The 103421-nt window shown below is 35.8% G+C and overlaps 8 protein-coding genes and 2 long non-coding RNA genes across 15 annotated transcripts; 7 read left to right on the plus strand and 3 right to left on the minus strand.

The window, feature by feature from the left end:
• Nucleotides 1–2872: 2872 nt before the first annotated feature.
• Nucleotides 2873–38420, minus strand: LOC106160152 (interleukin-17 receptor A). Its single transcript, XM_013536670.2, has 11 exons — nt 38247–38420; nt 13617–13644; nt 13022–13189; nt 12552–12688; nt 11413–11551; nt 10584–10750; nt 10299–10352; nt 9646–9757; nt 8919–9209; nt 8168–8296; nt 2873–7912 (listed from the first exon to the last, which is right to left on the minus strand). The coding sequence occupies exons 1-11, from the start codon at nt 38322–38324 to the stop codon at nt 6522–6524; spliced, it is 2694 nt and encodes an 897-aa protein (XP_013392124.2). The 5' UTR covers nt 38325–38420; the 3' UTR covers nt 2873–6521.
• A 52-nt stretch (nt 38421–38472) lies between these two features.
• Nucleotides 38473–40897, plus strand: LOC147761331 (uncharacterized). Its single transcript, XM_087014959.1, has 5 exons — nt 38473–38680; nt 39111–39298; nt 39620–39739; nt 39910–40050; nt 40237–40897. The coding sequence occupies exons 1-5, from the start codon at nt 38557–38559 to the stop codon at nt 40327–40329; spliced, it is 666 nt and encodes a 221-aa protein (XP_086871085.1). The 5' UTR covers nt 38473–38556; the 3' UTR covers nt 40330–40897.
• A 421-nt stretch (nt 40898–41318) lies between these two features.
• On the plus strand, nt 41319–50376 carry LOC106181007 (uncharacterized). 4 transcript variants are annotated; one of them, XM_087014956.1, is made up of 15 exons: nt 41319–41768; nt 41990–42117; nt 43142–43347; nt 43687–43928; nt 44123–44295; nt 44750–45561; nt 45782–45892; nt 46097–46200; nt 46413–46460; nt 47244–47312; nt 47678–47743; nt 48082–48170; nt 48323–48419; nt 48602–48710; nt 49074–50042. In XM_087014956.1, exons 1-15 carry the CDS (start codon nt 41481–41483, stop codon nt 49151–49153), a joined length of 2622 nt encoding a protein of 873 aa, XP_086871082.1. In that variant the 5' UTR covers nt 41319–41480; the 3' UTR covers nt 49154–50042. The 4 variants fall into 4 exon arrangements, 3 of the variants coding, with proteins under 3 accessions (XP_086871082.1, XP_086871083.1, XP_086871084.1); XM_087014957.1 differs by lacking the exon at nt 48602–48710; XR_015334970.1 differs by lacking the exons at nt 46413–46460; nt 47244–47312; nt 47678–47743; nt 48082–48170 and having other exon boundaries at nt 49074–49135.
• Nucleotides 50377–57459: 7083 nt separating this feature from the next.
• Nucleotides 57460–60928, minus strand: LOC106160135 (uncharacterized). The gene is made up of 6 exons (XM_013536653.2): nt 60569–60928; nt 59672–59699; nt 59135–59302; nt 58809–58945; nt 58290–58419; nt 57460–57881 (listed from the first exon to the last, which is right to left on the minus strand). Exons 1-6 carry the CDS (start codon nt 60644–60646, stop codon nt 57871–57873), a joined length of 552 nt encoding a protein of 183 aa, XP_013392107.2. The 5' UTR covers nt 60647–60928; the 3' UTR covers nt 57460–57870.
• Nucleotides 60929–63327: 2399 nt separating this feature from the next.
• On the plus strand, nt 63328–68353 carry LOC106157362 (antizyme inhibitor 2). 2 transcript variants are annotated; one of them, XM_013532991.3, is made up of 6 exons: nt 63328–63803; nt 64407–64578; nt 65127–65599; nt 66204–66531; nt 67111–67221; nt 67711–68353. In XM_013532991.3, the coding sequence occupies exons 2-6, from the start codon at nt 64465–64467 to the stop codon at nt 67939–67941; spliced, it is 1257 nt and encodes a 418-aa protein (XP_013388445.2). In that variant the 5' UTR covers nt 63328–63803; nt 64407–64464; the 3' UTR covers nt 67942–68353. The 2 variants fall into 2 exon arrangements, with proteins under 2 accessions (XP_013388445.2, XP_086871707.1); XM_087015581.1 differs by having other exon boundaries at nt 63328–63798.
• A 3443-nt stretch (nt 68354–71796) lies between these two features.
• Nucleotides 71797–78443, plus strand: LOC106157363 (antizyme inhibitor 2). 2 transcript variants are annotated; one of them, XM_013532992.2, is made up of 6 exons: nt 71797–72065; nt 74800–74970; nt 75520–75992; nt 76371–76698; nt 77333–77443; nt 77719–78443. In XM_013532992.2, the coding sequence occupies exons 2-6, from the start codon at nt 74857–74859 to the stop codon at nt 77947–77949; spliced, it is 1257 nt and encodes a 418-aa protein (XP_013388446.1). In that variant the 5' UTR covers nt 71797–72065; nt 74800–74856; the 3' UTR covers nt 77950–78443. The 2 variants fall into 2 exon arrangements, with proteins under 2 accessions (XP_013388446.1, XP_013388447.1); XM_013532993.2 differs by lacking the exon at nt 74800–74970.
• A 180-nt stretch (nt 78444–78623) lies between these two features.
• On the plus strand, nt 78624–82556 carry LOC106160136 (uncharacterized). Its single transcript, XM_087015580.1, has 6 exons — nt 78624–79291; nt 79476–79602; nt 80063–80337; nt 80710–80785; nt 81027–81116; nt 81311–82556. The coding sequence occupies exons 1-6, from the start codon at nt 79085–79087 to the stop codon at nt 81811–81813; spliced, it is 1278 nt and encodes a 425-aa protein (XP_086871706.1). The 5' UTR covers nt 78624–79084; the 3' UTR covers nt 81814–82556.
• A 3404-nt stretch (nt 82557–85960) lies between these two features.
• On the plus strand, nt 85961–93319 carry LOC106160138 (uncharacterized). The gene is made up of 6 exons (XM_013536656.2): nt 85961–86275; nt 86471–86600; nt 86986–87260; nt 90995–91070; nt 91293–91382; nt 91577–93319. Exons 1-6 carry the CDS (start codon nt 86078–86080, stop codon nt 92077–92079), a joined length of 1272 nt encoding a protein of 423 aa, XP_013392110.2. The 5' UTR covers nt 85961–86077; the 3' UTR covers nt 92080–93319.
• Nucleotides 93320–96977: 3658 nt separating this feature from the next.
• Nucleotides 96978–98889, plus strand: LOC106157371 (uncharacterized). Its single transcript, XR_001237796.2, has 3 exons — nt 96978–97121; nt 97908–97968; nt 98766–98889. It is a non-coding gene; the product is annotated as an uncharacterized LOC106157371 (long non-coding RNA).
• A 2244-nt stretch (nt 98890–101133) lies between these two features.
• On the minus strand, nt 101134–103039 carry LOC147761332 (uncharacterized). The gene is made up of 2 exons (XR_015335291.1): nt 102747–103039; nt 101134–101617 (listed from the first exon to the last, which is right to left on the minus strand). It is a non-coding gene; the product is annotated as an uncharacterized LOC147761332 (long non-coding RNA).
• Between the last annotated feature and the right edge of the window lie 382 nt (nt 103040–103421).

The raw sequence follows: 103421 nt of genomic DNA on the forward strand, positions 1-103421 counted from the left end.
TGGTAGTGTACCACTATTTTTTTTTAATATTTGAAAATGGTCAAACCGTGAGAATTTCATTTTAGAAAATAATAATAATAATAATAATAATAATAATAATAATAATAATAAGGCGACGAGCAAAACGTAGTTAACTAATCTTGTCGTGAAATGGATTAAATTGGCAGAACGTAGGTGATCGAATAGCCATGGTTGGCTTCTCAAAGTTCATCACATAATGTTGCATTCGCAAGTTTTTACACTTGAGGTGCAGTTCCTGCTCACTGCCAACGTAATCAAGTATAAATTATATACCTACATCCGTTATACACATATATTAATTACCTTGTGGACGAGAGCGTTCCACTGGATGTTTCACAGCAGACGACCAAGGACACGAGGATAACGACTTGAATCATGGTGCAGAGTTGTGGCAAATTTCAGGTGCATTTTATTCACATATAGGTGGCATGATGATATCAGCGTGTGTATTAACCTTGTTTATTTTAAGAATGTTTTTAAATAAAGATTATTCGACTTTTTAACTAGATGCCCGGTAGCGTGGTAAAAGTCGATTAGGAATTTGAATCAGGAACATATTACACAAGCAATTCATCTGTGTTGCACCTGTGTCTTAATTAACTTTGATCGTGTGAAAGATAAAACAGCAACTATGAGCGATATCTGTATAAACACCTTGTGAAATGAAAGGTGTTTTTATGCGTTTAACTTTTTTCATTTAGTAATTCCTATCACTAATTGTACTTCAGACCTTTTTTAACGACAAAACCCTTTTAATTAAAAAAAATGGGATTTAGAAGTTATTTATTAAGAAATCGTACAAAACATTGGATTCAAATGCAGGGATAGGTTGAATAGGTTGATTTTTGAGTGCTAAAAATGTTTTTAATTGAAATTAGATTCGGCATGAAAATCCCAGATATGTGTACATGTAGCTAGAATAATTTTTGTGCCTGAAGACTAGCTCGGTTTATGCTTTCTAATACGATCGCCATTACATACAGCGTGATAAGTTTTACGCATAGAGGAAATGTTATCTCTTGTTTATTGTTTTGGCTTTTTATATACAACAACAACGCATTTTTATCTAGGGGTACAGCGTATCAATTACAATTGCAGCCATATTTGCACTTTTTTCATTCGGAAAATATATCTGCTATCACAGTTAATATGAGACACTGTTTGCAAAGCATCCACATTTTAATTTTTCAGACGCTTAAAAAATAGACCGCCGCGTCTAGAGTGACTTTAGTTGTAATTCATACACTGTAATTAGTATTAAACGCACGACATTTCCTGACTTGCGTAATCCATCACTTTAACCGCAATAAGAAATTACGCGTATTCACTTTCTGAGTAGGTGATCTAATTATGTGCATGTAGCCTAAAGCCCCCGTCATACTTATTCGGAATCAGCAGGAATCAAGCAGAACCAGCAGGAATGACTAAATTTAAAAATTCGTACTACATTCGGGAAGAGATTTCAAATTGACCAAAATTCTTGTAAGAATGTCAGAATGCAGTCAGAATATTTAGAATACATTTCGAATGTCGTACGAGTGTAGTTCGGTTGCTGGCTGAAGTAGGATCGAGATGCATTCGAGTTGCATTCTGGCTCATTCTAGCAGGATTTGAAGTGTCTTGCCATTTCGGTTCTCCCTCGAATGTGATCAGAATGTTTCGAATGCTGTCGGAATGCCGTGAGAATATTTAGTATGAAGTCATAGCGCACTTAGAATAGGCCTACTATTCAAATGCCATTCGATTATTTTCCACTTGGAATGCACTTCGAAAGTTTTTAAAATGAGCAAAACATTCGGGCCGGCCACAAGAAAGGGTAAAAATATTTGGAATGCACTTCGAATATCCAGGTACGCACAAAGAATTGGCTTTCTGACGGCATTCTTGCTCATTCCGCCTCTAGGGTGACGGGGGTATAAAACGACGAACGCGCGACCCCCCCCCCCCCCCCACCCACCCACACACACAGAGCCCCAGGGAACGCGCTGTCGAAACAGAGCCTGGTGCCCTGAACCAGAGTCTACGTACCCTACGGTACCTACTTTGGGTTCCAATTTTTCAATATTTTTTTTGTTCAGTGTGACATTCACCCGAATAGTTCGATTAAGACAATAAAATATCGAAATGATCTGGCGGTTCAAATAAATCAACTGGTTGCTGCAATTAAAAAAAAAAAACACGTAGCGCTTTACCCACTTATGCTAATTACTTTGTTAAAGTATTTATGATTTCAGGCATTGTTTACCTCAGTTTAATAAAAGTATACAAGACGGGGTGTCAGCGGTTTAATTAAATAAATTGAATTTCACAAATAACATGGACCTCATATGCAATAATCAACAGTACCTTAACTCATTCAAATGCAGTGTTTTATACAACTTCGGATAACCATAATTAAATGCTTGTTAAAGAATTGAATAGACGGGAAATGGTTTTACACATCTTCACGAGGATTTAAACCCCTCGGGTAAAAGATTTGAATGAGATTTAACTTTTTTCAGAAGCAGAAAAGTCATCTTACAAGTAGACAATGCAGCTCAACAGCTAAGCACGCTTTCTTCTGCGGTGGCACGATTGTCGTCATCGGACCACGTGACCACGTAGCTCATTAACTCCCAGGCCGAGCAAATAGGACGTTTTTTAAAGCCAAAAATTTACAAAATGAGCTTTTAATTTGTGTATTTGGATAAAGATATCGTTAGCTGGGCATGTTTTCTAAAGAATATGTTCCGTTCAGGCCATTCTGACGGTGAGACCATTGTCCTTTAATGCAGTTGCCATGCATAGACAAAACATGCTCATTAGACCATTTCCCTACTGGCTCTAATATTGAAACAAAAACAAAAGTATATAGTTTTAACTGCTTTATTGTGAAAAGTAGATATAATGAAATTAAAAATGGGAAGTCATTAAAATGTAGAGCTCAATGCTCACATTTCTTTATTTATTTGATCTACACTTAATCAGCATAATTAATAGCAAAAAAAATTCTATTTCACTTTCTGTATGATTGCCATACATCTTGTTATCATATGATAACGATATTACTTGAGAAGTCGACATAATCAGCATTAGGTCTTTTTCCCTTTCTATATATCTTTTGCACAAATGAGGGTCGATACTCCTCAATAACCTGTCATTCACCTCAATAACTGTCATTCAGTCGCGCCCTATATATGGTACTGAAGAAAGTCCAAAGTGTTAAATCCGTCTAACATATATCTTGGGTACAAAAATATAATATCTGTTCGACAAACTGATAACATATACTGTATTTTCCAGGATATTATACTATTCCCTCCCCTTTTCTTCTAGCAAAAATGGGGGATTAGGAATTGCCATGACAAAAGTGCAAGTAGATGCAAATATCATCAAACATGGAAGGGACCGAGATAATAATAATAATAATAAAAAAAAAAAAAACGTGAAGAGTCAAAAGAGAGTTAATTACATTCTGTATCAGCACAACCTATTTTTCAATTTCACTCCGTGCCTAGCATACCTAAACATCCACATTAAAAAATATGATATGTTATCAAGCTAATACAAACAAAAACCTCCACAAAAGAGTTATATGGAGCCAAGTAGAGAAAAAAACGTTAAGCAAAAAGTTGGTCAATAAGGGCTCATTCCCAATGAAACTATTGCTCTACATACATGAATCCAACTCTGCAGGGACTCTTGCTGAATGCAATCACATTAACAGATTAACACACCTCATTTCCAATGTACTCATAATAACCAGCTTTTCTGTATTCTAGTCTTCACCAGGAGGAGGCATGTTTGTAATAAGGGAGAGTCAACAGTGAGTTGGATCAATCTACGTAGATGAATAAGTTCATAGGGAATGAGCCCTTAGACCTAAATGTCTATTAAATGTCCAGAATGCTGTAACACAAAGCATTTCTTTCTTGTAATAATAATTCTAGCATTCATTTAATTGGATTATAATGATTATAAACTTCAGTCCTAGCTTAATTTTGGCCTAACAATTTGGACCTTTTTCAGTCTTAAGTACTTTGTGAAACGGGTGCCTGAAGACTTAAAACATGTCTTTTATTAGGGCCAACGCACTTTTATCACCTGGAAGACATGCATAATCATAATATTTGTCAAGTTGTGAGCTAGAACTTGTTATCTACCTTCCTTAAATCTAATGAATTATATACTTTAAAGTTCTCACTGACAACAAGCAAACATTTAAATATAATTTTATAACTTACTAATATGACAAAATTTAATGTTACAGATGACACTGTATATGAATAATTCTACAATAAACTGTGTACATGACAATTTTTACATACACAAATTTTTCACAACAAAATAATGGCATTTTCCCTATTATTGAAATACTGAAGGATATCTTATTTGATGCCTAATCTGTACAAACCTCAGACAGCCTTCCTTAAAGATAAATCAAGTGAAATCTCACTTGATTACATGCTATTTGTATGTGTACAGTCTATGGGTGCATTCCCAGAGATTTAGATCCATCCAGAGATATAGATTTAGATTGACCTAACTCCCTGGGGCTTCACACTAAATTGCAGTCAGCCGAGCGCGCACCATAGTTAATTACCCCCTTACAGCTTTTAGTAGGCGGGACAGACGTTTAAGCTGGCCAAGCTGGCAGTAATCTAGTGAGACTCCATACAGGGCTAGATATGGAATGCACCCTTTCAGATATCTTGGACAATTTCCATTGCAACCATGAAGAAGCGTACTGCTTTACAATGTACTTTGCATGTGCATTAGAACCACTGTACAACACAGGAAAGTGGAGACAAAATGAGCAATATGGAATTTTAAAATGAAAATTAAACCGAAGTGCAACATCTATTTCAATACAGGTATAAACCAAAATATCAAAAGTGTAAAGCAATTAAAAATTTTTTTGCAAATTTATAAACTGGATATTTTTTTGTCTGTCAAAAATACAGTGACTTATAACAAGTACTACAGTGCAGCTGAATAAAGACTGAATAAAAAATTATCAACTACTTGCCATCCATTCACCATACAATTTCCTCATATTGCTCTATACCACACATCTAAGCAAATCTTATAACGAAACAATGAGTGTAAAAAATATAAAGAAGATATAACTTTCTGAATACGTATTTCTACATCAAAGAGGTCAATGCCCTACTGGGTATTATCACATAAGAATAAGTAAACAAAACAATATTATATCTGTAAGTATGCAAATAATATGAATGAAAATCTCCAGCCAGAGGCCGGGAATTTCTCCTGGCATCTGATTCAGCAAATTTACACTAGTGGCAGACATGGGGAAGACATTGGAAATACTAAAGGTATGCCACACTACAAGAAATCTGCAGTTCCTCTGAATTCTGCGCTGGTCGGAACTAAGCATTTCACTTTCATTTGTCTATGCTATCATGTGGTTTATTTTTACGTACTGAATTTTCACAAAAACCTTCCCAGTCCCAAGAACCTGCCATATCAAGAATATTGCAGGTCCTCTGGCATTTCTGGAGGTCGGACCTGTTGGACAGCCAGTTTCCCCATGTCTGATAGTGGGCTTAGAGATTGTGAAAAATAAAAAGATCATTAATATCTACATTGGGTATACCTACTGAATAAAGGAATACAAAACCTTAAGATAATAAGTAGTTTGCTTTCATAACGTATTACAAAATAAATCTGTACCAACCTAGATATATTTATTGCCATAAAGAAATCTCAAAAGTCATTTCAGTTACTCTTATTTCGAACCTAAAATGCCTCTAAATAAAGAAGGTAACACTATTAATAATAAATATCATCACATTACATGAAGTAATAAAGTACAGCAGCACTGCCCATTGCTCATGATTATAATAATATATCTCCAATTTTTATTAAAACTTATTTGAATTCATAAAGCATTTCCCACCATGCTCCCCTTCACTGTCAGAGTCTGAAATTTAAGTCAGTTAAAAAACTGCATGGGGGAGCCATGGTCATAACAAAGCACTTCATGTGTCCTCCCCCGCCCACCATGCTGTAAACACCTTTCAAAAAATTCTTTTCAGATCCAAATATCAAATACAAAAATGTGTAAGTCTAAAGACTTGTTTTCAACTGTCTTCTATTGCAAAATTCTAAACTTGCAGATTTCTGTATAATATTATACTAACAGTTATTCTGATTCCACACATTACTAGTGTGATAGTAAAATTCAAGTACTTTTTTAGATTGAACACAAGGCCTATTTGTGGCCAATACCAATTTCAGGCAATCACATTTAATTTCAAGCTGGCCACAGACTGGGATTAAAAAATATCAAAATAGGGGAAAATGGGACATGTAATCAGTGTAAACAATTACATGTACCACTGTTAAAATTCATGTCCTTTCTGATTAAGAATATCTCCACGCTACAATATTATACTCTGTACATTTATGTTACATATAATTATTTGCTCATAGATTGTATACTGTATATACCAAATATATAATACTAGTAATAGTATATCACTGTGACTCAGCTATTATAAACTGACGCCTCCTATGCTCTCAACTGAGGCTGTTTCCTCAGTAATGTTGACCGCTGGTTTGCTCAAGTCACCACTGTCCACCAATGTGTCAAAGTCATCATACCCTGCCTCATTGATATTCCTCACCTGTTCACTGAAAGTTGCGCTCGCATTATCTGGGAAGACTGGGGGTATGAACTTCGGAGTAGCCAGGGGTTCGTAAGGAGAAAAATCGCCATCATGGCTGCTGTCATCTGGTGGTATGAATTGAGGACAGCCATTACTCTGTGAATCAAATGAAACGGTCGGGGGTATCCAAATTTTTGGTGGGCCATGTCCATTGGGCAACTGTGAGTCCTTGAGCGATGGAATATTGACACAGCCATTAGAGACAGGGTGACCTTGACCTTGCTTTAAATTGTTGTCCTCCAGCTGCTTCTGCTGCTGACGTCGGGCATTTAACGACTGTGCAACGTGAAAGGAGGGAGGCGATTGGAAAGCCTCAGGCGTTGGTGACGCTGGTCCCAAAAAATCCTCCGGAGATGTTCGTTGTAGCTCAGTGGGGGGTATCCACAGCTGTGGCCTTGATTCCAAGCCTTCGTCTATCATCAAAGCTGTGTTGTCATGACAACCTGTGCGGAGCTCCTCTCGATTCTCTGGTCTGAGGCTCTCAAGGCCAGAATCTAAGGGGTCCAGAGAAGAGGATCGTCCCAATCGGGGAACGCTCACTGGCGTTGGCTTACCATACCTTTCATTAAACCAGTTCTTATTTTCTGAAAAATAGTTCTCTGCCTCTCTGATAGCCTGATAAAGCTTTACTCCCTCTGGATTCTGCTCTGGTTGAGAATAATAATCCAGATCACTGATTCCTTCAACAGTATACTTGCTTCCTGGTTGATACTGTTCTATACCGTGGATGTGGAAGAACAAGCTTTCCATGTGGTTCATTAGCAAGAATTTGGGTTGGATGTCCGGAATGATGTAAGTGTCAGGTGTGTAACCGAAGTGCACGTTGACATACTTGGCACACGGCACAGTAGTCTCTTTGAAATAGCGCTCTCGTATCATAGTGATCACCTGTAGATACATGTCAGATGTAGGCGACTGGTTTTCAAGCTTGTCGTACACCTCTCCATTTTGCCGTGCTCTGAAACGTTTGTAAGCTCCCTCGGAGTTGATGATAAGCACGATGTCTGCTCGATCACAGCTTTTGGTCAGCCAGCCCGTTTTCATTTCGCACATGATGTCGTGGTGTGACCAAAGGTCAAGGATGACATCGCAGCCACATTGGAACTTGAGGAAATTGGCAAATTTGATGACTACTTCTCTGTGACGTTCATGGTCATCCGAATACACCAAAAACACAGTCTTTGTTTTGCTGATCTCAAAGTACTGTTTTCCTGCATCTAAATAAAGGGGCAGCAGAATTAATAAAGGGAAATTTATAATGTTAAGGTAAGAGAGATTTCTGTAATTAATCAGCATTTTGTGACTTAAAGACCATGTATCAAAAACTTTGATAGGTGAACAAGGGAATGAAATATGAATCATTCATGGTTTCTTATACACACCCAGCTAGTTTTCATGCATTATAAATTTTTTAAATTGTCATGAAGAGCAATTTAATGCTTAACGCGTGATTTTACAAATTCCAGCCATACCAGGCATGGTGATCCTGGTCTGAGGATTGGGATTTGGGGTCACAGTGACCAAAGGTATCTTTTTCCCATCTTTAGGCTTATTGTTTGGGTAAATAGTCAGTGGCTTCTCAGAGTCCCCGCTAGAAATTCCTGTTAAATAAAAAGAAAAACATGCTATTAAGCCATGCATTATTGTATTATTCAAGCTGGTCTATACCGTATTATATAGTACTCAAGAAAGTGTCAACATCATATTATTTAGACTGCACTATTATATTAATTCCGAATAATTTTGGTGCATTCACTGAATTCTCCAAGATCAAAAAATTAACTAGCCTAAATGCAGAAAAAATGGCCAATTACTGAACAAATCTACAAATTAAGCCTTCAATTTTACTGGCATTCTGCAAGGGACCAGAATTAACATTCCAGACAGTCATATTTTACCACTAGTGCAGGAATTACTCAATCTTTTCAGTGGGGGAAAATTGTGAATTTTACAGATACTGGTAAGAGTACTGTATTTTATAAGTCATAATTTATTCAAATTAGAACTTTCCTATTCAGTGGTACAAGTAGCAACAAAATTAAAAAGTAGCATACTCTATATTTCTATGCTACAGTATGCAGTAAAAGCAATACGAATGCTATATTAATATTTAGAAATAAAATATGTGTGATTAGAAAATCATGTATGTGAAAGTTTTATAATTTTTGCCCTTGGAAAACATGGAGTTACTCCTGAAGTTCTAAAATAATCAAAACTGCTCACTGTAACCCGGCCTCCTTCTCCACCAATACAACAGTGCCGCAACACCCAGCAACATCATTGCTCCAAGTACACCTAACACAGCAGGCACCACAGCACTGGAGGGCCTATCCGCACCTTTACTTGCTCCAACCTTGGGAGAGACAGCATTGGTGGTGCCACCTGTTGTCCAGTCATTACTGCTGCCACCTGGTGTTGGTGATTTAGAAACAATATTGGGGGCCTGGGCAGTGGATGGAGGAAGTTCTACACTGAGATTGCACTGGCGTAATTTTTCTCGACTGACGTCAGATTCTGGAATGAAATTTACCATGTATGGTTTAAATCATTAAATTCCTGAATTTTAACATTATCTGCAATGAAGTTGGATGTTGATAATGTGATAACTGTAACATTTGTAGTATTCAAATTTAAGTTGTTAGCATAATGGTAACCATATAATATTGCACTGTTACATTATCAGTCGCGACAGTAACAATAACATGACCATTTGCTATTGTAACTTTTTTTCTTAAACTTTGCTTCATGTGACAACTTATTCACTGGTAACGTTGCAAGTTACATTTATTCACAGTTAATATGACAACCACTAATAAACACAATTATATCATTATATCATTATAACATAGCCCTCCACTAAATCGAGTCTAAATCTGACGCTGGATCAGTAGAAATTCATAAATGTATTCAGTTACAGGCCACTGTTTCCACAAACCGACACTGTCCTCACCTTTTATCTCAAACTCCAGGGAAGTAGTGGTGCAATGGTTTTCACATGTATTCCCTGTATTTGTGCACACACAACGATTATTTAGTTTCCCCATTGTGTGCTTGGGAGTTACCTGAAAAGGTGTGTAGGAAACAACTGAGGCGCATGTATTTATTTAATGTATGGTACTTGATCATTCCACACAATAATAATAGTAATATAAACAACATTTTAAGTCTAAACTACAACTGAGCAGCAAATTTAAAAAAACAGTAAAATATTAATTACCGGGGGTACAATTCTATAATATGCCTAAAATACTTAAATAAGATTTAGAAACATTTCATTTTAAAGACCCTAATATTCAAAAGAGTCATTAATGAAATGATTTAATAAATTTCTTTAAAAGTCTGAGGTTCCTTCTTAAAAACACATCTTGATATCAGATAAGATAAAAAGATTATTACATGTAGCACATTTCCTGGTTGCTAACAAATTTCAAACAACTCATATTCTTAACTAATGTAAAATATTCATCACTGAAAGTTTATCATCATCAAAACATTTTCTTTGATCCCAAATTGGATGAATTAAATAAAATTATTTTTCACCAAATATTTTTAACAACATCAGTTCTCCAGATTTTGGAATATAAACACGGGAAAGATAGTTACCCAAATTTTGTATCTCCCTGGGCAAGGAGTGGGAAAATAAGTTCTTGGATCGTTCTGGAATTTAAAATCAATAATTACAAACACATGCACATAATACTGTAGTTCAAATACACATATTCTTTATTTCAGTATAACTGTGTGTTATTTATTTATTTATTTATTTATTTTTGTGTTGAGCATGCCACATTGCACAGAATGCAATATCAGGAAAAATAACACTATGTTAGTTCATAATTCTGCATGATTACCTACTTTTTTCTCAAAGACTTGTATTCTTACACTTACCTCATATACATCATTACTCTTAATTTTTTTACTGGTTTCATTATGAAGCAGTTCCACATCATAAACAATGATATCAGACTTGGGTTGGAAATAGACCTCCAGTTCAGCAGATTTTATCTGTAGACGTATCGTTGTGTACCATAAAGCTCCAGATAATGTGTTGGGGTCTGAAAGCAAATTTCCTTTGATTATACTGGGCAACGTGTTTAAGACCTTTTTAAAACAAAAATGATTTTTCAAATTGTTGAAATTTCATCACTTTTTCTCTAAATCATCTCTGACTAGTATAAACCATATTCAAAACTGTTGACAAAATTACAATTTATAAACCTGTTTTTGCGATGTTACTCTCTAGTGTTTCAGTCAATCTCAGTCTAGTGATTTCACATACATATGTAATGCTCTTTGGTGGGACTTGCCTCAATGGCAAAATAAAATATTGCAGAATTGTTCTGGCTTTTTTTTCTACCCTTTTTAAATTTTGCTTTCTTGTTTTTTTAAATACTATATAAAGGTATAATGTTTATGGTATAAATATGAACTTAAATGTATTATTCTCCCTGGTTGACTCAAACAAAAATGGACCCCCTTCCAATGCAAGGGTCAAACCTGCATCATTTGTGTTTACTGTGTAGAATAGAAGTATATATATATACCGGTGTGTGTGTGTGTGTGTGTGTGTGTGTGTGTGTGTGTGTGTGTGTTAGCCTGTTTTCAAAAAAAATTTTTTTTTTGCTACCACTTATTTATTACTTATTTAATAATATAATATAATAGCAGTAAATTTCAAAGATCGAGTCATCATCTGAAGTCCCTGAATAAAACCCACCTTTGTCTTTGGCCAATGTACTTTGGAACATATGTACACAGGGTTGAGTGCGATCAGGGCTTGGCATGGGTAGGCTGCAAACTTGAACCCAGCAGTCTGTGCTTTCAGGAAGGTTATTTATGAAGAAGTGAAACATGGGCTGAAACACAAGAAAATTATTTATGATTCATTTATCACAGTGGCCATTCAGAAGAAGATCATCCACTGACTAACAGATTTGCCGACTAAATATGGCCGACCCCATTTCAAAAGCGATGCCGCTGAGTCCCAATGCACCATTAAACAGATTAATTCTTGTCTCAGAGGTTTATATGGTGGGCCCCTGCAGCGACGTAGTGTGTGAAGAAGGAGAGACCATCATGGAATTAGCGACATTGCTTTTGAAGTAGGGTCGGCCATATTTAATAGGCGGATCAGTTAATTAGTACTCAAATTCTCTGTTCTGAATGTGCCAATACAGTGGTATATAATTCATGCAAGGAATCAGAATCTCTTCGTACCTACTTCACGTGCTTGTGAATGTTATTGTGCATGTTATTTTGCATGGTCCTGTTAGTGGGCACGTATAAAATCAGTGTGTGTGTGTGTGTGTGTGTGTGTGTGTGTGTGTGTGTGTGTGCATGAGAGAGAGAGAGAAAGAGAGAGAGTTAGTGTACATGTTTTTAGTACAAACATCAATAAAAAATCAGATCTAAGTTCACAAAACAATACAATAAAGTTTATTTCATGTCGGAAAGAATGAAAGTACAAACATTAGCTGAGTAGCTATTCACCGAAAGAATAAGTTAGATAATGATACCATGTTTACTACTACTATTTTTAACTACTTCTATTGATTGAAATTACAACAGGATAATAAGGCCTAGCAGCTGACATGGTATGATACATGATCATAGCTATTAATTAATTAATTAATTATGTTTACACTGAGACATCGTTTCGGTTTAAATTTATTGTTATCCATATTCGTTGCGGAGATTACACTTGCACTTGTACTTCCCATTTTTTAAGCATTGTTTTCACTGCATTCAGACTAACACATTGTTTGATTTCGTTTGGTAGATCATTCCAAATTTTTGGCCCAAAACATACTGCACACATTTAAACAAGATTGTATAAAAATAATAAGCATCACTTACTCTTGGTTGGTTCATGTGATCAGCATCATTCCAGACAGCGTCAGTCATGTTGTAGAATCTGCATATATTTTCGTTCACTCTGTACCCATTTAAAAACAATATGGTCACTTTAAATCCCTTGGTGTAACGGAATCCAGCTGAAAGGTGAACAATAAGGTCACTAATTCTGTTATATATAATTCTCTTTGGAAGGAAGGAACATTATTTAAAACAACTCATTTCACAAAGCTTTAAGTAGTCTTTTTCCACTTATATCTTTGCCTTACTGATCAGAGATTTAGCCAATTAAGCTGAATTTCACAAAGCAGCTAACTGTCCGCGTGCCATTTTTTTCAGTCTAAAAAAGAAGCCAAAAGACAAAATTTCAGCCTTCTATACAAGGCAATTAATTGCACACACACACACTTTTAAAACTTATTTGTTATTTGACAATGATATAGGGTTTATTTTCATGTCTAAAAAATTCTTACCATTATCAGCTGCCTTCCAAGTGATATTGAAAGCAGGATAATTATCAAAAGTACGCCCCTTGTAAACATAATCTTTTAGGAAAGATTCTCCAGTCAACTCAGTGGGAGCACTAGGATTGAAATTATTGTTCGTCAAATTTGATATCCAGGCATCTAAACAGTTTTTACCTGCAAAAAAGGAACAGATGAAATGAATAAATAAATAAAATAAATCAATAAATACAACAGAAATGTGTCATTAGATATTTTGATCAATTTTAACACAATGGCTAAATATGTACATGACAGACACTCATGCCTTAATTAAATTTAATTTGTATTTTACATTTTTCCATTACAATATTGTCAATGTCAAACATTATAAAGCAGTGAATGAAAAATGATATTTAAAATAACCAAAGGATTATTTGCCATCAATGACCTGTATAAAAACCATTCAAAATATACACCATTTTTATAAATTAATAAGCAATTTTTCGAGTTATTGTGTGTACCATACGTAATTGCTTGGGTTTTCTAAGGGTCAAACATTTCACTTTCATTTAACATTTTCATGATAATATTAAGTATCTGGTAATTTTAAAAGTCAACTTACTAGCAGTACATTTCAGGTGAGGGAAGCCCTGCAAAATAAAAAAAGATACAATTAAGTTATTAATTTTAGACTTGAAATACAAAATAAAATTTCAAAATATATTTTGGTATTAGATGAAATAAATATAAATAAATATACTTAAATTTAAATATATTTATATACAAAGTTTGAGGATTCAAAGTGTCTGAGTCATGCAGTTAAAACTGCAGCACTTGTCAATGAATTTAGCTTTTCCTATCTTTCAAGACTGATATCTACTGCTGCACTTAAACAACAGAAAATGTTCTACTTGATTACAACCTCTGTAATTCTGTGGCATTCAAACTGCATTTTCCAATTTTGTTGCTTTTTGAAAAAACCATTGCTTTAGCTGCGATCTCACTGATATTCATCTCATCCAACACAATCTAAGATCTCATTAATTTTTTTCTTTTCAATTAACTATCATTATTGGTGATAAATGTAGCAGTGGTCTTTACAAGGCCATCACTTAAAACCATGTACTATTGCATACAATATCTACTAGTACATTGTAATTTCTACAAATACATTTACATACATGTACATTTTCTTTCTTTTTTTGTGATTTGGCTCATGGTAATACTGAATATGCACTTAGTTATCTCACAAGTCAATCTGACATTTGTTTACTTAATAATAATTTGCAATGATTAAATAATAAACTAAACATATATGCACACCATCAAGAACAAAACAATTACTGAAAGAAAATGTGTATAGATTCTTTAGAAATGATTGACTTTTGCATCAACAAGTTCAGACCATTTGCAAATCAAAAAAATTCCCAATATAATCTATCACATTGTTAAGCAAAATAATAATAAGTAAAAAATAATAATAAACATAATAATAAGGAATGCACATGGTCTTCTTCATCCAAGCTAAACTATTATGAAAATAGTCGCCAACATCCTACTATAGCTAAAGCTAGTAACAAGAACCAGTAAAGGCTGACAAACTAAGATTCTATTAGACTTAATGAATCCCTCAAGTGCTATCCAATAACAGCCCATAACTTCCTTGATATTTTGACAATTCACTCAGTTGTATGTAGAAAGACTTGTCTGAGAAATGAAACAAGTAATAAATTATACAATTTCTTGGAAGTTGAACTTAATAATATATTGCCCACTCAAAGAAAATATGCCCAATCCTTGTCATTCAAGTCAATAACAATTCTCCCCCACAGGGGTATCACATAACATGCATTTTATCTTTTCTTAGTGAGATATGTTTACCAAAAATGCAAAACTGATTACAAAGAGAAAAATGTATGTTATTATGTATGCTGTAATGTACACTGGTGTGTCTGCCAACTTCCTTCTATAAAATACCTTTTTCTTTTTTTGCTTTATCTTTTTTTAAGTATTCATGTATGAGGTTTTTAGTAGACTTACAAAACACATGGGGACTGGGAATTGTCAAAAATATTTCTTACCAAATAGCATACAGAGGTTGCATAGCATTAAGGTTGGGCCTGTCAGACTTCATAAACTGCCCAAGGTTTCTACATGAACTTTCATCCCAATCTTGATAAACAACTTTTGTTTTTCAGACTGGCTGAAATGTTTCCTGATTATAATTTTCAGATGATATCTGAAGCAACCCTCCCCCCCCAGTCCTACTACTTGTAAAGGGAACAATCCTAAATCAAGTTATGAGTTATATATTTATTTTTTTATCTTATTCTTTTCATATTTTCGTTGAGATTACCATTTTGGGATATCAAGGAGAAATTACTTAAAATGTGAATTTAAAAACATCTTTTGCATGCTTTATTTGAAATCAAAGTGGCTGTATGTAATATTTTTGGAGAAGAGAGTAAGGGACAGTTTTTTGGACAACCAGAGACATGGCAGATAACAAACATTGAAATAACTTATTGAATTAAAATGTTTATGATAACAGTAATTTATTTCTTTCGAAAGTTCACTACTTTGACGTTTAGTGCTCATAAAACCATTCAGACATAAAGAACCATTAAGAACCTAAGACGTGAATCAAAAATTATAATTATACCATAAAACTGCTGCAAAATCTTCTATGAGAGCTCTCACTGTTCTCACTGAAATAAGCAGACTATTTAGAAGTTACGGAGGATTAAACACAAGCTGCGTTGACACAGTGGCAGTTTATCACTGACATATTGACAGATAATGATTGATGCCTCATGAATGACACCTGTAATCCAAGACAGCAGTGGTTTTGCTTGGATAAGAAACTGTGCAAGAGGAAAACTACTGGATTAAAAGTGGAAAAAATCGAGGATTCCATTCTCTTCACTCACAGAATTACGCTTTTTCTTCTAAAAAACTGGCAATTTAGGCAGAGAGTAACAGTTATTTAGCAAGATGATTACAATAAAGTAGTAAAAAAGATAAATAAAACATGATATTAAAAGAACAATTATTCTTTAGAAAAGGTGCTTCAACTGTTTAAGTAAACTTCACAGAATAAAGAAAGAAATTGCTGACAATTCTCTCCTGTATCATTAAGTTCCCTTTTAATAATTCTTCCTTTTCTTTTATCCTATTATTATTATTATTCCCAAAAATGTGTCGTTTTGGCACAAGTATTAGTTTTGATCAATGGTAAACATAAACATCTAACATGATCTAAGGCCACACTTTTTTATTTTTATGGATGACATCCTGCGCGCGCACCGATTTTCGTCCGTTCTCCAAAAAAAAAAAAAAAAAAAAATACCTACCCCCCCCCCCCCCCCCACACACACACACACACACACACAAGGAAGGCGGTTGTCGCAAACATCGTTATTGAATTTGCCGGAAAATGCAATCGGCAATTCTCGGCTAATTCCGCAAGCTCCATACTGTCATTGACGACTGCGGAGACATCCGAGTAGTTCCGAGTGCGGAAAATGAGCTTTCTGCGCATGCGTATTATCACCACGTGGAAATATGGCCGTTTTGCCGTCAACTTCATCTCTAGCATTAATTTCAAAATACACGACAATTAAAGTCATAAAGAGAACGGGGGCCGTCGTTTTGGATTGGTTTGCCATTGATATTGGACATGAAGATATCACCCTTTTACAATTATACGAAAGGCTGGCCGCGGCCAGCGATCATCGCCCGGAAAATTTCAGTGACATTCTGTCCAAAGCAGCACATACAAGGTTTTTTTTGTAGCGAAAAAAGGGTCGACAAGAGCGTCGTGGTATTTGGTGGACTGAAGGTCGGACAGGCCACCCGATAGTTGGCTGCTGCGTGTGAGTCGAAGTAGACAAAATGGCATCGACCGAAATTACCTTGGTAGTAGGAAGCATAGGCCTATCTTTGCTTCATTTTTTTAACAATTCTGTGAAGTGTTTACAATGCTTTAATTTTCTGAGAGTATAAATAAAGACACGCTGTTTATTTGATATTTGTTTTATTGATTGCTATACCAACAGAATGCATGAAATAACCTTAAATAGATTTGGTAATATGCAGCATATATATTCATGACTTTTTACCTTTCTATTAAGTAGGCCCTATTCACAATGCTTTTTATATATTTTGGTAGCATGGATAAAGACATGTTGTTAGTTTGATACGTGTTTCTGTGGTTAATTAGTGTTTCCAGCTGTGTACTGAAAACATAACTTTTCTTAAGCAGTTTTTTTTTTTTTTTGGACTGTTTTTTTTTTTTCGCCCGCTCGCACCGACTTTGGGGTCCCCAGAGGATGTCATCCATAAAAATAAAAAAGTGTGGCCTAAACTTGTACAATTTCATTGCTAATCACTGTAAAAAGGCGCTGAGAAATGCCAGTAATTCCCATCAAAATCAAATACAGACATGGTATTGAGTTCGCCCATAAACTAGAGAGAGACACTTCAATCCTCTATTGGGAGTAAAGAGCTTAAGGATGTAGATAACAGGGGTAGCTATCTTCTAAACCGGCCAAGATATACCAACATGTTACATATCAATAGAAAGCTTATTTCAACAGCTCTTCATTTCATATCCTTATTTCATTATGTAATCGTTACGTAATGAGATATAATGCTTAATAGGTGTGCTCAACATGATCTTTACACCTTAAAAACTAGAAGTCCACTACAAATGGACATGTGTAGACAGCTTGACTCATGAGCCCTCATAGGGATCAACAAGAATGCGCCTCAAATTAGCGATATGTGTTAAATTAGCAGAGATATCAAAATAAACTTGGTTTCCAGTTCAACGAGACCCCCTAGCCTAACTAAAGCATGCCTAAGTTGAAAACGGAGCTGATGTTATGAAATCCCAGACACATACTTTCAGACAAACCTTAGATCTAATGAATGAATACCAGCTTTCATCAGTTGAAAGTTCTAATTAATTTTGACACTGGTCTATATCGTTCTCTTGAAGCCATAAACTGAAGCAGAGAAATCAGCCTTTTAGTGCTCCCCGGAGATTCCAACGTTATATAATCAGTGAGCTGCATTGGCAAGCTGAGAAATTTAGTTATTTATACTGGTTCAGCCCTCTACTCACTGCCTATGTAACTGTCACTATGTCTTTCATCCATTTTCAACATTAATATTGAACATTTTCAACCGGAGGCCCCCCTCCATGCATTGACAGCAGCCACCATGTTAGTCGTGACGTCAGCATTCTTCACCACGTGACACCTAGGGGGAGTGCCTTTGCCCATATATGTCTCATCTATATGTCTGCTTTTTAAAGCTTTAATAGATCGGCAGAATTAAGTTCACTGATAAATTCAAAATGAAAAGTATTGTTTGGTAAGTGAAAGCGCGACGTTACTCACAGAATGTGATAGGCTTAGCAGCAATCTAGTACGGGAAATATACAGCTGCACAGTGGAGCTGCCAATCAAACACATATATGGACAAGTGTGACCTACTTTAAAACTCAGACACGCTACCACAGGGGTAAATCAGCAATTAGGCTAAAATTACGGGTTTATTTGTAAACTTCCATTATTTTAAGATAGGCTGATATGTAGTTGATATTTCATCTATCTAATACTGACAAATTCAGAAAAACACCCAAATTTTGACAATTTACTGTTATCTACATCCTTAAAAGGTGGTCTCCAGTCGTATTAACCACAAATCAAACAAAAATAAACTCACTGCTTGGATTACATTGGTACTGAAACCACACATTACTGGCCACATTTTGGCCATTTAGATCTAAAGGCCCATTCCCACAGATATTTGGATCGATCTATCTCCATGAGGAGTCTCACTAAATTGCTGTCAACTTTACCAGCTTAAATGTCTGTCACGCCTAGTAAAGCTGTAAGGGGGTTATTAAATTTACCCTAGCTGCCAGTAGGCGTGAGAGGCAATAAAGAAGATTAAGTTGATAGCAATTTAGTGAGACTCCCCAGAGAGTTAGACCGATCCAGATGGATCGATATAGGCATGGGAACCCATTCTCTGTCTGTTGTCTGCTGTTGGCTAATGTTTTTTATTTCAAAATTCTGCCAAGGCACAGGGCTCCATGCATATACAAAAGGGGTACTTATGATGAAGGTTCAGTATTTAGAAAATGTACTAGTATTACGATGCCACATATATGCATGTAGCTGTGTTAATTTGCATGTTCAGAGCGAGCACTGACCTCCATGCCCTAATGTTTTAAAGGAAGCTTTCACATATTTGAATTTTTTTCTTCGATCTTCATGCATAGTTGTGGAACATTAGTGATTCATTACGAAAAAAACTAACGATTCACTTTTGTAGCACAACATATTTTAATATGTTTAACATATTTTAATTTGCATATTAAAATGTGGAAATCCGGGCCCCTACTTGTGTTATAATTATGCTGGAATGCTTCAACTTTTACAACATTAGTAACTATTGGTAATTAGTTTTCTATACTTTGTTTGCTATCTTTGTGCTACTTGTACTCTACTCTAACTGGGGTCATAATAACCAAATTTATTTAACAACAAATTCAAATAATATTACAAAGAAATGCCTTCTAAATTAATCTAATCTAAATTCTAATATTTTCTGATGGTTTACAGAGTCCTTTTTACACAACTTCCATATTAATATAGATGCAGTACTTCCTTCACTGGGTTGTTTAAAGTAACATTATCAGCATATCTTAAGTGCAGCTGTCCTTATTTAACAATTGTGTGTGATGTTATTATTAATTATACTTCCTGGTCCCGTTTAGTTATGTTTGATCTGTCAATGTCTCCACTGGTAGCTACCATATCAATCTCATCAATCTCAATTACCTCTGTTCTCTTAATGGCTTGTTTCCTCATATGCTGACATGTTTTCTTTTTTTTTTAAGCATAATAGTTTAACGTATCATTGTTTGAGCTTTGACTTTAGTTCTAGCAAGCCAAGTAATGATGTCTGACTTCATCTTATGTCTTTTTAAAGCAAAACAATGTATCTACAGGAAAATGCTGCTTAAAATTTTTGGCTGTTGCTTAAATATTTTGCATTTTCAAATACGTGATCATCTGTTAAAAAAATTCAGATCTTGTACACCTGTAGTTTCCCCACAAACACAATTGTTTTGCTCTGTTTGGTTACCACAATTGAGGCCTCCAGCTCAGTCGGCATCATGAGCCAGCCTCTGGAGATCACGCAATGGGCCCTACAAAATGTGTGGTATTTATTTTTACACTTTATCGTTAAATCAACACCAGCCATCAGCTGCGAAACACACCAAGATCCAATCAAGCTACTCCATAAGTGGCACCAACAGTTTTTACGACTAAACAGGCCTTTAAAGCAAAAACAGGCAAGATCATCATTTTCACTTGAAAATTTTCCATCCAGTGTGCCCTTCGTAAATGTCATTATATCATAATATCTTAACTCAGCTACTATAATAATAATAATAATAATAATAATATATTAAAAACTTCTAAAACTTTGGACTAAAATTTGGGCCAAAAAGATAAATACAAGTAATTAAATTTAATTTCAATAATCGTAAGTTTATTGAGTACTTTGAGATGAGTGCTATTAACAGGCCTTCTCTTCTGCATGGCACACATCTAAATAATTGACAGTGAGTCTCAGTGTAAGATCATCTAAATATTTAACAGTGTCAGCCAGCACCCACACAAAAGCACATGCTTAGTGCAAAACTCTCTCATCAGCCTGTATATTTTCCTTTCCAAGCCCACACCAACTAATCCAAACTGTTTGCCTCCAATACAGGTAATATGGCAGTTGAGAGCGGCAAGGGAGACCCCCAAGTTAATAACACGATCATTGTACTACAGCCTTAAAAGCTCCCCTGCGGAACCTTATCACAACATATATATGTTACTACTACCTATATGCCCCATCCATTCACCCATGGGATCCATTCTCAGTGCATTTTTCTTCAGAATTAACTGCTGTTGTACTCCTCAATCTCTGATCATAATAGGTTACTGTCTACCTTTATTTTGTGTTATGCTATTTAATGGTGTTGGTCTTAGGAACATGTACTAGTAGTCTTATATGTATATGAAATTGCGCCATGCAAGATCCCCATATTAAAGTTAACTCTGCCCCTACAACTGTAGCTTATGTCACAAAGAAAAAAAAAACAAAAAAAAGAAAAACACTGTGATATATTCCTGCAGGTACCAGATGAGATATATACGCAACCTCGTGAACATCAGGAAAATAAGCTAGGCCAGTTTATAGTATAGGTTTATAGCATATACATACTAGCATTCAAATATGCACACACACACACACACACACATAAACTCAAACACATGTACACACAACACATGCACACACACACGTATGTACACATGAACACACAAACTCACACACGTTACTGATGTATATACAACATATGCATGCATGCACACAAACATGCGCACACACACGCGCACACACATACATACACACACACACATACATACACACACATACATACACACACACACATACATACACACACACATACACACACACACACACACACATACATACACACACACACACACACACACATACACACACACACACACACATACATACACACACACACACACACACACACACACACACACACACATACACACACACTGGCACACTTTTAGATCCAAATTTTTCAACTTCCAAAATAAAGAGGAAAATTTTAACAAGCAGGTAAACATGGAGGTTAAGCACACAGTAACAGCCCCTGATTAACTCTGACATGTTACACCAGTTACTCTCATGTAAGGCACATAACAGTTAAAGTAGTGATGACAAGGTAAACGCAAACAGCAAATTGCATATATAGAGAACCATCCAATGTAACAAGTTGAAGCAGTGTTGATACCATAGATAGGGTACATGCAGACTGCAAATTACATAGGTAACCATTTCGCCGTATGATATTGGAGACATGTTGTTCCACGTAAATAACTCAAAACTGCTTATTAATTTATAAAAATGGTGTATATTTTGATGTTTTTTATACAGGTCATTCATGGCAAATAATCCTTTGGTTTAAAAAAAAAACAGTTTGTAACAACGAGAGGGCTCCAGCTGCAATATGTACCTTAAACGTAACAGGCAATAAAAAAAGTGGAAGTTTCAATTCATGGAGTTGTTTTCAAAAAAATAAATAAATAAATGAAACAAAAATAAATAAGATTTTTTTTTTAATTTCATTCAGCACTGGAGCTTAGTTTGAAATAAAAATTGGTGACATTACTCAACCTCACCAACCCCCCCACCCCCCACCCCCCCCATCTTTACCTTAGTTTGCAGTAAAAACAGTTTGGTGTATACAAATTAAATTACTTTTGGTATATTTGCCTCAGTGCAACCAGACACATGCTGCCAAGTCTTCTTACTGGCACTTAAAAACTGAGATACCATGACAAACCCTATAGACGGCAAAGTTAAATTTAATTGTTAACAAACAGTCTTTAAAAAAAGATGGAGAATCCTGGCAAGACAGCAAACCCTTCTAAAACAGCTTCCATATCGCCATGTGCTCTACAAACTGCTCAGTGTTTTTGTGGATTAGGAGATATCACTTGGAAAGCTGACAGAATAATACATTTTTCACAGCAGGAGGAAAGAATTAACACTCGTAAAGCTTTTTGCCTGCATGCATATGGTAGATGGTACAAGGGTACTGGGATATGTGCAGACATAAAAAGAGCTCACTAGTAACTATCAAACCACTCCTCTTAAAAAAAAAAGCTTTTTATTGCCTACAAATAAAATTGCATAATCCAGAATTGCTTTTGAGCTGACACAAAAAATTAATGCAATGTAAGAAAAAAGCTGTACATAATGGACCACTTAATGTGATGTATGGAACGCGAGAGAAAGAGTGGGAGAGAGAGATGGGTTATCAATTTTTCCATTTGTCCCCACTAGAGATAATAACATATTAATAAATTCTAAGAGAATATAAATAAAACAGACACAAAATAACTCAGACACTTTGCAACCGTAAAAGCTGTTAAATTTTTAAAATTTGTAGTCTAAGATGAAGGTTCAAGTTACCAGAGTATATTTATAAGTTTTAGTTCACACCAAACAAATAAAAAAAAAATTCCATTCCGCAAGATTTTTTAGATAAACGATAATTTGAGTTACAATGTATAAGGCAAGTTAAAGGAGTTATTAGGAGTCTACTGTATACTACTAAACCATTCAACCTTGAATAATCCATTAACCCTTCTTCACACATGACTAAGTCTTAAGCTCGCTACCGTACTGCAGACCAAAAACAATACATTAGATATATATAGTTAATGACAGCATTCAGATGCGAAGATCATACCAGCTGGGTCAACCCAACTGCGCTGGGGATTCTCGTTAAATTGCGTGCGGTGTTGTCAGCTTTTAAGAGTCATGGTAATAAACTTCCATGTGTGTTGGACTTCATTACCCCAAACAATTCAAGGAGACATGTCGATCATAGTGTTTGCACTTAGGGAGATTCTCCCACAGAGTTAGATCGATCCAGCTGGTACATTGGGTTTATATGAAAGCTCCCTAAAACTCATTTCCTCAAGTTCACAATCCCATGCTTAGAATGTATTCATATCCAGAATTATATAAATTTATATGGGGGTACTACATGTACTATGACTATAAACGCAAAAGAAACGTAGCCCAAAAATTAGTCTAAAAGTTGACGCTAAATCCATACTTAAGTCCATTTAATTGAAAGTAAGCATGAAATGGTCTGAAATGGTCTTCCTTTATATAAAACAGGCACAATATTTCATTCAATAACACTACATGTTCTTTCAATGGTACAAGTACTAATTTAAAGTCTAAGTCTTAAAAGGTTAAGCTATAATTTTTGCGTTTTTAAAGTTATTTTTTAAATTGTGAGAGGGCAAAGAAATACAGGTCCATTACATCAACATGCAAACATTACAATTTATGTCAAGAAGCTGAACTCTGCTCACCAATAAAGGTCAAAAGAAATAGCATCCTGTTTGAGGAAAAAAAGTCAGCAAGCTCTGCACATTTTGCGTTCAGTTTATTTTTTTAAAAAGCAATACTAAATACACATCAAAAACATCCATCCGCACATAAATACACTCATACAGGCACACAATCTTTTTCACACTGATTCACATTCTAATTTTTCTGAAACTGGTTTAAAATGGGGAAAAAAAGCCTCTCTCCTTCACAAGAGAGTAAACAGACCCATGCATGCGGTGTGTTTTATGCATACGTTCACGGCAAATAAGGAAACTTCATGGTACTTAAATCATTTGCACGCATACCAGACTAAACAAAAATAGATGAAGTGGAAAGATGAACAACTTTCTTCTATGCATCATACACATCAATGCTACCTTTTTTTTTTTTTTTTTTTTTTTTTTGATGCATTCATAAAAGGCCTAGTTAGAATGAATCTTAACTGGTCCAAATTGCAATGGCAATGTTTGATGAGATCAAGACCAAGTTGACTTAAACAACTCTTGTTCTTTGCCCAATGCTATACATTTCAGAAATAATGTGTTCCTTTGGCTGATTACAATCAGTATAACTTACATCGTGCAATCTAATTCACAATGGCAACAGTCCATCCAGATAAATGCTGAGAGGCAATTGGCCTACAGACATCCTACGTCATGTTGCCAAAATCACGAAGAACAACTACACCCATCCCAGCTGGTTTTCTGTAATAAATCTTTCAATTCCCATTTTAAACTTGCTGGTTTCCTAGAACCGAGAACAGGAAGGCCTCATCTGCCACTCACTACATTGTATAATATGTGTGGAAATCTGATTGAAGTAATATTGTGTTACAAAAAATGTTTTATTTTTTTTTTAGGCCAGAAAATGTATAAAACAACCAATTCGATAAAAAAATTCCAAAAACATGTAATGAAAGTTTCATGATCATGCAGAATGCTTGCAATTTGACAATGATTTATGAAACTGGAATCAAGTAAAAGTGTTCCTTCAAAAGTATTCAAACACCAATAGGGAAATGTTCAACTATGTTTTTGAGAGTGCCACTAAAAGGTTTTTCCTCTTAGAACAGAAATTACAGAAGTACACCATACTTCTTAATAACCCTAAACTATGTTTCCCATCCTCCCATCCTGTTAGGCATTTCTTTTCTGACATACCCTGTTTACAGAATAATTCATGGGCAATAGCTTTTAAGGCATCAAATATTGAATGATGCTTTTACTGACTGGAAGCTAACTTTAGTTTGCTTTCAGACTGATAACATATTCAACCTTGATGTCAACCACCGGGACTTAATTAGGGCTTGAGGAAGGCTGGGCTGCAGCCAGCATTTTTTAAAGGGGGAGGGGGGGTCTTCTCTAAATAAGTGGACTTTTTTATACCCCCTCAGTTTAAAAAATGGCTTAGAACCTACTAGATGTACTCAAACTTAGATTCAGTTTACCTTTTTGTCCAAAATGGTGATTCGTTCAAATTACCCTCAGACCCTCCTCCCCCATCAGCCTGGATATGATGTAGGCTCATGCAAGAAAAAGTTGAATCTTTTCAAGATCCAGATTAAAAAGTAGTGCTGGCCTACCATATTTACTTGCTGTTTAAGAAATTATTTCCAAATTGAACCATGTCTACTGCCAGAGTTTGGGTAATGGCTCCAATTTTTCATAAATCAGCCCCACTACCTGAACACGTGCAAGCTAAGGTGGTTCCTTACAAAACAAAGAAGCCACCTGTATACATTCATGCTTGTATTTTCAATTCCAATTTCATCAATTTAGCAACAAAAAAATACATCTGTTATTTTCTTCACAGTTTTTTTTTCAGTTTTTCTTCTCTAATCTCAATGTGCGTGCTTGAGTAACCTATCACCTAAGCCAACAAAGGTGGCTACAAATAAGTGTTTTCATTGCCCTTTGTTAAATCTCTTTCAACCATCAAAAGGCTCTGATGTCTCAAAAAGTTTTCACAAATTACACAACTTATCAGGATAGTAGTAATTCAGAATTAAAGAACGTTAATACAATTTCAACTGAATGCGGGTCTAGTATTACATAAAGGGCTTTTTCATTGCATTATTCCTTGGTGGAGGTTGTAGCCATTGGAGTGCTACATCCTACACCTATGTAATATTAATTATAATCTCACTGCATACATGCACATGCGTACTATTATATACGAGTTTAAATACACAAATAAATGCCATTGTGACTTTAACAAGTGTCTCTCAATTTTTATGATCTAATCATTTATTATTATTATTTATATTGTTTATTAATTGATTTATTTTTAACTTCATTAATTTTATTTATTTATATTTATTTATTTTGATAGAAACATACTGTTTACTATAGCATAGCTGAAGCCTGATGCAGCTTGCTCATAGCAGACCCAGGAAAAGGATGGGAGGGGGCACAGTGTTCTCCCCTCTTAATTACTTAAAGGGATAATAACTCTTCGTTTTGGCCAAAAAATGAATTTTCCTGGAGTAAACAACAATTTTCACATACTTACCAATGGTTAATGAATCCATTTTCACATTCAAAGTTAGTCCCTGTTTTTTTTTTTTTGTTTTTTTAAGTTTGGTTTTTTGTTAAAATCTCTTAATAGATTATAACTGAGTACAGCCATCAATGGAGGTCACATGATCTGAAGACAAGCTCAGATATCAGAATAATAGCTATAACTGCCATTTTTGTGGTAAAACAGAATATATTATATTTCTATGAGTTGTTCACAATGTTTTTATTGTGAAATATAGATATCATACGAAGAGTTATTATCCCTTTAAGGTGTCCCTACACCATATCTCCTTTCCCAAAAATATAGCTTAACAAGCAATGTAAGGCAAATCCAAACAGTATTTTCTATCCTTGTGACCCACATATTACGTTGCCATTGTTCTCATCTGACGTTTTGTATTTGCTCATGGAATGTGATAATTTTATTCATTCTTCCTTGCGTCTCCCTTTTGCCAAAGCTTGGGTCCCAGCGTAGTTGCGTGCAAGTAAGAATATGTCAGGATTTGAAACTCAAAGCCACTTTTTCATGTTTCACCCGTCACTTTATAAATATATACTGTATCAAAAAGGAAGGAGATACACGCGCATGTTCTTTATGTAGATTACACATTCCCTTATACTTAGAAAAAATGAAAAGTTTGCAGCAAATAACAGCTAGAAGTTTGCAAGAAAAATGTTGCTGCTAATTTGCAGTCATATTGCAGCAAATTTGCTGCAAATTCAATGCGAATTTGCAGCAGGTCCGATATTTTGCTAAGGGTTAGGCTGTCGAAATTCCTGTGGTCTTCCTTTCCAGTTGATAGAAAATCATGCTTACTGTCTACTGTATTTTAGCACTTTCTGAAAAGCCAAGTTAACAATCACCTCTAAGAAACATAACAACAAGAAGTAACATCTTTTCAAGTTAGGCAGTCAATGTCCTGCTCTTATTTTCTAAAAACAAGGCAGCAAAGCTGTCAAATGTACAGACAAAAAACAGGAAATAACTATGCACAAAATAGGCTACTGTCAATTCTGATGCAAAAGTACATTATGTTAAACTGCAAATTCAACATCAAATTTTAATTATGCTCAACAGGTAATACCAATGTAAGTAAAATGTGTAACAAGTTCACACTTTGTATATGTATAACTTCCAGAAAAAGAAGCCAATTAGACTGCTTTTCCAACTCAGGCTGCATTTAAGTCCTGTATTTCTTTTATTGAAAGTAAGGCAATCATAAGTAACATGATTTTCCCATAATGGTCCTCATGGCAGCAGTGCCCAAAATACTTTTTTTCAAATTTTGATGCAATATTACATAATGTTTAACAGCATAATGACCATCAATTTTAATAATAAAATATTAGTATTATGGATATTCAGAAAATGTGACTAGCAAAGGTCTTCAGGCCCATGGAACTTCAAGTCACAACTTGAAAATGCCAAAATGTAAACAAGACAGCACTGTTCTGAAATGTTTTTTTTTTATTTTTTATAATTTTTAACATAACACAAAATTAACAGTTTACTGCCGTTTTTATATGATCAACTAAGAAAATTGATGAGATGGGGAAAATATCAATAGAGCAGTGTTAAATGTCCAATTTCTTCCATTCTGAGATTCTGAACATAGTGAATGATTGAATCTGACAAACTGCAATGATATGAGTTTATTTCCATTTTTGAAACTTTATTACACAATACATGATAACAAGTTTACCATCATTTTTACATAATCAACTAATAATGTTGTAAAGATGCAGGAAATGCCAAACAAACACTTTTACGTATCTTATTAATTAAATAATGAAACTGTTAACATGCCTAAGAACTGAATCTGAGGAAATGTGAAAAAACGGCATTTTTTTAAAATAATGGCCCGATTATGCTGTTTTTTTTAACTCAACCTGCGTTTTAGCAGGAATGACCACTCCTGTGAGTTTAATGACAATTGGCCTGTTTTTCTTATATTGTGTTTACAGTGTTGCATATATGCTGAAAAATGAAAAAACAGCATAACTACTAAAATAGTGGCCCGATCATGCTGATTTTCGAACTTGATCTGCATTTTATGAATATTCATCAGCTCTGTAAATATACAGTCAAAAAGTAAAATTGCCTTCCACTTATCGTGTTTACAATGAAAGTGCACGGCACCAGCGACAGTGACGACGGCGACGACAGACGCAGGTGATGGCAATATGTACAGACACATCTGTACATATTTACTGTACTGTTTGAGAACAGTAAGTGACATGGTTTTTCTTAAATGCTCATCATGGGAGCAGTGCCCAAAATAGATTTTTTTCAAATTTTGATGCAATATTACATAATGTTTAACAGCATAATGACCATCAATTTCTAATAATAAAATATTAGTATCATGGATATTCAGAAAATGTGACTAGCAAAGGTCTTCAGGCCCATGGAACTTCAAAGTCACAACTTGAAAATGCCAAAATGTAAACAAGACAGCACTGTTCTGAAATGTTTTTTTTTTTCCATTTTTAACAATTTTTTAAACATAAAACAAAATTAACAGGTTACTGCCATTTTTATACGATCAACTAAGAAAATTGATGAGATGGGAAAAATATCAATACAACAGTGTTAAATGTCCAATTTCCTCCATTCTGAGATTCTGAACATAGTGAATGATTAAATCTGACAAACTGCAATGATATGAGTTTGTTTCCATTTTTGAAACTTTATTACACAATACAAGATAACAAGTTTACCATCATTTTTACATAATCAACTAATAATGTTGTAAAGATGCAGGAAATGTCAACCAAACACTTTTACATGTCTTATTAGTTAAATAATAAGACTGTTAACATGCCTAAGAATTGAATCTGAGGAAATGTGAAACAAGACAGCACTGTTCTGACATGGGTTTATTTCCATTTTTAACACTTTTTTTAACATAAAACAAAATAAACAGTTTACTGCCATTTTTATAGCATCAACTAAGATAATTGATGAGATGGGAAAATATCAATAGAATAGTGTTAAATGTCCAATTTCCTCCATTCTGAGATTCTGAACATAGTGAATGATTGAATCTGACAAACTGCAATGATATGAGTTTATTTCCATTTTTGACACTTTATTACACAATACACGATAACAAGTTTACCATCATTTTTACATAATCTACTAACAATGTTGTAAAGATGCAGGAAATGTCAAACAAACACTTTAATGTATCTTATTAGTAAAATAATAAGACTGTTAACATGCCTAAGAATTGAATCTGAGGAAATGTGAAAAAACAGCATAACTTCTAAAATAATGGCCCGATTATGCTGATTTTCGAACTCAACCTGCGTTTTAGTAAGATTGACCACTCCTGTGAGTTTAATGACAATTGGCCCATCTGTTTTTCTTAAATTGTGTTTACAGTGTTGCACATATGCTGAAAAAAGGAAAAAACAGCATAACTACTAAAATAGTGGCCCGATCATGCCCATTTTCGGACTTGACCTGCGTTTTAAAAAGATTGATTACTTCTCTGAGTTTCATGACAACAGGCCTAACGGTTTTCCTTAAAATGTGTTTACAGGGTTGCATATATGCTGAAAAGTGAAAAAACAGCATAACTTCTACAATAATGGCCCGATCATGCTGATTTTCGAACTTGACCTGCGTTTTATGAATATTCATCAGCTCTGTAAATATAAAACCAAAAAATAAAACTGTGTTCCACTTATCGTGTTTACAGTGAAAGTGCACGGCGACGGCATCGCCATCGGCATCGGCATCGGCATCGGCATCGGCGACGACGGCGACGACAGACGCAGGTGATGGCAATATGTACAGACACATCTGTGTCTGTACATAATAAATCTTTTTTTTTTTTCTTATGCCAAAAATGTATACGCAGACCACCCAAACATTTATGGGGCAAAACCAGGGAAGAGAAGGAAAAATATGTAACACGAAATCTGTAACATAACCAGAAAAAGGTCCTACACAAATTAAAAAACAGTTTAACAAAATCAAAGTATTTTTTTTTTGTGGGGGGGAGACAAACAAAATAGAATACACAATGGAATATTTTATATTTTTTGTTGGCCTTATCATCATGGTAAGCACTTGGTAAAAACATATGATGCCAGCTTGAGTCCAAAACCAAAAAGAAATGTTATTCAACTCAATTTGCTCACTGCAGTTGTAGCCACTTCTTTATTTTCAACTTCTGGGAAAAGTATCGACAAATTCCCAGAAATCAATTTCTTCAGTTTATCTTCTAAGCTATCATTTACAACTCCTAATCTTTCTGACCTTTTAGAGTATACTCAGAAGAAATGCTTCCTCCACATGTTATGATTCACAAAATATCACTTAAGTAAATAATGTCCAAGTATTACAAAAATAAAAGGCACAAGAAGGTGAAAAGTAGCATGCAATGTACTAAATTTAACTTTTTTACTGGCCAAAGGGCCAAATGTTTTGCATAGGTTAGAAGAGAAAAATGACTCCGGTTATTCTAAAACTGTCCAATAAAGACTTCTGTACTGTCATTTTTTTTACTATGTTTGGGGAGGGGGTCTTGCGGGGGATCATGGGGTTGGTCTAAGAATTGAAAATGTATTCTTCGCATATATTAAAATGAAATGTTTGACTTGTTTGCACATGCATTCATGCTGGTGACTTTTGACATTTGTTGTAATGGTGACCTTGGCTACGTAACTGTTGGGATGTTGACATTTGACAACTGTTGGGATGGTGACCTTGACTTACTGTTGGGGTGGTGACTTCTTTTTCTTACTGTTGGGGCTGAGGATAGTGTTATTATTGCCTTGCAAACTAAACAATTTGCAAGAAGTTTGTATTTGCAGAGCCTTATTCAATTCCTGTAGTCAAATCACAATGAATAAATGTGAAAATTTCATTAAATATGTTCTTGTTCTCCTGTGTAGACAAGGCACTTACAAGATAAGACTGATGAAATCAATGTTACAACTAGAACACTAAGTTATATATGATGATAAAATCTGAAGTAAATATCAACCCAGGGAACAATTCGCGATAAGATATTATATAAGTGCCACATATCAAATAGCCAATGCCATTGTCATTGCACAAATACTTGAACATTTTCTGGCCATGCTTTTTTCATCCTCTGGCACAACTTAACATAAAAGTGAACCAAAGGTATAAAGTGTATGGACATGTTACATTTTACCACTTGTATATCTTAAATGTCATATCTTGTATGTCATATCTTGTATGTCATAAATAATAACATTCCTTATTTCTTAAAAGTTGCCACACTCACATCTCAGAGTTACTTTCTGTAAAAAAAAATTATAGTTGCTTTATGAAAAGAGAGGAAAAAATTATTTGCTCGGTTCAATAATTGTTGGTGTTGGTAGCAAGAGGGGGAGTCACCCTGTGTTGCTCGAGCGGGAACACCTTGACGACCGAGGGGCGCAATAAAATCGTAAAATACTAAGATGGATACTTGAGCGAGGTTGGCGGGGTCAATAAAGACGCTTTTGAATTGAAAGATAACACCACTGCAATAATCTACAATTGTTTATTAAGCACAATATATCATAAATAGATTTAACTGTCTTCTTATAAACATACATATTTCCAAACAGACAGTGTGTGATAGATTATATGGAAATATCAGATAATTTTTGACATAAAGTATCGTCTTCCCGTAGAGTTATTACTGTTTACAAACATTACTGTGGCCTTGGGTTACTACATCTGTAGCTGAAGCATATTCATTTTCAAACAAAACATCCCACAGAGATAAAACCACATCAATGATAAAAACCCCCAAGAGATTTTTCCTTTTAGTATTTGCTTCTTCAGATGTTTTAGCTGGAATTCATAAACAGTATTCATTTATTTATTTTGTTCTTATGACACAATGATTTGGTTAAAAACCTAATTTTTTTTTTTTTTTTTTTTTTTTTTTTTTAGTTTACTGCAGTCCAAATAATTCAACAATGGGCTCAAAGAGACTTCAAATTATAAAATCAGAGTCAAAAGGTATATAAATCAATGTACCCTGCACACTTTTGGATATTTTTTTCTGTATTAGAATACAAAACAGACAATTTTTCTACTTGGGATGGTTTTTCATATCTGTGTTGCACAGACTTAGTGTCTGTATCCTCAATCAAAACATCGGCTTTTGACCTCCTCATTCTTATCTCTCCAAGGCATCAGACAGGTTAACCCTTTCCTTATTTGGTTTACCCTTCCCCTTATTTGAACTTGAGGGTTAACCAAAAACATTCACAGGGTGCCACTACTTCCATTTCACTTTCCCCAGAGTCTCTGTCTCTGACAGCAACCATCTGATCATAAGCGGGATCGTGAGCAAGGCAAATGACCAGTACACCCCAAAGTGCTGAACTAAACAAAAATCAGTTTTTAAAGTTTTATTCATTACTTTAAAGAAAAAACATAGAACTGTTCATTAAATATTCAAAGACCCTAAGAATATACATGTAGATCTTTTAATCCTGTGAATCCATTCTCTCAGTACAAGTACTGGTATGTACATGTAACTATAGAAGTAAATATGAGGACAGAAATAGAGATAGACCAGCATTGCTTAATAACTATATCTCATGATGGGTGCTCATCAATTTAACTGTAACATATGATTAATATTGTCCCACTTTCTTTTCACATATAGGTTTGTTTTGTTTTTTTTTTTTTTGGGGGGGGGGCATACACATAAATAAAATTTCTGTAGTATCTTATATATATTATCTAGTTCTTTCTCATGTCGGGATCTGACTTTTTAAAGTTACTGGTGTAACTCTTGATTGATATTTTTCAATCAATTGCAGATCTCTTTCTCAAACTAGTTCCATTATTCTGTGAGGCCTGCTAATCTAAATGAAATATCTGCACAAGTTAGCTGTTCTGCCTCGACTAGACTTGATCATTACCTGACTATAGCCATAAATTTGTGACAATAAAAGGCCCTTAACAGGCACTTAGGCTATGTAATTTCAAATTATGCTATTTGTTTGAGCCCAATTCTTGCACCAGCTTCCATGCCATTTAAATTTGTCAGAGTGTCAAATGATTTATGGAAGGAGGAGTTCATCAGAAGTTGGTAAACCCATTACGGTAAACTTGATTTTTTCTTTTCAAAATCGACTATAGCTAACTGCATTTATCTGCTGAAGTTGTATTACTTGCCCTAAGATAAGTTCAACAAGAAGTGACAATGTGTGTTTTAAATTGCCTTAAGTATCTTATCACTCTGATAATTAAGTAAGAAATGCAAAGAAATAAGAAATTGCATTTCAGAAGAGCATGAGAAAGAGCATGTGAGCATAAATGTGTGCAGTGGTGTGTGTGTGTATGTGTGTGTGAGAGAGAGAGAGAGAGAGAGAAAGAGAGAGATATGAGTAGCACTGTGATATCAGAAGGTATAATTAAGTAGTAAATAATGCACTGTCCACGAGCCCGATATCACGATAGCATGCCGAGCGCCAGCGAGGCATGCTATCGTGGATATCGGGCGAGGGGGTAACAGTGCATTATTTGTCATACATACAAAGGGAAATCGTGCGTGTTCCCCACCCCAAACCCCTAACTTTGAATAGAACACGCTGATATCACCGCGCATGGGGTGATATCAGAGAATGGACTTTCCCCGCGTATACTGCCTAATTGCGGTCACCGTCCAATCATTTTCATTTACGTGAATGGTTTGTGGTTGCGTGTGTATTGACAGGGACATGGGTCAGTGGTTTTCTGCGAGAAGTTGGCTAATTTCCTGCCCATCTTTCGCACGTGGCAGTCACTCCGTCTCATTCATTATATCGGTCCCTGCAATCCTTTTGTTTAGATATCAACCCCATGGTATGTATTACTAGATATAACTGATTTTCTCCCATGCCCCCTCCCACACACACACACACACACCCACATATTCTTCCCATCCCATAACGTGCTGATAGACAGGAGGCCAATGAAAGCTGACCAGGGGGTCAATATAAGATCAAAAAGTTAAATATAAGATTTGGAATGTGCATTAGACAAATGTTTGCCATTCAGTAACCTTTGCTGACTGACAACTCAAATCTAAACTCAACTGACATGGATGAGGGATATATATAACATTGCACCTGTTCTTCATGGCAATTACTTTATAATTTCAATATCTGGCTCATTCTAATATTCTACATTTTCAACACATAATTTTTTTAAAACTTTAGTTTATCACACAAATCTACTCTCTGGCATGAAGCCAACTAAGATCCACTTTACAGAAATACTGAATCGATGAATTTAATCTTTATAGACATAACAGAGTTCAGGGGGAAATTCTCAATTTCTTTTGTCCAAATCTAATGAGTTATTACCAAAAGCTCTCCGTAAGCTTCCCACTCAACCCCCCCCCCCCCGCCCCACTCCTCCAGACCCTGTCACTTCCCGATACATCAGTTCCATTAAGATAATTAGGTTCAACTATGCTGATATATTAGCTGTGTTTATATGTCTGTTGAATCACCTGTTTACATCTTACTTGCCCTATCTACCTTGATTACCCATCAGGAAGAGAGGATGGTGATTGAATGTCAATATGGAGACTGTGAGTAATGCTTGAAGTCTTAGTCTCTCCAAACTGGGGTCTGTTTTCACCAAAAAAAAAAAATCATACTGAAAACTATTATAAACTTTAACGCTATCGTTTTACTCTGCTTTGACAGGAGACAAGTTGGTTACAGTCCAATTCAAAGAACTATTCTGCACGTTTTATGTCAAGAGAGAAATTGATATAGTTCTGGTAATTAAACTCCATTTTATACTTCTGTATCACCCTGATATATCTGCCTAACTTTCAGAAACAATATTTAAAAATAAAAAAGTCTAACATGCTCCTCTCCCTCTAACCTTTTGTCCTTACCACTCACAAACTGATTTAAAGGCCGAGAATAAGAGTTAACATTCTATATTAAAGTCAGAGGCACTAAATCACACCCCAGGTAACATCCTTACCTACTGTAGGCCTGCAGGCTATTTTCAGGCTACGATCAGGTCACTTAACAGTAAAATGCGTGAAATACACTGCTGGTGAGAGTAGGGATAAATTCGCCTTTTATAGGAGATTAAGTACACACAAAAAACTACTAATACCTGTGTGAGTTGTGTAAAATCACTAAGAAAGAGGGAGAGAGAGAGAGAGAGAAAGAGAGGTCAAAATAAATGACTGAATTGGCATAAATATCACTTATAAGCAATATCCTTTTTTTTTTTTACAAAATTACCTTTAATACAGAGCTAATATTTTTTTTTACTTAAAGTAAATTCACACTTTTGTAATTGTTATACTCATTTGCCAACAGACTGCATCATGGCTGACTGCAACTTCAATAAAAGAAATCAAATAAGGATGAGTTTGGTCACTTGTAATTTTAATTACATTAAAAAATGTAAAAAGCCATACGTAACTCTTAAAAAAGTATTTCTCTCTTTTGGATGCCGTGAGCACCAAAAAGTCTAGAATTTTGCTGCAGGAGAAGCATGTATATAGATACTCATTTTCTTATTTTGCTCAGCATCTTTGCATATAAATACTAATTTGCAGATATTTCCCATAAAAATCACTTATTAACAGCTTGAGGATGAATAAAATTGCTTGGCTTTATCCAATTACATTAAATAACACTGCTAAAAAGGACTTGGTGCTAATGCACCTCTTTAACAAATTATGCTCCACTACAAATGCTACAAACATATGTTCCACCTTTTAACAAAACATGGTATTTAGCCCATTCACCAAATAGCAGTATTATTCAGAAATGCATCAACTGATCTCTCAAAATAAAATCAACTGCCAAAGGGAACAAAGGGCTAAGTTTGATATGATAAATGTCATTCAGAAAGGACTGTGTAAGGTTCAAGCATGTAGCTAGTGACCAACAATACCTAAAACCTGCATATCATCAATCAAATATTATTCAAAATTACATTCTAGTTTCATATTTCAGTTGCAAAATCAATGGAATACAATGATCAGATGCCACTCTGTGAATAATTTATATCCTTATAATTGTTAATTTCTACATGTTCATTGGAAAAGCATAAAGGCCAGTGGATATAAAAGAAAGCCAAAAACAAATGCAGGCCAGAAAACAAGATAGATCAATTTTACACAAGGAATCCTAGAATCATGTTTATCAACCCTCCAAGCCCAAAACAGTATAAAATGTCAATTTCCAACCTTCCAAATACCTTGGGGTAGTTTTTCCACTTCAGGCATACACGGATATTTTACTTTAGAGTAAGACGTACATACCCTTTATCGTTACTACCAGCTGCAATTTTAGCCCATCATCCACTCCTTACCAGCTAATAGCACATCTTCTGCAGTCTATCAAATTATCAGGAACATTATAAAGACTTAATATATCCATGCAGTATATATTTAGGATGAACATAAATGCATTCAAAATAAGCCTGAGAAATTGATCCCAAGTCACCAGCTCAGCAGTATTCCATCTTATAACTATATTTCCATTTAATGCAGGCAGTTAGATACCATTCCCTCAGATTTTAGATCGATCTATCCCTATGGGGAGTCTCACTTGATTACTGTCAGCTTAGCCAGATTAAATGTCTGTCCTGCCTTCTAAAAGCTGTAAGGGGGTAATTAACTACTATGGTGCGCGCTCGACTGACAGCAATTTAGCGTGAACCCCCAGGGAGTTAGGTGGATCCAGATGGATCTATCTAAATCTCTGGGAATGCACTCTTAGCCTTTTGCCATGGAGGCAATAGTTAAACTCTACTGGGATACTATGCAATAGTTTAACTCTGCTGAAATATACTATCTTCACATAATTATGTCCCTATCGGAAATAGTTAACATTTCACTATAGCAGTTTGAAATAAAAGACACAGCAGTCCTCTTTAACAAAGTTCATGCAAGTATAAAAATTGTATTAAAAATATTTAAAATTAGCAATTTTATGTGTTGTTTCAACAATATTTACAAATACAACTGCAAAGATGTAATTGATGCTGTAAAAAAAACTAACATACAGCAATTAATTCAATCCATTTCACATAAAACATAAAAAGTGTGTTAAACATCACCTGAACAGCATTATTTTCATTTATTTGCAGTTAGATGTAAAAGCACTGTAAAATCATTATGCACTTTATTCTGACCTATAATCTTTTTATAACTCATTCAAAAGGCACCATCTTTAATAAACATTCTGTTTGAACTACCTGGACATTGCTAGCTCTAAATCTATATATTGCCCTTGCTGGTAAAGTTTTGTCCTAGAAGTTCTAAATATCACTGATGTTCAAAAATATTAAAACTCAATGCTCCGTGGCCGTTTGTTAAACCGTTTAACTCTTATGCACCAACACTTAAACGCACTGCTCTCTGACTGCATGTGCTTCGCGGTGAACCGCACGTTCATGCTCTGTTGCAACTTCGCCTAGTAAACAACTTGTGTTTTCCTGCCCCCAGTATATAAACAAATGCTTTTTTCTACGTACTGATTGACTTATATACATTCTACAACTCCTGTCTCAACTTCAACGCTGTAAAATACGCGAAAGCATTCGACTTAAACTGCGAAGTTGACCGAAGATTTTACTACTTTCTTTCCACTTGATCAACAAGGAAGTATCAAACTATTTACTAGTTAGTGCGGTAACTAACAACCCTCATCAGAAGGTGTGCTTTAAATCATACCAAAGTTTCACTTACCAGTGGTGTACAATCTTGTGCCCAAGAAAGCCTCGCAATTAGAACAAAAACAAGTTCTAGTACAAGTTTCACTGACATTTTAGCTGTTTCTTCTCTCCAGCTTTCACATGCTTGAGCTGCGCTGGTTTGTGGACGGTTTCTTGGAATTGGGTCAAAAAGAACTATTTATAGTCCCCTTAAAGTGCCCGGATTAACACCTTCAGCATAAGCTGCCGCTTGCGGGGTCGAAGCTAAATCGTGGTGTTAAACAAGAGTGCGCATGCGCAAAAATTTCAGCTACGTCATGCGCACGTGATGTAAACAAACCAACATGGCTTTGAAGGCCGAAGAGCCGGTAGTTTTCTCTACTTGGTATGAGGCAGACCAGTTTTTCCAAAGCTATCAAAGGGAAACTGTTTCCAGGTGGAGAAAAGTGGTCTCCAAGTTGCATTTAGGTAAGTGATAACATGACCATTGTCAATTAAGCCATAATTTACAAGGAGATTACCAATGCTCTGGCCCAGAGTCTAGTTCTTGGCGGGAAATCTAAGTTGACTCATTATTAACCTACTCATTTTATCCTCTTCGTGAATGGAATTTTATCTCGATTAAGGCCTGGTTGATAAATGGTGAAGTGAACTCAGAGTATTGGCCGTGGTGTGGCTTATACATAACATGAACTTTAAAGTATATATCAAAATGGCAATTTAGTATTTTTCTTGATTCTAAAGCCAGTTGACCTAAAGTTGAGGGAAAGAGATTGTGAATCAGAGGGCAAACTGACCACTTGAAAATCACTGCTTATAGCTAGTACATGCATAATAGTTAATCTATGTTATTGTTTATGTATTTCTAATATTCAAAAACATTTTTACTTTCATTTAGATGTTAGTGCAGAGGACTTTTTAAAAAGTCTATCTCCCAAAAACCATGTTCGATGGTTCACAAACAACATCCCATTTAATGGGACGCCCTTTTACGTTATTGGATATGATGAATATGACTGCCACAGAGGTCCAGACAGAGATACCGAAACCAAAAAAAGAGCAAAGGAGGCCCGTGAGCTGAAAAGGGTATGTGAAAACGATAATCATATTGTGTGTTCTTTTACTAATTTGTATGCAGTACATGTATGTATGGAATGTGGGAGTACTTTCTGCATATGCTTATTTAAAAAAATTGCCTTAAAATAACTCTGAATTTCAGAAATGAAATGTTAACTATGTATGCTTAAAGCTGTCTAATGGTATTTACTTGTGCATACATTATATTTTATCATTGTTACATGTGTTTTATCTGGTCAATTAAATATTTTTAATATAAATGTGAGATGCAGAAATGGTTCTACCCTAGTTCTTGATCTATAATCTGAACATTTTATCCATTATCCACAGATGACAGATCATACATTTTGTAATGTAGTGAAGAGTCGGAGAATAGTTCAGGACACCAAAAAAGTGAATTGCCCTGCCCAAATTACATTGACCAGGATAGTGCAGTTTCCTGACTATAGAGTAAGCATGTTTTTTTACAGGTCTTATAGCTTATTGTTACATAGATTTATAGTTGTTACTATGTAATGTGTTCTTGTTGATTAAAGGACATCTTGACTTTATTGCTCTAAATGTTGCCTCTGATGTAGAAAGGAAAATATGATATTAAAATAAAAAAGGGATCATTTTAGGCCAAAAACAATGAGTGGGAAAAAAGGAATAAATCCAAGGATCTACGAAGTGCCATCAAACCTGAGTGCCAGTTTGAAGAGGCCTTCTATTTGACACTACCCTCAGAAAACTGTCATATGGGACATCTTACTAAAGGCGTTGTAAGTTTTTTCATAGGGAGTATTTTGTTGAGAATTTCATAACAAAATAGTTGGATGATTTCATATAAAAAGTGATTTGTAATGTAAAAAAATGTTAATTTTCTGTCATGTTTGTGATTGATTTTAAAGAATACTATAAGTATCCATAATTATATGTAATTGAAATATACTGTTCCTTTATTTTAGGACGAGCATTTTGGTAAGACACTTATATATAACTTACATTTGTCCTGGTTTTGCCTTGTGTGCTTTTCTTATGTAAAAGATCTTATTTCATAATTCCTGCACTACCCAATTTATCTGCATTTGCTTACTTTTGATAAATATATATTAATATGGTGGTTGGGGCTTTGTGTGATCTTGCTTTGTGTGCTTTTCAGATGTAAATGGTTTTATTTCACTATTCCTGCACTTTTCTATTTATCTGCATTTGCTTACTTTTCACAAGTAATTTCAGTTTAATATGGTTATTGGGATTATGTATGATCTTTTTTTTTTTTTTGCTTTTCTGATGTACATAAATGTTAGCTCACAATTGCTGCACTTGTTTGTGACAATATTTCTAATCTCACACTATACACCTGATTCATTCCAAATTCTAAAATTCTAAGTCTAAAAAATGATTGATTAAATCTCCCTGCTTTGTGTAAGTGATCATTGAGGTGAGGGTAGTTTATAGTGTACCTGAAGGATGTCAAAGGTACAATCAAGTTGATATGTGACATTGTTTAGTAACAAAATGTAGGTTTTGCTGCGAAGGCAATGTTGGTAAGTAAATATGCCCAAACTACAAGACAAAAAATTGTATTCTAATAACCTAGCTGAACATTAAGTTTGGTAGAAAATGGCAGCTTTTCCATTTGGCAGTAATGCTTAGGGAAAATACTCATAGCCACTTTTATCATGGCTGTCATACTAATTATTATTATTATTATTATTATTATTATTATTATTATATCAGTGATTTCTTCTTAAAAATGGAAGGTTATACATTCATATCTTTATTGTCCATTGTTGCAAGTAAGCAAGGATGAAACAAAATAATTATTTACCCTCACATGCTTAAATATTTTTGTAAATCAAAACTTCTATACAATTTAAGTTTGTTTTATTTTATATATAAACCGTTTATGAAATAATATTTTTAGGATAAAACAGTTGCTTCAATCTGATTAGATTTTTATGTCATCGTTATCATCACCATCATCAGAGTTATCAACCAAAGGCCACTACACAGTTCTTTTTCTCCATCATCAGTGTCCCCAATTTATTGGTGCTCTATGTCAACACTCCCATATCTTTCGAAGCAGTTTATTTTACTCTGTCCACATGAGAATAGTACATTTGCAGTCTTAATTGAGTAAAATGTTTAAGATACACAGACGTTTTATACTAATACACTGTATTTGCATATATTTCAGGCAAACTTAATGTCCCAGCCAGTTGATCCTGTCATTGTCAACAAGATAAAAGAACTGTACCGTCACAACATGAGGAAAGCAAGTCTTATTGAGACGTACATTCATCTTTTTGTCAAAGACGATGTGTTCAAAGGCAAAGAATGTCCTTCACGTCTAAATAGACGCTGGTTCCCGACATTAAAAGACATAAAAAACATTGCTACCTGCCAGTCAAAAAACCCTAATGATCAAGTTAATCTTGCTGATTATGTTAATCAACAGAAGGCAGTGAATCCAGAAGACTTGATATTTTTTAGGGTATGCTATTTTTAAAAAATTATGTTACAAAATCATGATGTTGTAAGATGTCACATGGTAGTGGGTAAAATGATCTCTAGAAGGTGTTGACATCTCTGAATGATACTGTGAAATTGAACTGATACAAAATTCTGAGGAATCATCCTTCATGTTTCCATGCCTGCTAGATCACTGGTATAATAATGATATATTATCCAAATTTTTTCATTTGATTTGTCTAGGCTTCTTCCTTGGGAGAAAATCAAAAGGTGAACTTCTTGTTTGTATATCAGACAAAGTGGCAAAGGAGACTGCTGAAACGATATGGCAACCACATAACACTCATGGATGCTACTTACCGCACCTCTAGGTAACACTAGTGGGCTTGATTTGGTCTTAAAGTGCAATTTAAGAACATAAATAGTCTTACATGATCTTAAAACATGAGTAAGACCATTTCTAGTCTGACAGCCAATTAAGTTGTCTCCCCTTACACATTCTCTATTGTGAGCAGAGGTGTCTTCTATTGTGAGGGGAGGTATCCCCCATTGTGAGGGGAGGAAACTGCTTGACCACATTAGTAGATGTTAGATCATTTTTGATCTTAAAAGCAGATTCAGTCCATTTTAAGACTACTGCTGTAATGTTTAAGATCGTGTAAGATCACTTGTGAACTTAAATTGCACTTTAAGACCAAATCTAGCCCACTAGTGTAAATTATATGAATTATCAAATATATAAATTCTATAGCGCTTTATGTTGCAATTTGTTTTGGAACATCATTATATTTGTTATTTTAATATTATAAAATTTGAAGCATCAAGAGTAGAAAATGAGCCAAATCATGCTTTATGCAGACATGAGGTTTTTCTGCAGAAAAGCAGAATTCCACGGTTTTTAAATTCAATTCTGATGGTTCCTGAGATTCGTAATGGTGTTTTTTTAACCTAGGCTCATGCCTTATTATATGAGCAAATATAAAGATTAATTTATTTTTCACAAATAATTGGCATTTTAGAATAAATATTATGTATTTAATATTTGTAAATTGGTGTTGCCTAGAATGATAGGTAATTAACTTAAGATTTATCTATAATTCACTCAGATGAAAATAGTTGCCAAAAGAGGAATTCAAATTCACTTGGGCAAATTGAAATATTTCAGCAATATTTTTGGGATAAATACATGCAAAATGTTTTTACTCACTGGGGTTACATGAACCTACATTTTATCCTACAAGACAAAGCAAGTACTACATACAGGTGTATTTAATCTGCCCCTGACAGTAAATAAAATAACTTTAAAAAAGGCTTTTTGTCAACATTTTAATGTTTCATTAAATTTTTTTCTTCTATTTTTTTCCTGAGCCAAATATTTCTTTCTTTTATAACTAGGTATGCCATGCCCCTATTTTTCATTTGTGTGAAGACCAATGTCAATTTCACAGTGGTGGCATCCTTCCTGGTAGAAACAGAAAATCAGGAATCCATCATGGAGGCCCTGGCCATAATCAAGAAATACAGCCCAGAGTGGGATCCTGAACATATGATGGTGGATTACAGCATGTCTGAAATAAATGCATTAGAAGCCTCATTTCCAGGTTTGTGCACACTTGTTTGACAAACATTTATACTTAACAGCAGGTGCAGCTCAAGCGTATACATCTGTATTTTAAAGATTTTGAGCACAACTAGTAAAAATCACAAATGGTAAATTTTTAAAAATTAGGATTAGTCAACCTCATTAATCAACTTTCCAGTCTTGTCTGCCTTACCCACCCTGGTATTGATTGATTTATTGTATTTGGCTTGATTAACAATTACTAATCTAGATAATATATTTTTTAACGGGAAGGATAAATGGCCTTCTATGACTTGTTTTATTTAGAGAAAAATGTATTGTACCTAGAGAAAAAATTTCAAATTAATTTTTTTTTCAGAAACAAAAATCCTCCTATGTGATTTCCATCGTGAAAAAAGCTGGAAAGAATGGGTGTCAAAAATTCAGAATGGTGTGTCAGGGTGCCAAGAAGAATGCCTTGGCATCCTTAGAGCTCTGGCACACAGTCCAACAGTCACAGATTATAAAGAGACACTGGCGCAGTTTAAGTCCAGTGATTTGTGGAAATATAATCCCAAATTTAGGACCTATTTTTCCAACCACTGGGAATGTAGAGCTGAGGTAACAATTAACTGCAGAAAATACTCGATTATTACCTAAGACAAAAATGTTAATCCTAACCATTGTTTTAAATTTGCATAGATATGTTATACGTAGGTTGTATAAAAAACTTTTAAATGCAGTGTCATAAGGTGCTGATTTTAATTTTTATGCTGTCATAAATGATAGGCGGTTGCTCTAAAATCTTATTTCAGAAGTGGGTAAAAGCATACAGGGGCACATTGCTGATCCCCGTCAATTCCAACAACGGATTGGAAAGGCAAAATCTTGCCTTAAAGGATAGTTATCTGCAGGGATTTAAGAACTGCACTATAGAAGCTTTGGTGAAGGTGTTGGTGGAAATGTTCATTCCCAACTCATTTGTCAGGTAATTCATTTTTAAGAAAAAGGGCAATTACCGGGGGGGGGGGGGGGGGGGGGGGGGTCAAATTTAACAGAATGGACTACGAAATTGGGAAATTTGACTTTTTTGTTCTTTGTGGACTATGTAGTTTTTTATGTACATATTTATATGAAAGTATGTCTACTTCCTTCAATCCTACTGTACTACTACTTTTATCATCTGCATGTGTAGGAGCTAGTGTAGTACTTTGGATCACTGTGTCGCCAGTCAATCACATCAGTTATCCCTTTGCAGGACAATTTATTAATTGATAAATGCACCAGGGTTTGACATTCCATTGCATAAGAGGTTTAATGAAAGGAGTGCTTGTTAATTAAGTAATGCATTTTGAATCCAATTTTACAGATACATACTTTTACTTAAGTCGATATTAATGTGTGTATTAGTATAATTTGATAGATCGCTTAATTTTTTTTAGGTACCAACAACTAAACATCCGTTGCTCTGCTGAAAAAAGGCAGTACAGTCAAGAAGTACCAACTTTCCTGCACAACAGACCAGTGCAGTTTGTAAGGCACATAATGGATCGGTGGACAACATTTAATATCAGCAATGTCAAGAGGCTGTCATCAAACCATTTCAAAGCAAAGAATGATGACCAGACAGAATATAACATTTCACTGGATCCCTGCTGTTGTGAGTGCCCTGATTTTTGCCAACATAAAATTCCATGCAAACACCTTTGTGCAGTCCTGAAATTTCCAGGGGTGTCTTGGTCTTCACTGGGTTCAATTTTTAACAGCAATCCAGCATATTTGCTGGACGAGGATGTCATCGACCAATCTCCTGTGTCATACAGTGATGAAATTTCAACGGTAACATCTGAACCTCCCCCTCTTACATCTGAGTCTCACCCTACTGAAACAGATGTCATAATAAATGACCTTCCCAAAAGAAAGAAAAACGTGGCCAAAGAACAATCCATCTGCATTTCCTTGGCCAAGGAATTACTGGATTCACTCTATCAAATAGACTCTCTCCAAGACCTGCAGCATATCAGGAAACAGATAGGCATGGTGTTAGAAGAAGCAAAAGGGGCAATTCCACATGAGTATGGATTACCAAAAAAACCTAAGTCTCCACGTAAAAAGCCAAAGGTATCACCCAAAACAAAAATTGGTTCTTTACCCCAAAGACAGAAGAAGCTGCAGTTGATGAAAAGAGTGGGAAAAGGAGCAGAAATAGCTAGAAGAAAGCGGGGATTATCTGATCTCAACTTGAGTCAAGCAGGTATTTTTATATCAATTAATATTTTAGAGGTTTTGATTATCCTATTAGGTTATCAGGCTGCATTAGCTATCTTGACAAAATTTATGTGTATGTTTTTTTTTAATTTCTTTTAGGCAAAGATATTGGGCATGCATAATGTATTTTGTATAAATTACTCATAATCTCTTTAAATGTTTAATTGAGGGGTATAAAGTGAAGCATTCAAATAATTATTTTGTAGCAAAACCATCAGCAGTTCCACCAATAAAGAAAGTATGTGTGGAAGCAAAAAAACAAGAGTCACCAAGCTCACCAAAGGCACAAAACAAAATCAAAATACATTTAAATCGATGTAAGTACTAGAAGGTTTTGACATGCATGGGCAGTGGCAGTAAGATAGGAGGAGTACTCATTGAAATATGTGTAGGAGTATGTTTGTAAAAAGTAGTAACAAAAAATTATATTCTATTACATTTTAAAAAGAATAAAAATAATGAATGCTTTTTCAACTTTGAACTTTTATCATTAATAATAAGCTTTACATTTATCATTGAAGATGCTGTCCCTTCACAAAACACCAATGTGACGCTTGGAAAATACAAGTCGCATCATATAACGTATGACAGTATTACATCTATAAATGGGATGCTTGCTGATGAAGTAAGTAAACAGGTTTGTTACACTGGTAAAACATAAGGATCTTATCATATCTATTGTTAAAATGAGCTGCATAGACTGAAATGATGCCTTGCAGCATTTGCCTTGTTATTGATAGTACATACTCAATGTAAGAAGACGTTAATTTCTCTTTCTGCTGCTTGTTTTTTTTTTTTTTTTTATAAATGAGATATATAACATGCTTAATGTTTTAGGTAATTGACAGTTATCTGGACATTATGATTAGCAACAGTGGCAAGAAGGTAAGGATTATAATGAAGTGCAATAAAATGACAGAATTAAATGTCATTGAAAACACCAATGACATTTGGTTATAATTGATGAAATGGTAATAATGATCAAAGTAATAATAACAACTATTATTAACGTTATTATTGTAAAAATAGAAATAATAATTATGTTTATTAAAGGCATAAGAGCTGTTCATTTTGGCCAAAATAAAAAAGGATTTTTTTTTTTGTCAAAATGGACATACCTAACAATGGTAGATACATCCATTCTGACAATTTAATTTAATCAAGGTTTTTTCTAAGCTTGGTTTCTTGTAAGAAATTAAGAAATTATTGCAAAAGGTAGCTGTCTGTGGAGGTCTCATAGTTCGATGGCAAGTACAGATTCCAGAATAATTGTGATAAACGGCATTTTGGTGGTAAAATAGAATTTATTATATTTCTGGGATTGTTTTCAGTGTATTTATTATGAAACATAAATCTCATACAAAAAGTTTTCTCTTTAAGCTTTAAATGTCACATTGTGTATTCTAACTGGCTTTCTTAGCTGTAATTTAAATTGTAAAATACACTGCTGCACTATATACATATCAGTTTTACAGAAACATATACTCTAGTTCATGATGGCATGCTCACGTCATTACAAGACTTAGTATATCATAGCATCATGCATGATAAAATAATACATATAATGCATTTTAAAAATGTCGAGATGTTTCCAAGATCATAAAGAGAAGGGTGATTCTTTGCTCATATGAGGTACAAACGTCATCATTTAAATTATTCTTTTCACAGGTGTTCCATGTGAGCCTTCATGTAATGTCCAGGATTGTATATGATGGAGACATGACTTATTTTTCTAAGGTTAGCCATATACACATTGAATAGTTAGCTGAATATGCTTTAAAGAAAGAACTTTCAAATTTTTTTCAGCCATTATTGAATTTTTTTAACCTCCTTTAACTTTACTGGCACTTTTGAAAAGGCATTAGTATATATGTAATAGTGTTTTAAAATGTTATCTTCCAAATTTATGTTTAAAAAAGTCATTATTCTCAATACTTTGGTTTCTTTATTTAATTTTCAGAGATATATAGGTTTGGTGACATTCATTTAGTAATTGTAATAGTAATAGTAATTTAGTAATTGTTTCCCATCCCAGTTGCAAAGAATAGCTTCATTTGAGTTTAAATTCTTTTTTCCAATTTTTTTCTTTGTTTTTAATATAGAAAGACCTCCGAGAATATGACATCATAGTGGGAGTTTGTATTAGACGAGGACACTACTCTGTCTTGGTAAATATTCGACCCTTACATGGGACTCTCTCAGATTAAAATTTGGATTTGGGTTGTTTTTACTTACATAGGCAGTTTATCTCTCCAAAATATGTAACACTGCTATATGAAATGCTTGACATGAGGTAAAAACAAATCTATATCATTTTTAATTATCCTGTTTTTGCAAAGAAAATTCTACATTTATTTGTATATTTAAAAGACAATTTGCAAAATTTGAGTACTTTGTATTAGATCTGATGTTTGATTAATTCGCCACACCAACACCAATTGTGTTTTGTGCTACTTTGAAAATATGCTGTAATGACTGAGGCTTATTTTTTCACTTGTGCCTATAGTATTGTGGAAGAAAGGAGGGGAAATACACCTTTGTCAATTCTCTTGGAGAGACTGGTCAAGAAAAGGACACAATCACAAGAAACTGGGGGTAGTTGAATTTTAAAACATTTAAAAAAATGATAATATGTCTTATTGTATTGCATTAATAATATATTTTATTAATTATGTTATTTATGTGTGCAAAGTGCAGACAAATCAATGTTATGATTAGGTATAATTTTCCTTGTGATGTATTTTCAGCACCTTTTCCAAAAGAAAAGAAATTGGATGCCAGTTTGTCACCATCGACCATGAGAAACAACTGGATGGCTACACTTGTGGGCTCTGGTGTATACATGTGAGTGATGTTACCTAGGAAGCACACATATCAATATAAGTTTTAAAATTGTACACCACTGAAGATTTCCCAAGCATTTATAGGGCAGTAATTTTTTTAGAATTTATATGTAGTGTGGGGGGTTTCCTTTTGTTCTTATTATATAAATAATCATTTTGTTATTATTATTACTTTTTATTCAGGCAGTGGAGCACCTGTTGGAATATGGGTTGAACAGAACTCCAAAGATCTGCCAGCCAGACTTTTTAAGGCTTAGGCTAAATATTGCCACTTTGATTTTAAGAAATATTGGTATGAATATGGAATTTAATTTTTCTTAAAACAATGATTATGAAAAGAATAATTTTTTTTTACAAGTTAGAGTTGAAATTTACCTTTAAAATACTAAAAATGTAATTCTAAAAAGGAAGTAATGGACATCAAAATATCTTATTTATTTTCAAGACTAGCATTAATATTTAAATTTATGGATTTAGTTGGCAAATTCATTAAATTGCTTTAAAGTTGGCTATGCCCAGGGAAAGCATTTGAGGATCTCACTGTTTTACAGATTTCAAAATAGATGGGGTCATATCTGTCTGGAAATGTCACCGACTTTGCCCTTTGGTTTTATGATTAATACTGATAACAAATTATCTTTTTCTTGATTTTCAGTTGTTGCAGACAAAAGACACCTAGAATTAAGACCTGTTGGACAGAAGATCAAATTAACTATGTCACAAAGCAACACTTAGTGTATCAAATCCTGGCAATTATGTTACTATTATATACTACCATGTACTTATATCAAATATTATATATACAGAATATTGAATGAAACTTTTGCATTAACAGTGGACATTCCATAACATTATTTAAATATATTTGTATTATTACTATTTATATAATTGATATTGGGATGCTGTTGGTATTTTTTAATGGTGTTTGGGTGATGGACTTGTTAACAAGCTATGTGCACTAGCATCTGATTTAAGGATATAATACTGTACTGTATTTACAGTATGTCTTCATTTTACATAATAGTGGAGAAAAATAGTTTTAAGATCTTAACAAAAATCAGTCAATCTTAGTTATGCCAGAGCCCTCTAAGTTAATTTTCTGAGTAAAATTATTGTACTGAAATACAGTTAAATTTTCATTAAAAATAAAATTAATTTTGGGTGGGTCCAAATCGGGGGTCTCTTTATCACCTGCAGTACACATACCTTATACAATCGTCTAAGAGGGATCAATATATGTGCAACAAAAAAGATTATCATAATGATTGTTGTAAAATATTAAGGAGAAGATGAGTGTCTCTTATTATCTGATTTTAGATGACATCTACTGTGTACAAGTAAATGACAGTCATAAAATATGTTTTAAGAAAAGATCATATGACATGTTAAAATATCAACAATATATTTATATTTATATTATTCTATCTTTACATGAAAAAGTACTCTACCCAAAGGAACAAATAATTTAGTGTTTCCCCCAGAGGTTAGCCACCTGTGATGGTCCAGTGTACAGCACAAATTTCAGAATAATTGCCATAACCATCATTTTGGTGGTAAAATAGTATTTATTATATTTCTATGTGTTGTTTTAATACAATGTATTTATTGTGAAATATGAATCTCATATGGAGAGTTGTTATCATTCATACAGTATATATATACCAGTATATATATATATATATATATATATATATATATATATATATATATATATATATATATATATTAATGTGTGTGAAAATATGTTTGTATGTGTACATACAATGTAATGGAGATTTATTTCAATTCAATTCACTATTATATACTACATCTTTTTCTTTTCTTTTTTTTCAAACTACTGGTACTCTACTGGTACTTGTAAATTTATAATGACTTTTTTCTGTGGGTGACATGGTTGTGCTTAAAAGTAATATAAGATTTATGCAAATAAATAATTTTTTGTGTTTTTTGGTACTACACTTTTTTTTTATTTTTTGGTATTGTAAATTAACCGACATTGCTTAAAATCGGATATGGGTGTGCAAAACTCCCGGTCCCGTGTTTCACAGGTTTAGGCTCTGTGTATTATAAAGGTTATGGCAAAGTTAAATAGTATGCCGTCTAAAACAAATTATTCACTTCTACAACTTAAATTACAGACTTACTTACAGGTAAGAGACGCCAAAGCCAAAAACAACAAAAGTGATTAGAAATATCCAAATTAAACAGCCGCCATCAGTTTAAAACGAAGTCAATTTCTATGTCGGTATATACATACACGTGTTTTATGTTTACATCACGTGCGCATGACGTAGCTGAAATTTTTGCGCATGCGTACTCTTGTTTAACACCACGATTTAGCTTCGACCCGCTTGCGGGGTGCGTATGCTGGACAGTGATTCGTCGTTTTTCAATGTCGTATGGCTATGGAATGTTCGTTTTACCTCATATTTATGTTATAATGTGTTAAAGATCACTAGTGTTAAGTGCGGCCCCAAGAGAGAGTAAAAAAAGTGGCAAGGTGGGGGTCAACAGATCGTTAAGAAATTTGGTGTGGTTAATAAAGGTCCTTATGAAGGATAATTATGTTAAGATGTTAAATATTCTATTTTCTTTTGTTTTCAAGAACAAATTGTCAGAATGGAAACTTTCATAGAACTGAAGAAGAACTCTATGGCTCCATGGATGTTTTTATGAATTGCAGTTAGGTTACAAATCGAAAAAGAAATAATTGGAGTTTGGGGTGATAGCTAGGGCCTAAATAGGGGCTAAATCATATCATTATTTAAACATTCAATTAGGGCACTAAATAGTTACGTATCTTGTCACTTACTGTGAAGAGAGAAGTGGTGAACTATAAATTACTTTAACCTTGGATCTATTGTGTCACTTGCACTTGATATAGGCCCTACATATTTTTATTATTTAGAAATGTTTAGCGGTATGTCAGTCAAAAGTTGAAGAGTGGAAATTTAAGCTACTAGTGGTGTTGGTGTTATGCTATGTCAATTGCTATAGGGTAAGGCCCATTAAAAGATGGAAAACGCGTTTGAAAAAATACGCAGTCCACTCGAGACCTGACGTACTGGTACTAGATGTTGTTGACTAACTCTACTTGAAATCACAACAAAATTAATGAGCCAATAATGCGAGGCGGGGCTATTTTTTTAAACATTCGCTTTACAAGAGGACCAACTTCAAAAAAAAAAAAAAAAAAAAAAAAAAGAAAAAAAAGAATGAAAAAAAAGATAAACATCAAGCTGTTATAAACATTTTCATACATAGACAAACACAAGATCTTAGTAGGCCTATTTGGGACAGTTTTGGTAAAGGAGCTTGTCACCAAAAATCATGGATTACGATTATCCGTTGGCTCACAGTACACTGTGGGATGGTGCTGACACAAGAAATTACATAATTGAAGACAAAAGGGCTGATAAAAGAGATCAAAAGATGTAATAACTACTTCACCCACGACCACTTCTAACAAAGCGTGTCCTGAGAAAAAATACACGTCGCGCCAGCTCAGTGGATTTCCAGTGGGAACTCAAAAACATGGGCGAAGTTTTTTTTTTTTTCATATTTTTTTCTTCTGAAAGGTGATATCAGTGTTTTTGCATGAAGTTTCGGACTGAAAATAGATATCTTAAGAGAAAAGAAACTATGACGACAACATTATCTAAATTCCGTTCATTTTAAATGTAGCAGAGTGACAGTTTCTACGAAAAGGCTCTTTAAAGCCGACACTCCCAAAATCGTTGTAATGGACACTTAAAAAGTCAAGTATACAAAAAATAGTTTGCGTTCTCTTAAAGTATTTTTATACATTTTCCTTGGAGTCGAAATTCTATTGTTTTATTATTATTATTTATATTATACAGTGGTCTATTTCGTGGTGGGCACATCCTATATATAGGCCCCTACATTGTTGTAAATTGTACCTTTTTAAAAACAACTAGTGAATTATTTATTTGTTTGTTTGTTTATTGCCTGCGATGCCAATTGTAATTGTTTTAATTTTTTAAGATGAAGCCGTGTAGGCCTACATGTATCTTTATTTTATTTTAATTTACTTATGTTCAGCAAGCGTAATGTATAATCTTATCGACATTCCGTTACATTGTTTGGTAACAGCGGTTCGATTATCATTCTTTACTGTTTTTTCTTTTCTTGGCTAACCTTTAAAAGCGGTCTTGTCTTATCTCTTTACTTCTTTTCTTTTCAGTGAACCCACTTCTTTTCATTTCTTTCTGAGAATTCCAAAATAAGAACTCTGGCTCTCATAACGGACACGCTTCTGGCCATATCTTCTACTTGTACTTATTCTAAAGTTCTCTTATACAATTTCTTAATCTGATCGATTTCATGTATATTTCATGTCAATTTCATCTTATAAACATCCGCGTGTTACTTCCTCGTTTCCGTCTTTAGATAAGATGTCCGCGTCGCCTGTGGCATATTTGCTTATATTTTCCGAGAGATGGGTTTCTTGGCAGCTGACAGATTATCTCCTGGCAGACATGAAGCTAAGGGTCAGTCTCAAACAACACTGACGTAGTTGTGATGGCTTCAAGGATCAGACCACTTGAAGTGAATTGCTAATGACGTTCATAGCGCTCGGGTTTCCGGGGGAAAATGCGAATGTTAAGCACGCAACCTCCCTCTCTCCCCCTCTCTCTCTCTCTCTCTCTTTCTCTCTCGCGAGCTCTCTCTCTCTCTCTCTCTCTCTCTCTCACACACACACACACACACACACACACAGAGAGAGAGAGAGAGAGAGAGAGAGAGAGAGAGAAACACGCACACGTGTGCCGTCACCTTCAAAATCAAAACCAATACAACAAAAGAAAATCATTATTTTCCTTTTTCTCGAAGGCTTGTTTCTTGAGATATAATGTTAAATCAGAGGACGAAAAGAGGCTGTTGCCTCTGAGACAAAATCCCCTTCACTGAAGTCGGGAACGACACTTTTTCTGTGAAAATGTACGTTCGCTCCCCTATTCAAAAGTATTACAGAAGACATGGAATTGAAACAAGAGAGAGCAAGCGATAAATGTTAAAGGGCTTTTTAAGTATTGTGGGTATCCTTACATAAAAAATATATGAGGTAAAATGATAGAAATTATTTCTATATTTGCTCGAGCTGTAAGTTTTGCATTTTTGCCGAACCCTCTGTTCAACAGCATGTTTTATTAATCCTCGTTTGTTGAACACCGGAGCGGTTACCAGGTGGGGGTGGGGGTTTGGGGGTGGGGTTTAGACCATCTTTTTCTTACCTACCTTTTTTATTGGCTGAAAGCCACCTTAACGTTTTCACGACCGGTTTATGTCATCTTAGTATTTGTTTTTTTTTTTTTTTTTTTTTTCAATTCTAGTTGAAATAAAATTTCAATTCGTATGACTACTGAAATTTTGTCGACCTATGTTTTTTTCTTTTTGTCTTTTTTACTCTTCTTTTTCGATCGACATCAGGCAATTAAACCAAAGACAAAAATGCCTTGAATTGTCTGTTTTGCCAACTCTTTACTTATGCATAATGATGTAAGTACGCACACAGGTGAAACATTCGCCTCTATCAGAAATGTGGTCTCTCTGCAGTTGTCACATATAGCATCTGTCCTCACCTGAACAATCTTCTTGTTAGTATACAAATCGTTAATTCATGCATTTTCATCATTTTACTTTATGATTCCAGTATAATTTGATGTTTATTGACGCTTGTATTGCTTCTTCAATCAACAGCTACATTAGAGTATTTTAAACAGTTCAATCTTTATGCTAAGCTTTTAAACGAACTGAAATTTCTTTCATTTTTATGCAGTTGGGTTTTAGAGTTTTTATTAGACAGGAGACAAGCTGTGAAAGTGGGTACAAGTACTTCTGATATTGTGATCTTAAATGCAGGTGCGCCTCAAGGTTGTGTTCTGTCACCATGTCTGTACAGCATGTTCACGTATGATTGCGTTTCATCTCACGAGAGTAATTGCATTGTGAAGTTTGCAGACGACACCATTTAAATTGGCTTAATAAGTGTTAATGATGAGACCTGGTATAGAAACGATGTCAACTCAGTTGTACAATGATGTAAAGACAACGATTTGTTACTGAATGTAGGGAAGACTAAGGGAATGATTGTTGACTTCAGAAAGAATAGAAATGTGAAAGAACCCATTTATATCAGTGGCACTGCGGTAAAGCGAGTAACCAATTTTAGACTACTGGGGGTAGAATTCAATAGCTCACTTACATGGAAGGACCACCTAGACAAACAGTTAAAAAAAGCGAGGCAAAGGGTATATTTTTTAAGAAAGTTGAAGGATTTTACTTCAAATGATTTGATTTTAGCAAACTTTTATAAATGCATTATAGAAAGTATATTAACATTTTCAATTATGGTATGGGCGGGCCACTGTAGAAGAACGCAAGCGTCTAGATATGGTCACATCAACGTGCGGCAAAATCATCGGTCTGGAACTCCCCTCTCTAGGTGCCATCTATGCTAACAGATCAGTAATAAAAACAGAGAAAATCATGTCTGACTATACCCACCCCGCACATGAGCTTTTTAAATTTTAACCGAGCAACTGCAGACTTTTAACTTTTAAGGGTTCTAAAAGGTTTTTAAAGAGTTTTCACCCATCTGCTGTATCTTATTTTAACAACAAAAATGGAAATTTATTATTTATAACTTGTAACCCGAATAGCAGTCCGATTTCCGTTTTATATGAATTTTTATATTTATATATATTATTGGCTGAATAAACTCTTATCTTATCTTATCTTATAATCAAATGTATAAAAATCTTTTCATGTCTATTTTGAATTTTCATTTGTAGGGACAATGTGCAATTGAAAGCTTTTTAAAGCGAATAAAAGCAACTTCAAACGTGAAAGAAGCCAACTGCACATGTGGGCATCTAATTCACGTGTTTAACCAAATAAATAGTTTTAAAATAGACAAGAAATATGAACAAAATATGGGATAAATCAAAAGGAGGCACAGTAATTATCAAAGCTCTCTCTCTAATTCTAGCAATTTTTAAATAATACGTGGACTATTGAAATTTTATATATTAAAATATATAATATTACAAAAGTCCACGTATTAAGACCTACAGTCCACAACTCAAACCACGAAACATATTATCACTGGGACATCTATCACAAAATTGTGACATATATCACATCTTAAAACAAAGGAGGGGGGGGGGCTTAACTGAACCTAACGCAATGTACGTAGAATGTGTCGTGCTCAACACTCCGTCGCAGCTAACGCAATGACTTGAACCATGTGTGTTTTGTTTTTTCACAAATGCTGGCAATATAGGCACAATGGTCGGAAAGCTTGATAACGTCAGCAATTTTAGAAGCAATTGTTTCTCTCGCAAAGTTTCTTTTTAAATTTGTCCAGTGTGATGATAAAAATTAAATGGCCATTAGTTGTTTGGAAATTAATTTAAAGCGAGGTAAGTCCCGTTCACACTATTTTTGTTTGAATCGCGATCAGGCGTCTCGTTCACAAGAGAGGCTTTACAACCATAGAATCTAGATTTGGCGTAATCGCAATTCAAAATGCAGTGTGTGAATAGGAAAATACATAGTCACAAGTTACGCGCACCTGATAAATTAAGAAAGAAGCTTACCGGAAAGTTTTTTAAACATACGTTTATTGCGTTTAAATTTTTAGATTACAATTTTTTGGTAAAAATCGGAACCACTGTTTGTTTGGACTCGATGAAGGTTACCGAGGTCAGAGCTGAGTTGTCGTTGTTCAGGTACAGGTCATGAACGCTGCACTGAGGCAAGGAAACGCTATGCGTTGCGTGTGTAAAACATCTCGCTTTATGTGATAGATACAATACGATTCGTCGAGCTGTACGTGAAATATTACGAGTGTATTGTCGAGCCGCAGGCGATAGCCTCGGTCACAACCGGCCGCACGGGCTCTTACGGGCTGTACGGAGGAGGATGTTGCAATTGAAAATGTCCAAAAGATTCTACGAATAGCCTGCGAACAGCGAGGCCGCAAGCGTAACTTGCTCCCCTCGCACGGAGTTAGCAAGAGAGACGCGCGTTGTGCACGACGCACGTCGCAAGCAATGAAGGAGCAAGTGCGCTTTACGTGTTGAGTAAGGCGCACGCCCTCACAACTAACGAACAAAGTCGAGAGCACACTGGGAATGCGTCACACGTGCGTCACCCCCGGGTGCTCATGACGCACGCTTGTGTCTTTACAATGAATGTCGACTGTGTAACGTGTACAACAATTTTCAAATTTTTTACAAATTTTTGCTCAATTTAGTTTCTAATATGCCTCCAAAAATAGCAAAAGGCAAGAGAAAGAAGCTTACATAGTAGAAAAAAGGGAAGAAGAAGAAGAAAGAAGAGGAGAACAGGAAGCAAAACTGACGTACGCCGTCAGTACGTCACCCAAACGTGTGAGGCAAGTTTGAAGCAAAACTGATTCAGAAGGGCACTACTTTCGCCGTGCGTTGCATTCCCTTCGTAAGTGATGAGTGTGTGCCACGTACACAGGAAGCAAGACAAACTCAAGAAATGAGTACAACTTCCACGGTCATCACCCCTTGCAATTAGTGTCCCAGGTTGAAAGGACATCTCATGTGGCCCTTGCGACTCGCAAGGCAGACTTTTCTCTACCTCTACGACCTCCAGGGCCACTGCAACACCCAAAAATCGCAGGGGACGTACGATCCTGAAATTCGTGCGTCCGGTTGTGACCGAGGCCTTAACTAATGCTTTGGTGGATAAAGAAGTAAAGACGCAATATTTTGGGAAAACATTTTGAATTGACAAGACTACAGCAGTTAATCAAACTTAAGACATTTTGTCGAAAATAATTCCGTATCGCCAACACTTTGATGTTTTGTATGCATTCATTTATTATTACTTTTTGTCTCGATATATTTTCGCTTATTGCGTTCCGCAATGTATTCTTGTAGTTTATAGCATAATGGGTGAATTCTAGGAAGACATATTTACACCTACGTCATATGGTCTTGAGGAAAGGGAGAGTGTGCATGTCTTTGCGTGCACGCGAGAGTAGAGGCATTCTTAATGGCAGATTACATAGCATGTGTAATATTAAATGCATAAAGGAAGTTGCTGATAATTGTGTGTCAAGATTTTATTACACTTATAAAATTCATAAAGCTGATGAAACGGGTCCCAATTTTGTTTTTTTTTTCAACCATTGCTAAACAAAGCTATAAAATAAATGTGATAGTTTACGAAGAGGACAGTTTACGAACCCTCAACGTGTGTGCGTGTGTATTTTTCCTTTTTTGACGAACCACCAAAAGCCCGTTAATTGTATCAGTTGTAATGTTTTCCAGGGTGTTCATGATCATCACGTGACCTAATGATGCTCTTGGTCTTGCCAGATTTAGTTCAATTTTTGCCTGAATTCCTGAAACCTTATTACATGGCTCGAGTTGATATCAGACACTCTTGTGCTAGCAGGATGCTGAAAAAATTGATAAAGATAAATTGATAAAATAAAATCAGAGTCTTGTTTTTCCGAAAATTAATCTCAACTTTAGACCAAAATTTTAGCCTTCCCTGTATAAGCTAAAATAATACAGTTTCTGCAAAATTCACAATTTTCCCCATTAAAAAGATCGATTAATCACCTTGAGTCTTTGAGTAAGAGTGCATTCGCAGAGATTAAGATCGATCTTACTAGATCGACCTAACTTCCTGGGGGTTCACGCTAAATTGCAGTCAGGCGACAGCGCACGGAAGTTAATTACTCCCTTACAGCTTGTAGTAGGCGGGACGGACATTTAAGTCGGATTATCTAACAGTAATCTAGTGAGACTCCCCACGGGGATAGATCGATCTTAAATCTATGGGAATGCGCCTTAAGACCCACCTTTGCCTCTGAATGTCGTTCGGATCCTATGTACACAGGGTTGAGTGCGATCAGGGCTTGGCATGGGGAGGCTGCAAACTTCAACCCAGCAGTCTGTGCTTGGCGGGAGGTTATTTATGAAGAAGTGGAACTTGGGGTTGAAACACAAGAAAACTATTTATGATTCAATTATCAAATTGGTTATGGTATATAATAAATGCAAGGAATCAGAATTTAACTTCCAAAAACCACACGGATTTTACCTTAATTTATTGTTTATATGCTTGTGAAAGTTCTTGTGCATATATGCATGTTTGTTGGCACGTATAGTGCTAATGTGTGTGTGTGTGTGTGTTTGTGTGTGTGTGTGTGAGAGAGAGAGAGAGAGAGGGAGAGAAAGGGAGAGAGAGAGAGTACGTCTGCATGATTTATTAGTGCAGAAATCAATATACAATCAGATGTAAGTTCACCAAAACACATTACAAACATTTATACAATATACAGGTACATGAATGTATAAAAATAAAAAGCAACACGTACTTCTGGTTGGTTCAAGTGGTCAGAATCATTCCAGACAGCCTCAGTCATGTTGTAGAATCTGCATATATTTTCGTTCACTCTGTACCCATTTAAAAACAATATGGTCACTTTAAATCCCTTTGTGTAACGGAATCCAACTGAAAGGTGAACAACAATCTTCGTAGACCAATAATTTCAATGAGAATGGGCCCTTACATAATTCTGGTATTAAAACATGCAGTTATGCTTAGTGCCTCTAACAAAATGCATCAACACTGACAACACTGATATATATATATATATATTATTTGACATAGGGTTGATTTTCACATCTAAACAATTCTTACCATCATCAGCTGCCTTCCAAGTGATACTGAAAGCAGGATAATTAGAAACGATACGCCCATCGTAAACATAATCTTTAAGGATGGATTTTACAGTCAACTCAGTGGGAGCACTAGGATTGAGATTATTGTTAGTCAAACGTGATAGCCAGGCATCTAAACAGTTTTTACCTGAAAATAAATAAAATATTGAATTAAAAAATAAATTAATTATTCAATACAAGGTAAATGTATCATTATGTATTATGAAAATAATACGCATCACTTTTTATGAACAATTTTAACATTAAATCTCTGTAATCTTGCCTTTATAACATTTTCCTCTTCAATATTGTCAATGTTAAAAATTATAAGGCAGCAATTGTAAAATAATATTTAGTTGAATCAAAAGATATTTTGTGCCGTGAATGACTAGTATTTAAAAAAGCAGACATCATTTTGGCAAAAATTAATTATTAACCATTTCCTAAATTATGTACGTACGTATATATTTTGTTCAACAATTTTATGGTATCTAGTAATCACAAAAGGTCAACTTACTAACAGTACATTTCAGATGAGGGAAGCCCTGCAAAAAGATACAATGTAGCAATTAATTAAAACTCATAACTAATAATGTCATTAACCTTGAAAAATATTTCAGCATGATCAGGCCTACCCAACTACCAGACTCGGCACCGAATGATCCTGAATTCACCGGTAGATCAAACCACACTACCCGTTTTCAAGGTGTGTGTCAGATCATCCCCTTACACAGTATCATACCCTGAACAAATTTTGAGTGGTGATGCAATGCTTTTCAACCCCGCTGAGAATCGTCACTATCACATCGCGTACTGGGCAAGAGCGGTGTCGCGTCTGATAGTGTGAAATGCGTACTGATACACACCTTGAAAACGGGTAGTGTGGTCCGATTTACCGGTGAATTCAGGATCATTCGGTGCCTAGTCTGGTAGTTGGGTAGGCCTGATGATAATGCTCCACCACGTACACCACGTACAGCCAATGCAACAGCAGACCGGTTTTAGCAGGTTAAAATACAAAGACGACCTCCGAGGAAGCTATTGTAAGCAGCAAAACAGTGTCGTCTGTTTCTCTAATGAATCTCTTAAGAGATTATTACAGAGTATCGCCATCTATGATAGTCACGTGGTCCGATGGCAAGCACAGATTCCAGAATAATTGCGATTACCGCCGTTTTGGTGGTAAAACAGAATCTACTATATTTCTACGAGTTGTTTACAATGTATTGTGAAATATGAATCTCATACGAAGAGTTGTTATCCCTTTAATATTGGCACAATGCTAATTTCTCTCCTTCCTTTTCATCAATACCAATTTCTTGTTTATCCATAAATAGATTTTTTTTAAAAAAAACTTGCAACTAACAATCACCACCAAAAGATGCGCTTTAAATCATCCTAAAAGCTCACCTACCGGTGGTGTACAATCTTGTCCCCAAGAGAGCCTCGCAATTTGAACAAACACAAGTTCTAGTACAAGTTTCACTGACATTCTTTGCCGTTTTTTCTCTCCTGCTTTCACAAGCTTGAGCTGTGCTGCTTTGTGGATGGTTTCATGGAATTGGCTCGATAAGAACTACTTATAGTCCCATTAAAGTGCCCGTATTATTAGTTCCTGTGAAAGCTGCTGTTTGCGGGTCCATGAATGGTGAACCATGATTCGTCTTTTTTGTTATGATATGGTTATGGAGTGTTCGTTTTACTTCATCACATCATGTAAAAATGTGTTTTAAATCCCAAGTGTTAACTGCGTGCCCACAAGAGAGTAAAAATAGTGGCAACTAGGGGTTCAACAGACCAAAGTGACAAAAACTGGTGCGGTAAAAGGTCCTCATGAAAAAGTTTTCACCATTATGTTCATGGATGTTAATGTTTTCTTTTCTTTTCTTTTCAAAAACAAATTATCCGGATGGGAACTTTCATAGAATTGAACAAAACTTCACAGAGGCCTTTAAAAACTGCAGTTACAGTGCATTTATACAGAACAACAATTTAATAGGTGTTTGGGGTGATAGGGTCTTTATCATCATTTTATATATTTCCAACATTCAATTACCGTACGAGTCACGTATCTTGTCACCAACTGTGATGGAAGGAATGGCGAAAAGAATATAAGCACTTTAATTAAGGATCTATTGGGTCACTTGCACTGAATATATTTTCTATTGAAATGTTAAAGATACATACAAAGTCAATTTTTTCTCACAGAAACCAACCAAATGCCAGCATATAGTTTCAAGTAGTATAACTAAGAGAATTACCAAAAGGCATTGTTTAATTTTACCCGAAAATAAGGTTTGAACACATTTTTCTGCTGGTATTCTAAGCTTTATGTCAATGGGGCAGGAAAGTAGGTCACGGAAGTAGGTTAAATTTACAACCATAAATTTAAAGAAAGGAGCAGTCTAAAGGTCTTTTATGGCTGATCGAGTGATCTATTCAGTTTACCCCTTGGCATGTCAAATTTATTTGAGTCATATAAGAATCTAGTAGAAGTGGTTTACATGTGTTACTGGGAATCCACGCTCCACCGATGCTCGGTTCGTATGTACCTTTAAGCGGTATGTCAGTCAACAACTGAGGGGCAGAAAACTACAGCGTAGTAACATTTGGAGTAATATGTTCTGTCTATTGATATGGCTACAAAATAGTGAAAAACGCAGTCCACTTGAGACCTGATGTACTGGGACTGCATGTTGTTGACCAACTCCACTCAAAATCAGATCAAAATAGGGCTAATACTTATGTGCGGTGGGACTTATATGAAAATTGAAAAAGAAAAGAAGAAAAGAAAAAAAGAAGAGAAAAAGAGAAAACATAATGTGCATTGAGATGAAATATTTCCAGTGTTTCTAAAACTGTCATTCTTAGACAAACGCAAGGTCTTTAGGTGCCCTGAAACTTTTAACTCCAGCGTGCTTCTTGCAGAAAAGGAGAGATGCCAACAATAACAGCATCCAATTACCTCTTTAACTACTTCCTGTTCTAATGTGTTGAATGGTTACTTGTTTTCAAGTTACTCTTATAATCACCAGCTTTTTTGTATTCGAGTTAACACTAGAAGGAGGCGTGCTAATCTGTTAAGCTGATTGCACTTAGGGAGAGCCTCCGTAGAGATAAGCTGACCTACGTAGGCCAATGTGTCCCTAGGTCTTAAGTTAGTTGTACTAAATTGCTTCCCAAGCCTCTACTATGTGCTTGCCTTAATTTGAAACCGAAGTGTTATTTTTAACGAAATTTATAGGAAAAGAAACTGTTTATATTGGCCAAATAATGAATTTTCTTGGGGTGAACAGCAATTTTCACATACAATGGTAAATGAATCAGTTCCGTCAATCGAAATTAGTTAATTGTTTTTTTTCTTTTTAGATCAGGAGTTCTTCCATAATATGTAGAAACAGTCCGCTTTGTTAACAAAAAATTAGAAGATAGACTCTGTATTCTCTGTAACGATAAAAAAAGTAGAAGATGAGTATTATTTTTTATTTGATTGTCCAATTTAAATAAAATTCAGGAAAAAATGGTGTGAAAAAAGTAAAAATGGGCGATCTTATCTTTCCTGACCTGGTAAAATTTTACTATAGACGCCTGACTATTTTTGGCCGAGATACAGACTGGGTGTTGACGCTCTCACCTCCCTGGGGAGAATACAGCTATACTGCCGCATGAGGCGCTCAAAGTTATCAAAAGAACAATATCTTTCGCCGTTATGCCCGGAACTTCACCTCTGCTTCAACCCGTAAGTGCTGAGTACCAAGCGGGGAGACAACAGGAACCGTTTTTGAAGGACTGGTACCAGCATGTCCTCGGACGGGGCCAAACCCACGTCCTCTTGGTGCGAAGGCGGACACTCTGACCACATCCGGGCGGTTACGAGAAAGTAGTCGGTAAATTTATAACGAGATAGCAGCAGATGTTTGGAATTTCCGAGACCGTCTCTACCATCAAATGCAGTGATCTCTCTTCGCCATTTGGAACAAGTAGAATTTTTTTCATGTTGCCATTTTAGAACCGTTTGTAAATTAGTCACGCTAAACACTGTTAGTTAAGTTGGTCTTGGATAATTAGTAATATATGAATTTAGGCGCAAAAATCCTCTAACTGGCTCAAGGGCGGTGTTTCGCATGCAGCTGGTCATTACTATTTTACAGCGTATCGTTTTTGTGTACATGAAAAACGATGCCATTTTATACAATCCCTAACAAAACGCTAATAAAACGCACTGTATTTACGTCGATTTTATATTTTGACCGTATAGTGATCTGCACTATCCTTGTAGACATTAACCTATTCATGAAACAGGTGCTACATTATTCTGTAGCATCCATCCAGAACTCCTGAAGCAATACTGGTATAATCAAGACTGAGCAGGGAAATGATTTATTGTGCCGTATCTCTGGGCAAAAGGAATTTTTTGTTATGCATGTCTTATGGCAACATTATGTACATTTAACATAGGGACTCGAATCTTAAAAAGCATTAACTCACTCACTTACCAGAGACAGACTATGCAATAAACATGTTAACAGTTTTACAGTGCAGGTGAATATAAACCTACCCGAGGACAGCCATTCATTAGAAAAGCCCTTCTCTTTTCTAGATGCCAGTTGTACGTATAGAAGACAAATTAATATAACCTAACCGGTAAGGTATGTAGGCCTAGCATTTAATTATCTCTGCAAAACAATGAAGGTATTTTCAGACTTTGTGCTTATGTGTATTTATACTAGGTAATTTATCTCAAAACACCCCCGTGTAACCTGCGATCTAGCTACTCAAAACAACTTCCATTTCTGTTGGGGGTGGGGGGGAGGTAGGGTTTATCAACTGGAAATATTCTTTCCACCTGCTTGTAAATTAATAAACTACCGAGATAGGAATAGGTAGAGGTGTGAATGACATTGTGATACATTACATGCAATAACAGTGGGGGAAAACAGATGTGGAGAGAAGGTGTGAGGTTTTGTACGAAGTCATGTTTAGGTCTTGGTCATTATTCTGTGGGGTGTAAAACTTAAGGTGATAGTAGTGTATATGAGAAATGACTGTCCATGACTTGCCAAGAAACCCTTTTGACGTACATGTACGTTATATTTGCCATCAGCAAAAGAGGGAAACATCTGTCTAGAGAAGCTAACATTCTCACCAAATTAACTCATGGTACTTAGAATGCATTTTTCATTTCTGCTAAAGAAAAACATATTGAGCTATTTTCAGAACCTTTAAATTGTATTAACAATTATTTTTTTCAGATTTTTACAAATAATTTAAAGGGAAAGATAACGCAACTGCTTTTTTAAAGAGAACAAAATGGCGACAGCATGCCCTCAAAGCCCGCAAAATATTGAGAGAAATCCTGGACTTCACAGTAACCACGCAATATTACAAGTTATTAAAGAAAAGATTATGGAAGAGAATGACAGGGTAATTATGACATTTGAAAATTATTTGATTTTTATCATGGCATTTGCATCATGGTGTAAGACTTCTTTAAGTATGCAACCACAACTGTAATTTGTCTGAAAACAGAAGTCCACTAAATAAGAATACTGTCACCAATAAGACTGTCCAGTAAAGGCATTTTTGCTATTTCTCATAGGTAAAAATCAGTTTCGTTTGAAAAGGTTTACCTTTTAATCAGACTGCGTTCTTTTAGTAAATAATCCAAAAACAAGTGTTGATGTTTTAAAGCTTGTGTTGCAGACATTATATATGTACTCAATTATTCAATTATCTGCGAAATTGGTCCTTTCAGTAACCATCAGCAATAGATTAAAACCACCCACATTGGTCATCTACAGTTATTGGCATATTTTTCAGAAGACCGATGTTTTTTATTAATGTTATCGATTGTTGAATAAATATCCAGACAAATCCAAAAAGAAAAGCATGCAAAAGAATATGATTCTTGCTACGGTCAATTAAGTGTTGTAGTCAACACAATTTCCTACATATGATTAAATTTATTGCAGCGACCCTTCTATATCGTTAACTTGGATGACATCGTTGCCAAGCACAAGCATTGGCTGGCACAAATGCCACGTGTCAAACCCTTCTACGCCGTGAAATGTAACAACACTGAGCCAGTCGTGAAGACCATTGCGGCACTTGGAGCGGGATTTGACTGCGCCAGCAGTGCCGAGTTCCAGCAGGTTCTAAATCTTGGGGTGGGTACAGATCGGATAATATATGGCCATCCTTGCAAAGATCCCCAGGATATCAAACTTGCTTCAGAACAAGGAGTCGACCTGATGGCCTTTGACAACGAGTGTGAATTGGTCAAGATAAAGAGACTCTATCCAAGCGCAAGACTTGTGTTACGGATCCAACCACAAGATGACGAGGATGTATATAAACACGGCAAGATGTATGGTTGTGCCTTAGACCAGTGCAAAGAACTTCTCGTGAAGGCGAAAGAAATGGAACTGACTGTCGTGGGTGTCAGGTAGTTCAACAAATGTTTCTATTATCCGGTGGCTGTAACATTAATATCATTGAACTACAACTGTTTTGTCTATTCAGAAACTACTGTAGACGCATTGGTTCACAGCTTAATTGAATCACTCTGTATAAACACAGGTTTGTAAACCATCTTCATACATCTAAATCTCAAATGTATGTATGTATCTCTTTTATCTTCCATATTTAAGTTAACAATTTAAGTTTCTTTTTGAATTTGTCCAGTGTGATGATAAAAATTAAATGGCCACTAGTTGTTTGGTAATTAATTTAAAGCGAGGTAAGTCCCGTTCACACTATTTTTGTTTGAATCGTTCACACGAGAGGCTTTACAGCGATAGAATCTAGATTTGGAGTAATTGCAATTCAAAATGCAGTGTGTGAATAGGAAAATACATAGTCACAAGTTACGCACACCTAAATATAAATTTTGAAATTTAGAATTTTGAAATGATTAAGTTAGTACATGTATATGCATCCGCACTGCATCCTTAATAATTAAAGTAGTAAAAGTGTGAAATTGAACAATTTTATTATTTGCTATAGTTAGGTATGTAATTCAGTGTTTCACAAAATTATATTTTCCTTAGCTTCCATATCGGTGGCCTCTGCACTGATTACATGGCCTACCACCACACCATACGCCTGTGCCGTGACATCTTTGATGATGCCAAATCCATGGACTACAACTTCAGCTTACTGGACATTGGTGGCGGGTTCCCCGGTTATGCAGTCGAAAACAACCCAACATTCTCTGATGCTGCCAAAATCATAAACATGGCGCTAGACGAATATTTCCCTAAAGAAGAAAATGTTGAAGTCATTGCTGAACCTGGAGCGTACTACGTGCAGTCGGCCTTCACGTTGGCACTACGAGTTATCGGAAAACGAGTTCTACGCTCGGCAAACTCAGCCAAGGTTTGTGCATTAATTTTTTTTAAGTTGTGTATGAAGTTAAGTGTTTGATAAACTCTACCAAATGCCATTATATAGTTTCTAATAACATAACGTAAAAATTACTAAGGGGTGTCGTTTCATGCATGCCGAAAAATACTATTTGAACATGTTTTCAGCTTTATTTCTTTGCTATATGTTTCACTTGATTGTTTCTGTCAAGTCTTGAAATTTAGTGCTATTGTGTGCGTAGCAGTAATGCGTAATGTTCTAACTACGTCAGGCAGTTTAACAATCTGAGGGGCGGATAAATATATCAAGTTAATGTCCAACAATAAGTTTTTAAGCCATTATTTTGGCAGACCGAGGGATTATATTGGCTTATCTCTTGGCATGACTTAACTTGAGTCGTGTAAAAAACTTGTAGAAGTGGCTCATGTGAGATATAGGGAAACAACGCTCACTGCATACATGTCTGTAATTTTAATTTTGGCGTTTGCTTACTATTTGTTTAACTTTTCGTGACTAATCTATTAGTTTGTATGTCTGATCCGTTTCAAACTACTTTAACATGATCTCTATCTTTTTTCATGTGCCATAAAGGTCTCTCAACAGTCATACTTCTACTACCTCAATGACGGAATCCATGGGTCATTCTTTTGCAATTTGTTATTTTTGGCTGACAAGCTGGTTAGAAATTTTCACGTTGTAAAGGTATGTAGCTAATACAATGACCATGAAAAGTATTTACATGAGGTTTCACAAATATCAGGGGCGGATTCAGAGCTATTTTCTGACAGTCTTCCAAATGATCTTTGTTGATCCTTCCTCCAATTTTGACAGTCTTCCAACAGAAAAAATTAGATATCTTTCAATGTAAACTTGAAAATCTGACCGTCTTCTGGAAGACCCAGAAGACGGCTTAAATCCGTTAAATTATATAGGGTAAAATCTGGTAACCACATTGACTGATAGAGTAAAAAATGAGTAAGTAAAAGGTTTATTATCTAAACCTTTTGGTTATAATCCAAAAATGTTACAGGTTATTTTTTCCTCCTTTTTTTGTTAATTTTTCTTTTTTAAATAATAATAGAGCAATCAACACAGTTATGTTTTATGCCTAAATACATGTATTTGATTTATATATATATATATATATATTCACACACGATACGCTTTGAAATCATTTTTGGATTATTATAGGACGAGGTCCAAATGCCGGTCTACCAGAGCACCTTGTGGGGTCCAACACTCAACCCTGATAATCTCCTGGCAGAAAATATCCAACTGCCCGAATTGGACATCGGAGACTGGTTGTACGTACCTAACATGGGGGCATACACTATTGTGCTTGCATCCTCTTTCAATGGGATTGCTCCGCCGGAACTATTTTATTTTGCGTCTGATGAAATCACCTCCGAACTCGGTGCTTAGGGGAGACAGTTGAGGAGTTTGTATATCTGTCTTGATTGGAGCCCATATCAATCACATGTTGAAAAAAACATGGGAACAATATGAACTAAAACGTAGACAATATCAATTAAAACGTATGACATGATCGTAGAAACTTAGAAAAAATTGCCTATTGCTACTTTCAGTTTTAATCCTCATTTTCCACGCCTCATTTAGGCGTCTTATATTCCTCTTACATTCAGACAGTAACACAGGTATAATCTAGTCTAAGCAGGAAAATGATTTGTATCGTATACCTGGGTAAAACGAAATTGTTATGCACGGCATATACGGCAACATAATGTACATTCAACATAGTGACTTGCATATCAAAAAGAGTCATTAACACACTCACTTACCAGAGACAGATTATGCAATAAACATCTTACAAGTTTTACAGCCATTCATAGTCCAGGAAATTGGTGAAAATTGTGCATTTTTTACCTACAAGCATGAAATTTGGCACACTTATGGACAATAAAATTCTAAGCAAATTTGGATATATGGGCATGTCTGAAAATTCCAAAATGGCCGGCAAAACCAATATGGCCACCAAAATACCTTTTCAAATTAAAACTTCAAGTACATAGTCTTCTAATGACTTAAAATATCATATAAAGGTTAGAAACCACCATGGTATGAATCCTTCAGGTGTATTAAATCCAAAATGGCCGCCAAAAGTAAAAAAAGCAGACCATTTATTCAAGATATCCATTTGAATGGGGAATTCATCAAGCACTTAAAACTACAAGCATAAAATTTGGCAGGTTTGTGGAAAATGAAATTCTGAGCAAGTTTGGATGTATGGGCATATCCGAAAATTTAAAAATGGCCTTCAAATTCAAGATGGCCTCCAAAAATACGGCTTCTAATTAAAACTTCAAGTATATAGTCTTTTAAGGGCGTAAATATCATACAATCGTTAAAAAACACCACGGTATGAATTTAGAATCAATATTTGCTTTTTTAGGTGTATTAAATCCAAAATGGCCGCCAATAGTAAAAAGCACTCTACTAATCCAAGATATCCAGCAGAGTGGTTAATTCATCAAAAACTACAAGCATGGCATTTGGTACAGTTGTAAAACAGGATTCCATGCACTTTTGGATGTATGAGCATGTCTAAACATTTCAATATATGGCCCCCAAATCCAATATAGCCGACACAAATACCCGTTCAAATTAAAACTTCAAGTATATATAATAATATAATAACTTAAGATAACATTTTATGGTTAGACAAGACTATGGTATGCATGAAGTATCAATATTTGATTCTTTAAGTGTATAGAGATCCAAAATGGCCCCCAAAAATAAGAAAAACAGGCCACTCACAGCAGCAGTATGGTGAATTCATCATGCACTTAAAACTACAAGCATGAAAATTGGCTCAATTGTACAGAACAGGATTCTAAGCAATTTGTTATATAGGGACATGTCTGAATATTCTAATATGGCCACTAAAACCCTTTTAAAGTAAAAAAAAGACTACTATATAATATGACTGACAACAGTCTTTACTCTTTTTTGGTTTTTCGCTCCTTTAGTTATATTTAGACCCAAATGACCATAAAAAATGGAACAGGACTCCTTTTGGTCTAGTTGTGACACCACATGCAGCAATTCTATAAATGTCAAGGATATGAAAATGTCAAGGTATTTTCACAAATAAGTTTCAAATTAACGAAAGTTATTTTATCAAGTAAGTGTTGCACATTTTATGGGCGGTCAACCTTTTACTTTAGTAAATGGACAATATCTCAACAGAGGATAACAGCTAGCTACACCGAAATTTCTACTTATTTGGTTAAATAATTTTCATTCATTAATGTGTGCCTAAGCTTTACTAGTAGTTGTGTTTCCCTCAGCTTTCCCATTATTTCCTTAAAGCTAAAGCTTCTACATGTAATCCACTTTCCCCAACAAAATACCAAGAGGCATTGGTCGTTTTTAACACCAGAAAGCATCAGTTTACATGCATGAGGGTCAATAGGAATATGAAAGTGTGGAAGGGCATATTAGTAGATGTAGGTTACTAGTGTGAACCCTTATAGCACCAGTCTTCCAATGCTTCTGACTCCCCTCACCACAGTTAGCAACTGCACACATAACTACAAACAGATGTGGTAGGAGCTTCCTGGTAGATTTTGTAAGCTGGGTAAGTGAATACTTCTCATGGCTTCATTCTGGATTGTCCCACAGAGACAATGATGCCGGAAATCTCATGAATTTTTACCTTTCAAAGTCCATATTGCACTAATTTCTTGATGTAATCCTCAGAATACATCGTTTTTTGAAGTTTTGTATGTATTAACTGTCTGGAGGATTTTAATTCTTTTATTTTCATGTTCAGTTTTTTGAAAGTATAAGTTTGTAACTAAACAAGTTGCCAAATGATCAAATGAAAACCAAAGTTTGGCGCCTATAGATCAGTGCTTCTTTTTTAGTGCACGAAGTGTGAAGTCTGCAATGCAACTCTTGGATACAGCACGTATCAACACCTGCCCTCTGTTTGGGGTACAGGTATTTCTTTGCTCATAAATTTTCACTAAATTCTCGGTGGCCATTACTGCGAATGTACTAAAGCCAATTTTTTAAATAAGAAGCTTTTCTAATTTACTTTTGAAGCACAAGATAACATCATAACATTATCGAGTGCAAATGTGCCCCGCTTTTAGTACTTTACCAATGAAAAACACCAAATTGTTGAGACCTGTATGTTTGATTAGCTGTCATTTTTGTTATATTTATGAGCATTTGATGAAGCGCCATGCACTGATCTAGCTGAAGAATCATAACCAACAGACAAAATTGGTACACCCCAAGTTTTTTATATTTGCCTCTTTAAGGCTAAGTTATTCTGGTGTTTCTTTCACATTTTATGGATTTTGCATGATACTTTTTTTCTTAGAAAGGGGGAGTCACTCATGAGTGCCATATAAGAAGATTGCTAACTGGGAATTGATCTAAATAAGAATCCAGAGCAAAAAGTCAAACTACTTATGTTGGTTTATCAAAAGAAGGACTTTTTCAGTACATAATAAATGTATCATGCTTGATGGTTTTTTAAAAACTCTGTAGAATAGCTCCTGCACAGGTAGGAATATGCTGATTATACAGGTAGTTTGCAAAGCCCACATGCCTATTCCCGAGTCATTACAATTCAATAGTTGTGGTCTGCTGACTTTTGGAGGCCATTTTGGAATTTTAAAACCTTAAGTGGCAGATACTGATACTTCATACATACAATGGTATTTTCTAACCATTAAATGATATTTTTATAAAAGACTATACAAATAACTTTCACCTTGAAAGGGTATTTTGGGGGCAATATTGAAATTGGCTGCCATATTGGAATTTTCAGACATGCCCCTATATCCAACGTTGCTTAGAATCATGTTCTACATAACTGTGCCAATTTTTATGCTTGTAATTGTAAGTGCTTGATGATTTTACAAAACTGCTGCATATTTTGCGTAAGTAAACTGCTTATTTTACTTTTGGAGGCCATTTTGGAATTCTATACACCTGTAGAAGCGGATATTGATAAGTCATTTATAGCATGATATTTTCCAGCTATAAAATGATATTCTTAACCATTTTAGGACTATATATTAGATGTTTTAATTTAAAAGAGTATTTGTGGCGGCCATATTGGATTTGGCGGCCATACTGGAATTTTCAGACATGCCCATATATCCAAAAAAGCTTAGAATTCCATTATCTACAACTGTGGCAAATTTCATGCTTGTAGGTAAAAAACGCACAATTCACCCTTTTTTCTGCACCAATTTCTTGGACTATCATTATTCTGTAGCAGCCAACCAGAACTGCTGACGCAATACTGGTATAATCAAGTCTGAGCAGGAAAATTATTTGTGCCGTATGCTAGGGCAAAACGATTTTTTGTCATATAAGGCAACATTATGCCCATTGAACATAGTGACTCGAATAACACACTTACCACAGACAGATTGTGCAATAAGTTTGTTAACAGTTTTGCAGTGCAGGTGAATATAAACCTACGTGAAGACCATTAGAAAGGTCCTTCACTTTTCTTGATGCCAGTTGCACATGTTAGAAGGTAAATTAATGAAGACTAGCCGGTAAGCCATTTATCGTTTATCTATGTAAATCAATGAAGACATTTTCAAACTTTGCGTTTATTTATTTCACCATGGTAGATTGCCAACACAAACGTCTAGGTTGGCGATGCTGAAAAATCCTGGAGTACGTAATGCCAGTGCATTAATGATCCAACATAAGATTAAGTATTTTACATAAGAGGTGAGGATTTCTCACGTGGGCCTGCCTATCTCAAAACACCCCCGTGCCAAATCAGGTTAAAGTATCAGTATGACAAAAAATGAGGATGCGGGGGGGGATCGGTTCCTTAAATTTCTCCTTTACCTGAGCACCAACGAAAAGCGTTTTTACGCTAATTAAATGACACTTAGAACTCCAAAACCAGACAGCGATTTTTCTTAGTCTTAGGGACCATTCCCAGACCCTATCGTACACATCTATCTCCTAGGGGGTTCTGGCTAAATTGCAATCAACTAAAGTGGCTTAGATGTCTGTCACGCCCACTGAAGCTGATAGGGGGTAATTATCTATCGCTCAATAGCTTAGGTAGGCGTGTCAGACATCTAAAATCCCCTAAAGCTGAGAGCAATTTAGCGAAAAACCCCTTGAAGGTAGACCGATCCTGTTAGAATGATCTAGGTATGGGAACCCAGACAACAGGTAAGTTCTAATTGACCCTCAAATCCAAGATGACTGCCAGCCACAAATTTGTTAACGGTTAAGGGATACTTGTAATTCACCAACTTAAGCCCTTGCTCTTACACAAGCATGCTATACATCGTTTTCATCATTTTTGGGTGTAGAAGTCATGTGTGGTATCACCTGTAAGATATTATGCAAGTAGAAATTATTGCAAGGCTCTAACACCAATATAGGCCCAAGTCTTCGCATTCACTTGGATACGTCTTGAAGTCTAATTAGTACAAAAGTATTTTATATAACAATTTTAAATGGATATCGCCAGACCTAGAAACAAGTGCAAGTGACCAGAATGGCTTAATTGACGTTATGATGACCACATTTGAACTGTTGGACTTCAATATGATTGTAATACAGAACAATAAAAAAGGCAAGTGAATTCCAAGATTAATTACATCATACCATTAGTTGTCACTTGCTGTAGATGTGCTTGTTCGTCCATTGGAAACAATTAAAACTATGTAGTCGCCTTGAGGATTTCTATTGGTAGAGAGATGGCTGGTCTAGGCAAATTGTGCTAGGAAGGGTCACTGTCACTGTCAACTAGGGAAGGAGGCTGCTTCCTGGAGACTTTCTGCATTATGCCCCCTTGGCTACCTGCGCTGCTGCAGTTGTCTCGTTGGTTTTGCAGGTTCTCTCTTTTGTGAAAAGATACCACTTTCCTCTGAGGCAACTTGTTCCCATGCAATGATGCAAATGATGAATGTTTTTTGTGAGGGGTTGCTCTTTTGGCTGCTGCACCTGATGGTTTGTTAGTTAGAACAGTATTTTATATGACGTATGATCAAGCATGCAGACTACATGTCCTATCCAGCTATGCTATAACTGCATCAGGATGGATCAATTGCTCAAGGTTAAACATCTGATCATGAGGACCTCAGCGTTGGAATTTTTTCTTGCAACTTAATGTTTTAACATGAAAGTTGTTCTAGCAGTATGTTTTGTGGAAGTGTCTCAGCTTCTTTGTGTGGTGTTGTTAGCCTGTCTACAATTCATAGCCAAAGCAGGTGGTCACAGGTAAGAACATTGGTGCAGCTAACCTTGACCACATGGTGATGTTTCTTCTTTACCACATATTTTGTGCAATATGTAGTAAGAAGCACTTAGTAAAGCAAGTCACCCAAAGTTAAAGATATTCCATGAGGGATCCTAGCACAGATAGGATCTTGTGTACATGTAGCTGTTAGGGTACTGACATTACCAGTTTGTTGATGCCTCACTGTCTGAGAACCAAAAAAACTTCGGCAAGAGCCTGTCTCAGCCCATCCAGTGCTAGACATCAGTCTTCCGTGATCAATATCTTTCATGGGAAACTCTATGGAATTCAAATCAGATGAATAACCATTTAGACCAGTTTCCTAACGTCTTGCGTATTGAATTTTTTTTTTGCCCGGTGAAGTTGGGCATTGTCATTTCTGGAAATCATCTCTCCATTGCATTCAAGTTGCAACCATAAGTGTATCACACCCTTTGTTCATAATCTACCAAAATTCCAAGCCCTTTCCTTTGGGGATTTTGTATTACATCAATCCATATTATCTCATTTATTGTCCAAATTATTCTAGCTAGTCATTGCCCTCTTCTCTTCTAATAAATAAATAATTAACGTGCTCTCCCAAATTGATGAAACATTAACCTATCCCCTATAAACATGCCATTACCTATATAAACATTATTGTAACATAATTATTATTTTAGGTATCCAAATGTTCCCAAGCTCAATGAAGCTCTGTTTTGGTCATAAATAAATAAGACTAAATCCACATGGCTGGAAAATAGTCTTTTATTGAAATTATTGAAAATCAAAATAACAAAAATTAGGAATAAACAAAGACAATATCAAATAAAGTTATAACCAAAACATCCCCAACACAGCATAGCAAAATATTGGCAAAAATAGGAAAACAATGGCCACAAGATGGTACATCTAGAGAAGCTGACATCCCCACCAAGGTAACTCATGATACTCAGAATGTATTTTTTTTTTCTTTCTGCCAAAGTAAACATACCGAGCTATTTTCAGAACCTTTAATTATTTACAATTAATTTTTTCAGATTGTTACAAATATTATAAAGGGAAAGATAACGCAACTGCTTTTTAAAGAGAACAAAATGGCGACAGCACACCCTCAAAGCCCGCAAAATATTGAGAAAAATCCTGGACTGCACAGTCACCACGCAGTATTACAAGTTATTAAGGAAAAGATTATGGAAGTGAATGACAGGGTAATTACGACATTTGAAAATTATTTGATTTTTATCATAGCATTTGCATTATGACGTAAGACTTCTTTAAATGCAACCACAACTGTAATAAGTCTGAAAACAGAAGTCCACTAAATAAGAATACTGTCACCAATAAGACTGTCCAGTAAAGGCGTTTATGCTATTTCTCATAGGTTAAAAATCAGTTTCGTTTGAGGAGATTTACCTTTTTATCAGACTGCGTTCTTTTAGTTTTCTACTTGATAACAAGTGTTGATAATTTAAGGCTTGTGTTGCAGACAATGTGTATTCAATTACAGTATTCAATTATCGGCGAAATTGGTCCTTTCAGTAACCATCGGCAATAGATTGAAATCACCCACATTGGTCATCTACAGTAATTGGTATTTTTTTCAGAGGACCGACATTTTTGTCAATGTTATTTGATTGTTGTATAAGTATCCAGACAAATCCAAATCGGAAAGCATCCAAAAAGAATATTATTTATGCTACGGTCAATTTAGGGTTGTTGTCAACACAATTTCCTACGTATGATTACATTTATTGCAGCGACCCTTCTATATCGTTAACTTGGATGACATCGTTGACAAGCACAAGCAGTGGCTGGCACAAATGCCACGTGTCAAACCCTTCTACGCCGTGAAATGTAACAACACTGAGCCAGTCGTGAAGACGATTGCGGCACTTGGAGCGGGGTTTTACTGCGCCAGCAGTGCTGAGTTCCAGCAGGTTCTAAATCTTGGGGTGGGGACAGATCGGATAAAATATGGCCATCCTTGCAAAGATCCCCAAGATATCAAACTTGCTTCAAAACAAGGAGTCGACCTAATGGCCTTTGACAACGAGTGTGAATTGTTCAAGATAAAGAGACTCTATCCAAGTGCAAGACTTGTGTTACGGATCCAACCACAAGATGACGAGGATGTATATAAACACGGCAAGATGTATGGTTGTGCCTTAGACCAATGCAAAGAACTTCTCGCGAAGGCAAAAGAAATGGAACTGACCGTCGTGGGTGTCAGGTAGTTCAACAACTGTTACTATTATCCGGTGGCTGTAACATTAATATCATTGAACTACATCTGTTTTGTCTATTCAGAAACTGCTGGAGACGCACTGGTTCACAGCTCAATTGAATTACTGTGTATAAACACGGTTTTGTAAACCATCTTCACACATCTAAATCTTAAATGTATGCATGTATCTGTGTAATCTTCCACATTTAAGTTAACAATGAAAACTTGAGGGTAGAATTTTGAAATTATTAAATTAGTACATGTATATGCATCTGCACTGCATCCTTAATAATTAAAGTAGTAAGAGTGTGAAATTGAACAATTTTATTATTTGCTATAGTTCGGTATGTAATTCAGTGTTTCACAAAATTTTATTTTCCTTAGCTTCCATATCGGTGGCCTCTGCACTGATTACATGGCCTACCACCACACCATACGCTTGTGCCGTGACATCTTTGATGAAGCCAAATCCATGGACTACAACCTCAACTTACTGGACATTGGTGGTGGGTTCGCCGGTTATGCAGTCGAAAACAATCCAACGTTCTCTGATGCTGCCAAAGTCATAAACATGGCGCTAGACGAATATTTCCCAAAAGAAGAAAATTTTGAAGTCATTGCTGAACCTGGAGTGTACTACGTGCAGTCGGCCTTCACCTTGGCACTAAGAGTTATCGGAAAACGAGTTTTACGCTCGGCAACCTCGGCCAAGGTTTGTGCATTTAAATTTTTCGTAAAGTTCCGTATGAAGTTAAATGTTTGATAAACCCGACTAAATCCCATTATATATTTTCAAATATCATAACGTGAAGAAGTACTAAAGGGTGTTGTCTCGGGTATCCCGAAAAATACTTTTTGAACAACTTTTCCCCTTTATTTCTGTGCTTTGTGTATCACTCGATCGTTGCTGTCAAATCTTATTTGAAATTTAATGCTATTGTGGGCGCAGCAGTAATGCGTCATGCATTTACTACGTCTGGCAGACTTTAACAAACCGAGGGGCGGAAAAAATGTCAAGTTTACGACCAGAAATTTGAAAAAAGTGAAGTTTTTTTTTATTTTGGCAGACCGAGGGATTAAATTGGCTTATCCCTTGGCATGACTTAATATGAGTCGTGTAAGAAATTAGTAGAAGAACTAGTAGAAGTGGCGATATAAATGTGCGATATAAGGAATCCACGCTCACTCCATACATGTCTGTAACTTTAATTCTTGGTGTATGCTTCCTTCCCGAGTAAGTGTTCGTGACTTATATATCAGTTTGTATGTCTGATCCGCCTGAAACTATTTTTAAGCTGGTCCCTGTTTTTTTTTTTTTTTTTTTTTTTTTTTCATGTGCCTTATAGGTCTCTGAACAGTCATACTTCTACTACGTCAATGATGGGATCCATGGGTCATTCTGTATCATTAAGTCATTTATGGCTGATAAGCTGGTTGGAAATTTCCACGTCTTAAAGGTATGTATCTGAGACAATAATCACAAAGAATATTTATATGAGGTTTCACTAATTTTGGGTAAAATTTGGTAACCAGATTTACTGATTGAGTGACAATGCAGTTGGTAAAGGGTGTATTATCTTAACATTTCGGTTATAATCCAAAAATGTAAATGGCTATTTCCCCCTTTTTTATTAAATGAATATAGAGCAATGAACACAGTTATGTTTTTATTTTTAAATATCCTGATATGTATATCACGATACGCTGTGTAATCAAATTGGGATCATTATAGGACGACGTCCAAATGCCGGTCTACCAGAGCACCTTATGGGGTCCCACACTCAACCCTGATGATCTCCTGGCACAGAACATCCAACTGCCCGAACTGGACATCGGAGACTGGTTGTACGTGCCTAACATGGGGGCGTACACTATTGTGCTTGCATCCTCCTTCAATGGGATTGCTCCGCCGGAACTATTTTATTTTGCGTCTGATGAAATCACCTCCGGACTCGGTGATTAGGGGAGACAGTTGGGGAGTTTGTATTCCTGTCTTGATTGGAGAATCACACATGTTGAAAAAACAATGGAAATAATATCAACTAAACATTGCCGTAGAAAAATTAGAAAAAAATCGCCTATTGCTACAAACGGTTTTAATCCTCATTTTTATCTGGGTCATTTTTATACCACACCAATAACTAGCGTTCTCGTCGGCACAGCATATTTTATACCTATCAGCTAGGTAGTAGGCATTTTATATTCAGCGTACTTATGTGTATAAACAGTAATTTGTTAACATGTTAGCTGCATGCAAGTCCGCCAGGGCTCCGTAACTCGAAAGCATCGCGAATTGCGACCGAGCGCAAGCGCCTCTATTCCATAACTGGAGATTTACTCGCCCCATGTAATAGCCTAGCCTCGAAATGAATGTTGAGTTGACTGAAGAAAAACAAGAATATGATCAACTCATCCAAGCACTACACTATCTTAGTTCATAAATGGTTTCTTGTTTCATGTTGGGTTCTAAACAATATCAACCTCACCATTTTCGTTCTAAAACCAACTACAGGAAGTAGACGTTTAAAACGTAATTTAATATCTATGTCAGACTCAATTAAACCACAGACCTGAAGAGTGGGTCCAGGATTATTTGAAGGGGGGTGGACGGGAAGCCAACCCTCCCCCCCCCCCCTCTTGGCGTGGAGTTCGGGGCCTGCTGAAGGGCCCGAGATTTTAGTATTTTAGAGGGCGAACGGTGCCATTGGGTACGGTTAAGAACTATGATTCAGCTAGTCAAAATTCTAATTTGAAGAGGGGGCCAAGAATTGAAGGGGGGGTTCAAGACCCCCTTGACCTCCCCACCCTCTAAATCCGCCACTGCACCCATTCTTTGATTTGTACTCTGAACTCTTGGTGTACAAAACAAGTGAGGGCAAACAAACTGTTTACTTTCCTAAATCAATCTTAGAACATTTTAGCTTAAATGTTCCTGTTTAGGACTTGATATAACGCATTCATCTTAATCTTTATATCTAAGTAGGCTCAGTTGTTTTTCTTTCCCTTATATCTCAGTCAACGGAGAAAAAGACCAAAGGCAAGTAAAATCTATCGCCTTTTTTGACGTGGCAACAGTATCCCTCTGCAACATTGTCAATATGTCTACTTCTGCTGTTGTAATTACTAGTATGTTAGTTGCATCAGTCTGGCATTTTGGAGGAGCAAAAAGTGTTGACGACACTGCTTTTAACAAACTCATGGATAGGGTTCGTAACTTAGAAAGTGTGCTTCAGGTCCAGGGCCTCGAGAATTCACAATTTGAGACAGATATCAAGCTAATGAAAAAAGAGAATCAGCATCTTAAGGTAATGTAAATACCCAACAGTATTTCATCATTATTAAATTATTTTTGAAAGATCACCTTAAAACTCATTTATTTATTTGTTATTAAATCTTCCATCCAATCAAGATTCTTTAGAAACGTTATTAGGCACATTTGCGAAAAGCTAAAAGTCAGAATAAATATACATGTAGGTTATGAATTTCCAGGATTCCATACACAGCCTCCAGTTAACCCTAAATGATCACCCCAGTAATGAAAAGGACGTCCAGTCAAAATTGTTGTCACCCATGAATGATGATCATAACAACGCATCAGTCACAGGGACTGTGCAGAGTAGGTGAAAATTACAAACAAATACTGTATATTTGAGAAAATTAATATGAACGATTATTGCGATCTAGTGTGCACTTTGCCAAGCAATATCCATGTTAATACCTGTTGTATTATTAGCTTTCTTATTGATATTATAGAAGGACGTACACATTTTATGTGCATCTACTGTATTTGTCTTATTTTCATATTCCATGATTTTCTGTTTTTTTATTGTTTTTTTTTTTTTTTGTTTTTTTTTTTTTTTTTGTTTTTTTTGTTTTTTGTTTTTTGACACAAATTCTGATGCAGATGCATATTGTTTTCTAACAAAGTCAATATGTCCACTAGGGTTGTCTTTACAAAAAAAAAACTCGGTGTTTATATCATTACACTTTTTTATTCACTTAAAAACCATGGAAAAACTAAAAATCATCACCAATGGCCATTTTATGTATAAGTCTATTTCTTGCCTCTCTCTCAGCTGTCGCGTGCCCTCAGGCATGCAGGGGACTCCCAGGCAGAGATGGCAGAGATGGTACATCTGGGAATGATGGGAAACCAGGCAGAGATGGGAAACCTGGCGATGATGGGAAGCCCGGAAATGACGGGAAAGCAGGCAGAGATGGGAGACCAGGCAATGATGGTAATCCTGGCAGAGATGGGAAACCTGGCAGAGACGGTAGTCGTGGGACAGAGGGCAAACCAGGCAAAGATGGCAGAGATGGTTTACCTGGCCAAGACGGAGAAGGGATCCAGGTGAGAAAGATACGTAGATGATTTTTAATGTACATGCACATCCTGTCTGTGCATGTAACCATCTCTTGTCTTTGTCGTCGTCGTCGATAACATGGTACACTGAGAACAATAAAGTACAGGTTCATTTCAAAAATCAGCTGAATCGGACCAAGTGGCTTATGTGTCACACAGATGAGTTAATTTATTTGTGGTGGTGGTAAGTTCTCATGTGGAAGATATTTGGGATATATTTAGTAAAGAGTTTGGTCACACTTTTATCTTTTATTATAATATTAATTTTTTCTTTGGTTTAGCTCAAGTAAAATAGAAAGCATACCAAAGGCAGTGTTATAAGGGTTCACAAAATTTATTTATATTTTGTGTTGTTGATAGGGTCCTCCCGGTCCCGCTGGTCCACCTGGTCCTTCTGTGACAGACGACAGAATCAAACAACTTATTCAAGATCTAGGTACACTTTACGCTTCTTTACTTTAAAGATGATATTGTCCAACGGTCTGCATGGACCGTACCACAATGGCTGTTTACGTATCCATAAAAATTACTCTTCAATTGGTAAAAAATTGGTTTCCATTTGAAAATGTTAAAATATAAGACATGCTGACCGTTGATATTGCAAAATGTAAACCATCTTATATAAATTTCAAGACAACGACATTCAACAATTTGCGTATTTTTGTATTGTTTTATAGGTTTACCACCTAATACGACAGGTGGCGGATCAGTGTACACGAGATGGGGGAGAACTAAGTGTGGTGCCTCTTCTAAACTTCTTTATGAAGGTAAGAACTGCATAAGCAATTACAGTCACGCAGTTTTTAAATTGAACCATTTCAAAAAATGAAAACATAATTTAACGGGGTTGTTAACCCATAATAAATTAATTAGGGTGCCATTTCATTAAGGCCTAAATCATATAACTTCCTCTTACGTATACTGCATCTACACATCGCTGTTGCCCTTTTTTATTTTGAAGGTTATACTGCTGGATCCTACTATGGTCAGAAAGGTGGGGCTAGCAACTACATTTGTCTCCCTCACGACCCACAGTGGGGCAAATACCAAGATGGTCTTCAGACTTCTGGCAGTTACATTTACGGTACAGAGTACAAAATGGGATACTTCACCAATGATCCTTTCCAGAGGATCAATGTTGGAGGCAAGAATTTCAAGGACCATGATGCTCCATGTGCTGTTTGTTACACCCTGAACCGCACCAGTCATGTTATGATTCCAGCCTGGAAGACATGTCCTGCCGAGTGGACACTGGAATATCATGGCTACTTGGTTGCCCAATACTATTCGCAATATAGAACTGAATTTGTCTGTCTTGATGAGGCTCCAGAAGCAGTCAGAGGAGGAGAAATCAACAGAAATGGTGCCCTTTTCTATGTAGTTCAAGCCAAATGTGGTCAAGCTCTCCCATGTCCGAATTATGTTGAAGGGAGAGAGCTCACCTGCGTTGTGTGCTCCAAGTAGGTGAAGTGTGGTTAAGTTGTCACGCAATTATGTAACTCGTGGCAGTTTGCAATCATTACAATACCCTTATGCCATGAAGTAATGAGAGCATTCAAGACAATATTCAGAGCTCTCTCTCCCTCTCTCATAATGAGTTCTCAATATATCCAGATTATATTGTCATTACACGGAAGGTTATCTGTACCTAGACTTGCGCCAACATTAAACTGTATGCCAATTACCAATTTTTACTGTACTCTGGTTGCACAAAATGAAATTCGGTTTCCATTTCTGATGGGGGTGGTTAATTCAATAACATGGAATTTGATCAACAGTTTTCAGTTATTTGGTTTTAACAAAGATAATACAATACTGGGCAATATTCCTACTCGTGTATGTTGATTTCTCTTATTTTTGGCAATTTGTTTCTTTGTTTGTGTTACCTCCACTTCACTAGATGATAAAGAACTGGTATACGTATTTTAAAGCAATAATGTTGCCGAATCTGGTGCCACTTATGGATGATATTCAGATTAAAAATAATTAAGCTAACGACCTATATTCAGAAGATCTTATATTGAGAAACCAAAAGCATAAAGTAAGCAGTGTTAATCTCTCATGGGATCCCTTAAATGAAAGAATGCATAGGGTATATAGGCTACATGTGTACACTGTGCGTATTTTATGTAACTGTGAAATTTCAAAAGATTTTTTCCTGTAATGTCACATTCAAGCAGATAATAAAACTTTACTCTTACACCATACTGCCAATGAAATTTATTTTTTAATCTTTTGCGATAAATATGCTGAGTTCTTTAACATTTAGGTTACCCTACAACGATGATAGGTTTAAGATTGTAAGAAAAATACAGAGAAGGGTGTAATAATCTCCCTGCGCTATAAAGTGGCCAGGTCATTTTTCTCCATTTCTGCCACATGACACGCAGACGTGATTGTCTTGTATGCACTACGTACAATCGCTTATTTTAGCAATTCAAATTTTTGCACCCCCTCCCCCAAATTTTAAGCATTTTGATCATCTGATTAGAAAAAATACTTAATTTCATTGATAAGTCTATTTATAATCAAGTTCCTTTAAACCATACTCTGGTTTCCTCCTTCCCTACCCCAGCATCATTACGTTCACTTGAATGGATAGGTACAAAGAGCAAAAAGCCGCTTGAAACGATTTTTTTAAAATTCTGTAGATTTTCTACGTGCCACTTTGTTGCTACTGAGTGAAGAAATAAATCTGTGACACGCACGTAACCGAATCTTCAGATTGGTCTTCAATTCACAATTCATCAAAATAATTCAAGGAAAAAATCTGATATTTGTTGTTCAGCGACACGATAAATTATTGAGACCTTTCCAAGGTGCATTGCCTCTCAATTCACTGTACAAATTTTATGCTCACCAGGGGCCCTACTTATAATAACTTGGCCCTGAAATCTGCTGCATGCTTTTGAGTTTATTACACACACTGGACAAAAGAATCTCACCCCCTAACTCAGAGTAATGAAAGTAGGCAGATCTTGGGTACTTGTAATGCCTGGTCTACTTATAATGTGACTAATGAGTATAAAACCGCTATACCATGGAATTGTATTGTTGGTCTTGTACATGTACAGCAAATGTTATTCCTGTCTTCCTCCAGTATGGCAAGATACAGGTAATTATCTAACGGTTATAGGTGCAAGTTATTAACCTGAAGAGGCGGAATATAAGCAATGTCAGAATATCGATACAATAGAATTGTTCAGTCAGAACCGTGCAGAGGGTCTGGTCTCGGTATAGAAACACTGGATCAAGAGACAAATTGCCTCTGATGGGTCGTCCAAGAAAAAATACTGGCCGTGAAGACCGACGACTGATTTTGATGTCCAGGTTGTCAAAGTTCGACACTGCTTGTCAGTTGACAACACAGTGGAACAATTTCACACATAAGAATGTGTCTGTGAAAATTCCTAGGCGTCGGTTACATGCTCAGAGAGTGTACAGCAGGGTAGCAAGACTGAAACCTCTTATATCGTTACAAAACAGGCAACGTAGAGTAAACTATAGGGTCAACAGGATCTGGAACTGGACAGTTCATGACAATTGGTCCTATATATTTTTTCTGATGAGTGTCGCTTTGGTCTGACCTTTGATGACAGACGGGTACTATGCTGGCAAACTGCTGGTCAAGCATTTGAACCACATGCACTGAATTTTCGAACCCGGAGCAGCATGTTCATTATGGTGTGGGGCTGCATCAGCATCCATGGCTTGGGCGAATTCATAGTGGTTAATGGAAACATGAATCACTAGAAATATATCGATGTTTTGGAGTCAGGCTTGCTACCATCTATTACTAACATGTTTGGTGAAAGGAATTATCCATCTGTTCACCAGGATGACAATGCTCCTTGTCACAGGCCCAGAGCAGTTGATGATTGGTTTGACCAACAGGACATTCGCAGGGTGATGTGGCCTGCCCAGAGTCCGGATACAAACATAATAGAAAATGTGTGGAATGATATGTCAAAACTTTTTACAAATGCCCGTCTAACCAGCAGAGAAACTCTGTTATATTCAGTGTTTCATGCTTGGGCCAGCATAAGCCCTGAACGCATCAGATAATTAAATGAATCCTTGCTTCGTAGACTGGCACTTATTATTAGGTCACGTGGCTATGCCACTAAGTACTTATTTTGGACTTGAAACTACATATTTTGGTAGAATGTATATTTTGTTTTCATTTTGTGATTTTTGTGAAATTTGATGTTAATAAAATGATACCAGGAGCATATCATTCCACAGTCATTTATCTCCCCCATAGTATTGGCTCAGTAGGGGTGACACTTCTTTTGTCCAGTGTGTGTATAAGTTGTGCTTACTAGGGGCCTAGATATAAAGTAACGCAACCCTGAATCTGAGCCATAGACTAAATCATAATAAGACATGTTGGCACTTATCAAAGAATACTGTTATCAGTTTCCAGTCTGATGAATTTCAAATTATTTATTCTGTGCATTTTACCAACAATGTGAAAAACGTTCAGATGATTTCTTCAAATTTCATTTTGAGAAAAAAAGTATATCTTACAACAACACATGATTTGACTAAGGGTGGCACATGGTTTAAAAAACACAGTAGATGAGTATAGACTTCATCATAGTGTAAATTTGTTTTTGCGTTTTTCTGCTCGGGCACTTTTAACCTATCATAGTTGATTCTATAGATGCGCTTTCGCTCTAATTTATGTATTTCATATACATGTACAATCAACACAGTGATTGTAATGAATCTTTAAAATATTTCTAGAAATGGTATCTGTTAACTTTTACATTTCAGACACTTATATAAGATTTTTTTTTGTTATTTGAATCATATTTATGTTAAGTTATCCTCCACTTTACATATTTGCAGAAAGAAAAAAGAAATCGAGTTAAAAATACTCAATGTAATCTAAGGGTGGGATATCATAAGAAGAAGGCCTACACGCTGTGACATCCAGTCATTACAATCTGTCCAATCCATTTGATATGCAGCTACTGGTATATAAATGTCCTCTTGGCTTGATTCAACATTATACATTGACAAAGTAGAGCTGATGAAAAGAAAGCAAGGACATGATCAACTCATCCAAACAAAACACTATCTCAGTTCATCAATGATATCTTGTTCCATGCTGGGTTCTACACAATATCAACCTCAACATTTTCGTTCTAAAACTAACTCCAGGACGTGGACGTTTCACATGGTATTCATTACCTAAATCAGACACCATTGACCCAACACCTGTTCTTCTGAACACCTGTTCTTCACCTGATCTGAACCCTGGCTCCATTAAACAAGCGAGGATACTAACTCTTTACTTGCTTCAATTAGAGTGCATTCCCAGAGATTTAGATCGATCCATCCGGATCGCCCTAACTCCCTGGGAGTTCACGCTAAATTGCAGTCAGCCGAGCGCGCACGACAGTTAATTAACCCCTTACAGCTTTTAGTAGGCGGGACAGACGCTTAAGCCGGCTAAGAGGACAGTAATCTAGTGAGACTCCCCACAGGGATAGATCGATCTAAAATCTGTGGGAATGGGGTCTTAGTCTTAAAACATTTTAGCTAAATCGTTCCTGTTTAGAACCTGATATAACCCAGTCGACTTAATCTTTTGTATCTAAATATGTTCGGTTGTTTTTCTTTCTCTTATATCCTAGTTAATGGAGAAAAAGACAAATAGTGAGTAAACATCTACCGTTGCTTTGACGTGGCAACAGTGTCAATCCGAAAATTTTTCAGTATGGCCACTACTGCTATTGTATTTATGTTAGTTGCGATCTGGCATCTTGGAGGGACAAAAGATGTTGATGACACTGACTTTAACAATCTCATGGATAGGGTTCTCAGCTTGGAAAGAGTGCTTCAGGCCCGGGGCAACAAGAATGCAAAATTACAGACAGATATCAAGCTAATGAAAAACGAAAATCAGCATCTTAAGGTATTGTAAACAGTCCATTGTATTTAATTCACAATAATAAATTCATTTTGAAAGATCAACTTAACTGATAAGTGATATATCTGTCATTAAATATCATATCCAATCAAGATTCTTCATATATGCAGGTGCTATATGCACAGACATTTGCGAAAAGTTAAAAATCATTTAAAAAAACTGATCCTCATGATTTTCCAGGATTCTATGAACAGCCTCCAGTCAATCCTAAATGATCACCCCAGTGATGAAAAGGATGTCAAATCAAAATTGTTGTCACCAATGAATGATAATCATTATAACGCCGCATCTGGCACAGAGACAATTCAAAGTAGGTGAAATTTAAAATATATGTAATCATATTGTTTAATTTGAAGAAATTATTGTGATTTAGTATATGCACTTTGCGGGTAATGTCCAAATCCATACCATGTTGTACTTGTATTATTAGCCTTATAACTGAATTCATGATTTTGTAGGAGTATCGACTGCGTTCTTTGGTTCCTTTTTTATTATTTAATACAAAATTAAACAGAAATCCATACTTTTGAAGTGATTTTATTTTTACCTGATTGTCTGATAAAGTTATTTTGAAGTCGCTTTACAAAAAAACTCGGCGTTTGTATTACAATACTGTTTTATTTTCTTAAAAAGCATAAAAAATAATAATCATAACTAATGGCAAATTTTAAATAATTCCTTTTTTGCCCTCTCAGCTGTCGTGTGCCCCCAGGCATGCAGGGGACTCCCAGGTAGGGATGGTAGAGATGGTACACCTGGGAATGATGGGAATCCAGGCACAGATGGGAATCCTGGCGATGATGGGAAGCCCGGAAATGATGGAAATCCTGGCAGAGATGGGACGCCAGGCAATAATGGAAATCCTGGCAGAGATGGGAATCCTGGCAGAGACGGTAATCCTGGAACAGAGGGAAAACCAGGCAAAGATGGCAGAGATGGTTTACATGGCCAAGACGGAAAAGATCTCCAGGTGAGAAATTGGGAATATGATATTTTATTGTACAGACACATTTTCACTGTACATATTGCCAACTCCTGTGCCCGGCGTCGTCATTTTCAATGTATGACTTTAAAACCCCATGGACCTGAAACCATATGGTTTATACGTTTTCCTGGAAGTAAATATGTTACCTGTTGAAAATGGAGGTCTTTATGTTGTTAAAATTGTGTTTTATGACAGAAACCCATTTTTTATTTTTCACACATCGGCATATCTAGTGAATAACTTTGAACTCTCATGGGATTAAAGGCCTATTTCATTACCTTATTCTGCATGACTTTGTTATCTTTGCGGCATGATTAAAATTTGGCGGTGAAAATGTTGTTGAGCATTATGTAATATTGCATCCATAATAGACAAAATAACCTATTTTTTCTTCCTTTTTTCTATATTATATTTTCACATTTAGCAGCTGTGCTGGCTTGTTTTAATTCACTTGATTTGCGTTTCCTGATAATTCATTCATTTACCAAGATTTTTAAAAGCACGAAAGTTAGTGTCAAGTTTGTAGTTTCGTGTTTTTAACGATTCTTACCAACCAGAAACTAGTGCCACGGGAGATGCTCGAACGGTGACACGATTTCAACAGTGACGACCACGGGTCGATTGAATTTTGCCATCTACCTCACCTTTCCCGCTCCCCCTCAATTGACTCTTGTTAAGGTAGATCGGTCGTTACGTAATTTGACGATTTGCGCAATTTCAGCGCATCGTCAATCGTCTCTAACGACACTTCAGTCTGTTTTATTAATTTGAGGAAATAATCCTCAAATAATTATCTACAGACTTGACATTTAATATGGAATATTTTTTTCCTAATCATTTTTCATCAGTTTTTTCCTATTTTGCTGACTGATAAATGAAAATAAAGATTAAAATCGTGTTTAAATAACTTTATATTATCTCTTTGATGTCATGGTAGCATCAGTTCATTGATTGAATTCGACAGTGAAGCAAACAGAAATACATTGCTTATTCAATGTCATACGACATCCATTAAAAGAGATATCTTGGATCTCCATATTTTCCAAATTATCGTCTGTAACAGAGTTCCACGCTCTACAAAGGACCCTCATGTCAGTGTCTAGTCATAGTAATGGTCACTGTTACGCTTGGCCTCTTCTGGCTGTTACCAGCGCATTCAAGCGGCAATGCATTTCTTGGGATAGGTTTTTAGAGTTCAATCTGGAATAACATTCCAGGAATCGGTCAAAAATTGTCCAATTTGGTCCAGTTTTGTTGTAGGACATGTAGGCCGTTGATTAGGCGAGTAATGAACTACACACATATTGACTATACGGTTCAAATGTAGCGATTTTGATGGCTAGGGTAGTTTCTCATTCCCATGGTTCTGTAAGTTATCTGCTATTAAAAGTGCTCTTTGTGAACCAGCAAACTCACCGTGCAACCTAAAATTGTTCTTAAGTTACCCCTTATCAAATTATAGTCAAGTGGTTCCCAGATTATTCCTTTATTTGATCTGGTTAAGATTTTCGTCGATGACTACCATTGGTGTTTTGGCACCAATGTGGTATCCACTCCAAATACTGACGCTGTCAATGACTCGAGTCACTTTAAACGCGGCACACACTTCGTCGTAAGCCTCTTCTGGATGTCTGTAAACTCTGTATCGACTAGTTGGGCGGTACAGGTGAAATCTGACCTCAATAAAGAAAGTCATGAGGTTCCAGTGTTCTACCCAGAAACGGTCATGGCCCCCAATTCATTAGAGAAACAGACGACGATGTTTTGCTGTTTACAGTGGGTACCTCGGAGGTTGTCTGGTATTCTAACCTGCTAAAACCAGTTTGGTGTTCGCTAAGGTCCTTGAAAAACGCATTTTGGTGGCAATTTACCCCTCATTCTGAACGGACTGGGTGGGTTTGTGTAGTTGCAGCAGCATATCCTGAAGGACAGTGAGTCCTGCACCCTGGTGGTAAGATGTCGATACATTGGGCGTGGCCTATGTGTGGGTACTTAGGTCTGGGCATTACTCTATAAAACTGTGCGGACCGTTCCGTTTGGCGCTATAATCTGTATGGTAATGTCTGTCTTTTTGGAGCCATTCTGCCACCGATTAACAAATTTGTAAAGCACCACTTAGCTCATTTTACGAATTGCAAAACTGACCGATTGCATGCACAATTTCAAATTCTTCTGTGCAGTAGTTGCCGACATATGGATACTTTTTTGACAGTACCAAGCTTTGCCTAAGCCAAGCTTTGACCAGCCCAAAGGCACACTACCCAATTAAATCACTGCATATTACATAATGTATCAGCGCAACAGACATGGAACTCAGTTAATTGGTAGCGACACACCTAACTACACACTTCTCCATTCACAAATCGTATATGAGATGGGAGTTTTTTGAAAAAAGAACGCATTTTTACCTAGGCATACCTTCGAAACTGATATATTCCATATTAAATGTCAAGTCTGTATAAGATAGATAGATGTCTCTCCACACACACACACACAATAATAATAATAATAATAATAATAATAATAATAAATAAATAAAATAAATAAATAAATAAAAATGATTTAGTGCAAAAACACCCATTTTCCCATTGATTTGAATGGGGACTTCCAACTAGTGCGTCACACAGAGTGTAACGCACTTCAACTTGGCGTAGTTCTCTTATTTAGTCGGTGACCCCCAATTTTTTTGGCAAAATTTAAATGTACTTGGAGGAGGCCTCTTTACACAAAAAGTTGTTTAAAAAAATTCAAACGTTAGAAAATAATAAAAAAATAACGTTTTGGTGAAAAAACACCCATTTGCCCATTGATTTGAATGGGGACTAGTGCGTCACGAAGGGTGTGACGCACTTCAAGTTGGCGTAGTTCTCTTATTTGGTCGGTGACCCCCAATTTTTTTGGCAAAATTAAAATGTACTTGGAGGAGGCCTCTTTACACAAAAATTTTTTTAAAAAAATTCGAACGTCAGAAAGTCATGAAAAATAATGCTTTAGTGAAAAAACACCCATTTTCCAATTGATTTGAATGGGGACTAGTGCGATATGCAGGGTGTATCATATTTGGGCCTAGTTCTCTTATTTGGTCCGTGACCCCCAATTTTTTTTGCAAATTTTTAATGTACTTGGGTGTCTCTTCAAACAAAAAAAAAAACTTTTAAAAATTCGAACGTTGGAACATGTAACGACCGATCTACCTTAAGCCACGTATTTTACACTTCCTTTGAATAATTCCAATTTTAGGCTTCGTTCACATGCAATGTCTATTTTCTAAATTCTATTTTCTATTCGCGCTATCTTATGATCACGGTCTGTGCCCTGAATATCCCGCGGCGTAATTACTGGCAGCGCGAGCCAGTTACTATAGGTTACTATAAGTAACTGGCTCGCGCTGCCAGTAATTACTCGGCGGGATATTCAGGGCACAGACCGTGATCATAAGATAGCGCGAATAGAAAATAGAATTTAGAAAATAGACATTGCATGTGAACGAAGCCTTAGGTACAAGTAAGGGAACATAACCTTCGTGATGTATACCCCTGTATGTCACACACACATGTGGGTTGATTTGTGGCGCTGGGAAGTTCTCATTTGGAAGGCATTGGAGATATATTTATTATAGAGTTTGTAAGACGTTTACTTGAGTAAAATGCTGAATGTGAAATAAAGGGCATTGTTGAAAATGTTCACAGTAATTGATGTTCATTTTGTGTTGTTGATAGGGTCCTCTCGGTCCCGCTGGCCCACCTGGTCCTTCTATGACAGACGACCAAATAAAACAACTTATAAAAGAACATGGTAAACTTTCTTTTTCTTGTTTGAGCTATATGTATAGTTGATATTGTCCAACATAAACCTTTTTCATGTGCATAGACCAAAGCATCTTTAAAAATTATGAGTAATCGAAAAAATAAGTTTTCTGTTGAAAACGTTTTTCACATGTTCACCATCTGATATAATCATTAGAAGATGACGTTAAACAACTTATAAAATTGCAGATTGTTGATTTTTTTCTGATAGGTTTACCACGTAATACGACAGGTGGCGGATCAGTGTACACGAGATGGGGGAGAACTAAGTGTGGTGCCTCTTCTAAACTTCTTTATGAAGGTAAGAACTGCATAAGCAATTACAGTCACGTAGTTTTTAAATTGAACCATTTCAAAAAATGAAAACATAATTTTCCTGGGTTGTTAACCCATAATAAATTAATTAGGGTGCCATTTCATTAAGGCCTAAATCATATAACTTCCTCTTACGTATACTGCATCTACACATCGCTGTTGCCCTTTTTTATTTTGTAGGTTATACTGCTGGATCCTACTATGGTCAGAAAGGTGGGGCTAGCAACTACGTCTGTCTCCCTCGCGACCCACAGTGGGGCAAATATCAAGATGGAATCCAGAATTCTGGACCTACCATTCACGGCACAGAGTACGAAATGGGACACTACTCCAATGATCCTTTCCAGAGGACCAATTTTGGAGGCAAGAATTTTAAGAACCAAGATGCTCCATGTGCTGTTTGTTACACCCAGAACCGCACCAGTCATGTTATGATTCCAGCCTGGAAGACATGTCCAACCGAGTGGACGCTGGAATATCGCGGATACTTGGTTGCCCAATTCTATTCGCAATATAGAACTGAATTTGTCTGTCTTGATGAGGCTCCAGAAGGAATTAGAGGAGGAGAAAAAAACACAAATGGTGCTCTTTTCTATGTGGTTCAAGCCAAATGTGGTCAAGCTCTCCCATGTCCAAATTATGTTGAAGGGAGAGAGTTGACCTGCGTTGTGTGCTCCATGTAGGTGAAGTGTGATCAAATAACATGCAATTTTGTGACTCGCAACAGTTTGGAATCTTTAAAATATTATTTTCACCATTGGGTCATGAGAGCGTCCCAGCTAACACAGAAAGCTATTAAAACGTTGCTGTGACGTTTCCCCCCCCCCCCCCCCCCCCTTCTTTCTATTTTTTAAAGTTATCATGATGATGCATCTATGAAGTTCTACTTTAGGATCACCATTATGATAACTTATTAATTTCTTAAAGATCTATATGGTTTTTGATTATGATTATATAAACGTTATGGTAAAGTTATAAAAACGTTTTGTGTATGTTGGGATTCGCCACAATATCCAGAACGTTTTCTGTTTCCCTTTCTTCTTTTCGTCTTTCATTCTTGTGCTCTCTCTCTCTCTCTCTCTCTCTCTCTCTCTCATATTAAGTTCATACTGTATTCAGATCCATAACCGGGTAATTTAGACACCATGCTGCTATCCATTCCAGAAAACAATACAAGTAAAAGGCAATGATAAAATCACGCTAAATATCATTTTCTCGCAACCCGATATAATGATACATGTATTTCTGACCCTTAGTTTTTACATACAGCACCTGGAAAAAACTCAACACAGCATGTTGTGTAGGATGTAAAGAATGATAAGCAAACATGCGGAGTAGTTATTGTTATTAAACGGAATGTCATCTGTACCCAGACTTGCGCCAACATTGAGTTGTATGCCAAATTTACCACATTTTACCGTGCTCTGGTTGAGCAAAATAAAAGTCGATTACCACTATTCTTTTTTAGTGGAGGGACCATTTAGTTATTTCAAAAACGTAAGTTTGTCCAACAATTTTAGTTATTTGACTTTTACAAAAATTTATACAATCATGGCCAAAATTCTTACTAGTGGGTTCTAATTTTGATAATTTGACAGTGTTATTTTGCGCTTCACCAATCGATTAACATATTTTAGAACTATAATGTTGCATAGTCTGGTGCAGTTTATGGACAATATTCAGATTTAAAAAAAATTAAACAAAATTAAGCTAACGGGCTATACTCAAAACATCTGATATGGACTAACTTAATGTGAGAAGTTTCCATATATTAAGCAATTATTGTCTCTTATGGAAACTCTTAAATTAAAGAATGTAAACATTGTGCAAACTTTGTTAGTATGGAATTTCAAAAGATCATTCAACTGTAATATCACTTTCAAGCAAATAATAAATGTTTCTTTGAGCACTACTTTGCCAATGACATTCATCTTTTACCTAATCTATATAAAGTGTACTAGAATAATGAGGTTACCCTTCAACGATGATGGATTTATGATTTAAAGAAAAGTACAGAGAAGAGTGTAATAATCTGCCTGTGCAATGAAGTTGCCAGGTCATTTTTCTCCATTTCTGCCACATGACACGCAGACGTGGTTGTTTTGTATGCGCTATGGATTCATGTTACCAGTTAATATGTTTGCAACTCCCCCCCCCCCCCACCACCCCCCTCCCAACCCCGGCCCCAGAAAAAGAGATTTTTAATCATGACAAGACAATATTTTACATTATTTGATTGACAGATCTTTTTGCGATCGTTTTCATTCAAATTATACTGCGGTTCCCTCATTCCCTACTTCTCTATTCATTCTCCAATATCTTCAACGTAAAACTTTGGTGCCACTGAGTGAAAAACTAAATCGGTGTCACGAACGTAAATGAATCTTATGATTTATCTTCAGCCCACAATTCATCAAAATATTTTCAGGAAAAAATCTGTTTTCAATCACATTGTCAAAATAACAAGATCTTACCGAGGTGTGTTTCTTCGCAATACGCTGTTCTTATTTATGCTCACTAATGGCCCTATATAAAATAACCAAGCCATGAAATTTGCTGTATGCCGTATGCTTTATTGTTAAATTATTACTTATGCTTATTTGGGGCCTACAAGTACATATAATATACTAAAGACATGAACAAACTTATTGAAGTATCCCGTTATCAGTTTCCACTTTGATGAATTTCAAATTATTGAAATGATTCATTCTGTACATTTTATCAGCAAGATGAAGATGTTTATTGTAACTGAAATCCTCAAATTTCATTTCGAGAAAATGTTCATCTTACAGCCACACAGGATTTTAACAAAGCAGTAAGGGTGACGAATTGTTCAAAAGTTGCATCGCTTAATTTTGCTTTGAAAAGGTACATGTACACACACTGGACAAAAGAAGTGTCACCCCCTAACTCAGAGTAATAAAAGTAGGCAGATCTTGGGTACTTATAATGCCTGGTCTACTTATAATGTGACTAATGAGTATAAAACCGCTATACCATGGAATTGTATTGTTGGTCTTGTACATGTACAGCAAATGTTATTCCTGTCTTCCTCCAATATGGCAAGATACAGGCAATTATCTAACGGTTATAGGTGCAAGTTATTAACCTGAAGAGGCGGAATATAAGCAATGTCAGAATATCGTTACAATTGAATTGTTCAGTCAGAACCGTGCAGAGGGTCTGATCTCGGTATAGAAACACTGGATCAAGAGACAAATTGCCTCTGATGGGTCGTCCAAGAAAAAATACTGGCCGTGAAGACCGACGACTGATTTTGATGTCCAGGTTGTCAAAGTTCGACACTGCTTGTCAGTTGACAACACAGTGGAACAATTTCACACATAAGAATGTGTCTGTGAAAATTGCTAGGCGTCGGTTACATGCTCAGAGAGTGTACAGCAAGGTAGCAAGACTGAAACCTCTTATATCGTTACAAAACAGGCAACGTAGAGTAAACTAGGGTCAACAGGATCTTGAACTGGACAGTTCATGACAATTGGTCCTATATATATTTTTTTCTGATGAGTGTCGCTTTGGTCTGACCTCTGATGACAGACGGGTACTATGCTGGCTACGTGCTGGTAAAGCATTTGAACCACATGCACTTAATTTTCGAACCCGGAGCAGCATATTCGTCATGGTGTGGGGCTGCATCAGCATCCATGGCTTGGGCGAATTGATAGTGGTTAATGGAAACATGAATCACTAGAAATATATCGATGTTTTGGAGTCAGGCTTGCTACCATCTATTACTAACATGTTTGGTGACAGGAATTATCCATTTGTTGACCAGGATGACAATGCTCCTTGTCACAGGCCCAGAGCAGTTGATGATTGGTTTGACCAACAGGACATTCGCAGGGTGATGTGGCCTGCCCAGAGTCCGGATGCAAACATAATAGAAAATGTGTGGAATGATATGTCAAAACTTTTTACAAATGCCCGTCTAACCAGCAGAGAAACTCTGTTATATTCAGTGTTTCATGCTTGGGCCAGCATTAGCCCTGAACGCATCAGACAATTATATGAAACCTTGCTTCGTAGACTGGCACCTATTATTAGGTCACGTGGCTATGCCACTAAGTACTAATTTTGGACTTGAAACTGCATATTTTGGTAGAATGTATATTTTGTTCTCATTTTGTGATTTTTTGTGAAATTTGATGTTAATAAAATGATACCAGGAGCATATCATTCCGCAGTCATTTATCTCCCCCATAGTATTGGCTCAGTAGGGGTGACACTTCTTTTGTCCAGTGTGTGTACAATGTCATGTAACACAAAAGAAGAGCTGGGAGAATTTTATTATAGTATAATTTTTTTTTTTTTTTTTTTTTTTTGTTTTTTTTTTTTTTCGTTTTGCTCGTTATACCGTTTTTGGAAGGTAGAATGGGGAAAGTAGGATACCTTAGCAGTGCCCCCTTTCAATCTTTTATTGACCATGTAGGCACAGGGCTTCAAAAAGTTTCCACGCTCCTATTCGAATAATAATTGTTTGTGTTACCTACTTTCCTTTGCAAAGTGCACATATGATAGTAAAGAGGGTGACAAAAATGAAAGACAAGATCTGGATTATTAGTATTCATTTCTTTATTAAGAGATCTAGTGCAAACGGACTCCAGGAGGGACAAAAAAGCAATGTGAAAAAAACAGTTATGCGGTGGGTGCCAGCCGACAGCTTTCACGTTATACAAAAGGTGTCAAAAATTATCAACGGTACCTATAAAAAACAACAAATAAAAAATGGCAAGTATCACTTCTTAAACAAACAAATAAACAAAAAATTAATAAACCATAAAATGAATCTTTACTGAACTCAACATAGTGCATATAGAATGTGTCATGCTCAACACCACGTCGCACCTAACGCATTGACGATAACCTTTTTTTTTTTTTTTTTTTTTTTTTTTTTTTTTTTTTTTTTTGTATTTCTCACAAACTATGGTAGTGGTCGAGAAGCTGGATAAAGACCGATTATTGTAGAATTTGCTTGTTTCGCAACGTTTGTTTAAGTCGACCAATCTTATGACGAAAATTAAATGGCCCCATGTTATTTTGATAGCGACTCTTGTCATTATATTACTGTGAGATAGTAACAATGTGCAAGTACGGTATTGCGTGGCAGATGTTACGTTTTTTTTGTTTTTTTTTTGTTTTTTTTTTCTCCATTACGGTATTTATCTGTCGGTATTTATATAAACCGTTATTTGGACGTATAGGTATGTGGCTTTATCGAGACATCATATCTATCTGTAGGTGGTTTATATTAGGACGTGGGTTCATCGGTATTTATTTCTTGTTTAGCGGCACTTGAAACCAAAGGTACTCGGATTCAACTATTTTATTATGTGTCTCTTTATATAGGTAACAGGTTTATGGGTTCATCCATTTATCGTTTTAAAAAGAATGAACAACATTCACCCTTTTTCTCTGGCGTTAAGTTTGGTGGAAGTATAGTTAACTGTTACGTGGAATTAGTTTCATACATGTCTTCATGTATTTTAGCCGTGAACAGTTTTAGTCCCAACCCCTCACCCAAAATGGGACACACCTGTTGTAATTTGCATAATAATAAGTTGCTCATCGCTAGTGAGAGCTGTCTTCCATTATAGTCACTTGGCAGTTACACACCGTTGGGTGAGGACGCAACAACAGTTTGTGTGGTGCAGTCGCAAGGTCGAGCTTTATGAAGGAGTGAAATCATAGGCCTATACATCGATTTGTAAGTATCATTACTTTTTAAGTAACCTCCGTCATTGAATACAACAAATATATAGCAACTTAGCTCTTTGTAATATTAGGGCTTATGTTCATCGTTACTTGTACACTGTATGTCATTCAGAACATTAGAATTAATATATTAGTTCAAAATAAGTGTTGCAACGCTTTGGTGCAGCAAACGCACAGGAGGAAAGGAGCTCTCAACTGATGATGAAACCTTATGTTTGCTTGAAAGCCTCTAGCTCTGCGGGATTTTCATTTCTGTGTGAACATTTTTGTATGACCTTGAACAATGGACAGGGCATTTGTGACCTTATTCAAAATGGCTGTTAACGTAAATGTAAGCAATACCGCAAAGAACAATGATTAATGCTTGTTCAACAGTTTAAAGACTGTGTCCCCTCAACGTTTGCACCAATTTATGGTCAAATTCTTTCAACAATTCAAACGACTCTCTTGACAACAATTATGATGATTTTAAGAGAAAATCCCTTTTATGAAAATAATTTTATGGTTGATATTGTCTCTGTTCGGTTTTTGTCCTTTTCTAGTGTTAAACCTGTTGTTGTACATTTCAACTTTTGAAGAATATTTTGTGTACTTGATTAAGGTGTGTCAGCAATGCTGTGACCCTTATGTTTTGAGCTGTAAACTATTTTTGTTTTGTGTGTGTGTGTGTGTGTGTGTGTGTGTGTGGTTCGATTGTTTGTTTGTTTGTTTGTTTGTTTTTTGTCTTAAACAAGTGTAAGGTTTCATGTAGTTATAATAGTTCTCACATTTGTTTCAGGTGGGACTTGGGCTACCTGTTTTAATTAAGATTAAAATGCTCTGAAAGATCTTATTGTGAGGTAAGTATGCTGTATATAACACAAAGCACACGCACAGTAGCTTACCAGTTGCTCATTTCACAATGATTAATAGAACTTTTTATACAGTTTACTTGTCGTATCCAGTGTACCGTTTGGTTTACATCCATGACACCTTTATTGAAACTTGATTGTACTGGCATCCAATTTATTTGCAATATAGAGAATTTGTAAATGAGATCTTTTGCACTTCTCGGAATCCGTCAAAATCATATACAACCACAATACGTGTTGCATAATGATTATAGATATTATTACGTTCAATAAGATCCTCTGCAAATGAAAGAAGTTGTGTTTTCAAGGTTTTCTTTTCAGCAAAGTAAAATCATTAAGATTTATCATTAACCCATTTTAGACTATAAATTTGTCCCAAGGCAACCTCGATTTCAAACATTGATACTAATCCTGAACTTAAGACAATAAACACTCAACAAGTCAGTTATAAGTGCCCCTCCTCTGTAATATTTACCTCCGCCAAGAGGTTATGTTTTCACCCCTGTTTGTTTGTTTGTCTGTCTGTCATCAACATAACTCAAAAAGTTATGGACCGATTTTGCTGAAAATTTCAGGAACTGTCAGAAGTGGACCAAGGAACAGATGATTAGTTTTTGGTGGTGACCCGGATCAATAATCAATCAATAATCAATGATAATAAAGAATTGCTGCCTTGGCGGAGGTCTGCGCTCTTAGAGTACATTTCTAGTTAAAAATATGATAGTCGTACTTTTAAGGTCTGTCCGTGTAGTCAAATTGTGAACATCGTTTTTTTGTAATTTCAGGAGCGCACCGAGCTACTGCACAACAGATACCTGCAAGCCACTAAGCCTTTGGCTCACACGGAAGACCTAAAAGCCCACTTATGCACCTATTATATTCAGACTTAATAAAATACTTTTTAAATTCCACGAATTTTACTTTTGATTTGAAATTATGACGATGAAGATAAAAGTGATTATAAGGGAAATATATTATTATATAAATTTGATAATTGTTTGAGAACTTGACGATCGTGCGATTTTTCTATTGTACCTTAAGAAATCTATAAATGAAATTGTTTAAAAGCTTTGTCAATATGCACAGTTTGTAATGGAATTTAAGCGTTTGAAATATCTTTATCCACTAAAAGAATGTCACTTAAAGTTGTATTCCAACAACCCTCAATGATGCTTAAATTATAAATTTACAATATTGTATTTTGAAAATCCGTTCTAAAAATTAGAGTTAAATAACCCTTGGAACAAATCCATTCGTCCTCCTGAATAACATCTATTTTCCTATTACCTTAATGTAGTACAAAGGTCCATTTTGACGTTTTCTGGCGTTTGCTACGGAAAATCTATTTAAAATTGACGACTTCTCCAATACTGAATAGAATAATGAAAAGGGGAGATATCCTGACGCAAAATTTATATCAACAGTTGAATTTGTCCAAAAATTGAGCCTTTATTTACTGATTGCATAAGATTGACCACATTTTTCCATTCCTGTTCTCCGAAAAAAGTTTCCTTCCTCAATTTATTTTTGAAATATATACCGGATTCAATCGTGTTTTAAGGCTAATCTTATATTCTTATACCCCATAATGTATAAGCACAGTAAAATGTAAGGTTAACTGTTAAATTTTGAATAGCAAATATTAAGGCCTAGTAGTTTGTCTTAAAGGCTTTTCAAGTTGATATCCTTTTCTCCTCAAAACATTGCTTTTTAAAATAAATTGTCCTTTTCGTGTGCTATAGTTCCATTATAATTTTCTCCTTACTTTTCTCCTTAATTGTGACAAATTACACCAACCCCACCTAACACCCCTCATTTTAATGGACTCTCCCGACCTGTCACCCCTCAAGTGGATTAGACTAGCCCAACCTGATACCCCTCCATTGGAATAGACTCACCCCACCTGCCACCCCTCCTGTGAAATAGACTCGCCCCACCTGTCACCCCTCAGTGAAATGGACTCGCCCCACCTGTCACCCCTCTAGCAAAATGGACTCGCCCCCACCTGTCACCCCTCTAGCAAAATGGACTCGCCCCCACCTGTCACCCCTCTAGCAAAATGGACTCGCTCCACCTGTCACCCCTTCTGCGAAATGGACTCGTCCCACCTGTCACCCCTTCTGCGAAATGGACTCGCCCCCACCTGTCACCCCTTCTGCAGAATGGACTCGCCCCACCTGTCACCCCATCCAATGGAATGGACTCGCCCCACCTGTCACCCCTTCTGCAAAATGGACTCGCCCCACCTGACGCCCCTCCCGTGAAATGGACTCGCCCCACCTGTCACCCCTACAGTGAAATGAACTCGCCCTAACTGTCACCCCTCGGTGAAATGGACTCGCCCCACCTCTCACCCCTCCAGTGAAATGAACTCGCCCCATCTCTCACTTCTCAAATTTAAGTTTTGCTCAAACTGACGCGCCTCAAATATATGTGGATTATTTTAAAAGATACCCATATCAATGCAATCACACAAACCACACAGATTCCAAACTATATTTTTTTATTTGATAATTTTAAGGACAAATTTTAAAACAAAATATGAATAAGAATGAAGATATTCACAAACGGATTCACATCGTTTAAAGGACAGTGAGGAAATTCAAAGGACTTACATACGATCCATTTTTATTTGCCACTTTAAAATACGGACATGTAAAAATCGATTTGGGTAGCGTTACTTTTTTGTACTGGAAGTATTTTTCGTGCTTTTTTACTCAGAGAAATCGATACCTATAAATAGTGCCCAAATAAATTAAATATTCAAAATTTGTCAGTTTTTCCATTCAATTCTAAAATATCATCTTTAGTACACTGTATATTTGTATGTGTATGATATAGGCCGAGGCGCAATGCTGAATTTTGGCAATTTGCACTGGAATGATCTGCACGCGTGACCAGAACCAACCTTGCATCTTTCTCAACGTGAACTCAATCCGGAGAAATTCAATGTTAATTCAATTTGCACGAAATCTAAAAGCAATTTTTTTAAATCTGAAATTGAAGTAATCATGTAGATAATAAGTTCTGAAAATTCAACGCTTATTCAATGTTTATTTCCGTCTTTCAGAGCAAACCGAAAACCGCCCAAAAAGTGCATTTAATTTATAAATTGCTCTTCAGTCTGAACAGAAAATAACACCAACAGTGTAGTTCAAAATTTTACTTTTACTTCAAATTTAAACATTATGATATACACATACTGAAAATAACATTTAGGCGTGTAAAATAATCACACAACTGTAAAATGAAATGTTATCAGAGAGAAGCTAAATGGGTTTCAAATGGAATCACATGCATCCGAGCTTGTCTCGAGGTATCCTTTAAAAAAAACCTGATCATCTCCTAGTGTTAAGTCTGATTATGAAAATGATTGATTTCTGCGTACAATTTGAGTTCAATCTTTGTATGCTCAAAATATGCTCAAATATGATACGTAGGCCTAAAAGTTTTGGAAATCATTGTAAGAACATGCACAGTATTCACCATATTGCATGTGCGACAGGTGTGTGAGCGCGTGTTTGAGCGTGCATGTGTATGTGTGTCTGCGTCCGGTTCCAAAATGCGACCAGAAGAGTACGGAAGCGTCTATCAGACGCACGTGCATTTTGCAGGATCTCGGCAAAGGCTGGCAGTTCTGAAATATCAAAATAACGTTTTAAAAGCAATAGCGTAAATATATATATATAATATTCCTATGCTATAAAATTCTAACTAAGATAAATTCACTAAAATGGAACGATTTACACTCATGTTTAAAACACTGAGGCTGGCTGAACATCAAACGGAAGAAAGATCGACATGTAAATGGGTATGTAGTTCAAGTTTCAAAATTTTTCGATATTTTTCAACAAATATTTGTAAATATTGTACAGTAAATTCTATTCCACTCTAAGAGGAATGACAAGGAATACCTGGTGACAAAACCAATTCTTTTGGACAGTATTCTTAAATTAAAGACTACTGGTAACGAATGGAGGGATTCTTCCAAAGAACGGATTATTACAACACCGATTAAGGCAAAGTTTTATAGTGTAAAAGGCTAATGATCTAATGCATATTTCAGTTTTTCGTTAACAGCAAAATCTATTTAATGAATGGTACCCCGCCTGCTTCTATTATATGTTAAAGTATTAGGTTACTTTAAAAACTCCGAAAAAAATAGCCATTGGATTTTAAGAAATTTGTGTTTATTCAAAAACTTTTTTGATTCCCTCTCGTTCACCTGCTTCAGTTGCAAACATAAAAACATGAATTTAAAATTCAAACGAAATACAAACCAGTTTCTGATGTAGGCGTTTTAGAAATATTTATATAACGTCATACGATTTTGTGTCTGTTGGCAGAGTACTTTCAAACACTTCTAGATTAACAACGTGCATGTACAACGTTTCTTAAATCGAGTGAACTTTCCGGACAAACTGGAGGTTTAGAACACGCAATATAATAGGATATTACATGTACCCGGTAATTTGAACTAGTTCAAACACCAAAGTATAAACGGCAAGAAACATCCTTGGTACAAAGAGCATTTAATTATTAGCGATAAAGAGCCTATTCTACCCATTCCGTAAACGTATGAATTAAAACAAGCTCCTGACAAACACTAAGCTATTTCAACCTCAAATGGCAAGAGGAAAGAAGCCCCTATGCAAATGCAAATTTGCTCTGACAAATTATTCTGACTCTAGATTTAACTGAACGTCATTTTTATATACTTGAAGACGAAATTTTGCTCACAAGAAACATTTTTAAAGGGGACCCACTTTACAAAGACGGTCCAACGTGCAAGCCAAATGAAATGTCCCTACTCTGCGACTTCATCACTCCTATATTCTGCGTCCTCTTCTTACAGGGTCCAGCTGTCAAGTGACCAGTCGAGAAGACAGTTCTCACTGCGCTGTGCGACTTATTGTTATGTAAATTGCTTCACATACGGCACATTTTGACAGAGGGGTTGCTGTTGTTATCATTATCAAGGTAGTGCCAAATAGATAACATTACAGATAACATTTAATTGATAAAATCAATTTTGCGCGCTCTAAGCTGATACAGACAATTCAACCATTAATTTATAAGTGTCTTAAACCCCCTCATTGCAAATAAAATGCGCCAAGACCTAATGCTACCGGGTATGCCCACTCAGACAGAGAGAGTTCGCTCACCTGTCTATTGTTATATTAATGCTATGTAATTGACTCATTCTGAGAAAGGGGATATACAGAACCGGTAGCTATCACCACTACCATATTTTCGTAGACTATATATATAATATAAGAAAATCACTGTAAAAGTCCTATTGTAGAGATCGTCCATACATCTATACTGAATTTGCGGGGTTTAATTATATTTACATGACTGGGAACTGTATGTGAAAAGATAAATGCCATATGTGCAAGACATTACAACACAATATATGAAAAAAAAAAAAACTAATGCAA

Source organism: Lingula anatina, chromosome 6 (genome assembly GCF_051362555.1).
Source record: "Lingula anatina isolate TDL-2025a chromosome 6, LinAna3.0, whole genome shotgun sequence".
NCBI classification, from domain to species: domain Eukaryota; kingdom Metazoa; phylum Brachiopoda; class Lingulata; order Lingulida; family Lingulidae; genus Lingula; species Lingula anatina.

Bases quoted from the DNA above. Each gene is read 5' to 3' on its own strand.
- LOC106157363 (XM_013532992.2), top strand. From the start codon at position 74,857: ATGGCGACAGCACACCCTCAAAGCCCGCAAAATATTGAGAAAAATCCT. The intron at 74,971-75,519 runs GTAATTACGACA...CATTTATTGCAG, and splicing joins TTATGGAAGTGAATGACAGG to CGACCCTTCTATATCGTTAA. The intron at 76,699-77,332 runs GTTTGTGCATTT...TGTGCCTTATAG, and splicing joins GCTCGGCAACCTCGGCCAAG to GTCTCTGAACAGTCATACTT.
- LOC106160136 (XM_087015580.1), top strand. From the start codon at position 79,085: ATGTCTACTTCTGCTGTTGTAATTACTAGTATGTTAGTTGCATCAGTC. The intron at 79,292-79,475 runs GTAATGTAAATA...ATGAATTTCCAG, and splicing joins AAGAGAATCAGCATCTTAAG to GATTCCATACACAGCCTCCA. The intron at 80,786-81,026 runs GTACACTTTACG...ATTGTTTTATAG, and splicing joins ACAACTTATTCAAGATCTAG to GTTTACCACCTAATACGACA.
- LOC106160138 (XM_013536656.2), top strand. From the start codon at position 86,078: ATGGCCACTACTGCTATTGTATTTATGTTAGTTGCGATCTGGCATCTT. The intron at 86,601-86,985 runs GTAGGTGAAATT...TTGCCCTCTCAG, and splicing joins TGGCACAGAGACAATTCAAA to CTGTCGTGTGCCCCCAGGCA. The intron at 91,383-91,576 runs GTAAGAACTGCA...TTTATTTTGTAG, and splicing joins TTCTAAACTTCTTTATGAAG to GTTATACTGCTGGATCCTAC.
- LOC147761331 (XM_087014959.1), top strand. From the start codon at position 38,557: ATGGCTTTGAAGGCCGAAGAGCCGGTAGTTTTCTCTACTTGGTATGAG. The intron at 39,299-39,619 runs GTATGTGAAAAC...CATTATCCACAG, and splicing joins AGGCCCGTGAGCTGAAAAGG to ATGACAGATCATACATTTTG. The intron at 40,051-40,236 runs GTAAGTTTTTTC...CCTTTATTTTAG, and splicing joins GACATCTTACTAAAGGCGTT to GACGAGCATTTTGGTAAGAC.
- LOC106160135 (XM_013536653.2), bottom strand. From the start codon at position 60,646: ATGTCAGTGAAACTTGTACTAGAACTTGTGTTTGTTCAAATTGCGAGG. The intron at 59,700-60,568 runs GTAGGTGAGCTT...ATCTTTTTGCAG, and splicing joins GACAAGATTGTACACCACCG to GGCTTCCCTCATCTGAAATG. The intron at 58,420-58,808 runs GTACGTGTTGCT...TTCAACCCCAAG, and splicing joins ACCACTTGAACCAACCAGAA to TTCCACTTCTTCATAAATAA.
- LOC106181007 (XM_087014956.1), top strand. From the start codon at position 41,481: ATGTCCCAGCCAGTTGATCCTGTCATTGTCAACAAGATAAAAGAACTG. The intron at 41,769-41,989 runs GTATGCTATTTT...TGATTTGTCTAG, and splicing joins AAGACTTGATATTTTTTAGG to GCTTCTTCCTTGGGAGAAAA. The intron at 44,296-44,749 runs GTAATTCATTTT...AATTTTTTTTAG, and splicing joins ATTCCCAACTCATTTGTCAG to GTACCAACAACTAAACATCC.
- LOC106157362 (XM_013532991.3), top strand. From the start codon at position 64,465: ATGGCGACAGCATGCCCTCAAAGCCCGCAAAATATTGAGAGAAATCCT. The intron at 66,532-67,110 runs GTTTGTGCATTA...TGTGCCATAAAG, and splicing joins GCTCGGCAAACTCAGCCAAG to GTCTCTCAACAGTCATACTT. The intron at 67,222-67,710 runs GTATGTAGCTAA...GGATTATTATAG, and splicing joins GAAATTTTCACGTTGTAAAG to GACGAGGTCCAAATGCCGGT.
- LOC106160152 (XM_013536670.2), bottom strand. From the start codon at position 38,324: ATGTCAGTGAAACTTGTACTAGAACTTGTTTTTGTTCTAATTGCGAGG. The intron at 13,645-38,246 runs GTAAGTGAAACT...TTTATTTTGCAG, and splicing joins CACAAGATTGTACACCACTG to GGCTTCCCTCACCTGAAATG. The intron at 7,913-8,167 runs GTATGGCTGGAA...CCCTTTATTTAG, and splicing joins GACCAGGATCACCATGCCTG to ATGCAGGAAAACAGTACTTT.